The sequence below is a fragment of the Chiloscyllium punctatum genome, chromosome 1 (genome assembly GCF_047496795.1).
Source record: "Chiloscyllium punctatum isolate Juve2018m chromosome 1, sChiPun1.3, whole genome shotgun sequence".
In the NCBI taxonomy this organism is placed as follows: Eukaryota; Metazoa; Chordata; class Chondrichthyes; order Orectolobiformes; family Hemiscylliidae; genus Chiloscyllium; species Chiloscyllium punctatum.
In genome coordinates this window covers 66,212,445-66,338,280 of record NC_092739.1, presented here as the reverse complement: position 1 = coordinate 66,338,280, position 125,836 = coordinate 66,212,445, and the positions used below count along the sequence as shown (strand labels likewise).

Below are 125,836 nucleotides of genomic sequence, written 5' to 3'. Positions count from 1 at the left end.
TAATCCATGCCATCAGTTTAACCACTGGGAATCAGGGGCATACTCATCACTGGTCTTCACAGGATCATGGTTAGATACTTTGTATTGGGTTGGTTGGTATATCTTTGACTCCAAAGAAAATTGTCTAAACTGTACAATCACATCCTCAGAACCACATGAGATTGGTTGCAATCTATCTGGTGTCTCAGATCAAGCTCAATTATAAATGCATTTTCCCCTTCACATCATCCATGAGTGGAACAGGAGCAGCAATTATAGATCATGAAAGTATTGTCCTCAAACAGAAAAAGGTAAAATTAAAGAATAAATCTGGCCATGATTTCACCTTCTAGCCACCAGCCACCAATGCTCTATACATCATCACTACTGTTATGACACAGGGTAAATTCTCCTGTTTAATTTAAAACTAGCGACACAGAAAAGATTTATCCCATGCAGTAATTTGTGAAAATTTGATAGGCCAAGACCTAGATAAAGTAAAAATTAACAACTTTATTTCTTGAAGTATAACAGAGAATAATTAATTAATAACTATTTACAACTCATTCCTCTAACCTATCTTTTGCCTTCCCTTCAATAATACTAATCCGATAAAACTCCCGATTATGATTTACAAAATAAAACTTACCTCAAAATCAGGCAGTTTTCAATCCTTCTCTGTATTTCGGATTTTTTTCTTCTTGGGGATTCTGCTTCACAGGTTATTGATCGATAAAGGTACCTTTAAGAGAGCGCTTTTTCAGACAGTCTTTTTACTTGCTGATGGCTTGGCAGTTCTCCTCCAAACTGTTCCATTTTCCCAGGTCTTATACCCTAAAAGCAAAGAATTATGTCATTGGCTTTTAAAATTCAATATACCAAATCCAAACTGGTATTTGTTTTGGGGTATATTTAAACTGATTGGCCTAATTCAAATCTATTATTGTTTCCCAGCAACTAACTACCAGTAGCTGGACCACATGTTTATATTATATCTTATTGAGAAAACACTTGGTGTTGTCATTGCTAGTTTTCACCTCTCTTAAAGGTACAGTACACCCACATCTTCATAACACTATGGTGTGTCTGAATTTTTTTGAGAGACTTTTCAGGATAATGGATAAATGTCATTTCTCCACTCATAGATTTCTTGGCAATTTCATGAAGTGTGACTAACATGTGATATACCCCCCAAGAGACAATCCAACACTGGTTAGTGAGACATTTAGAGTGGAATCTTTCCAGACACTGAACAATATGTGCATTGGTGTAAAAAAATTGGGAAAATCATGTGAAATGGGCAGCAAAGAGCTTCTTGACATTGAGAGCAAAAGGGCCTTATTTTCCAAAAAAATATTAAACATTGAAATAAGATCCTCACTAATGAGTGGTGAGAGGGCTATCTGCAACATAATTTTACTTAATAGAGTCATAGGGATATACAGCACAGAAACAAACCCTTCTGTCCAACTCTTACAGGTCAACCAGATATTCTGCATTAATCATAGAATCCCTGCAGTGTTGTAACAGGCCATTTGACCCAACAAGTCCACACCGACCCTCTAAGACCTATTCCCCTACCCTATTACTCTACAGTTACCCTTGACTAATGCACCTAATCTAGGCATCCCGACACTATAGGCAATTTAGCATGGCCAGTCCACCTAACCTACACATCTTTGGATCGTGGGAGGAAACCCACACAGACACAGAGAGAATGTGCAAACTCCACACAGGCAGTGGGCCAAGGTTGGAATCAAACCCAGGTTCCTGGTGCTGTGTGGTAGCAGTACTAGCCATTGAGTCACTGTGCTGCCAATCTAGTCTCATTTACCAGCATTTGGCCCATATCCCTCTATCCTATCCCATTCATATACCCATTCGGATGCCTTTCAAATGTTGTAATTGTACCAGCCTTCACCAGTTCCTCTGGTGGTTCATTCTATATACGCTCCACCCTCTGCATGAAAAAATTTCCCCTTGGGTCCCTTTTAAATATTTATCCTCTTGCCTTAAATGTATTCCCTCTAATTTTGGACTACCCTATCCTGTGGAAAATACCTTGACGATTCACCCTATCTATGCCCCTCAGCCTCTGACACTCCAGGGAAAATAGCCCCAGCCCATTCAGCCTCTCCTTGTAGCTCAAACCCTCCAACCCTGACAGCATCCTTGTAAATCTTTTCTGAACCCTTTCAAGTTTCACCATAGCTTTCGTATAGTAGGAAGACCAAAATTGAACGCAGGGTCTGCATCATGGAGCAGGATAAGACATGTTCACATTTCTTCTTACAAAAGCTGCACAGATGGAGCTCTGTGATCAGCAGCCTGAAAAACAAGATGACTCAGTAACATCATCTCAGTCTGACATCCTGAGGATCAGCCAATCCTTTTATGCTGCTCTGTACAACAGGAAGCCACAGACAGTGTGGTCTCCCAGTTGATCCTGTCTTCTATCATGGCAGTCTTGGATAATAGTACCCGGGAGAGACTGGACCATCTATTATCCCTCAATGAGATACCCCCCCCCCCCCCCCCCCACCCATGGGCCTTCAAATCCTCTAAGAAGGATAAAACTCCTGGAAGTGATGGCTTATTGGATGAATTGTATTCAGCTCTGTGGGACTTAATATGCCTGGAACTGCTGGAAGTGTATGACAGTATGTGTTTGCCCAGAACCAAGTGAGAATCCATGATGAAAACATCCACAAACAGGAGAGGGAGAAGGGGGAAATTAGAAATTGGTGATCAATTTCACTGTTGAATGTATATTAACAAAATCCTGCCTCGGTCATCACCATTCGGGTCAGGTCTGTGATAAGATTAATGATTCACCCCAAACAAACCTGTGCTGTACCAGGCAGGAATATACCAGGGAGCTTTGCATTCCTTAGGGATACGGTTGCCCACATACAGCTGCGGCTGCATCAGGGTGCGCGTAGACCTTCAGTACGCAAATGCCGAGTGTCACTACATACTGAGTTTCTACCTCTCCCCAGCATTATGAAGGATGGGTCTGGCCTCACTGCTGCAGAATGCTCCAAGTAGTTGGACTGTTCCATTTCAGCAGTCCCCCACAGAAACATTTGCAAAAGAATACACCGTTGACCACAAGTCCATCTGGCAATGGTCAGCATGGTGTCCTCGAAACCCTCCAGGAGAGGGAGAGGCTAGATCCTGTCATGTGGTTCCCTGAGCAGACTGTCAAAAGTCATTTGGCAGAATGCCTCATCACCAGAATTTTCCAACAAGCATCAACACGTAGCTTGGCTGGTGGTGAGAGAGCACTGCCCATCAGATCTTTCACGTATGACCGGTCTGTCTGCATCGCCACTCACTGCCTTCGAAGCATTTGTAGAGTGATGAGACTGTCACACATCACCATCTGGAATGTGCCTTTGCAAACAAGGTCTGGAGAGAGTTTTTATTGGGATTCATCCTGATCAGCTGCATGATGCAGGACTCTGTGCTCCACCGGCTGTTCCCTGGGACGCTCACCGAGAACAAATGTCGACTCTGCTTGTAGGATCATCTACTCAGTGAAAGATGCTCTTTGGTATGCTCGAAACATGTTGGTCTTCCAGTGCAAAGAGTTAACCTCAACTAAGTTTTGCAGAAAGGCACATTACAAGGTCCAAGACTATGTGCTTAGGGACCATTAAAGCTTAGGGAGCTGCCACTAAGATGCACTGTCTGAGGTCTTTCTGTCGAAGTATAACAGGGTCTGTTCAGTTCTCAAACCTTTCATTACCTCAAAATATAAATACTTTCTTCCTGCATGAGTTAAAAATGCCCTTGTTGTTTGCAATTGCATAGTAGTTCTGTGGGATGTAAAATTCCAATATATTGTTTGGGTTTCTTTTTCCTTGTTGGAAAGATCATATAGTACAGAATGAGAATCCTTTTATATGTACTTACAGATTTTTTTAAAGAATAAAATATATTTTTGCAATAAAAAATAATAAATTAAGAAGATGGACAGATTGCTCTATGACACTGTGCAATGCAAATCTCTCACCTGCATCGTGTGCCAGTAGAATACATGGCAAACATGCATGTACATCAACTAAATAGTCAGGTCTCAAACTCTAAGGGAATAGTACTCAAACTAGTCATTGAGGGCTGTCCTCAGGGAGTACCAGCACAATAAGTCAAAAGCATCCACTGATATATTGGCCCAGGGCGTTTGGACATAATCAGTCAGCCATGGACAATTGTTTAAGGTTCAGATTCTACCAAAACCTGCTTTAATGATTTGCATTTAATTTTAGATAGCTAAATTTGCAGACTTTAATCCACCATTATGGGTATCTAAATCCGGTTCTGTAAATTTGCGATTAAAGATAACCACATACTTCAGCAGAACCTTTGACCACAGGCCAAAGATTGATTCAAACTTGTTTACTTTATTATCTCGCCTGATCCACCTACAATACCTCAGTCGGGTCATGAATAATGATAAGGGCATCTTTGGTACTTCTCTTAAAAGTAATGTTTATTGAGTCTTCACTCTGATGATTACACTTTAAAAGTGTTGTACTATTGTAATTTGACAATAAACCACTTTGCTTTTAAAAGTGGACTAAATTTTCTTTACAAGCTACTATCATGTCCTCAATCACATTTTGATTTGGAGAAAATAATTCAGTATATTAGTGATGTTGTAATTACAACCAGTTGAGAAATGCATTATGAAACAAAGTCCAGTTCTTTATTTAATCTGCACATTGGTTACGTATCTAATATTTTGACACACAGTAGAAGATGTAGTGATTCAGGAAGCAAGCAACAAATAATTACTAATCAAGCAAATGGGTTTTGTAGATGCCCACTTCAAATGAAATCATAAATAAATGATACCAAAATCCTTTTGATGGCTTCATGAGCTTTGTCTGGTCTGATAAGTCTTAAAGTTCCCAGATTTGCTTCTTAATTTATGTTTAGAAAATTGATGTCAGCCACAGCCAGAGGAGAGATCCTCATGGCCAGAGGAGAGATCCTCATGGCCTTACCACTTGGGGAAAGACATTAGCCTGTTTCTGTTGTCCTTCCTGGTGATGTATGAGCATGCATCCAAATGAGTGCATCTGTGTTCTTGTGGTCTTCTAAATTTACCATTAGACCCAAATGAGGGCTAGATGCCTGCACTTTATGGCAAAACAGTAACTCATAGAGGCATGGAGGTCTACAGCATAGAAAAAGGCCTTGTGACCCATTGAATCTGTACGCTGGTCAAAATTTTTAAAAAATAATGTATTTTAATTTTATATATTTTTTAATTTAATGTATTTTAATCCAATTTTTCAGCACTTGACCCACAGCCATATGTACCTTGGCATCACAAGTGACAATCTATAATGTTATAAGGATTCCTGCCTCTGCCACCCTTTACAGGCAGTGAGTTCCAGATTCCCACCACCTGTTGGGTAAAAAGAAATGTTTCCTCACATCCTCTCTAATCTCTTGCCTCTTATTGTAAATAAGTGCCCCTGGTCATCAATTATGGGTATATGAAGTTCTGTCTTGTCTACCCTGTCTATGCCCCTCATAATTTGTTTGCATCTCACTTCTGTCACCGCTCAGTCTCCTCTGCTCCAAGGTAAACAACTGCAATCTATCCAATCCCTCTTCATCATTAAAGCTCTCCAGCTCGGCAACAGCCCATGGTAAATCTCCTCCTCATTCTCTATAGTGCAATTACATCCCTCCTATAAAGTGGATTCCAGAACTGCACACAATACTCTAGCTGTGGCCGAATGAACATTTTATACAGTTCCAACACAACCTCCATGTTCTTAATCTCTATGTCGCAGCTGATAAAGGGCAAGTATCCCATCTCCATTTTTAACCACTTAATCTATCTGTCCCACTACTTAAGGGACTGGTGAGTATGCATACTAAGGCCCCTTTGTTCCTTGGTGCTTCCCAGATCCTACTGTTCATCATGCATTCCCTTGCCTTGTTTGTCCTGCCCAAGTGCATCCTGGATTGAATTCCATTATCCACTGATCAGCCCATTTGACTATCCTGTTTATATCCTCCCATTATCTAAGGGTGTCCTCCTCTCTATTTACCAATCATAGTGGCCAGAGGGAGAGCTGGCCCTCCAATTGTGGATGCTAATGACTTGAGCCATTAGTAGCTAAATCAGGGAATGAATACTGCAACATGGGTGTTCCACCTTTTTTAAAATTTACTATAAAATGTCCTTTGTAACCAGATCTCCAGAATGGGGTGTAACCAGAATGGGATGAGGAGGGACCTTGCCCATACTATCTGAGGCTGCAGCTGAATGCCTCTTAGTCATCTAATCTGTCACTGGGCTACCCCCAGAGACTTACACTGCCCCCTTTAACCGTGAGGTCCTGGAAACCAACTGTGAAGTGCCAGTCAGTTTCTGACAATAGACCTGAGTAGGTTCAGCACTATATTAGCTGCCCATCAGTAGCTCTGTGACCAACTCCTCCATAAATGCCTCTGGGAAAATGACTGGATGGGATGGACCCAGGGAATTAGTACGCAGAGCAGTCATACAGAATTCTGATGCCCTCATCCTTGTCTGTGGCAGGGGCTAAACATCCAGCATCAAAGTTTGTGATTTTTCCAAAGTGGCAAAAAACTTGTTAGAAAAGTTTGGATTCAAAAAAGTGAATTGTTGGGTGAAACTCTGGAGGAGCCAGCAGCATAGCACATTCAAGAGAGGAAAAGGGGGCAAAAATAACTCAAAAATGATGAAAGGACAGCAATGGATTAGTGGTCACTTATCAGTGAAATTGACTTACTCCATTTTTTAAAATCAGAAGTACAGTTGCTAGCCCTTGTTCTATTTTGATAATGTATGCTGTTTGCCACTAGAGGGAAATCTAGCTATGCAAGATCAATGTAAGATCACTGCGGTTTGCCTTTCTGTTCTCACGTAAATTGTTTAATTGTAGTTTCACGTAGCAGATAAATCGATTTTATGTGTTTATAATTCATTGTTACTGATTAGAAAACACGTAGCGATGTGGATCCTGTGCGAGAAAATGCTAAGGAAATAAACAGCTGCAAAAAGTATTGAATAATTTGTCCAAAAAGTAATTCACAAGAACACATTAGAATCTGCAAATACAGGGAATTATTTTAAGATTTTCTGATGCCAAGACATACAGTGGACCACTCAGCTCCTGATCTCATTATAACCTTGTTTCAGACGTAGACAAAAGAGTTGAACTCCAGAGTAAGATGCGAATCATTGCCCTTGACATTGAGACAATATTTAACTGAGTGGCATCAAGGAACTCCAGCAAAAATGATTTCTGTGGAAATCAGGGGAAATAACTATACTGGTTGGAGCCAAGCCTAGAACAAAAGAATATGGTTGTGGATGTGAGAGACCTGAACAACATCCAGGCTTGTGCTGATAATTGGAAAGCTGCAGTCATGCCACATAAATGCCAGTCAATGACTATCACAAACAAGAGATAATCTAACCATTGTTCCTTGATGTTCAACAGTATTACACTTACTAAATCGTCCATTATCAAGAGCCTGAGAATGATATTGACTGGAAATATAACTGGGCCAACCATATAAATACTGTAGCTATAAAGGTGGATCAGAGTTACGAAATTCCATGGCATGGAACACACCTTTTGAGCATGTCCAGCATTCACAAGGCACAAGTCAGGAGTATGTTGAAATATCCTACTTGTCTGCATTCAACAATACAGGAGAAACTCCACACCATCTAGTACCTTGGCAAACACCACATTCACCACCTTCAAGATTCATTTCCCTCACCATTGATGCATACTGAGAGACTGTGTGCCATTACAAGTTTCAGTGCTTTGACAGTGCTTCCAAATCTTTCAAGCCCCACATTCTCCTGATTTGGGATTTCAGTTTCTTCATTATCATAGATTCAATGTCAAAAAGAATTAATAAACACTAAAGCAGGTCAGGTAGCATTGTGGAGAGAGGGTGAAGTCTGGCAATCAGTCAGCAACCGACTTGTTGGGTTGCCTGCAGCTTTTAAAATTGCTTGGCAGTGAAATGTCAGGGAGCCTTCTTGACATGATCCTTGGATGATGTCTCCATTCCCAGTGGCCATGGGACTTTTAAAGTTTAACTAATTGACACTGTTCCTCTTTTCACATGGTCCACATGACCTGTGGAGTATTTCCATCTCCTAGCCCCACCCTGCTCCACCCTGCTCCTATTTATCTCTCCACCCCGGAGGCTCCCTGCCTTCAGTCCTGATGAAGGGCTTTTGCCCGAAATGCCGATGTTCCTGCTCCTCAGATGCTGCCTGACCTGCTGTGCTTTTCCAGTACCACTCTAATCTAGACTCTATTTCCATCATTGGTAAAAACAATCACTGCAGATGCTGGAAACCAGATTCTGGATTAGTGGTGCTGGAAGAGCACAGCAGTTCAGGCAGCATCCAAGGAGCAGCGAAATCGATGTTTCGGGCAAAAGCCCTTCCGAACTGTTGATTTCGCTGCTCCTCGGATGCTGCCTGAACTGCTGTGCTCTTCCAGCACCACTAATCCAGAATCTATTTCCATCATTGCCTATCTTAATATCAATTTTCCATCATCTAAATATTTTGCTTTTGCTTAATGTAAAATAAGATATTGGTTTCCTTTGGCTGATGAGCAGAGTATAAAACAATGTTGTTGTGTTGTTTTATAAGGAGCTTATCTGATCCTGTGTGGGGTTCTAGTAATCTAATTGAGAAGTTATTATTAATCCTGGGAGAGTTTCGAGCTGAACCAGAGAGACAATTCAATATGTTATGAGTGGGAAATGTTTGAGGAGGTTACATTTTGGGAAAATCTGAATCTTTGCAATTGCTTAATTAATGTTGGAAACCTGTCGTGACTGCCTCAAATATCAGGGAATACATTTTAAAACAGAAAGATTCAAATTAAGAAGGGACACTAGCTAATGATATAGTTGTGTAACAATTTTTAACTCAAATGGGGACAGGAACTAATATCAACATTCAGATAATTCAGTCTATAAGAGAGCAGTTGGCTCTGCCTACCTTCTAAACTTAGGCATTTTTACAACTCCAGTTTAACAAAACCTGGTGCTGGTACTCTTACTAATGTATGCGTGTGTGTGTCTGTTCTCTTTCTTTCCTCCAGTCTCCCTCTTTCCTCTTTGTCTGGCCTCTATCACTATTGTGTGTTGCTTGTCTGAGGGTGCAGTGACTGCTCGATCTTTGTTAGTTTTATGAGTCTGTAGTGAGTCACACCCATTTATGAGTGCACACAAATATATCAGTATGTTCATAACAACAAGCAAGTTGAAGAGCAGTAATTACTGCAAGGAAGAGGAAAGGAGAAAAGCATAATGTTGGCCATATTTGGGTGGGGCAATTTTGACTGATACTGGAAAATAGGTTATTGAATAGTGAGCTTTTAAAAGAAATGAAAACTCGAGTTTCTTCCTCAAAACAAAGCACAAGTGGGTAAATATGTTTCCTTTTTTGTTTTATCTTTTACACAATGTCTTCTTAATTTTAAAAGTCATAAATTATAACAAAATAAATTAGTGTAGACTTTCAGATTGGTTACATCTGATGTAATCATATAAACACCACTGGGAATTACTTATAATTTTATACTGCAGATGAAGACACTCGTATTAAACTAGTACTGTGAAAATAGTGAAATAATGTTCTCTAAACCCTTTCTGTTCTCGATTCTGGTCAAATGCATTGTTCTGGCCTCAATATGTTTTGCACCATGGATTGGTACTTTTTGTTGGATGCTTTCCTGGAGGGTTTGTGACATAACTTCCTGTCCTCAACTTCCCCACTCAGTCAAACAGCCTGAATAAGCCTGAATTCTCAATCCCAATATTGTTATGGCTAAGAAGAACAGAAGTGAATTCTAGTGTTTAGATCTAGTAATAGTGAAGAAATAGTGATAGGGTACCAGGATGTGGAATAGGTTGGTGGAGAATTGGTGTTTCTATTCTTCTTCTGCACTTAGCTTTCCAGGTGGGAGCGGTCAAAGAATTGGAAGGTGCTGCTGAAGAACCTTTGGTGAGCAGCTTGGTGCTGCAGTGTTGGTGTGCAGCTGTGGTGGAGTGAGAAACGTTTAATGTGATGGATGGGTGCTGATTAAGGTGCTGCTTTATCCTACATCATGTTCATCTTCTGGACTGTTGTTTGGGGCTGACTCGTTCAGGTAAATGGGGGTATTCCCCACATTCCTGACTTCTGCTTTGTAGACGGTGGACAAGCCTCGAAAACTCTAGTGATAAGTTACTTGTTGCTCTGGTAGCTCCACAATTACTGTGGCTGTTCCAGTTAAGTTACTGCTGAGTGGTAACCCCGAGGATCTTGATGATGAGAGATTTAATCATTACAATGGTGTTAATTGTCATGGCAAGTGTTTAGACCCCTGTTGAAGGTGGTCATTGCATGCCTCCTGTGTTATATAAATGTTAACTACCACTTATCAGCCCAAAGCTGAAAGTTGATTAACTCTTACTGCATGCAGATACATACAGTATCTGCTATATTGGTGGAGGCATGAACATTAGCCAGGATGCTATGAGAACCTCTCTTCTCTATCTTCGAATACAATTGTGGAATCTTTTATATTCATTTGAAAAGATAGACAGTTTTTTGGATTAAAATCTAATCCAATGGTCAGTGATCCTTCAGTACTGTACTGAAACACTAGAAGTACACAAGTCTCTAGAGGTTGATTTTTTAGATCAGATTAGATCAGATTAGATTAGATTAGATCACTTAAAGTGTGGAAACAGGCCCTTCGGCCCAACAAGTCCACACCGCCCCGCCGAAGCGTAACCCACCCATACCCCTACATCTACATCTACCCCTTACCTAACACTACAGGCAATTTAGCATGGCCAATTCACCTGACCTGCACATCTTTGGAGTGTGGGAGGAAACCGGAGCACCCGGAGGAAACCCACGCAGACACGGGGAGAACGTGCAAACTCCACACAGTCAGTCGCCTGAGGCGGGAATTGAACCTGGATCTCCGGCGCTGTGTAGTCGTACTATCACCTCAGATACTTAAAATCATCCTGAAATCTAAGATTGATGGAATTTCTCCTACTTGTCTATGTAGATTTTAATGTATGTGTCCAACTTAAGTGAGCAATTGCCAATAGCAGACTAATATTATTTCTGTTTAAATGCTTCTTTTTAACCTAAATTCCTTTCATATTTTTTTCAGTAACTTTATATATATTGTGATCATTTCTTTTAATTCTTTACCGACAATGTTGTATAAAAGGTTTAAGGATCTGAAAGGCTTAATGGCGAGCAGTGCATTAACAACCTCAGTCATAGACCCAGGCTGGGAAACAGCTTTGGTTCTCAAAGAAGTAAAATCTAACAGTAGAGGAGTCCCTCATAGTCTCAGTAACAATACCTATTATGCCAATGTAATGTGTATCTAGTTACAGTCAGGCAATAAATAACAATAATCTCTACTTGTTAGACTACCAGTGAGACCTACATTCCATGAGTGAGTGAAAGAAAACCTCAGTGTAGTGATTGTAATGAGGTCAGCCGTCGTAGAATATGAGTTCCCTGATTGGGTCTGTTAACCTGGTTCAATCAGGAAGTCCTGGCTGACAGATAAGAACAGGAATATCAGAGGTTCTGATCACTCTGAGAGCTGGTTCTGAGGAAGCTGGAGCAATGTCAAGTACTACACGTGTGTAAATACGTGATGACTTGGTGACAGGATACCAATCTCTGTGGAGTTATTTTCGTAGCAAGGAGAGAAAAAAAAGGCTCCTGAAGAAATTTGCTCCCAACAATTGCATTTGAGCTGTAATAAATATTTCTGGCATCATGCCGTTATTTGGTATACTTTACTTGTTAGCTCCTGCCATTGAGACTGTGGAAAGAATGCATTATTTTTTTCTGGGCAAATGACATTGGGGCAATGAAAAACAATGAGTAATTCTCCTGACAGCTTGTGGACCTGCAGCTTTTATGGTTATTAGGAGCCTAATGTTTCCTGAGGCACCAGATACTAAAACCAGTCAAGAATTTTGGATTTAGTTAAGGACTATTATGACCCTAAGCCTCCTCTAATTCTGAGATGCTATCAGTTTTACTCACCAGTTTGAGAATCAGGGAAATCCATGTCGAGATATTTGACTAGGTCAAGATAACTGGCAGAGGCATGGGACTTTTGTTTATCTCTTAATGAGATGCTGAGAGACAGTCTAGTATGTGGGATTAATGATGTAAACATACAAAAGCATCTATTAACTGAAGTCTAACTGGACTTCAAACAGATAATTGTGACAAGTGGAGCATATGAGTTACAGTGTATTCCATATATGTTAAAAGTCACGCAACACCAGGTTAGATTCCAACAGGTTTATTTGGAAGCACCAGCTTTCGAGTCACTGCTCCTTCATCACTGTGGTTGTGGAGTATAAGATCGTAAGACACAGAATTTATAGCTAAAGTTTACAGTGTGATGTAACTGAAATTATATATTGAAAAAGAACTGGATTGTCTGTTAAGTCTCTCATTTTTAGAATGACCATGTTGGTTTCAGTTCTTTCATATGTAAATCGCAAAGGTTTTTTTTAAAAGCTACATTCCCAAGTGAACTTTAACAAACATGTCAGCCCAGATAATGTATTGAAGGTGTTGGCATCTCTGTGTGGGGCTGTGTGGAGACACACACAGGGAAGCTAACACCTTCAATACATAATCTTGGCTGACATAACACCAATTGTTAGAGTTCACTTGGGAATGTAGCCTTTAAAAAAGGTTTTGCGATTACATATGAAAGAACTGAAACCAACATGGTCATTCTAAAAGATTTGGAAATGCCGGTGTTGGACTGGGGTGTACAAAGTTAAAAATCACACAACACCAGGCTATAGTCCAATAGGTTTAATTGGAAGCACCAGCTTTCGGAGCACCTCTCCTTCTTCAGGTGGTTGTGGAGGACACAATTGTACGACACAGAATTTATAGCAAAGTTTATAGTGTGATGTAACTGAAATTATACAATGAAAAATACCTTGATTGTTTGTTAAGTCTCTCATTTGTTAGAATGAGCATGATAGTTTCACTTCTTTCATATGAAAATTGCAAAATGTTTTTTTAAAAAAGTTACATTCTCAGGTTGACTGTCACAATTGGTGTCAGCGCAGATAGGATGTTGAGATGTTGAATGTGTTAGCTCCCTGTGTCCCCTGTCTGTGTCATAATGTTTAGATTGATTCTAATCTAAAAAGTGAGTTAACAGAGTCTTACACGGATTCATGCCATTTTTGAGCAAAGTACAAGGTAACTCTGCAAGTACAAAATCATCCCACAAACGTATATATGTATGTGTGCATGTGGGTTTCTGTGTGTATGTGTGTGTGTGTCTGGGGTGGGGGGTTGTGAGTGTCTGTGAGAGAGAGTGTATATATGTGTGTGGGTGTAAAGTGTCTAAGTCTGTAAGAGGAAGCATGTGTGAGTGTAGGAGTGTGTGTGTGTTGGGGTAGGGGGGTTCTGAGTGTCTGTGAGAGAGAGTGTATATGTGTATGTGGATGTACAGTGTCTAAGTCTGTGAGAGGATGCATGTGTGAGTGTAGGAGTGTGTGTGTCTGTAGGAGTGTTTGTGGGTGCCTGTGTTCGTGTTTGTGTATAGGAGTGCCTGTGTGTGTGTGTGCGTGCGTAGGAGTGTCTGTGTGTGTGTATACAGTGCAATGGTGGTTACCTGTAATGTAACACGAACCCAAGGTCCTGGTTGAGGCCCTCCCCATGGGTACCAAACTTAACTATCAGCCTCTGCTCGGTTCCTATACACAGACACACTTTCCATATGAAAGAAGTGAAATTATTGTGGTCATTCTAACAGATGAGAGACTTAACAAACAATCAAGGTATTTTTCAATGTATAATTTTAGCTACATCACACTGTAAACTTTTGCTATAAATTCTGTGTCTTACAATTGTGCACTCTACAACGACCTGATGAAGAAGCAGTGCTCCGAAAACTAGTGCTTCCAATTAAACCTGTTGGACTATAATCTGGTGTTGTGTGATTTTTAACTTTCTAAAAGATGAAAGACTTGCCAAACAATCCAGGTCTTTTTCAATATATAATTTCAGTTACATCACACTGTAAACTTTTGCTGTCTTAGAATCTTATTCTCCATAACCATTTAATGAAGGAGCAGCGCTCTGAAAGCTAGTCCTTCCAAATAAACCTGTTGGACCATAATCTGGTGTTGTGTGATTTTTAACTTTGTACACCTAGTCCAACATCAGTGTCTCCAAATCATGACTTATATAGAAGTGGACACTCAAGCCAGACTGATTGAGCTTGGGGGACATCACTTGAGTGAAAAGCAATTGCATAACCTCACTCAGGACATATCCTGAATAGAGGGACTCTAGGTCAAAATCCCAAAACAAAGCCTAAATGGTTAATAATTTCTTCAGGATCCAGGCCAGCAAGCCACTGTAGTTGCTGCTGGTATGCAGACCCGAGACTGCAAACGAGTCCCAACTAGGTCTGAATTGACTAAGAGGACTCATAGGCTGGTATCCAGAAGGGTGCACATCCTGGAAAGCCAACATACATCTGCCTTGGTACAGTTAAATTCCTTGGCAATATCCAAATCAGAACCAATCAAAATAACTGTTTGGTTAAATGGTCACCCAGTTCTAATGGATGATATTGATGCAGCTTTATCAGTGATTGCAGAACCAGTCTTTGACAAAATTCACTCTAGATTCCAACCCTTAAGTTTGTGTAAGACCTTGGCTAGACTGAGAACCTATACCATAGAACCATTACAAATTAAGGGTACAACTTTGGTCCCGGTCTTGTTATGAGAAGCTGGTTCAGTTATCACTGATTGTAGTAAAAGGCTTGGGCCCATGCCTAATGGGGTGAAATTGGTTGAGAAAGATTTACTGTGGTTTGGCTCAACATGTTTTCATTAGAAGATGGCTGCCTGATTGAAGTTTTACTTAAATATTAGACGTTTTTCAGGAAGGTCTAGGGACCATCAAAGGAGTCAAGGTCACCTTATGTGTTGACCAGAAAGCAATTCCAAGATTCTGCAAGGCCTGTCCAGTGCCATTTACCTTAAGTGCAAAAGTAGAGGCAGAAATCAGGAGATTGGAAAGCGAAGGAATCATCAAACCAGTACAGTTTGTGAAATGGGCAGCAATGGTCATAGCGATTATGAAGCCTGTTGGGTTGGCTCACCTTTATGGGGATTTTGGATAAACGGTGAACCACTTCTTGCAACTGGATAAATATCCAGTCCCTTTCAAACAGGACTTATACACAAAGCTGGGCTGGGCGTGGCTGTACTTCACAAAACTGGACATGAATTATGCCTATTTGCGATTGCAGTTAGGTGAAGATTTCCGGAAGTATGCTCCAATTAATGCCCCTTAAGATTTGTATCTATATACCAGATTGCCATTTGGAGTGTCATCAGTCTGTGCCATTTTTCAGTGGACAATGGAGAACATTTTACAAGGTCTACCCCTGAATGCCATTTATCTGGATGACAAGGTAATAACAGGGAAGACCAATGAGGAGCACGTAGAGTACTTGGACATAGATCTCAGACATTTTCCAAGGTGGGCGTATGCCTTAGAAGGGAAAAATGTGTGGTCCAGGCAGTCTAAGTAACCTACCTGTATATAGAGTCAACAGACCAGCTTACATCAATTGGAAGATAAAGTGAGGGTGATTGTAGGTGCTCAGCTCTCACATCTCTACCTTAGGTCTTTCCTGGATTGGTGAATTATTACGGAAAGTTCACATGTAACCTGGCTTCCATCCTGGTACCCTTACATCTGCTATTGAAAAAGTGTAAGCCTTGGAAATGCCAAGTCATAGCATTTTGGGGAAGTGAAGAGGCAGCTATCATTATCTCAGGTGTTGGCACCCTATGATCCCAGGCGAGATCTGGTGCTGACATGCAATACCACCTTGTACAGTATTGGGATATTGTTGGCTCACAGATGGCCCAATGGTGGGGAATGCCTAATAGTATATACTTCCCCAACTTTGGCTGCTGCAGGGCAACAATACACGTAGATAGAGAAGGAAGGCTCGGTGGTGATCTTTGATATGAGAAAGAATTTACATCTTTACAGATGTAAATTTATAATAGTAACAGAGCACAAAGCACTAATAGGGCTACTCAAAGGGGACAAGGCAATGCTGCCTATAGCTTCAGGTTGAATTCAGAGGTGGGTTCTCATTTTAAGTATGTCAATTACAAGTTGGGAAGCAAAGTAGCAAATGTGGATGCCTTGAGCCATGTCCCACTGGCAGACTGACTGCTGATAGGGCCGCCACTGAAAGAGTCTGAAGTTATATCTGGTGGCCAACATTAGATGCAGACAGATTGGAGGTGCAGAGCCCAGCAGGGACAAACATTACTGCCTGCAGCTCCCCAACATTTTTGGGAATGGCTGGCAAAACCCTGGACTTGGTTATATATCGACTATGCCAGCCTTTTCATGAGCTCAACATTCTTAGTCATTGTGGACACTTAGTCAAAGTGGTTGGGCATTCATAGAGTTCATTTGTCAAACATGGGGATGACGATAGAAAAACTGCACACATCATTTGCAATACACGGGCTCCTGGAGGTGGTGGTCACAGACAATGGGCCATTATTTATCAATAGGGAATTTGGGTAATTCCTAAATGGCATTTGGCATATAAGGATAGCTCCACACCATCCATCGTCCAATGGTCGGAAAGAAAGGGCAGTCTAAACTTTGAAGACAGACTTAAAGAAACAGCCTATAGCTTCACTCAATGCCAAACTGTCATCATTCTTATTTGCCTATCGGACGACCCCTCATGTAGCTACAGGAATAGTTCCAGCAGAGTTGCTAACGGGGAGAAGACTGCACACCTGGTTAAATCTGATCTTCTTGGACCTGGCGTGGGGTGAGGGGGGTTGGGGGGGGGGGGGGGAGGGTGAAATGGCGTCAGGAATGCTAATGCTGAACAGAAGACTCCACTACGTGAGACCGACAGTTTACTTCAAGGGAAGAAATTTGGTGTTGAAAACATGGCAGTGCCCCACAGAGATAAGAGGCATGGTCAACATGAGGTCAGGTCCCATGACGTACAAAGTTCAGGTAGCAGAGGTGGTCCTGAACAAGTACATGACAACATGAAAGCTGAAAGCTTGCAAACGGGGCAATATCAAAATATACTCGGCACCTCAGAACAACCAGAAAGGCTTTTGGAAGCTCTGGGTTCTCCCCCTCTGTCTGGTGTCAAAGAAACATCGAAATGGACACAGCAGATGTCGCAGCCTCAATGCCTTTACCACCTGAAGAAGATGAGAAGCCCACGGAATCAGCCAATTTATGTGGAAAAAGTAGGAATTTGATGATAATACTCTGGGAAAAGTTTCCAGTACAGCAATACAATGTAGCAGCATCGCTACACCACAGACTTAAAAGCCTATAAAGCAAGGAAAATAATTAAATTAGGAAGGTATGGCAGCAGAAATAATATTGCCAGGAAATTTTAATTTTAGAGGTGGGTCAAATAGTACAGCGACATTTGGAGACAACAATTCTTAAGGTACAGAATTGCTCCCAACCTCCACGCTAAATCAGAAGCTGAACAGGTAAGTAATTGTTTGCATTTCACTGGGGCTATAGCTGATGATGTTACAGCTCACATTAAAAGGCAATAAACAAAGGTGTTATTTAACCTCAAAACAAATAAAATTATTGAAAGAGCAAGTTTTAATTAAAGACTTCAGCACCCAGAGGAATCCATGAATAATTTCATTAATGATCTGTACAAATTAATAAAAAGAGGTGACTATGGACCTTTAAAGTCAGAATTTGCAAGTGACAGAACTATAGTTGAAATTGCTGCTGAAATTTCGTCAGACATGTTAAGTCAAATGAAGAATTGATTTCTGGGAAAACCAGGTGTGTGAAGTAGAAGAGAAGCTTGGAAGCAGCAATCTTAAGAAGAAAGGATCAGTTTTATCACAGGAAAACATTGGATCCACTCAATTCTTAATTCACTGCAAAACTCCAAAAGCTATATAAGAGAAACAGACATGAAGACCACAGTCAGTATTAGTGCTGTGGAACAAGGAGACTTATGGATACAGTTATAACAGTTTATTATGAAAAACATAATGCTTTGTCAGGAAGACAGTAGTTCATTTTCAGAAAGCGTGCCAAAAAAGGACACAGTCACAAAGGAACAAAAAGACAAATATCTATTTACACTTCAAACAATCTACAACCCAAGAAAATCCCAAGATATTCCAAGAGGAAATAAACGATCTAGACCTAGTTTTTTGGAAAGCTGATATTTATGACAACTGAAACTCCTTAATTTAAGCCTTGAAAGGGGTGAGAAGGTACCACAGTTGAAAAAAGAACTTTATAGCCGACAGCAGTGTAACTACATGATTCAGAAGTTATAGTATTTAAAATTAAATATATGCTACAAACAACTCTGAAATGTGACAGATACTAGACAGCATATACATAATAATAATCAAGAACTTTCACTCTTGATCCTGAATGCGTGTTTTGACCTGAATCATCTTCAAAGGGAAAAAGGGGTCAAATTCGTCAAAGTCAAGAAACCACTGTTTAAGGAACAGCCAATTTTGGAACAAATGGTCAATTTTGGAAGGACTAAAAAAACAAGAGAGTACTGGTTGAATATAGAACCCTAGAAAGTACAGAGGAGCAGAGAGAACTTGGTTTGCATGTCCTTAGATCTTGAAGGCAGCAAGTCTGGACCTTGGGGTCCTTCTAGATATTAGTGGTCATGGGTTTGGAAGATGGTGTCTAAGGATCTTTAGTGAATTTCTCCAGTGCATCTTGTATATAGTACATGCTGCCGCTACTGAGCATCAGTGATGGAGGGAGTGGATGTTGTGGATATGGGTGGCACGGTGGCACAGTGGTTAGCACTGCTGCCTCACAGTGCCTGAGACTCGGGTTCAATTCCCGCCTCTGGTGACTGTCTGTGTGGAGTTTGCACATTCTCCCCGTGTCTGCGTGAGTTTCTTCCAGGTGCTCTGGTTTCCTCCCACAGTCCAAAGATGTGCAGGTTAGGTGAATTGGCCATGCTAAATTGCCCATAGTGTTAGGTAAGGGGTATAGGTGGGTTGCGCTTCGGTGGGTCAGTGTGGACTTGTTGGGCCGAAGGGCCTGTTTCCACACTGTAATGTAATCTAATAAGGTGGTTATGAAAGAATTTGGGATATTTGCTTTTATTAGTTAAAGTTTTGAATACAAAAAAAAGGTAGCATTCAATGAAGTTTCATATAATGTTAATTTGGCTACAGCTATAGTTTTGGTTCTGTTCGAGATTAGATGAAATTACACTAGATAGGGTGTAGAAGAGATTGAAGAGGATATTGCCTGGGCTGAAGTGAAGTAGCAATGATGAAAGAGTGGAAAGGCTGGATTGTTTTCCTTAGAGTAGAGAAGGCTGATGGGTGATTTGATTAATTTGTACAAAGTTCTTAGAGGGCAGAGACAGGGTAGATAGGGAGAATCCTGGAGTTTCACTCCATTCACTGGAGTTTCAAAGAATGAGGGGGAATCTCATAGAAACCTATAATATTCTAACAGAAGTAGACAGGGCAAACATAAAAAGGATGTTCCCAATGATTAGGGAGGCCAGATCCAGGGATCACAATTTAAGGATTTGAAGTAGTCCGATTAGGACTGAGATAAGGAGACATTTCATCACCCAAAGCTTCCACCTGGTGTTCCTTCCATATATGTGTTGCCTTGGGGTCCTTCTAGATATTAGTGGTCATGGGTTTGGAAGATGATGTCTAAGGATCTTTAGTGAATTTCTCCAGTGCATCTTGTATATAGTACATGCTGCCGCTACTGAGCATCAGTGATGGAGGGAGTGGATGCTGTGGATATGGTGCCAATCAAGTGGGCAGCTTTGTCCTGAATAGTGTCAAGTTTCTTGAGTGTTGTTGGAGCTGCACTCATCGAGGCAAGTGGGAAGTAGTCCATCACAATCCTGATTTGTGCCTTTGTAGGTGGTGGACAGGGGTGTCAGGAGATGAATTACCTGCTGCAGGATTCCGAGAATCTGACTTGCTGTTCTCATCACTGTATTTATATGACAAGTCCAGTTGAGTTTTGGGTCAATGGTAACCCATAGAATGTTGATCTTAGGGATTCAGAGATGATAATTTAGTGATGCCATACCTTATCAAGAATCAGTGGTTAGATTGTCTCCTATTTGTGATCATAGAACATAGAACATAGAACATTACAGTGCAGTGTAGGCCCTTCAGCGCTCGATGTTGTGCTGATTTGTGAAACCAATATGAAGTCCATCTAACCTACACTATTCTATTATAGTCCATATGTTTATCTAATGACCATTTAAATGCTCTAAAAGTTGGTGAGTCGAGAGTGTGGTGATGGAAAAGCACAGCAGGTCAGGCAGCATCCGCAGAGCAGGAGAATCGACGTTTTGGGCAAAAGCCTTCGAGTTTACTACTATTGTAGGCAGGGCGTTCCACACCCTTACTATGCCCTGAGTAAAGAAACCACCTCTGACATCTGTCCTATATCTTTTGCCCCTCAACTTAAAGCTATGTCCCCTTGTACTAGCCATCACCATCCAAGGAAAAAGGCTCTCACTGTCTACTCTGTCTAATGCTCTGATCATCTTGCATATGTCTGTTAAGACATGTCTCAACCTTCTTCTCTCAAACAAAACAGCCTCAAGTCCCTCAGCCTTTCCTCATAAGACCTTCCCTCCATACCAGACAACATCCTGGTAAATCTCCTCTGCACCCTTTCCAATGCTTCCACGTCCTTCCTATAATGCGGCGGCCACAACTATACACAATACTCCAAGTATGGCTGCACCAGAGTTTTGTACAGCTGCAACATGACCTCATGGCTCCGAAACGCAATCCCTCTACCAATAAAAGCTAATACACCGTATGCCTTGTTTACAACCCTATCAACCTGGGTGGCAACTTTCATGGATCTATGTACATGGTCACCAAGATCTCTCTGCTCATCCACACCACCAAGTATCTTACCATTAGCCCAGTACTCTGTATTCCTGTTATTCCTTCCAAAGTAAATCACCTCACACTTTTCCACATTAAACTCCACTTGCCACTGCTCAGCCCAGCTCTGCTGCTTATCTATGTCCCTCTGTAACATCCTTCCATACTGTCCACAACTCCACCGACCTTACCATCATCTGCAAATTTACTACGCCATCCTTTTGTGGCCTCATCTAGGTCATTTGTAAAAATGAGAAACAACAGTGGTCCCAAAACAGATCCTTGCTGTACACTACTAGTAACTGAACTCAGGATGAATATTTCCCATCAACCATCACCTTCTGTCTTCTTTCAGCTAGCCGATTTCTGATTCAAACCACTAAATCATCCTTAATCCCATGCCTCCATATTTTCTACAATAGCCTACTGTGGGGAACCTTATCAAATGTTTTACTGAATTCCATATACACAACATCAACCGCATCTCATCTTTACATAAGGTTCCTTCTTCCTCTTGACAAGAGATTCAACTTCTTTAGTAAACCTCGGCTCCCTCGCTCGACCACTTCCTCCCTGCCTGACAGGTATATACTTATTAAGGACATGCTGTTGCTGTTCCTTGAACAAGCTTCACATTTCAGTTGTGCCCATTCCCTGCAGTTTCCTTCCACACCCTATGCATGCTAAATGAATCTTGCCTAATTGCATCATAATTGCCTTTCCCCCAGCTATAATCTTGCCCTGCAGTATATACCTATCCCTTTCCGTCGCTAAAGTAAAACTAACAGAATTATGATCACGATCATCAACGTGCTCACCAACCTCCAAATCTAACACCCAACCTGGTTCATTACCCAGTACCAAATCAAATGTGGCCTTGCTTTTTGGTGGTCTATCTACTTACTGTGTCAGGAAACCCTCCTGCACACATTGGACAAAAACCGATCCATCTAAAGTGCTTGAACTATAGCATTTCAGTCAATATTTGGAAAATTAAAATGCTCCATGTTACTCTGTTACTGTTACTCTCACTCCTATCCAGAGTTCACCTTTGCAATCCTTTCCTCTACATCTCTGGAACTTTTCAGAAGCCTGTAGAAAACTCCCAACATGGCGACCTCTCTTTTCCTGTTTCTAATCTCAGCCCATACTACCTCAGTAGAAGGGTCCTCATCAAACATCCAATCTGCCACTGTAATACTCTCCTTGACTAACAATGCCATACCTCCCCCTCTTTTACCACTTTCCCTGTTCTTATTGAAACATCTAAACCCCAGAACCTGCAACAACCATTCCTGTCCCTGCTCTAGCCATGTCTCTGAAATGGTCACAACTTAAAAGGTCCAGGTACCAACCCATGCTGCACGTTGACCCACCTTATTCCGGATGCTCTTGGCATTGAAGTAGACTCACTTCAAACCAGCTTCCTGCATGCTAGTACACTCTTATGACCTTGAAACCTTATTTATGATCTCACTAATCTCAACCTCCTGTACACTGGAGTTACAGTTCCGGTTCCCATCCCCCTAGTGAATTAGTTTAAACCCTCCTGAAGAGCATTATAAAGATATTGGTACCCCTCTGGTTCAGGTGCAGACAATCCTGTTTGCAGAGGTCCCACCTACCCTAGAATAAGCCCCAGTTATCCAAATCCCTCCCTCTTGCATCACCCCTGTAGCCATGTGTCTCTCTCCCTGTAGCCATGTGTCTCTCTCCCTGTTCCTCAACTCGCTAGCGGTTGGCACAGATAACAACTCTGTTCTAGCCCTAAGATTAGATTAGATTACTTACAGTGTGGAAACAGGCCCTTCAGCCCAACAGGTCCACACCGACCCGCCGTAGCGCAACCCACCCATACCCCTACATTTACCCCTTTTTACCTAACACTATGGGCAATTTAGCATGGCCAATTCACCTGACCTGCACATCTTTGGACTGTGGGAGGAAACCCACACAGACACAGGGAGAATGTGCAAACTCCATACAGTCAGTCGCCTGAGTTGGGAATTGAACCCGGGTCTCTGGCGCTGTGAGGCAGCAGTGCCACCGTGCCGCCCACAAATTAACTCCCAAAATTCCTGCCTTAAATCCCCATCTCTTTTCCTACCTATGTCCTGGTGCCTATGTAGACGATGACTTGGGGCTGCTCCCCCTTAAGGATACCCAAAACACGATTTGAAACATCACGAACCCTTGCACCTGGGAGGCAACACACCAACCGTGCATCTCTTGTTCTCACAGAACCTGGCCTGGTATTTGTATAGCGTACATGTTACTTGCCACTTTTAAGACTAAACGATATTGTCTGGGTGTTGCAGATATTGGACATGATTATAGACAATAGACAATAGGTGCAGGATTAGGCCATTCTGCCCTTCGAGCCTGCACCACCATTCAATATGATCATGGCTGATCATCCTTAATCAGTATCCTGTTCCTGCCTTATCTCCATAACCCTTGATTCCACAATCCTTGAGAGCTCTATCCAACTCTTCCTTAAATGAATCCAGAGACTAGGTCTCCACTGCCCTCTGGGGCAGAGCATTCCACACAGCCACCACTCTCTGGGTGAAGAAGTTTCTCCTCATCTCTGTCCTAAATGGTCTACCCGGTATTTTTAAGCTGTGTCCTCTGCTTCGGCACTCACCCATCAGCGGGAACATGTCTCCTGCCTCCAGAGTGTCCAATCCTCTAATAATCTTATTTGTCTCAATCAGATCCCCTCTCAGTCTTCTAAACTCAAGGGTATACAAGCCCAGTTGCTCCAGTCTTTCAGTGTAAGGTAATCCTGCCATTCCAGGAATTGACCTTGTGAACCTACGCTGCACTCCCTCAATAGCCAGAATGTCTTTCCTCAAATTTGGAGACCAGAACTGCACACAATACTCCAGGTGTGGTCTCACCAGGGCCCTGTGCAGCTGCAGAAGAACCTCTTTGCTTCTATACTCAATCCCTCTTGTTATGAAGGCCAGCATGCTATTAGCCTTCTTCACTACCTGCATTACCTGCATGCTTACCTTCATTGACTGGTATATAAGAACACCCAGATCTCTCTGTACTGCCCCTTTACCTAAACTGATTCCATTTAGGTCGTAATCTGCCTTCCTGTTCTTGTCACCAAAATGGATAACCATACATTTATCCACATTAAACTGCATCTGCCATGCATCTGATCACCCACCTAACTTGTCCAGGTCACCCTGTAATCTCCTAACATCCTCATCCTGTCACCCAGCTTTGTATCATCAGCAAATTTGCTAATGTTATTGCTAATACCATCTTCTATATCATTAACATCTGTGGAATTATGAATGTTGCTGAACATTGTGCAATCATCAATGAACATCAGACCTTATGATGGAGGGAAGGTCATTAACCAAGCAGCTGAAGATGGTTGGCTCTAGGACACTACTGTGAGGAACTCCTGCAGAGATGTCCTGGTGCTGAGATCACTGACCTCCATCGTAACCATCTTCCTATGTGCCAGGTATGACTTCAATCAGATTCTGATATCTTCATTGTAATTTCCCAACTTTCTCGCCATTACTCACACCATGAAGAAGGAAATTGTATTCTGTATGTTAACAACCTACTCAGCAGAACTGAGTGCAAAAAAGGTCGTGCAAAATTGGGTGTATTAGTGTCAAAATAACTCCCCCTTGAATGGACCTGTAAATAAAGGCCTAATTGATCTCCTTGAAGTGCATGAGACCTTAAGACACTCTTTTGAAGAAGAGCAGTGGAGTCCTTGCCAAAATTTATCCCCGAACTGATTTTACTAAAATAGATTATGTGTAATTAGCTCATTGATGCTCAATGGTGCCTTGGTCTACTCAAGCTGGCTGCTTTCTTTCCTTATGACAATAGTGACCACACTTCAAAAATGTTGCATTGACTCTAAAGTGCTTTGAAACATGCTGCAGTGATGATAGCTGCTGCACAAATGCAAGATGTTTTCCTTAAAGAAAAGCCTTCTTGTAAGAGTAACCTCTGACCAGGGACACTGGAAAACCAAACAAGCACCTGTTATCTTAAATCAGCATCTGTTTATTTCATGAACTTACAGTGTAGTTGCTTGGTATAGCTCCTTGAAAATGGAGTCACAGGTAGATAGGATATTGAAGAAGGCGTTGGTATGCTTTCCTTTATCAGTCAGAGTATTGAGTAGAGGAGTTGGGAAGTCATGTTGTGGCTGTACAGGACATTGGTTAGTCCACTGTTGGAATATTGCATGCATTTCTGGTCTCCTTCCTATTGGAAGGATGTTGTGAAATTTGAAAGGGTTCAGAAAAGATTTACAAGGATATTGCCAGGTTTGGAGGATTTGAGCTATAGGGAGAGATTGAATAGGTTGGGGCTGTTGTCCCTGGAGTGTCGGAGGCTGAGGGGTGACCTTATAGAGGTTTATAAAATTGTGAAGGGCATGGATAGGATAAATAGACAAAGTATTTTCCCTGGGGTGGGGAGTCCAGAACTAGAGGGCATAGGTTTAGGGTGAGTGGGGAAATATATAAAAGAGACCTAAGGTGCAACTTTTTCACACAGACGGTGGTACATGTATGGAATGAGCTGCCAGAGGAAGTGGTAGAGGCTGGTACAATTACAACATTTAAAAGGAATCTGGATAGGTACATGAATAGGAAGGGTTTGAAGGGATATGGGCCAAGTGCTGTCAGGTGGGACTAGATTGGGTTAGGATATCTGGTTGGCGTGGATGGGTTGGACCGAACGGTCTGTTTCCATGCTGTACACCTCTATGACTCCATGACTCTAAGCATTTTAGTAAGAGGCCCAGCAATCACTTCCGTAGCTTCCCACCTAGGGTTCTAGGGTACACGTGATCAGGTTTTGGGAATTTATCCACTTTTATGCGTTTCAAGACATCCAGCACTTCCTCCTCTGTAATATGGACATTTTTCAAAATGTCACCATCTCTTTCTCTACATTCTATATCTTCCATGTCCTTTTCCACAGTAAATACTGATACAAAATACTCGTTTAGCATCCCCCCCATCTCCTGCGGCTCCACACGAAATCCGCCTGGCTGATCTTTGAGGGGCCCTATTCTCTCCCTAGTTACCCTTTTGTCCTTAATGTATTTGTAAAAACCCTTTGGATTCTCCTTAACCAAATATTCCACAACACTTCTCCTTAGTCCCTTTATAAAAGATTATTTCTGGTTGTTGTATATATGACTGAGGTCACTATGAAGGCTTTGCCTTCTCAAACTTCACCTTCATGTGTGTAATGGTGACCCTCAGGTTAAATCCAACAATCCACGTAATGAGATAACAGTCTGTGATCCTTCGGTGTTTGGTGACATCCACTTGTCATACATGTCTGATGTCACATTTTCTTATTCCTTATTTTTACTGAGCTTAAAAGGTAATAAAACCTCTCCTCTACTTCACTTCGGAGAATATTGAAATTAGCTGTCCTTAATTTTTGATTTGTCAACTAAGTTTGATTGAAATGTGGTATCTAAATGCTAAATGAGAAATAGAACAGTGTTGTGTCTTTACTACACTGATAGAGGGTTCAGTTTTAAATGCCTTCACAAGTGGGTCTGCTGAAAGTTCATCAACCAGAAATGTTAACCCTTTCCTGAGGCAGATCGGTTGGATATTTTCAACTCATTTTTTATTTTTCAGATTTTCAGCATCTGCAACATTTTGTTTTTATCTCTACACAGTCTACAACAGAGAAGGAGGAAGTAGAGACGTATAGACAACAATAGCCACAGTAGGTATGTAGCCTGACACATATGCTGCTGGTTTGCCTCATGTTTTTATTTTAGGGATTGCTTTTACCCCAATTTGTTTCCCTTCAATTGTCCAAGTAGTGTGTTCCATGTTGAGCAGCTCCCAACAGTGGAATCAATTTTCATTGGTTATCGTCCATATTCATAGTTCTGGAATATCAATCGGTCTCTGGAGCTTGTTCCTTAATATTTGATTATATTGTGATTTGTAGTAAAATACATTGATGTGAGTAGAGTGCAGAATTCTGACTTACTGTAATTAATACCTGATTAATCAACATGAGACTTTTTTTGTTTATACAGTTTTATTGACAGATGTACAATACATATACATTTGAATATAGAGTAAGACTGTACAGTACAAATTTGTGTTCACAGTTTGACATGACAAAATGTCATTACTAAACTCCCATGGGACAATCTAGAAATGACAAAATAGTTATAAAAAAAACTTTATAATTTCACATCTTAATTATATAGACTGCAGACGATATTGTATGACTTAAATAAAGTTAACAAGACTGAATATAAACCCAGAATTAGTCTTATTATCCCTTGAAATATAGTTCTATATTGTTCTACATTTTTAGCACAATTTATTGCTTAAATTTTCAACAATAAACTGAAATATTCAAATTGAGTCTTCAGAGATGCTGAGCAGGTGAAATAATCCTAGTCGAGTAAAGAGTAGAAAATTATAGATTGAGAGATAAAAGTGCTAAACAATGGATAGAATTATCTTCACAGTTGAGGACAATAGGATATAATATTTTAGAGTAATGTCTTAGGAACATATGGCACAGTGGTAGTGTCCCTACAGGAGCCAGGAGGTCTGGGTTCAAATCTAACCTGCTCTAGAGGTGTGTAATAACATACTAACCAGATTGATTTGAAAAGTAATTACTGTAGATACTTTCTAGACTCTAAATGTGTCTTTGGAAATGATAATATTTATAAAGAACTGAATTTTTTTTTCATTTTGCAAGTGTCTCCTATGTCCATCAGTTATTGGAAGGTTTGGAGTAAGTGGAGGTGAACAGAAAACAGAGTAAGTTGGCCCATATAACTGTTATTACTACTGCAGTCCCAACTTAATGTATCAGCCTGCTTCCAATTCACGGAAATCATCCACCCGAGGAAGTCAAATTCAAATGATAGGTAGGTCCAATCACCTTCTGGTTTGAATTCGTCACACACAAGTAATAGTTACATGCTGAACCAGCTCAAGGTAGCATTTCTGATTAATCCCAATATTTGTTTTCAATAATATCTGGAATAAGTTTAGTCTCAGGTGTGTTCCTAAAGGTTCGAATTGAAATGCAATCTTTTAACCATTATTCCTACATTTATTATTTCTACATGTGTTTTGTTAAAAAAATGGATAACTAGTAGTTTTTAATAAAAAGGAGCCCATAAAGTAGCAATGTTACATGATTCATAGTTACAGCATTTTGTTTTATGAATTCTTGCTGGTAAAAATGAATTTCATCTTCTGTTGAACATTACCAGATTCACAGATCAGTTGAAAAAAATACAGAGGGACAAATCTTTTGTTACTGATTGGCTTTGAAATATTGCATATATTTCTTTATCATAGAGTTTTGTAAGTCTTGAAAGCCTCCATGATAACGTCAGGGTTGAAAAAAAGAGTACATTTTAAGAAGTATAAAAATTTAATTTAGGATCTGCATGTAATACACAGTAAGTATCATTCTAATACGCAAAATGGTTCCATTTTGGACAATTACATCACACATTATTTCTGTGGATCAGTTTAAAGTTAATAGCTACTGTATATCATCAGGAAACTAAAACAAACATATTTACAGTTTCTTTCAGCTGCTCAGCATCATGAGTTTTCTTAAAAGCCTCTTGATGTTAACATTGCCTAGTTATTATTCCCAAAACCAATATTCTAAACCAAAATGCATTTTCCCCCACAAAAAAAGTGTTAAAATTCACATTTTAAATATTTAAGCTGAGAAGAATTGATTCAAAATGTGTATGCCATCTAAATCCCACTTCCCACCTCAGTATATGACACAACACAAAACAGGACATTTCAGTCTTTTCACACCCTTATTACAAATCTTAAAAAAATATTATTTTACCTTTAGAAGCAGAGACCTTTTCTTTGTACAAAAAAAATCATAGAAACTCACAACATTTATTATTTGTGCTGTGATTATTACCTGATTGCACTCATTTTGAAGTGCATTTTATTTTAAATTCTTCGAAAGTTGTCCTACTCTAAGGCAGGTTCCCCACATCTCTATCTTCTAGAAAATCACATCACTCTTATACAAATCTGAAGAATCACTACAACTCATGAAGCAGGCCAGCTGCCTCAAAATGCTGTGTTCACATATCTCAGCAATTCCACAGCCCCTTGTTTATCCAAAATATTTCTCTAAAATGTATATGAATATGATGCCCTCAACATTTTTATCCTATTACACAGATTTTTGTACCGTTTGCTTATGATATACATCATCACCTGCAGTGATGCACTTCCACTTCCTTGTAGGTATGCCTCACACCCAGATCGTGACTCTGAAATAAGTTGTGCATAGTACACTTACGTCTTACTAAACATTCTCAATCTAGTTGAAACGATAAACTCCAGAGGTATTATTTTCTATGTGGTAAAGTATTGAGCTGCTGTGGAAATATTACCTTAACTACTATTTATTTGTCACCATACTATGATGATCCAATACAAATTTATCTGTCTTCAGAAATCATTAAAACAAACAGTTTCTTTCATTTTTCTTCCTTAAAGGTTTGAGTTGCTGGGTTGCTATTCTGTATGACTACACAACTCTGTCCCTCCTCCCCTCCATCTCTTAAATTCCTTTCCGAAGTAGCTATTCAAATGTGGACAGTGAATGGCAGTTGGCCACAGTCAAACTCAATTCTGATGTCACTTGACATCTACCCTTACATATATGTCACAGCTTCAGTCAATTGGAATCCTAATTGAAATGGGAGTGATTCTGCTTTGATTGTTTTTCCAAATTTATTCAAGGATATTGAGGCTAACTGGAGCATCTCTACTGCTACCTGTGGTGAGATGAATTCATTCCTTATGACTTGTTTGAATTTGCGCTTTCGCTGGTTTGTGTGGCTCAATTCCAAACTAATTAAAATTTGTACCAGCTGAGCCATTAGATGATCTGCAGAATTAAACATTGCACTCCAAATTATATCAAAGAATCTGAACGTGATCTATAATGTTTGGTACGCATTAAAGTGCATTATTAATCTAAACACATATTCAAATTGGCTGCAGTGGTCACTAACCCATACTACAAAGTGTGAACATGGAATGTAGCCTGGTCTATTATTTACAATATAGATTTGTAAGGTCAAGGTGGTTTATACATGTATATGGCATCAGCCTGTGATTTATGGAAATTTCAAAAATTTGTAAACATGTTTATGTTCACAGAAGCCATGCTGGTGCTTAGGCTAACATTTTGATTTGCTGTTCACTTAAAATATTTTGTGTTGCTTTAAAAGTTCTACCGAGAACTATTGGAGAGTTGGTAAATGATATATTTGAAAAGTTACAGCCATGGCATTGAACTTTGCTTTTCAACATGTGCACAAATTAATAAAATTGGAATCTAATGAACCACATTACAGAATGTTTTCCAATGGCTGGTAGTATAACTTTACACAGAGCAAGGTCTGTATCAGCCTTAGGTTACTATGCTTGTTCAACTGGGTAGAAGTAAATATGTTAAAAACTTACCAACTGGATGCAATAAACCAGAAATAAAAATATTTACACTAAAGTTTAAAAGATGATTTTTTTAAGCAGCTTAATATCACTAGCCCCAAATACCTTAAAGTAACTAAAATTAAACGTTATAACCATTGCAATAAATGAAAACAATTGAGCTTTGACAAAGTACCTTATTTGGCGGAATACATGTTCTCACACAAATTCTTGAATTCTTCATTCCCATTGATCATTTTAGGGTTTCCTAAGCATGATTTGAGACAGCATTTTTTGTGTCATATTATATATTATGAAGCCAACATTATATCAATGAATTTACATCTACATGCCAAAGGCATATGTCAAGTGCACTGGTATAATTATAGATTATGAAGCTGTTGGTATAAGGGTATATGGATGAAAGGGTGGAGCAGAATTCTTTGAAGCTGATTCCTTTCTTATAGATAATTAATGAATTTTGTTATGATTGGGTCATTTTATGACTATTATCCAAAATAGAGACAACAATGATAATATGCTTTATTGGCGAATGGAAAACATATAATCACGTTGAGAAGTTGCCAATTCAATTCACAACATTCCTGTTATCTAATTCTTCCTGTAAGGAGTCATGTTATTATCTGACAAAATATAATCAATTCTTTAATAAAATATTAATGTTTTCAATTTCTGACCATTTTGTGTGTTTGATAATGTTTGTCCAATAAAGAGACAGATTCTTTAAGAGGACTTTTGTAATTTGAATTAATTTAGCTGGAAAAACTCTTAATTTCCTCCTTAAGTTGGTCACAAATCCAATCAAATTACAAAAGGTAACTTGACCACAAATGAAAGAAAATGGAATATAGTTCAGAGCAATGATTATGTATCAAGCCTCATTTTTATGAACTCTAGGGAACTTGACAGGTTGATTTCCAGGATGGGTTGAGCTCCACCAGTGAAAGTATGAAACTTTCACTTGGGAAAAAGAACATTGCTTGAACGAGAGAATTTCCAAAAAATAAGTCAGTAATAAAACAAAGTTGCAATGGTGCAATGATTTAAAGAGAAGTCATTGTTGGTGAACCTTTGTGCTTAACTTCATTAACTTCTTGAAGTTGATACTGAAACATTGACATCACTGCAGAAGAGATGGACCTATAGACTATCAACACTGAAGAGCAGACAAATGATATTTGAGAAAAAGGATGTGAGTGCAATGCCGAAATGTGTCAAAAAGGTCGGTCAAAATTGGCAAGTTCCTCCAAATCCAGATTAGTGCCTTTCCTTCTTTCACAGTTGTTTGCACAGGATTTTCCTGGAGTCCTCCAACCTTACAACTAAAATGTAATTTGCTTTCCAAATTTGTCTGAATAATGAAAAAATATCAATCACGTTTTGCAAAAAAAACCCAAACATTTTGAATGAGGTGTGGTTTTGACGAAGGAAATGGCATACAGCAGCATTCTACACTGGCAAGACTATAAAGGCTTATTAATCAACTGATACACCGACAATTTTAACAAACAAATCGGATGGCAGAAGTGTGTAATTTTATACCTAAAAAAATTACTCAGTCCATACATACAATGGAGAATGCTATGCATCAACATAAAGACATTCATATTGTTAAAACATAAGTCCTGCATATAACAAGAAAAAGAGTTTTGTTTGTACATCAGATACTGACTACATGAGCGAGTTCATTTGTTGAAGGATTCAGCCCAGCTGAAGTTTGGTTAAGTAAAGGGAAGAGTTTAGTTGCATCCTGCCTGGCTTACACAGTGAAAGGTGACAGGCTCAGACCAGCATGTGTCGCTTTCTGTGCAGGGCGAGGTGGTCTGAACGGGAAAAGCTGCGATCACAGTCAGGGCACTGGAAAGGCTTGATACCGGTATGCTTGCGATAGTGCCGGGTTAATTCATCTGAGCGGGCAAACTTCCACGTGCAACCATCCCAAGTACATTTGTAGGGCTTCTCACCTGCAGGAAAAAAGGAAAATGCAAGTTCAATCATAACAAATATTTTGAAGTTATTGCAAAGGTTCTTATGTTTAACCATCGTACATCATGAATGAAAATTTAGACCAAACCTTCAAGTCTAGATATAATATTATGAAAATTGGGCTTTGATTAGTTTAGGAGAAAGTGAGAACTGCAGATGCTGGAGATCAGAGCTGAAAATGTGTTGCTGGAGAAGTGCAGCAGGTCAGGCAGCATCCAAGGAGCAGGAGAATCGACGTTTTGGGCATAAGCCCTTCTTCAGGAATGGGGAGGGTGTGCCAAGCAGGCTAAGGTAAAAGGTAGGGAGGAGGGACTTGGGGGAGGGGCGTTGGGAATGTGATAGGTGGAAGGAGGTTAAGGTGAGGGTTATAGGCCGGAGAGGGGGTGGGGGCAGAGAGGTCAGGCAAAAGATTGCAGGTCAAGAAGGTGGTGCTGAGTCCGAGGGTTGGGACTGAGATAAGGTGGGGGGACAGGAAATGAGGAAGGTGGAGAAATCTGCATTCATCCCTTATGGTCAGAGGGTTCCTAGGCGGAAGATGAGGCGTTCTTCCTCCAGGTGTCATGTTGCCATGGTCTGGCGATGGAGGAGGCCAAGGACTTGCATGTCCTTGGCGGAGTGGGAGGGGGAGTTGAAGTGTTCCGCCACGGGGCGGTTGGGTTGGTTGATGCAGGTGTCCCAGAGGTGTTCCCTGAAATGTTCTGCAAGTAGGCGATCTGTCTCCCCAATGTAGAGGAGGTCACATCGGGTGCAGCTGATACAGTAAATGATGTGTGTGGAGGTGCAGGTGAGCTTGTGACGGATATGGAAGGATCCCTTGGGGCCTTGGACGGAAGTGAAGGGGGAGGTGTGGGCACAAGTTTTGCATTTCTTGCAGTTGCAGGGGAAGGTGCCGGGAGTGGAGGTTGGGTTGGTGGGGGGTGTGGAACTGATGAGGGAGTAGTGGAAGGAGTGGTCTTTCCGGAACGCTGATAGGGGAGGGGAGGGAAATATATTCTTGGTGGTGGGGTCTGTTTGGAGGTGGCGGAAATGACGAAGGATGATACGATGTATCTGGAGGTTGGTGGGGTGGATTAGTTTAGAATAAAGGTCATTCATAATTATAACTAATTACTCATTTAATTTACTGTTGGGAAGGCAATCGGATTCAAAACTTTAAGAAATATTCCTTGAAACGTAGACTTATTTCACATAAACATCAAAAAGTAAAATAATTGCTTACACAAACGGAATCAGTTTCAGTCTGCCCTGTCGGAATGACCTGGTGTCACCATTAAAAATTGCCTGCTAAGTGAGCAATTCATTCTCGCATTCAAATGTTTATTAAATGCAAATGTTTGTTTTTATAAGTACTTTAAGTACTTAAATGAAATATTTAATTCATAAGAGATTAGCTGACAAAAATTTAATGTATTGACTTTTAAAAAAAATAAATGGGAGTTTTTTTTCCCTAATTATTGAAGTTATCATCAGACACAACTGTAATGTACAACTCCATGTTGTGTCCATGGTGGATACCAGGTCAGTTGTCACGGAGAGGGAATGGTAATGATGGTGGATGGGAGTTATAAATGTCCATGGGGATGAACTGGGCATAGGCTGCCATATAGATGAACAAAGGACATAGAATCATAGAATCCCTACAGTGTGGAAACAGGCCATTCGGCCTAACAAGTCCAAACTGACTCTCTGAAGAGCATCCCACCCAGAGTCTCGCCCTACTGTAGTCCTGTAACCCTGCATTTCCCATTGCCAATCCACACAGACATGGGGAGAATGTGCAAACTCCGCACAGACAGTTGCCCAAGGCTGGAATTGAACCCAGGTTTCTGGCAGTATGAGGTGACAGCACTAACGACTGAGCCACCGTGCTACCCAAAGATTGGCATAGGGGATGCAAAGGGGCTATGAAGGTGGGTACAGGGGCATAAGTTGGCACAGAGGGTGTGGGGGTATATGAGCTTGGTAAAGGGCATTAGATGAATGAATTTGGATGGTGTGGGCATGGAGAGTGGATGACGGATTATGGTTTCATGAATTTTTATTAATATCTTCTACACAGCTCTGGACCACAGAGTCTGCAACCATAGCTGACAGCCTCTGCTCTCATTCTGGCTTTGACTGACCTGCCTCCCAGGGAAAATTCCTCATCTCCTCATGCTCCCCAGTGAAAATTAAAATCTAAATCCATGGCCGAGTCCAGCGTGGGTTCTCAGTGATGCATGAGGCCATGTGGGTGAGCAAAATGAGAAGAGGGAGTGAAGCTGTCAGAAAGGCAAGAAGGGAGGGAGTATCCACAGAGGGCAGTATTTGGTTGGGGCAAAGGAAATAAACTCCTCATGGTCGTCTGAAAATTCAGGTCGGGGTGGGAGTAGTGCTTGTGTGGTCATTAATTGATCACTTAAGGGCTTGAACAGCAGCCCTCACTTGTCTCACTACAAACTCAGGTTAGGACAGGTCAGCAGAGGAATTTTATGGGTAGGGGAATGTAAAATTGAGATTTTTACTAATGATCTGTTGAAACTGGAACAGGTGAATGCTGCAAAAAAGAAATCACAACCAGGGCTCTTTAAACCTGATTAAAATTATCAGAGAACATAGCTAGTCCCAGAGGACTTTTGCACTGACAGGAACTTAATAGCTCCATTATAAAACATTTGGGCTCTTGGGGAATGACAATACTCTAGAATTCTCTTACCTGTGTGCGTCCGTCTGTGTGCCTTGAGGTGTGAGCTCTTTGTGTAAACTTTGTTGCATCCATCAAAGTCACACCTGTGTATGCGACGCTTCTTCTGTGTGTCTGGGGATTCAACTGGGTGCGGTCTTGATACAGCGTGCACGATTACTGAAGGTTTATGGCTCCTGACAGAACAAAAATAAGGTTTCATAACCTTTCATCTATTCAACCAACAATGGATATTCTTGTATTGATGATACTGTTCTATTTGTTCTGTACATTTATGAGCTATATTTCAACTGAGAGTAGAATTTGTTGAGTAGAAATATGAAAAACATTTATGTTTTTGCAACAAAACCAAAAAATTTCTTGAGGAACTTAACAGGTCTAGTAGCATCTGTCAAGAGAGAAACTGAATTAGTGAGTTTTGGATCCAATGACTCATATCTCCAGCATTTCTGTTTTTAAATTCAGATTTCCAGCATCAGAAGCATTTTGAATTTTTGTGTTTTGACATGCTGATTCAAAGCTGCTCAGAGATGTTTTGTGCAGACATATTTACTTGTAACGCCCCCCCACCCCCCCCCCAAAAAAAAGAGATTGTTCCGACTGACCATCATTTAATACTCAGGTGTGTGGATTGGTTTGACTAAGTTTGGTTTTGGAGATTTACTTCCCATTGGTGTGAACAGACCATTTCTTTGTAGAAGATCTCTGACCAAGCACCCCAAGATTCTGCTAATACATCTTTTACTCTTAAAACTCAGTGAGAGGGTTGCTCTTATAACAATATTTCTGACAGTTTTGCATGTGGTGTCTTGGATATACTATCAGAATCCACAGACTGGGCAAAGAATTAACAAGCTCAAAATGCATGGTCTAAAGGATTTATGCTGAATCTTTCTCATTCCATTTATATTTCAGAATGATCTGCATTGATTTGTACTATTACTTGGTATATGTCATTTGTTTGGATGATTCTTATGAAAAGGTCATTTCTATCCCCTTTCATTTCCACAGGTTCACATTTGGTAGAATTGTTAAACCTGGCTGAAAAGATGGAAGCGAGCCTGCCTTGGTGTTACTGTGTCACCCTGCAGCAATGCATCTGCAGGTGGCAGATGGAGTTTAACTCAGATAAATGCAAGGTGTTGCGTTTTGGGAAAGCAAATCTTAGCAGGACTTATACACTTAATAGTAAGGTCCTAGAGTGTGTTGCTGAACAGAGAGACCTTAGAGGGCAGGTTCATAGCTCCTTGAAAGTGGCGTCGCAGGTAGATAGGATAGTGAAGGCGGCATTTGGTATGCTTTCTTTTATTGGTCAGAGTATTGAGTACAGGAGTTGGGAGGTCATGTTGCGGCTGTACAGGACATTGGTTAGGCCACTGTTGGAATATTGCGTGCAATTCTGGTCACCTTCCTATTGAAAAGATGTTGTGAAACTTGAAAGGGTTCAGGAAAGATTTACAAGGATATTGCCAGGGTTGGAGGATTTGAGCTTTAGGGAGAGGCTGAACAGGCTGGGGTTGTTTTCCCTGGAGCGTTGGAGGCTGAGGGGTGACCTTATAGAGGTCTACAAAATTATGAGGGGCATGGATAGGATAAATAGGCAAAGTCTTTTCCCTGGGGTTGGTGAGTCCAGAACTAGAGGGCATAGGTTTAGGGTGAGAGGGGAAAGATATAAAAGAGACCTAAGGGGCAACCTTTTCACACAGAGGGTGGTACATGTATGGAATGAGCTGCCAAAGGAAATGGCGGAAGCTGATTCAATTGCAACATTTAAAGAGGCATTTGGATGGTATATGAATAGGAAGGGTTTGGAGGGATATGGGCTGGGTGCTGGCAGGTGGTACTAGATTGTGTTGGGATATCTGGCCGGCATTGACCGGTTGGAGTCTGTTTCCATGCTGTACATCTCTATGACTCTCTGATTCTACTGTTAAGTATTCTTTCCGAGCCAGGCTTTATCAATGAAAAATTATATTGTCGCATTATCCTTACTGACACTTGTCTGGGTGATAATTCTAAATGATAAAAACAGAAATTGTTTGTCACTAGCAAACCTCATCTTATTCTCATTTCTTTATAGCTCTTTTACAGACACATTTACCAACATTGGAAACACATTAATACATTGAAGAAATTCTTTCACGAGTGATTCCCAGAAGTCAATGACTTGATTCTACTTATTTAAAAAAAAAATCAGACCTCTTGACTCATTTAACACTTTTGTAATGTAATGCAAAAATCACATTTAAACCAATTTGCTAAACAAATCGGAGAAATTAGCATGATCATAAAAAGAAATGGCAAACATTTATATAGCCACTTGCTCAAAGCTCTTTATAACCAATTCAATATTTTTGAAGTTTAATCAATGTAGAGAAACACCCCAGACAAATAACAACACAATGAGGTCCCACAAACAATAATTATATAAATGAGCAAATAATTTGTTTCCCAAGTGAAATCAATAAGATCATCACAACCCATAATTGCCTCTACATTTATTCTCTCTCCTCCATACAGCCATGCTGTCTCTCCAACCTTATACTTGCACTCACATTATAGAAGCACCTTTTACTCCTCAATCTCTCATTGCAGCTACCCATCATTCCTGATTGGTTCTGAATCCGGTATCTACACCCTGGTGAAACTGGTGCAAGAGTTCAGTCAAAAGAAGAATTACAATTTCCTAGCTTTTTCTGGGGCAGCAAATCAGCTTGTGCAGTGGTGCTTTACATTTGTCTTGTTAACTTACAGATCTCCAAATAAAAACACAATAAATATCACCTGTATTTCTGCTGCAAGAAAATTATCTGCATCTGCCAATCTAATAGTTTAAAGGGTTTCACGTCAAGCTTAGACTGACTTCCATCAACAGGATCCTACAAAAACCAATTACTTTATAAATTAGTGAATAATCATCATGAGAGAGGTGTCTTTGTACATGAATCACAAAAATCTCACATCTAAGTTCAGCATGTAATAGGGAAGGTAAGAAGGTTGGCCTTCTTTTCAAAGAGAAAGGTGTATAAAAATAGGGAAGACTTGTTAAAGCTATATAATGTAGGAGTTAGACCACACCTGGAATAGTATGAACTGATATACAGGCACTGGAGGCATTTAGAGAAGGTTCACTAGGTTGTTTTGGGAAAGGAAGGATGCTCTTATGAAAAGAGGTTGAGCAGGTTGGGCCTGTATTTATTGGCATTTAGAAGAATGACAGGGACTATAGAAACATAAAAGGTTCTTAAGGTGATTGAAAGGGGAGATGTGAGGAATTTGTTTTCTCTTGTCCATGAGTCTAGGACAAGAGATCATAATCTCAGGGGTCATCCATTTAAGACAGAGAGTGAGAGGGGCATTTTTTCTGTCAGAAAGCAGTCAGTCTGTAGAATTCTTTACTGCAGAGGGCTGTCAAGGCTGGGTTGTTAAGTATATTCAACGCTGAGATAAACAGAATTTTAATCTGTAAAGGAATCAACAGTCATGGGAAGAAGGCAGGAAAGTAGAGGTAAGGATTAAGGTTTGATCTCATTCAATGTTAAAGCAGACTCAATGGGCTGAATGGCCTACTTCTGCATCTGCATCCTTTGGTCTGACAGAAATTCAAGTTACTCCTTGATACATTTGGCTGTGCATTTTTAATTGGTGTGCACTCTCCGTAAAGGTCAATTTCAATACCTGGCATATTTTTGTGAACTCAATGAGTACTTTTTATGGATACCTGTCTGGAACTTGAATGAAACTGGAACAAAAATGAACGCATACAATCCAAAACAAATTAAATGCTGGAGGTGGAGGTGCTGGAGGTCGTGTGCAAATGTGAAGTAGATAATGATTTTATGTTGCTGGATAAACTAATTTTATTGGAGATGTTAATTGTGGATTGATGTTTTTTGTGATATATATGTTGAATTGGCAACCGGATTATGATCATTGATGGGTACTGAATTTGGCTAACTTGTTTGTGATTCAAATCTTTTAATACCATTAATGTATGATGTAAGATCAACCTACATTTATGAGAAATAAACTTTTATCATTTATACAGTAATACTGTCCCCAAAATAAATACATTGGTTAAAAAAAAATTATGGGTTTTGACTGACCTATTGTAACTAAGATTCTGGCTCATCTAAGATATCAACTCCTTGAGATAAAATGATCCCATTCTTGCAAACCTAAACATTTGATTCACCAATCCACATGAATAACCTCAAACCAGGCTTTCTCCCTTTTCAATAGTTGCTCCTCCAATAGTAAAATTAAAAGGAAAGGAGTGGAATTAAAGGCAACTTTTATTTTATAAATGGTGCCAACAGTTGCTATTTGCATGTGCAAAACCACACTATTTGATAGGAGTTTGAAAAGAAAGCCAGAAAGAGCTTTGTTAAGTCGACTATTTAATTAGATGCATGTTTGTATCATGAATTACTGTAGTAAGAAAATAATATATTATCAATCCAGTCAGATGAAACTCAAATATGTTTTAATCAATCTAAAAGTCAGGTTTATACCTAGAACTATTAACCTTTTACTAACTTATCCATATGGATATAAGGAAATGCAAGACTACATGATGTGAAACCTTCCTGTGATTCCTTATATTTATTCCTGGTTGTTAGATTTTCCAATCTCAATATAATGATAATAAGCTTTAAAAGAAAGTGTGCTTCACCAAGTGTCAACTCTCAGTATCCCGTACCGAGTAGCTCTCTGAGCTTCTCAAATCCCTACTGCTTATTCCGCGGCCAGATTTTGGTCCTAATGGAATCTCCAGGAAGAAGCTCTAAATTTCAAACAAAACCCACTGCAATTGATCAAAGGATCAGGTGGAAGCAGAAATGATGACCCATGGTAGACTAATAAATATAATGATGTAGAATTCTAACATTTATTGATTAAAATGGATTAAGATATTCCAAGTTACATTGTACAAGTGGATTTGATTTCTAATTTATACTTTTGACACTGTCTTTTATGCTTAAATGGTAAGAGTTCTATTGAACAAGGGTTTTCCTCTTTGTTTCCACAGAAACTGTCAATCTCAGCCGTGCCATGGGTGAGACGAACATGATATTAATAATACAAACCTAACCCTATGCCAATTTTCTGCCTCAAGTGACACAAAAGCGAATGTAGAACAAATCAGATTATATTATAGTAAGCCTGATGCATTTAAATGGTAATTTCAAAAGAGCTTCTCCCTCTGTATCACCTTATATGGTTCAGTCCCAAGTGTTTCTTAGCCAGTTGCAGTCTGTTAACTACTTACATTAAACTGGAGGATGATTCCACGATTTCATACATGTTGGATTTTCAAAGTTTGTGAGAAGATTTGTAGCTCGGGTGCTCGTTGTTGTGGTTCTGTTCGCCGAGCTGGGAATTTGTGTTGCAGACATTTTGTCCCCTGTCTAGGTTACATCCTCAGTGCTTGGGAGCCTCCTGTGAAGCGCTTCTGTGATCTTTCCTTCGGCATTTGTAGTGGTTTGATATCCAATATACCAACCACTGCAGCGGACAGCTGGAACTGACAACCAGAAGTGGCAGATTCAAACCACTACAAATGCTGGAGGAAAAAAAAATCACAGAAGCGCTTCACAGGAGGCTCCCAAGCACTGAGGATGTCACCTAGACAGGGGATGAAACGTATGCTACCCAATTCCCAGCTCGGGGAACAGAACCACAATATGTTGGATGTTCTGACTCAAGCTAATTTCAGTTAGGAGCCTCCATTGTTGTCAGTGAAGGGTTGCTTTCAGCCAGTTTCACTGGACAGGAAAGTGAAAAGTTCAAACACACGACACCACCCAGTTCCCTGTTCCGCAGAATCCATTTTTACAACTATCGACAAATGAGGGAGTGCCAACATAGCTTCAACATAGTGCCTTTCCGTGATGGTATGGGCAAGATTATAAAGGTCACCAAAAATTCAAAGGGTTTTATATCATCATGATTTTACTGTAATAATTACAAAGCAATTTCAATTCTTTTTAATGAAATAACACTGCAGTTCAATGTTTTACTTCATGAAAAATATAATTTCCAGAAAAGATCATTTTTGATATGATGTGAAAATATTCTTTATTCAATACATCAAAATGATAGGACTGGACAGCACACTAATTTCAAGTGTCACATCAAGTTTATGTGGATGAAACCGACTATTATATTTAGCTATTACACTTTGAGGCAATTAGTATTTTAGATTGTATAAAATTCTCCTTCATTAATTTTGTCTGCAAGAGCATAGAACTCTGGATTTTTTTACTGTTGAAGCCACTCCTTCAATGTGTTATTAACTGTTTCCTGTTGTTTTGATATTGCCTGTAGGGTGTGGTTGCTCTCAAACACTGATGTCAACACCTAAAAGCAGCTGGAGATCCCACCCACAGGATGTCTGCTACAAAGTTAGCACCTCACAAACAAATTTCCAAAAGATATTTTTGTTAGCCTGGTATTTAACAGAAAAGGTGTTTAAGTAGACTTTAAGATAAAATGCCCGTATTTGCTAAAAAGAAATTGATATAAGTTTGCAGGAAGCAGAGATTTATATGCAAAATTATATTGCTAAAATTAGTTTGAATGGGAATTTTACCTTTCAGATACAGATGAGAATAGAAATTGTACATTGTACATTGTCATAACACTTTGATTATCAAAAATTGCTTAAGAAACTTTTTATCAATGTGTCTTTTTGTGGGATTCAAAACAAAAGAATTACTAAATTGTTTGTGTACATTGCAAATCTTCAATTACCCTAACTAGTTATTGCATGATAAATTAGTAACAATTTGAACAAAATGTAGTAATCACAAAGCTGACAGAAACACAGTACTTTGTCACACCAAAGACCAGACAGATTGTATTACAATTCCTTCATCTTCTACTCTTCAAAAACAAGAATTTATATTTATATATGTGTCAAGTTGCTTCATAGGAATGTTACTAAACAGATCTTGACTTTAAGAAACATATGGAAATACTAATGCAAAGGGCCAAAAAGCTTGTTTACAAAGTTTGTTTATAAGGAGTAGTTTAAAGTAGTAAAGAAGTTGAGAAATTTATGAAGGGATTTCCAGAGCTTATGACTGAAGCAGCTGAAGGCACAGCTACCAATGATGAGGTTTTAAAATTGGGAGTACTTGAGAGGTCAAAATCCCAGGAGTACAGATACCTTGAAGGATTGTGAGTCTGAGGAGAATAAGGGCATGGAGAACAAGGATGAGAATTTTGAAAAAAAATCTGCTTAATTGGGAACCAATGAAGATCAACAGGCATTAAGGAGGTGGATTTATGGAATTTGGTGAAAGTAAGGACATGGACACAAACACAGATGACCTGAAGTTTCACGGAGGATAGAATATAGGATGACCACTGGAATAGCCAACTCTAGAGAGAAATGTGAACTTGAATTCATTCAAACCTCTGCTGCCCATATGGAAGCTGATGCCAACCAGATCAACTACAAATCTGCTGCTTGCTGGCCCACATTGGGTCCTCATTAAGTAATGCCTTTATTTTAGAATTCTCATTGTTATTCAATTTTTCTATGGTTTGCCTTTTAACATGGTATAACCTCTTTGAACGTGCAACCTCTGAAATCCTGCAACATATACCTCGATTGCATTCCCAAATTTAAATTACCCCACCATTGGCATCCATCCCTTTTTGTTGCCTAGATGTTGCCTCTGGAATTCACCCAAGAATCTCCACCTCTCTTCTCCTTTAAGATGCACTTTAAAGCCTCTCTCTTTTTGTCAAGTTTTTGGTCATTTATTTTTAAATGTGACTTGCTGTCAAATATTGTTTGATAATGCTGCTGGAAGAAGTGCCTTGAAATATTTTACTATGTTTAGGACATTACAGCAATGCATTACCATCATTGTTGTTGAAGGAGATAAAATTGCCCCAGAACAAGAATTGGTCAGTCTGATACTCGAGAGCTGTGACAGCCTGATACACTAGATCTCTTTGAGGGCTAGAAGCAAGGAAATTTCCAATATTCGTGTGCCACTTCCATTGATCTCTGTCCCTTGTGAGAGGGTGAAGGATAAAGCAGTTCTCAAGAGAGTACAGATTCCCTGACTGAAGCTTTCTCAGTACTTATCATCAGTTTCTTCATTGCAGTCTTGCCAAAATGAAGTTTGATTGTACCAAATGGGCCATGTATATTTTCAGCTACTGTCCATGGACATGTTTGAATTTGTGATAACTAAAAATAAATTTGTTTTAAATTTCTTCCAGAGAGTTAGGCAACATTGACAAGGTGGTATTTGTTGCCCATCCATGGTTTCTCTGAGAATATTTAAGTGAACTCACAGCAGGGGTCGCGTGAAGACGAGATGTGGTAAGAATAGCAATTCCTTTCACTGAAGAACCTTACAGAGCCAATCAAACTTCCGCATAAATGTAGCAAATTTCATCATGACCCATAATTTACTGGTTTTATTAAACACAAATTAATAACCTGCCATGGTGGGATCTGAACTAATGATGTAAAAACAATGACTGCAGATGCTGGAAACCAGATTCTGGATTAGTGGTGCTGGAAAAGCACAGCAGTTCAGGCAGCATCCAAATAGCTTTGAAGCTATTTGGATGCTGCTGTGCTCTTCCAGCACCACTAATCCAGAATCTGAACTAATGATGTCAAGAGTATGGTGCTGGCGAAGCACAGCAGGTCAGGCGACATCACAGGAGCAGAAGAATTGATGTTTCGGGTATGAGCCATGAACTAATGTCTAATATCAAATTCACTAGGTTACTGCTAGCTTGATTCATTTTGGGGAAAAACAAATCTTCAACCGTAAAACAAGCATCATCTAACAAATTTCCAAAGTTATATGAATATGTTTAATTAGCAAATGAGCAAAGGGTAAACATGGGGCTGTGTTAATACAAGTAAAATACTTATCAAAGTTCACAAAACAGCTCATTAAATTGTAACAGTACCAAAAAGAAACTCTGTATACAGAAAGCATTAGAGATATGAATGTATTGTATACCTATTTTGCTAGTCTCTTGAAGCTTCACAAAGTAGCTACTCAATAAAGACCATGTGGTTCCAGGCTAAATCCTTGTCCTTGTTTTTGGGGATTTGTGGATATTTGTGGTCCTGCAATCATTAGCTAATGGATCTGACATTTTCTATTGTCGGAAATTATTACCAAACATAATGTAACATTTGCAAGTTCTGTGACTTCTTGCCAAACGAACTTGATGCATGACGTCAAATAACTATCATAATTAGTCCTTTAACTGCCAATTATAACTCATAGAATCTGAAAGGAACGTTACCATTCATGAATCTGGAGTTACCCGCAATGTGTCATTATTTGAAATTGTGCAACATCTATTTCCAGTATCTTGGCAGTAAACATTCATTACCTCACATGCAGTCCATATGGAATATAATTGACATACTGTAAAGACCATATATTTTTATTCTACTTTATTTTTAGCTCTAGACTGAACTGGAACAAGGATAGAGGAATGAGGAAGGAATTGCTGTATTATAACTCTTGTGGTATGGTGTTTACACTGCTGCTTTGTTCAAGCAGTAGGAGAAGACATGTGTAACAGTCCAGCTCAGGGTCAGGGAATCTGTAAACAAAGTGAGTTTGGGCCAGCAACACGCTGATCATTGGTTTGTGAAGTTGTGATTACAGAATTACAAAGTCCATCAGTCTGACAACAGCTATCCATTTGTCTTCTGTATAGTAAACAGTGTGTGTGTGTCTCTCCCTCTCTCTCTCTCTCTCTCTCTATACAGGAAAATGTTAAAGCCTAAACAAAGACAGACATTTTCTAAACTGTCACTTTCAACTAATATGTCAGGGCCTTTATAATTTGTGAACGAATCACTCTTTGCCAACTGAAAAGAAGTAAAACAACTGAAAGATTTGGGAAACTGAAGGAACCGTTCCATTGGATCATGAGGAATCACAGATTCATAGAATCCCTACAGTGTGGAAGCAGGCCATTTGGCCCATCAAGTGCACATCAACCCTCTGAAGAGCATCCCATCCAGACCCAACCCCCTACCCTATCGCCATAATCCTGCATTCCCCATGGCTAATTCACCTATTTTGCACATCCCTGGACCCTATGGGCAATTTAGCATCGCCAATCCACCTAACCTGCACATCTCTGGACTGTAGGAGGAAATTCACACAGACACCAGGTAAAATCTGCAAACTCCACAGTCATTCGAGGGTGGAATCGAACCCAGACCCTGGCACTAACCACTATGCCAATACCCGTATCTGACACTACTAGAGACAGGCAATAAAAATTGGTGTTGTGTGTGTGCAGGGAGTTTTAGAAGGGGTTAGAGTTATATGTCAACTGTTCATAGTTGTTTAGCTGTAGTTGGAATCTACTTATTTGTAATAGATATTAATTTGTATTAAGTACAGAGACCTGTTGCAAGTTTCCTGAGAACTTGTGTCCAGTTAGTGATGTTGTATTTCTTGCGATGGCTCCGGGACTTGATTTCCAGCACACTACTGCAGTGACATGTAACAATACTATAAAAGGTACCATAGTGACCGACTAAAAGTAAGATACAACACAATTTAGAGAAGCTGTCCATTCTCCACAAGCATTCTGAAAGCCCACTGGAGCAAAAAACCAAAAATGTTTGGATAATTTCCAACTGATGGACTTAATGCATTTGTAGGAATGCATTTGCAACACCTCTCTCAGAACAACCTTCAAAAATGAAAACGATAACAATAACGACAATCAGAGTAGATTAGATTAGTTTCTCTACAGCATGGAAACAGGCCCTTCGGCCCAACAAGTTCACACCGCCCCTCCGAAGAGAAACCCACCCAAACCCATTCCCCTACCCAATATTTACCCCTCACTAATGCACCACACACTGTGGGCAATTTAGCACGGCCAATTCACCTGACCTGCACATTGTGGATTGTGGATTGTGGGAGGAAACCGGAGCACCCGGAGGAAACCCACGCAGACACGGGGAGAATGTGCAAACTCCACACAGACAGGCGGGAATCGAACCCAGGACCATGGCGCTGGGAGGCAGCAGTGATAACCACTGAGCCACCGTGCCGCCCAAGAATCATAACACCTTTGACTTGAAATTGCAATGATGCATAAAGGAAATAAGGGATATTGGGTAAATATCCATTGATTTTTGAAGGTGGTGGGACAGGTTGACAAAGGTGGTTCAAAAAGCATATGAAATCCTTTCCTTTATCAGCCAAAATCTTAGGAGCAGAGAAGTAATGTGGAAACTGTTTACATCATTAGTCAGGCCACAACTTGAATGTAATTCTGAGCATCTCAGTATAGGAGATTTTATTTTCCATTCATTCATGGGATGTGGGTGTCAGTGACCAGGCCAACATTTATTGCCCATCTATAATTATTCACAGGGTGGTTAAGAATCTATGGTTTTAGAGTCAAATGTAGACTAGACCATGTAAGCTTGGCAGATTTCCTACCCGAAGGGATTTTTGTGAACCAGATAGGTTTATTTTATGACAATTGACATGGTTACATGGTTACCAATTGCTTTTGAATTCCAGATTTTTATTTGCAAGAACGTTGCAAATAAAAATGCAGGTATGAGAAAGATTGGAATTGTTCTTCTTGGAACATAGAAGACTGAAAGGAGATTTAATTGTGATGTACAAAACTGAGAGAGGCTGGACAAAATGGATGGGAAAGGCCTACTTATCTTAGAAGAGGGATAAGTGACGATAAAGCACACAGATTTAAAATTATTGGTAAAAAGATTAGAGACATGAGATGAGAAAACATTATTTATTTTCATCCAGAGGGCAGAATGGGTCCGAAACCCTGTCTGAAACGGTACTAGGGCAGTAACCTTCAATTTATTTGAAAGGTGTCAGAGTGTGCACCCCACATGTAGTTATGTGCAGGGTTACACAAATCGCCAGAAGGTGAGATTAGGCTGGGTAATTTGCTTTTTGCTTGGCACAGACATGCTGAGCCAAGTAGACTTGTTCTGGGCTGTAAACTCTGATTCTAATGAAATAATAGTGTTACAAATTGGATACATGACCCTCTAAAATTTCACTTCCTGCTATTTTAGCAATGGTTTTCATCCATTTTTAACTAGCTGACAGTTGTTGTTTGTTTTGTATCTTTAAGCTTTTGCTTATAGGACAAGTTATTGTAACACTGCAGATATATTACAGAACTAATATTCCAAAATACTGGACTCAAAGCAGCGCATGAGTCAATGACTTCACCACAGTTGTTTGTCAACCTGAATTTAGTTCAAACAAACTCGGAAATGAAAGTCTTGTGTCAGGAAAAGGAAAGCTCCACGATCCCTATCAGGTTGTTATAAAAATCCAAGTGGTTCATTAGTGTAAGAATACCTGCAGTCCTCTCCCAGACTCAACGATATGTAACTCAGATCCAACAGAAAAATGGTTAACTGTCTTCATCCAAGAATTAGTGAAAAAACATCATCTCTCAAATACCAAAGCGAGGACTTCTAATCAATATATATTTATATTCTGTTGTTTAATAGCATAACATGACAATACAACTTTTTTCAGAAGTAACTATCATTCATTGTATCCCATCTCCTCCCCATAAAATATAATATCCCTAACTCTCCAAATTATCACTGACTATAGAATTGGAAATATCAGTGTAGATTTAACACATTCATGCAATTGGTGCATGCACGGGGATATATGTGGAAAATTTTGTAAGATGTAGCGACTTCCAAAACCAAAGTCCCAACATGATTCCTGGCACTCAGAACTAAAAAGCTTGAATTTTAAAATCTATTCTATATTTTGAATGCAATAAATTACATTTATATAGTTTCTTTATTGCCATAACACAATCCATGGCCCATCACAGAAATGTCAAGACAAAATATTACATGAAATCATCAAAGGAGATAGGAGTCGATGTCCAAAAGCATGACTGAAAAAAAAAAGGTTTTACGAAGTATCTTAAAGAAAGAAAGTGAGGTTTAGAAGCGGAGAGCTGAAATTTCAGGGCTGCCAAAGATTGGCAATGGATAACTAATAATTCCATCTGATAACTTGACTCCAGTACAATATTCAGTCACAGCAAATAAAAGTACAATAAACCAGAATTCTAGGACTGTCTTTACAGCAATCCTTGATCCAGTACACCACAATATTACTGTACCTACACTAAGGACTTCCAATAAACCTACTGAGCCACATGGCAAAGTTTCATTGGCCTTCCCAAGAAATAGTAAACTTCCAACAACCGGCAAGCCTACATTCCTTTGAGGCATACGTCACTCGTATAAATGCAATGAAAGGCAAGTCAGGTGGCTCAGTGAACCAGTACTTTACAGAAGTATATGGTGTAGCAGGAATGATAGAATCCAGAGAGAAGGGCAATTGGAAAGAGATTCATCCTTCTTTTCATAAGATCACCCACACAGATCATATATATTCCTAGCTTATTCGTTTATATTAATGGGTAAAATACAAAAGCTGTACAAAGTACTTACTCATGCGACCTAATCGACTGCATAGGACTGAGGGCTGAAGATGATACCTCATTGATGCAGCTATCTGAATCAAATTCTTGCTCACATTTTATCACTTTCATCATCAAGGCATCTTGTTCACCAGAATGAAGCAGTTGACCTAGCCAATAGAAAACAAAAAAGGAAATATCCGTTAAAAACAAGATTTTTAAAGTCATGTGGTAACATATTACACATGAATCCAGAGAGAATAGGAATTGGAAAGAGGGCAATACGATAGCTCAGTGGTTAGTACTGGTGCCTCACAGCACCAGGGACCTGGGTTCGATTCCAGCCTTGGGCAACTGTCTGTTAGGAGTTTGCACATTCTCCCCATGACCGCATGCATTTCCTCCAGGTGCTCCAGTTTCCTCTCACAATCCAAAGACTTGTAGGTTAGGTGTCATGATTTGGAGATGCCGGTGTTGGACTGGGGTGTACAAAGTTAAAACTCACAACGCCAGTTTATAGTCCAACAGGTTTAATTGGAAGCACTAGCTTTCAGAGCGCTGCTCCTTCATCAGGTCGTTAGATTAGGTGTATTGGCCATGCTAAATTGCCCATAGTGTCCTGGGATGTATAGCCTAGGTGGATTAGCCATGGTAAATGCAAGGATATAGGAATGGGTGCGGTGCGGGGCAGGGCAGGGCCTGGTCTGCTCTCCAGAGGGTCAGTGTGGACTCAATGGGCCAAATGGCCCACTTTCACACTAGGGATTCTACGGATTCTATGAAGAAAAGGTAAACTGTATCACCCCCATTCTCATTTTTACGTTACTTTCTGTAAGTTGGTGACAGTAAAAGACCAGCAAAATTTATTTCCTAGGTGGTGTCATTCATATTTACCTCCACGTGGATGGTTACAAAGTTGCATGTGTTGTTGCCTGGAAATATGTCGAGCACCAGAAATTGCACATTGCATAAGAGGATCTGGGGAGGGAAAAATATATTTAAAATGTTGAAGTATTCAATAAAACAAATGGCGAATCACATTTGAATATTTATTTCCAGGACACTGTACAGAATATTAGGCTGATTTCTCTGCTGTCCCATCCCAAAGTAGGTGAGATAGTGGTGAAAATAGTGTCAAAATGCAATGTAGCGGTCTACCATCATTTCCTAGCATGCTCTATTTCATTCCCACTGTCCAAAACAACTGCCACTCCTTCACTACCCATTATAGGTAAATACAGGCAGGGCTGTGGGTGGGGACTGCTTAAGGACCTGCCTTTCAATCCCAATTCTCTCCCATCCATTCCTATTACTTCTGCATGTTGGGATTGTCTAGCAGATGGTAATGGTGGACTTGAGGTGCAAGCCATCATGTAGGCCTGTGGGGAAAGACCCAGGTAAAGCCTCATGTCTTGCAAACTTCTCCTTTTGCAGGATGTGTCTGTCTCTAAGACTTAAAAGTATGCAACTCCTTCCTTCAAGAAGGGACTTTAACTCACTGATGCTGTCAAAGTCTACACATAGCAGCACTGCTCAAACTCTCCTTTTTAACCATGGTAGGCTCCATTGTGCTGCTGGAATCTCATTGGCCTATAAATTAGATAGAGTAAATGGATGAAGGTTATGGGAGAAACCAAAGATGAATGCAGGAGGTCTACCTTACTCTAATTAGGCGAAAGTGAGGACTGCAGATGCTGGAGATCAGAGTCAAGATTAGAGTGGTGCTGGAAAAGCACAGCAGGTAAGGCAGCATCAAGGGAGCAGGAAAACCTATGTCTCAGGCAAAAGCCCTTCATGAGGAGGGCTGATGATGAAGGGCTTTTGCCCAAAATGTCAATTTTCCTGCTCCTCGGATGATGCTGACCTGCTGTGCTTTTCCAGCACCACTCTAATGTCCATCCAACATCTTCCATCTGAAGGAAAATCCAAGCCAAACTGTAACTACATTTAAGAAAGTTTGAAATTTTTGGGAAATGAAACCATATTAAATTAGTACTTTGAAAAAAGTTATCTATTCAATTGCCAGTTTGGCTCAGTGTAGCACACTCAACTCTCAACCACTGGTTATGAAGCCCTAGGACTTAACCAATCAAGTGCAACACCTCAGTGCAGTAGTTAGAGCACTCCATCTTGTCAGATGTGCCTTCTCTCAGATACAAAGCTAAACCAAGACCTCACTGGGTGAACAGAAATAGCTCATGCCAATATTTGAAGAAAAACAGATTTCCTGGAATATCCTAGCAATCATTCTTCCCTCAATCAAGATCATTAGACCACATTTATGGGTTTCCCTGTCTTATTGCTCCTTGAGAGACCTACACTGCACAAAGTTCCTGCCATGTTTGCTGAATAACAGTGATCATATTGGTGGTAAAAGTTCTTTGGGATATAGAACAAAGAACAGTATAAACACAGTACAGGGCCTTCAGCTCTCGATGTTATGTTGACCTTTTAACCTAATAGAAGATCAACCTAACCTACATACCCTTCATTGTACGATCATCCATGTGCCAATCCAAGTATCGCTTAAATGTCCCTAATGTATCTGACTCTACTACCACCGCTGGCAGCGCATTCCACCACCCACCACTCTCTGTGTAAAGAACCTACCTCTGACATATCCCCTAAACCAGGGGTAGGGAACCTGCGGCCTTAAGGCCGCATGCAGCCTTCTCAGCCATTGTATGTGGCCTTTTGAATGAATCCAAATTTTGCAGAACAAATCTTTTATTTTTTATGAATTTTTTTTCTCCTTTATTATTTTTATTTTAATCTTAAAATGAATGTATTTAAAATACCAGCGATTAAAAGAAAATTCAACGAAATAATCCCCACTTATTGCTGCAAATCTGCATTCTCCTACTTAACCAAAATCAAGACACCCTTAAGGTCACAAATGACGGATACCCATCTGAGGATCAGCTAAAACTGCAGACCTCCGTGCTGCAACCAAATATTCAAATGCTTTCCTACAAAAAGCAGTCACAATAAAGTCATTAAAAGATTAGTTAACTTTAGAATTAACATTTTTTTTCCTTTTTTTAGTTAGATAGTTAGTACATAGTAGTTAGATTTTTACAAAATAAATGTGAATTTTGAAGAATATATAATTGAGGTTTCTTGGATGTGGCCTTATTAGATTACAACTAACATAATGCGGCCTTCCAACATGAAAAGGTTCCCCACCTCTGCCCTAAACCTTCCTCCAATCACCTCAAAATTGTGCCCCCTCATGATAGCCATTTCCACCCTGGCCATCCACTCTATCTATGCCTCTCAGTCTTGTACACCTCTTTCAAGTCACCTCTCGTCCTTCTTCATGCCTACCTTTTTCTCCGTCGAACTTTCTTAATAGGCACGCCTTTCTTGATAGGCACGCAGCATCCTGGTAAATCTCTTCTGCACCCTCTCTAAAACTTCCATATCCATCTTTTAGTGAGGCAACCAGAACTGAACAAAATATTCCAAGTGTGATCTAACCAGGGCTTTATAGAGCTGCAGCATAACCTCATGGCTCTTAAACTGAATCTCCCGCTGAATGAAAGCCAACATACCCTACACCTTCTTAACAACCTTATCAACTTTATTTTATCTAAAATGTGCCGAGTGGGAGAATGTTTATGATATACCGAATAATGAAAAGGTATAAGTTCTTTCTTCACTTTAAATATTTCAATAATAATCTGTTTCAGGCTGCAATGAATTCATTAGTGCACACAGCAACATAGAAAAAGGCAAATTTTACTTACTGTATGGCCTCCTCAGACATTACAATGACTCCCCCAACGAGTGCACTTACCTTGTTGATTATTTCTCATTTCATCCTTTATCATAGTGGGCACCATGATGGGTTGCGTGTACACAACAGGCTGTACGACCACTGGATGAATAACCGGATACAAGCCGGAGCCTGGGATTCCAGAGCGGGATAACAATGGACCACTGAGAACTGTAGGGATGGTTAACGGCATGCTGATAGGAGGCTGAGGTGACCTCTTATTGGGTGAACTGCAACGTGATTTGCTCATCGTAGGAGATGCAGAAGTTAGCATAGTCATTGAATAGGGGGACGAAGGGGAGCTTGACATATGTGGAGAGTGTCTTTTGTTCAACGAAAGATCGACTGGTTCGATTTGGCTTCCACTAGCCTCAAGTGATTGGAAGAGTCCACCGTGGCAGCCGTGGAACGGTGAGTAAATAACGCTGTGTTTATTCTCAGGTTTAATATCGTTCTTTATTCGGACCCTGTACCCCTGCTGGAATGGCTGCAAAACAAGCAAGGAAAACTAAATATAAAACTCCAACTCTGAAATCACTCAAGTGAATCATTTCACTCTCCAACTACTTTAATCATTTGTGAAGTGATAGTGTATGTCTACATTTCACTGTGCTGACCTTAAGTATCTGTGACTGTGGAATTCAGGAATCAAACGGTTTAACTACTTTAATGACACAATAATGGTAGAGTGCAGCTGAACTACAGATATTCATGTCCCAGATACTATAACTAGCTGATCTCAGTTTTGACATTAATTAGGGGTACTTAGATTTGCCTGACCACTCTCCAGAAGGAAACTATTGTAACCTTATAAATAAAATTAATTCTTCTTTAAATGTTTATAAATTTAACATACAAGCCAGTTACAGCTTTGATCCTACATCAATGCACCCTATGTAGAGGCACTTACACAGCTGGGATCCACAGGATGTGTCACCTGCAGCACAAGCTGGATCTCAGTCCTTGAGAAGTGGCTGGACTCACTTTTGTGCATCCATGAGGATGACATGGCTACACACGTTTAGAGAGGTGGCCACACTACATGGTTAGAAGCATACAGCCAATGAGGAAATGGGTGACTGCCAGGCAATCTAAGAGAATCAGATAAGCATCCCAGGAGTTTAATCAACAATGCATTTTGGATACAGAGGAGGGTGATGGTTCCTCAGGAAAGTATACCAAAGCCAAGTCACTGGCACCCTGGCATAAAGTGTTGTCCAGCTGTACAGGTAATGGGGAGAGAGTATGGTGGGTGAGAGGAAAGGGAGGTGGAGGCAGAACGAGTGAGCCATAGTAATAGAGGATTCCATACTCAGGGGATCAGATATGTTTCTGCAACTGTCAACACGACACTGGGATGGCATGTTGGCTCCCTGGTGCCAGGGTAAAGGATGATCTGGGGAAGGTAATCAACCAGAGGGCATGGTCGATGTTGGTAGGAATAGGGGTGAGAGTCTGAAAGCAGATTTCAGGGAGCTAAGTTGCAAGCGAATGGCATGACACCGGAAACAATAATCTTAGGATAAATCCCAGTCCCACGTGCAGCATGCATGGAATTAGGAGAATGGAATGATTGAAGATGTGGCTGGTGGAGGAGAGTGAGCCTTGAGACCGGTCCTGTGGAAGGTGGGCCCTGTACAGATTGGATACACCTGGATAGAAGTGGAATAAATATTTTCACAGGCAGGTTTGCAAGTGCTGTTGGGAGGATTTAAACTCAAAATCCTGGTGAGATGGAAACCGGAGGGAAAAATTCAAAGCAACGAACAGGAGGCAGAAACAGAGTGAGTGATTCTGAAAAACAGAGGAAGCAGACGTTAAAAATTTACAGCAGAGAAACTTGGCAGTGTTGTGGGGAAAATCTCCAGTCTTGGAGTCAGAATCGGGACTGAACGACAGAGTTTATTGTACAAAGAATCCAGAGCTCCGGGGAAGAGAGAGAGAGAGAGAGAGAGAGAGAGAGAGAGAGAGAGAGAAATATGTCCAGCAGCATGGCTATCAGCAATGAGCCTTCTCTCCTACTCAGAGCACACGTCACAATATTTTATAATTTTAATGGTAAAATGGTCCAAGTCTTTGTTTATGCAGCATGGTTTGTTTACAGAAACCATTGCAGGGTCATTGTCAGTTTCAGCAGCTATGCAGAAGTCCATTGCTGCAGTAGTTGGTTGTGATCATTCTTCCTGAGAAGGAAGATCATTTCCATTGCTGCAAGTCTAAGGTATTAACACTTGTATACAAGCAGTCTCAGGTAGTTAACATTTCTATTGAAGGTGGTGACTGGACTAAGACACTTCGGCAGGCAGTAGACATTACTAGTGTGTACTCTCTCCCCCACCTGCCTTAAATTAATTATCTATGTTTTGTGTCTATTGTGCAGGCATCCTGTTGGCCACAGAAGTATCTCTGTATGTTTCGCTATACTTTTCCACGTAATGGCTCCGTGACCATCTTGTGTGCTAAGTGACCAACTTATAGCTCAGTGACCATCTTGTATCTGTGTGCCCTGTGGCAGCATGCCCCACGTCAACTCCCACTTCAGCAGTATTAAAACGGTGCGAAAGGCTCAAATAACACAAATCGTTGAACTGCATTCAACAGAACTTTATCAGTCAACACATGAGCCCGAAGAGTCATGGCATAATTCTAGATTTAATCTTAGGAAATGAAGCTGGGTTGGTACATGAAGTAGCAGTGGGTGACAATTTTGGAGATAGTGATCATAATACAGTTAGATTTAGCATTGTTATGAAAAGGAACAAAAAGGGAACAGGAATAAAAGTTGCAATTTGGAGGAAGACAATCTTCAGAAAACTGATGATTTGGCAAAAGTGGATTGGTTATTGCTACTTGAAGGAAAGTCAGTGATAAGTTGGTGGAAACATTCAAAACTAAGAATTCTACAGGCTCAGTGTAGACTTATCTCACAAAGAAAAAGGTGGTGCTGCCAAATCAAGTCCTCTGTCATCCAGACGCAAACAGAGTAGAGTAAAGCAGAAAAATACAGCTTATGACAATTTCCAAAAAACAGTTTTTTTTTTAGGAGCTCAAAAGATTTTATAAAGATAGGATTGAAGTAAAAGAAAAGGAAATTAGGAAAGAAATCAAAAGATATTAAAAAATCTTGGCCCGTAAAATTAAAGAAAATTCAAAGATGTTTTATCGGTACATTGGAGCAAAAGGATGACTATGGAAAGGTTGAACCTATGAGGTCAGCAATGCATGGAACATGGAGTCATAGAGATGTAGGGTGCTAAATGAGTATTTTATTTCTGTCTTCACAAAGGAGACAGAGGTTGCTGATATTGTAATCAAGAAAAGGACTGTGTAATATTATATAACAAAGCTTAAAGATAAGGGAAGTCTTAGAGGGACTGAACTACATGAAGGTGGATAAAACATCTGCGTTTGATAAATTCTATTCTAGGCTGTAAAAGGAAACCAGAAAGGAAGTATTGGATACTCTTAGGGTCATTTTCTAATTCTTACTAGATATAGGTGAGGTACCAGAGGACTGGAGGACTGCAAACCACTGCAGCTAGACAGAACAAATAATTAAATGCCAGTTGGTCTGACATCACTGTATTGAGATCCATATTGAGAGACAGAATTAAATGGCATGGATTAATCAGGGAGAGTCAGCATGGTTTGTTAGGGAACCTCGTGTCTTGTTGATTTAACTGATTTTTTTTTGCAGAAATAACAAGGATTGATGATGGTATTACAGTGGATGATGTCTCCATGGATTCTGTAAAGTATTTTGCAAGGTCTCATGTGGCAGATCATGAAGAAAAATTCAAGTCTGCAGGATACAAGTGAATGTGGCAAGTTGGATTCAAAATTGGCTCACTAACAGAAAACAAAATGTAATGATTGACAAATGATTTTGCAAATGGAATATGGTCTGATCTGGTGTTCCACAGGATTCAATGATGTGTCCCATTCTGTTTGTGGAATATATTAATGATTTTGCCTTAAATGCTGGCAGCATAATTGGGAAATTTGATGACACAAATCTGGAGATGTTCAAGGTTCTGCATTTTAGGGAGGGCAAACAAGAAGGGAATACATAAAAACAGGAGTATATTGAGAGAGGCGGAGGAAATGAGAAATCTTGGAGTGCATGTCCACAGGTTCCTGAAGGTGCCAGGACAAGTAGCCAAGATGGGAAAGCTGGTAAATGGGTTGTTTTCCTTTATCAGGTGACGTGCAAGGGCAGGGATGGAATGCTAGAAATATTATAGTTATTTGTTAGACCAGTATGCTGCTATGAGGAAAGATTGGATAGGCTAGGGCTTGTAAAGTTACACCAGAGGAAGCCAATGGATATATTAATGAAGTATACAAAATAACAAGGGGCTTGAATAGGATGGGGGGCCCCATTTCCCTAGCAGAGGTGTCAATTAAAGATGGCTGTGGAGCAGCTGGGCATCTCTCGAGCTCATCCAATCCTGCATGCGTTCCTTCATTGTTCTTCTTTCTTTTTAGTTCTGCTCTTTTTTCTCCATTTCTTTTCATTTCTCTTCTCTTTGGAGCCTTTTGCAGTGGATTAGTCGCAAAATCATCCTGGTATCGACAGTGGCCATGCGCAAAATGGCAGCACCTCTCAGCAGTGGAAGGCAACGGCAGAGGAGTCTCCTCACGGTAACTGCAGGCAGTGGTGGCAGCAGGGACATCCTTCTGGCATTTGGGGATGGTGGCAAAGCTCTTCCAGTGACTGGAGATGGTAGCAGCTGCGAACATTTCAAGATGGTGGCAGGGCGACATCTTGGAAGCGGGTGATTGGAGCGGGATTCTTGGTGTTGGTGAGGTGACAGCATGGGACCCCTGGCGTCATTGAGATGGCAGCAGAACCAGGGACTCCTTATTGCCAGGAGAGTGTTGGTCCAGCACAGGTGGGCCCAATGGCAAAGAAATGGCACCTAAAGATTGGCAACTCCTACATTGGTGGGAGTGGTGCTGGCGGCAGAGAGTGGGTGGAGAAGGGTGGTGGGGCAGGTATCGTTGGTGAGCCAGCTCAGGGTTCACAATCTCTTTGTTCTTACACTCTTCAAAATGGCACCAGATTGTGGTAACTGCTGAAGCTTTGCACTGTATTTTACTCTATTATTCACTGTAAATTGCAAGTGACAATAAATAAATCATTCATTCAATTCCTAAGGGGCAAAAAATTTAAGGTGATCGGGAAAAGGATTTGAGGTGGACGTGAGGAAAATGTTTTTCACCTAGAGTGTGGTGGCTGTTTGGAATTCTCTAAAAAGGATTGGTGGTTGAGGCGAAAACCCTGAACTCATTTCAAAAGAAGTTGGATCTGCACTTGAAGCACTGCAAACTGCAAGTTTATGAGTGAGGTGGGATTTGAATGGATAGCTAGTTTATTCAGCTGGGTCAAACACAATGGGCCAAATGGTCTTTTTTTGTGTATGGTCTGTCTATGGTTCTAAGTACAAAAGTCAAAATATATTTATCTGGAACTTTTTTTTCCACAACATTAACAGACTTGTCTCCAATAAACATTTGCCAGTTGAAGTCTACTATCCAATTGCAATGAGGTTTATTACGTTTCCATTTCAAAGAGAAACTGCAGCATACTTACAGGGACAAAAAAAGTGACTATTCTAATCTTAATGTGGAGGTGCCAGTGTTGGACTGGGGTAGACAAAGTCAAAAATCATACGGCTCTGGGTTATAGTCCGACAGGTTTATTTGGAACCGCACAGTTTCGGAGCCCCTGCTTCTTCCTCAGGCTGCCTTGGGGGAAATGGTGGGGTGCTTCTAACATTTGTGGTTTCAAATAAACCTGCTGGATTATAACCTAGTGTCATGTGATTTTTGACTTTATTCTCATCTTGTTTACCTACTTGAAACTGAATGGCGTGTCATGTTAATTTCAGGCATTAGCTAACCACCACAGATCTACTGCAGCTGACAGACTCAGGTCCTCAATTGCTCTGTAATTCTGAGCAGGCAGTCTGGACAGCAATCAAAAATGGTTTGGATCCTGACGATGTCATCAGAACCTAACTGCAATTTTAAGTGAACAGAAAGTAACTGTTTTGTCAGACTAACTTGATAGTGAAGAGGTTTAGGGTCAGAAGAGACCTGCTGAGGCCAAGAGGAGCAGGAGAGCTTCTCCAATGACTATAGGGTGAAAGATTATGCTTGAACATTTCCTAACTGGCAGTAAGCTTTTAAAAAAAAAACATATTTGAGATTTTGGTACAGGCACTGAAAAATGCCTTGAGTTCCAGCCAAAGTTTCTCAAGGTAAAATAACACTCTTGACTGGCATCTCAATAACCACTTAGGGAATGAAAAATATATATTTATGCTGATGCTTGCTGCTAATAATGACAGGAATGGAGGTCTCTTAAATAAGTATATTTCCTCAAATTAGGTCATTACACCACTTTACACTGCAATTATTATACAGAGAACAGCTGAAATTCATAGGTTTTAGGAACATGCACTGGATTCAAATTAAAAATTATAACAAAACTTGCAGCAATTTTGAAGGTGAAGTTAGACATGTCACAATAAACCCAAGAAAAAAGAAGCAATGTGATTACAAAAGACCATTACCAGACCTCAGGATTGAGTATCACCGTGGTAATGCACTTTTAGCAGCTGAATATCTAAATTCATTCCTTCACTCACAAAGAGATGAAATAATGGTCACTTAAAGCCAAAGAAACAGCTACTAGAGTGAAACAAAAGACTCAATAAAATACCGTGGAATAATGTGGCCTTTCTTTGAAGAGGAATGGTCTTCATGTTAATTGCTCCACAAACCTTGATTTATGTCCTTCGTCTTCTAATCAAAATCAAGTTTATCAATTTCATTGCATAATCACTGCTACCTTATTCTCAGGCATCATCATCCCTACTGTCACTGATTATCACCCATCCTCCACCTTATCACATACTCTCACTTCTGTTCTTTCCTCCTTTACCCACTCCTGCTTTAAACATTTCTCACTATTGCTCCGTTGAAAGAAACTAACTTCAATTGTTTCGGTTTCCATAGGTACTGCCAGACATGTTGGGTATTTTCTGTTTTTATTGCAGAATTTCAGTGCCAGTTTCTCAGGCACTATGAGATGATGACATAAATCCCACAGAAACGTGTTTCTAAACACAACAATATCACAAGTTGCTGCTGTTATGGCCATTAGTTTCTAAATGACATAGTTGTGCCATTTAGTGTCTCCTCAATTATTGCGATGTTGCTCCTTTAAGAACTGAATGCGGTCATGTTAAAGTATAGATTGGCAGATTGCCAGATTTATCAACCCATTTGCTTTTTGGAATGTCTGCTGCAATTCATAGGTGTGAGGCATCTGATAAAGTCAATAGCAGAATGAGTATAGATTGCTTTATGTTAAACTAATGTCATACATTGATTTTTAGATAACAGTATCTAGAGGTGGAACAGAAAGAAAGTTGAAAATTGGCCATGTCATTGTCCAGTTTTGTTTTATTCTCTCAGAATATACACTCAGCTTCTAGATCACGTGAAGAGGCTTCTGTATGCGCCGCAGGTCCTATATATTTTTACTTGTTTCCTACATTGTAATATTGACTGTACCTCAAAAAAGAACCTCATTGATGTTCCAAAGTGCCTCACAGGCAAAGTCAAGAAAGCACTATAAATATGCACACATATACTCATTATAAAATCCTTCACAGGAAAGTTCTATGCATGTATGCGATTCTAAGTAATATATGACTAGATTCCCAATTAGACTATTCATCAGATATTCTACACAGTCAGTTTTAACTAGTGTGGCTGTCAACTCAACATTTTAATCTGTTTTACATCTTTCTCCTATTGACGTATATCGACTATATTTGGATTTTCTGAGCAGGTGGTTGGCCTGTTGATAAAATCAGTGTGTGCACGATACCGAGCTCAGGCACGACAAGGTGGGGAAACACAAGACAGAGTTGTTTCTCAATTTCAAAGAGTTTTGGAAATCCTCAATATGATCACCATGGCCTCTTTTTATAAAGTTCCTGTGGACATGATTATCATTGTGATGATGACAGCAGATGCAGAGAAATTTCTATTTTTACTCAAAAAATTAGACTGCTAGAAAAGCTAAACTACGATGTTGCCTTCATCTCCAAAGTTTGTTGTGCTGAGAATGTCCACAATGGGGTACTTCACCAGGCATCAGCACCCGCAAAGCCAACTTTTGTCCCTTTTTTCAAGGCGTTCATAGATCATGTAAGAATAATGCCAAAGGTTTCTGCTCTTTTGGTAAAAGAAGCAAGTGAAGAATAGAAGTAGCAGGAATTTATTTCCTATTAGTTTGGTTACATAGAACATTAAAGACTAGAAACAGAAGGAGGCAATTGAGCCCCTTGAGCCTAATCTCAGCCTCAACTCCATTTTCCTGCCTGCTCTCCGTAACCCTTCAACCCATTAGTAATTAAAAATCTGCCTATTTCTAACTTCAATTTACTCAATGTTCCAGCATCCACCACAATGTGGAGTAGTCACTTCCATAGATTCATGACCTTTGGAGAGAAGTAATTTCTCCTTATCTCAGTTTTAAATCTGCTACCCCTTATCCTAAAACTATGACATGTCGTTCTGGATTAAAACAGACATTATTTCCCACTCTGCACTTATCTAAAGGATGCTAATTAGTAAATTGCTCTGCCTCCTAACATTTATTGATAATGTGTGTTTTTCTTCAGCATACATTATTAAAGAATGCAATATTTACATGAACAACATTATGAATACAGTTTGCAGAAGAAAGATGATGTGATGTGCAAAACTGTACCAATTGACCCAAATAATATCTAAACTCCCTTTTTCTCAAGAATAGGTACCGAGAGATTTTAAACTGCAATCCCTCTTCTAGCCAATTTAATGCATCACCAAGTGCTTTTTCCTAAAAGTTATCAGCAGTCTCTTCTGTGCTGAATGATCCTGTTGAGCTTTGTTGAATACGACATCTTATTTATACTCTCAAATCCTTACTTTTTATTATGAAGGTCTGATCTAAGCATTGTCCCCTGAGTTTATGGCAAATGTTGCTCTAAATCAGTTCATGCCTCAAAAAAAGTTTAGAATTAGATTTAATTAAACTGCTTGTCTGTAATAATGTTTCATTCAAAGCACACTTGCTGCAACTATCAATATCACTCGAATATAAATCATTTTCTCCACTGCCCTGGATTAAACCAAGGTTAAGAGAAAACAGCCTTTCCTTAGGAGCTTGGGAATAAATAACATCTCATTCTTTGCCTTTTCCTGTGTATAACCACTGACCTGAAAACTGACTATAAATACAAATTTTTAAACATGTACAACTAGGATAAATTTGTAATTTTCATAACTCAACAAAGGATAGTAGCTGACTTCTCTTTGCCATGGAAACAAAATATTCTGCAGGCTACCAGACACGCTCTGTTAAAATAGTTGCAACCAATACCCTAAACAAAGAGACACAAGCTACCTTTGGAAAGAAGGTCACACCAATAAGGCTATCCCTGTTTTTAACTATGAACTTCACACCAAGAAGTAACTGCCACCTAGTAAGCAGTTAACACACGTGTGAGTGAATTATAAATAAACAGCATTTTTTTGTTTGACTGTAAGAAAAGATACTCTTCCTTTGAGGAGTCTGCAAGCCATGTACTAAAACTGGAAAATCTGATCTCTTATGATTTTTGAGTCTTTAGGGTGCTGCTGGTAATTGCTGTTTTGCTAATGCTTCCCTCACTGCTGATATTTAGTACATCTATATCCTGGAACTGAATCAAAATAGCAACGCTTTGACTGCTCCTTCTAATATTATTGCGACACTTGTAGTCTGTACGAACTGTAGCAGTATGCCAGCTGATCTCTTTGTTCTGATTTGTGTCTTTTAATGATCAGCTATACCAACTGATTCATCAGTATACATGGAGCTAAAATAGATCAGAAAGTTTGGGATTGTGCTGAAACACATGATCTCAACCAGACAACAGCACTGATACTAAAATTATCCCCCTGGTTCGGGTGGAGAATTCTGATCAGAAGATTTTGATTGTAAATGTTAGGTCACAGTATGATTAGGGTTAACTGTGAACGGTTTTGCAATTGGACGGCAATGCCAAGTTCTAGTCAAGGCTCATCTATAAACAAATGAAGAGAGCACTGAATGGAATGCACAATTTCACCAGGATGTGTTAATTACAATTATACAGCTGCTCCTGGAGGGACTTCCCTGTCTGCTTTTAACTAAAAAACTGAAAAGAAAAGCATTTTTTTTTAAATGAGAGCTCCCATCTCAACTGAGGAACCCCTTACCAATCCATATTAAACAACCTCCTCTGAAAACAGCCCACATTTTTATAACCATGGTAAATTGCACCACAGTTCAGACACAACATTCTAAACCAGTCTAAACAAATTAACCCACAGCATACATAAAACAAACCCCAATTTGCCCTATCTCCCAATGTTAACAGGTCAACTAACCCAGCCAGGATCATAAGTCTGGGCTGAAAACAAAAACACAGAATTCTTCACAGTGACCTGACAATCTGTGCCCATATTTCAACAGGAATGTCCAACAATATTTAGTTTTCAGTTAATTTCCTGACAAAGATAGTTTATTACAAGGTGCTAATCATCCTAAAGACATTTTTGACATCAAAAAGCAATATTAGTATCTAAACAATGAACTTGCTGTACGCTCCAGATGTCCAGAATAAAACTGCTCAAAATAGTGTTTTGTTTTGATAATGTTTTAAAGAGGTAGATGGTCAGGTTATTGAAACAGTTAAGATTCTGAGAAACTTGACACAGTAGATGCTGTGAGGATGCTTTCACTGCTGGGGAACTTAAAATTTGAAGACACAATTTCAAAATAAAGAGTCTACCAATTGAGATCGAGATGGAAAGGACCTTTTCTTTACTCTCAGACAGTTGGGAGACTTCGGAATTTTCTCCCCCCAAAAAGAAAAGTTAGAAATTGGGTTGTTGAATATATTCAAGGAAGAGCTAGATAGATGTTTGAATGAAAGGGGAGTCAACGAGAATGGGGACTGGCAGGAAAATGGAATTAAAGTCAGTCTGTTCAGCGATGAACTAACTGAATGGAAGAGTAAAGTCAAGTGGACAAATGGCCTCCTGCTGTTCTTAATTCTTATGTTCTAACACTGTTTCACAGTGTGAACAATACTCATCAACTAACAGAAGGATTTCAATATTGTGGAGCTAAGAAACTAACTGGGACTTCGATGTTGTGGCCATTTCGGAGACATGGATAGAGCAGGGACAGGAATGGTTGTTGCAGTTTCCAGTGTTTAAATGTTTCAGTGAGAACAGAGAAGATGGTAAAAGAGGGGGAGGTGTGGCATTGTTGGTCAAGGACAGTATTACAGTTGCAGAAAGGATGTCTGGGGACTCGTCAACTGAGGTAGTATGGGCTGAGGTTAGAAATAGGAAAGGAGGTCACCCTGTTGGGAGTTTTTTATAGGCCTCCGAATAGTTCCAGAGATGTAGAGGATAGGATAGCAAAGATGATTCTTGATAGGAGAGAGAGAGACAGGGTAGTTGTCATGGGGGACTACAACTTTCCAAATATTGACTGGGAACACTATAGTATGAGTACTGTAGATGGGTCAGTTTTTGTCCAGTGTGTGCAGGAGGGCTTCCTGACACAGTATGTAGACAGGCCAACAAGGGGCGAAGCCACCTTAGATTTGGTATTGGATAATGAGACCGGCCAGGTGTTAGACTTGGAAGTAAGTGAGCACTTTGGTGACAGCGATTACAATTCTGTTACTAAGTGATGAAAGGGATAGGTGTTACCACTGGGCAAGAGTTACAGCTGGGGGAAAGGCAATTACAATGTGATTAGGCAAGATTTAGGAAGCATAGGATGGAGAAGGAAACTGCAGGGGATGGGCACATTAGAAATGTGGAGCTTATTCAAGGAAAAGCTCCTGAGTGTCCTAGATAGGTATGTACCTGTCAGGCAGGGAGGAAGCTGTAGAGCGCGGGAGCCGTGGTTTACGAAGGAAGTGGAGTCTCTGGTCAAGAGGAAGAAGGCGGCTTATGTTAGGATGAGATGTGAAGGCTCAGTTAGGGCGCTTGAGGGTTACAAAGTAGCCAGGAAAGACCTAAAAGAGATTCCTCAGAAGAGCCAGGAGGTGACATGAGAAGTTGTTGGCGGATAGGATCAGGGTAAACCCTAAGGCTTTCTATAGGTACTTAAGGAATAAAAGAATGAAGCGAGTAAGATTAGGGCCAATCAAGAATAGTAGTGGAGTCAGAGGAGATAGGGGAAGCATTAAATGAATATTTTGCGACAGTATTCACTCTAGAAAACGACAATGTCGTTGAGGAGAATACTGAGATACAGGCTACTAGACTAGGTGAGATTGAGGTTCACAAGGAAGAGGTATTAGAAACCCTGCAGAAAATAGATGTCCCCTGGGCCCGATGGGATTTATCCTAGGATCCTCTAGGAAGCCAGGGAGGAGATTGCCGAGCCTTTGGCATTGATCTTTAAATTGTCATTGTCAACAGGAATAGTGCCAGAAGACTGGAGGATAGCAAATGTGGTTCCCCTGTTCAAGAAGGGGAGTGGAGGACAATCCTGGTAATTACAGACCAGTGAGCCTTATTTCAGTTGTTGGTAAAGTGTTGGAAAAGGTTATAAGAGATAGGATTTATAATCATCTAGAATAGAGTTATTTGATTAGGGATAGTCAGCACTGTTTTGTGAAGTGTAGGTTGTGCCTTCTTTGAGAAGGTGACCAAACAGGTAGATGAGAGTAAACTGGTTGATGTGGTGTATATGGAATTCAGCAAGGCGTTCGATAAGATTCCCCACAGTAGGCTACTGTACAAAATGTGGAGGAATGGGATTGTGGGAGATATAGCAGCTTGGATCAGTAATTGGCTTGCTGAAAGAAGACAGAGGGTGGTGGTTGATGGGAAATGTTCATCCTGGAGTCCAGTTACCAGTGGTGTACCGCAAGGGTCAGTGTTGGGTCCACTGCTGTTTGTCATTTTTATAAACGACCTGGATGAGGGTGTAGAAGGATGGGTTAATAAGTTTGCAGACGACACTAAAGTCGGTGGAGTTGTGGATAGTGACGAAGGATGTCATAGATTGCAGACAGACATAGATAAGCTGCAGAGCTGGGCTGAGAGTGGCAAATGGAGTTTAATGCAGACAAGTGTGAGGTGATTCACTTTGTTCGGAATAACCGGAATGCAAAGTACTGGGCTAATGGTAAGATTCTTGGTAGTGTAGGTGAGCGGAGAGATCTCGGTGTCCATGTACACAGATCCTTGAAAGTTGCCACCCAGGTTGACAGGGTTGTTAAGGCATACAGTGTTTTAGCTTTTATTAATAGAGGGATCGAGTTCCGGAACCATGAGGTTATGCTGCAGCTGTACAAAACTCTGGTGTGGTCGTCGCACTTGGAGTATTGTGTACAGTTCTGGTCACTGCATTATAAAGGAGGATGTGGAAGCTTTGGAAAGGGTGCAGAGGAGATTTACTAGGATGTTGCCTGGCATGGAGGGAGGTCTCATGAGAAAAGGCTGAGCACTTGAGGCTGTTTTCATTAGAGAGAAGAAGGTTGAGACGTGACTTAATAGAGACATATAAGATAATCAGAGGGTTAGATAGGGTGGACAGGGACAGCCTTTTTCCAAGTATGGTGACAGCGATGATGAGGGGGCATAGCTTTAAATTGAGGGGTGATAGATATAGGACAGATGTCAGAGGTAGTTTCTTTACTCAGTAGTAAGGGTATGGAATGCTTTGCCTGCAACGGTAGTAGATTCGCTAATTTTAAGTACATTTAAGTCGTCATTGGACATGCACATGGATGTACGTGGAATAGTGTAGGTTTGATGATTGGTATGATAGGTCGGCGCAACATCGAGGGCCGGAGGGCCTGTACTGCGCTGTAATGTTCTATGTTTAACATATTGGCTCACTTCACAAGAACAAGGAATGTATTTTTACTGATACAATAGCTATTCATGCAACATGCTATGTATCAATGGACCATTCTGAATCATTCTGAAGGAACATAAATTATTTTAGCACAGGAAGTTGACACTTGGACTCATCCTTTCCGTGCCAGCAAAATGAGCTTCACAGCTTATTCCCACTTTCCAATTCTTTGTCTATAGACTTGCAGGGGTGTTGGTTAGCTCTGTTGATTGGATGGTTGGTTTGCGATGCAGAGTGATGTCAATAGTACAGGTTCAGTTCTGTACCAGCTAAGATCACTATGAAGATCCCACCTTCTCAACCCTTCCCTCACCAGAGGTATGGTGACCCTCAGGTTAAGCCATCACCAAATGCCTCTCTCCAATGAAACAGCAGTCTTAAGGGCCTCTGGGATTGTTGTGATTTTACCTATAGATCTGTGGGTTATAGAATTTAAAAAGCATATCAAAGTATTTATGTACCCCAAGGGTTCTTCCTTATACTATTCTTTCAGACCTCACCAATCTCTGGTGAAAATATTTCTCCTAATCACAAAAATCAGGATTCTTGGGATTGAGGGTCATATAATAACATGGACTCAGGATTGTTCAATGCACCAAAAACAGAAAGTTGGAATAAACCTTGCATCTTCAGATTAGAAGGCTGTAACTAGTGCGGTACCACAGGAATCAGTACAGGGCCTCAGTGATTTTGTCTCCAGTGATGACTTGGATGAACAGTGTCACAGAATGTAATTGCTAAAATCAGCTGGGAATGTAAGTAGAGAGGAGGATGTGAAGTGGCAGGTTGGGTAGGTTTATAAGAACACCAAGGATGGAGCACAATGTAGCGAAGTGAGAAGTGATTCACTTAGGTCAGAAGAATTAAAGCAAGTGAAATATTTTTTGAATTGTGAGAGATTGGGAAATATTTGCACTCATTGGTGGGCTATGGCGTGAGAGAGGAGGTGGGATTTTGGGTGTCCTTAAACCAGAATCACAAAATGTGGTTATAAATTGAGATGAGGAAATTTACTCCATTCAAAATTGTGAATCTTTCGAATTCTCTGCCCCAGAGACCAATGGATACTTATTCATGACAAAGATTGACAGATTTTGAGCAAGAGGAGATATGGGAATTGTGTGAAAATTTGGAGTGAAGGTTGAAGACCTTACCCCAACCATAGTTGTACTGAAAGGTAGAACAACTCGAATAGATGTATGGTCTATCCACTCTCCTATTCTTTATTTCTTCTGAAGGAGGAAAAGATCCGGTTGAAGTTTCCATCAGCCAAAAGGTCATAGATGTAGATTTTGAGCAAAGGATCATTGGATAAACATCATGAGTAGAAACACTTATCTATATTCTCCTTCTTACTCTATCTCACATTAGCTAAAGGTATAGAAGCTGTGGATCAAAATGCAAGCTTATTTTCAAATCTGCAAGGCTCACCTATTAACAATATACACTCACTATAAGCTGTAAACTAATTACAAAGTATATCCATTAGCATCCACTGTAAAAACGAAGAGTCCTATTTTACCATTGGCTATATTTTAAAGAAATCCTCTCTATTAATATGGATGTGTCAACTATTTAATGAAATGTGAAGTAAACCCTAAATCAGAAAATAGACAAGAATTCAAAATGAAAAAGGTGATGGATTTGGATTTCCTGCTCCTTAACCAAATGATGACATTCACACTCACCATTGAAACGGGTTCCATTGGGTCTTGTTTGCCAGGCAAACGGTCAAACATAAGCATTTTGAGCGAATTGCAACCCCAGAAGAGTTAGATTTTCTGCCTGCTGAAAGAAAAGTGAAGATCTTGAATGTGGATTATTAATTCATTCAGTGCATTCACAAATCACAATCAAAGATAATAAATGAATTATGGAAGCGTGCCATAGTATCTGAAATGTGACCTCCAGTTAGAAATGAGGAAGTATCAAGCAGTATCATCCTTATCCTGAAGGGCTTTACTATAGCTTCCATCTTATACTCATAAAACATCCCTGCAGAAAAAGTGACAGACTGATGCTAATGTGAGCACACTCCTGTTGGTCTTCATCAGTGCGACAACAGCAACTGAGCATGACATAATACCGATGACAAAATGGAGTAACTGATGTGAAACTTGACCACTTCCTGTGTCTGCATCAACCCTTAAATCTCTCAGGAGAATGGCCAATTTTAAAACATACATGAATGGTCTTTGAAAGAATCAAAATCATGCCTTATAGCTGTGAAAGCTACTGCAGGAATCACAATTTTATAAATTGTGAGCATTATTGGATCTGTACCTGGAAAATGGTTCAGGGCTTGTGCATTTGGACATGGATTGCTTCAGTATCTGAGTATTCACAAATGGTAAAAGGTATTCACATTTTACAGTTGTTGAATACCTCCACTTCTGATCTTATAATGAAAGGAAGGTCATTGGTGAAGCAGCAGCAGGTGGTTAGGCCTAGGATACTACCCTGAGATAGTGATAGTCTGGGATTGAGATGATCTACCTTCAAGTACAGCAAACACCTTCCTTTGTACAAGGTACAACTCCAACTAGTGATGAATTTTCCTTCTGATTCCCATAGAGTTCAGTTTTTCCTCGGGCTTCTTGATGTGAAGGGCTGTCACTCTCACCTCACCTCTGGAATTCAGCTGTTTTGTCCATATTTGAACCAAGGCTGTAATGAAGCGAGGAGCTGAGGGTCTGAGTGGAACCCAAGCTGGGAGTCACTGAACAGATGCTGCTTGATAACATTTTGCATCACTTTACTGAGGTTGAGAGTAGACAGAATGAGGGGGGGGGAAGAGCAGGTTGAACTTGTCCCTTGTTTTATGTAGGTAGAACATACCTGGGCAATATCTCACACAATATCTCACAACATCTTGCGCCTCCATCTTGTTCTTGATATCACATACAGTTTATCAAATTGGCTGAAAATGGGCATCTGGGATGCTAGGGAGATTGCTCAGGAGGAGATTACCGTGCTTGTTTCTAAAAATTATATATATATTATATATATATATTGTTTGTCCTATTATTCTAATATATAAAACTCTTTTCTGCATTTTCGCAAGACAACATGACCCAATGCAACTGAAAGGGACATAAGTACATAACGCTAGCAAAAAGCTAAAAATGTAACTCTTCTATAATGCGTTGGATGCATTCTTATGCAACTCTGCATTATAGAAAAATTGCACTTTAGAAACAACACTTAAAGTGGTGATATAATCGCGTTACAGCCAACACATTTTAAAAGTTAGTGTTTTAGAAACAGTCCCCATGCGTCAATTGCAATGAACTTGCATTAACAAACCACATGTCAGAGCAGAATGACCTGTACTTAGTTTACTAACACCATTATTTCAAACAGAATCCATAAATTACTTCATCAACACCTATTTGAATAAAGATTCACTAAAATTTAAAAAAGATAGAGTCACCATAGTCCTTCCGAACCATAGGGCCACACTCTCATTTGAGAGATGACTGGAGGCCCACACCAGATCCCAGCTCCCAGCCCTGCCGAGTTTTCACCATCCCCCCAGACCTCCCCCTCACTGAGGACGAACGATCAGTCCTCAGCAAAGGACTCACCTTCATCCCCCTCCGTCCACGCATCAATGAATTTAATACACTCCGTGACGTCGAACAATTCTTCCGTCGCCTCCGCCTCCGAGCTTACTTTCACAATCAGGACTCCCGCCCACCTTCCGAGGACCCCTTCGCCCACCTCCAACACACTGCATCCACCTGGACACCCCGCGCTGGCCTATTACCTGCCCTCGACCTCTTCATTTCCTGCCGCCAGGACATTAGCCGCCTCAACCTGTCTACCTCCCTCCCCCACTCCAACCTCTCACCCTCACAACGCGCAGCCCTCCAATCCCTCTGCTCCAATCCCAACCTCACCATCAAGCCAGCGGATAAAGGGGGCGCAGTGGTAGTCTGGCGCACTGACCTCTACACTGCTGAAGCCAAACGTCAACTCGAGGACACCTCTTCCTACTGCCCCCTCGACCATGACCCCACCCCCCATCACCAAACCATCATCTCCCAGACCATACAGAACCTCATCACCTCAGGAGATCTCCCACCCACAGCTTCCAACCTCATAGTCCGGGAACCCCGCACTGCCCGGTTCTACCTCCTTCCCAAGATCCACAAGCCTGACCACCCTGGCCAACCCATTGCCTCAGCATGTTCCTGCCCCACTGAACTCATCTCAACCTACCTCGACACTGTCTTATTCCCCCCTAGTGCAGGAACTCCCCACATACGTTCGAGACACCACCCACGCCCTCCACCTCCAAGACTTCTGTTTCGCTGGCCCCCAACGCCTCATGTTCACCATGGATATCCAATCCCTCTACACCTCCATCCGCTATGACCAGGGCCTCCAAGCCCTCCATTTTTTCCTCTCCAGACGTCCCCAACAGTACCCTTCCACCGACACTGATTAATTTGGCCGAACTGGTCCTCACCCTTAACAATTTCTCCTTTGAATCCTCCCACTTCCTCCAGACCAAAGGGGTAGCCATGGGCACACGTATGGGCCCCAGCTATGCCTGTCTCTTTGTTGGCTACGTAGAGCAGTTGATCTTCCGTAATTACTCCCCACCTCTTCCTCCGCTACATTGATGACTGCATTGGTGCCACCTTGTGCTCCCGCGAAGAGGTGAGTGATTCATCAACTTCACCAACACATTCCACCCTGACCTTAAATTTACCTGGACCATCTCTGACACCTCCCTCCCCTTCCTGGACCTCTCCATGTCCATTAATGACGACCGGCTTGACACTGACATTTTTTACAAACCCACCGACTCCCACAACTACCTGGATTACACCTCTTCCCACCCTACCTCTTGCAAAAATGCCATCCCATATTCCCAATTTCTCCACCTCTACCGTATCTGCTCCCAGGAGGACCAGTTCCACCACAGAACACACCAGATGGCCTTCTTTAGAGACCGCAATTTCCCTTCCCACGTGGTTAAAGATGCCCTCCAACGCATCTTGTCTACATCCCGCACCTCTGCCCTCAGACCCCACCCCTCCAACCGTAACAAGGATCGAACACCCCTGGTGCTCACCTTCCACCCTACCAACCTTCGCATAAAGCAAATCATCCGCCGACATTTCCGCCACCTCCAAACAGACCCCACTACCAGGTATATTTCCCTCCACATCCCTTTCCACCTTCCGCAAAGACCGTTCCCTCCGCGACTACCTGGTCAGGTCCACGCCCCCAAACAACCCACCCTCCCATCCTGGCACCTTCCCCTGCCACCGCAGGAACTGTAAAACCTGCGCCCACACCTCCTCCCTCACCTCTATCCAAGGCCCTAAAAGGAGCCTTCCACATCCATCAAAGTTTTACTTGCACATCCACTAATATCATTTATTGTATCTGTTGCTCCCGATGCGGTCTCCTCTACACTGGGGAGACTGGACGCTTCCTAGCAGAGCGCTTTAGGGAACATCTCCGGGATACCCGCACCAATCAACCACACTGCCCCGTGGCCCAACATTTCAACTCCCCCTCCCACTCTGCCGAGGACATGGAGGTCCTGGGCCTCCTTCACCGCCGCTCCCTCACCACCAGACGCCTGGAGGAAGAACGCCTCATCTTCCGCCTCGGAACACTTCAACAGTTTCCTCATTTCCCCTTCCCCCACCTCACCCTAGTTCTAAACTTCCAGATCAGTAACTGTCTCCATGACTTGTCTGGACTTGTCCTACCTGCCTATCTTCTTTTCAACCTATCCACTCCACCCTCTCCTCCTTGACCTATCACCTTCATCCCCTCCCCCACTCACCCATTGTACTCTATGCTACTTTCTCCCCACCCTCCTCTAGCTTATCTCTCCACGCTTCAGGCTCACTGCCTTTATTCCTAATGAAGGGCTTTTGCCCGAAACGTCGATTTCGAAGCTACTTGGATGCTGCCTGAACTGCTGTGCTCTTCCAGCACCACTAATCCAGAATCTGGTTTCCAGCATCTGCAGTCATTGTTTTTACCGGGAGGGTCGTTTAACTTGAGCATTACGAAACCGCAGGTAAGGGGAGAGCTACCAAAAATACACCACACAATGGGATGTGTAGATCTTTTGACAGCTTTTGACAATTCAACAATGTAAATTAGCTGAACTACAATGCAAAACAAACGTGAGGTGAATTAGCTTCTTTCAAAACTTATGATCGCACGTTTCCTTGTCATTACAAACACACGATACAATAGAGAGTATTAATAATAATTACGAATAAGGCATGACAGGATGGATGTAGATAGAGCAATTCCTCGGATTGCTGGGCATAAAATCAAAAGGTTATAATCTTAAGATTTGAGGTAAGCCATTTAAGAGTGAGCTGAGGAGAAATTTCTTCAACAGAGGGTGGTGAATCTTTGGAATTCTCTGCCCCAGAAGGGTGAGGAAGCGCAAATATTGAGCATGTTCAAGATAGAAATTCATCAATTTCTGGAGACTAAATGACATCAGGAAATATATAGATGGTGCTGGAATATGATATGAAGTCAGAACCAGGCAAATGGGGGCAGCACAGTGGCTTAGTGGTTAGCACTGCTGCCTTACAGCACCAGGGACCCGGGTTCAATTCCAGCCTCGGGCGACTGCTTGTGTGGAGTTTGCACATTCTCCCAGTGGGTTTCCTTCGGGTGCTCCGGTTTCCTCCCAAAGTCCAAAGATGTGCAGGTCAGGTGAATTGGCCATGGGAAATTGCTCATAGTGTTAGGTGCATCAGTCAGGAGTAAATATAGGGTGGGGAAATGGGTCTGGGTGGGTTACTCTTCCGAGGGTCAGTGTGGACTTGTTGGGCAGAAGGACCTGTACCCATACTGTAGGGAATCTAATCTAAAAAAAAGTTGAGTAGTACAGGAGGCTCAATGGGCTCAACAGCCTGTTTGCAATCCTATATGAAAGTGACTTGTACAAGATATGCATGACACTTATGAAGCTCACAACATCCCAAATAAATACACAATTTTCTCAAACAATTTCTCCTCAAGATAGTGCCATTTAAATTGATTCCTGCTTTCTTTTCAGAACTGAAGATGGATATCTATCTTATTTCAAAATTCAGATCAAAAGCTGAAAATACATTTTCCCCTTCTGATTTTGCAAGAGACTTCCATTTTGTCTTCGCAATCAACACAGTAATACTACAGACAGCTAACACTGAGTTTTTGCAAATGTACAACAATAACTTTGAGCAGATCCTCCACAGGCCTTCACCACCAGGAGCATACTTGGGGAATGCAGGTGCTGATGTCAATGGTTCCTGCAAGACTGCTCAAGGAGGAAGGAAATATTTATGAATTTTACCCTTCATTTATTCTAGAGGAAATAAACTGTTCATCCAGAGTTGGAACAAATAATTCCTGTCACTACATAATTTAAATGGGTGAACTGAAGTACAGAATAGTGGAAATCTCAGTGAAATCTTCTGTGCTAACGGTTTCGGCATTCAGCCGAATCGATCAGCTATTGCTACACACTGACATTAGATTGACAACCAACTCATTTAGAGGTCAGGAGGAGGGCAGCAATGACTTACCATTCACTCTGGCTCATTTACCTGCCTGATAACTTCACAGATGGAAACTACAACCAATGTATCAGTTCCAGACACAGTTGGTGAATGTTCCAAAACTGGAATCTTTTGTAAAATCTGATCAATAATATAATACCCATACTGATACAGTTTATACCTTTGTAATGTGTTCTCTTCTGTTTCCTTTCATACCTTCACACATAGAATAATACTTCTTTCCTCTTGAGGATGGACAGACCCCTCTCGCTTTGTTTGTAACCGGTAGAAGGGCAGCGCTAAGCTTCCATCTGCATGTTTACCAGTATAACTTTATACAAATGAGTGTACCACATGGTGTTTCACTCACCACTGTTGTTTAGTGAGGACGAATAGTCTAACCAACAATGGAGAACAACGGGTTAAATGAATAGCTGAAGGAAGGGTGTGCTGGTCTTTGTTGGAAGTTACATCTGTTATGGCAGAACTGTGGTGTGACTGGTCTACTCACCCACCCAAGCTCAGGGGAGGAGTTATTCTCTGGAATAGAAGTGACAATGTTTCAAAGGGCAGCAACAAAACATCTTTAATGATCACCCATCCTAAAAGAAAAAACAGCAAATATGATCCCTTGGCAGAATCTGACTGAGACAGCGGTCAGAATTGTACTTGTTATCACCTGATTGTTTTGGTAAATCTTTCATTCTTGAATTAAATGTTACAAGAAAAAAAACAAATCAAATCTCAAGGAAGTGAAGGGACTTGCATTGATATAGCATCAGTCACAACCTCAGGACATTCAAACTTGATTTATACCAACAAGGCACTTTTTGAAGTGTAGCCCCTATTGTAATTTAGGAAATGCAGGAACCATATTGTCTGTTAATTTGCTCATGATCAGTTAGTGGACAGTTAACTTGCGTTTGGGATGTTGGTCGAGTTACAAATATTAGTCAGAATATTTAGAGAACTCTCCAGCATTCAGCACATGAACAACACAGCCTGACACGGGAAAGGTGGATTACAGTTGAAACATAGTGCTTACTTCAGTTAGTAATGCACAAAAACTGTGGGACTGATTTGTATTGCAATACCACCACTGATCCCACTTACCATCAGCGACAGTGCAGGAGAAACAGAGATTCTCCCAAGCAGTCTGCATTTCATGGGGTTTTTCCATTCCCACAATATGCATTGGTAGAAAATACCAGTTGGCCATTTTTTTCTCCAGCAGCAGCCAGCTGACTGGTCAGCCCGTGATAATATTTCACCCTTTCTGGCACTTTGACCCAGAAGCAGAAGTGAAAGTTGCGACTCAGTAACTTGTGCCAAATGACGTGCTATATCCCACAGGACTGGCAGGTTGAGAATACTGCTGAACCACTTCTGCTTGAAGCAGCTCTTTAAAGCTTAAGGGCACATGGCATACAATTTTGAATGGATCTGCAGCACAGTTTCACTGTTGGAAACCTGCACGACCTGAAAGTACCAGTAAGGAGATTACTTTGTGACAAGCATAAAAATAGTAAAATATAAATGATCCACGTAAATGCATACACCCACTGAACCAGTTGTAAATGCCATAAACAACAAGCAGCATATAGCACTTTCTACATAGTATCCTATGTAGAAAACTTTTAATAAATCTGAAACAAGAGACTGAATGTTTGCTGTGGAACTTTGGTTAAAAAATGGCAAAAATGATTATCAGAAGTCTTTTCTTTTCATTATTTCAACAAAGACATGAACGGAAATAAAATAAATGTTTAAACCCTTTGTTAAATTAGCAGGCAGACAAAGGTGTTAATGTTTCTTGCAATTTTCACACAATACAACTTCAATTTCTAAATTGTCAAGTTACAACATAAGTTTCTGACCTCAGACTGTTAGGATAGACAGGACACTGAATCCAAACAATGGAGTAAATTCTCCACACAGGAGTTAAAGGAAATATCAATGTTTCAACAATATACAATTTAAAATATCTCAAACAGATCGTGACCCTTTGCAAAAAAGAGGATGTGGACACCAGCTTAAAAGATTAATTCACTATAACACAGAGTGAGTCCTGTTCTGAAGGGCATTTGAAAGCTCCTTGGAAAAATGTCAGTTGGCACTCCTTTTGTTTCCCACCCACCTATTCCAGGAATTCATATCACACTGTCAGCTAGATAACAAAACATCCAGAGTGTTTCTATTTCCTTGATTAGCAGTTTGTATTGCCATAACCGTTCATCTCTCAACGTATTCTTGAGCAGGGACACACAATTAGTCCTATAATTCACAGAAAATCAATACTAGAAATGTACAAAGAACAAAAATATAACCCAACTGAACAAAACATTATTTTTCATAAGGATATTGCATTTGTTTTCATCCATAAAATTGAGACATACAGTCACATCTTGCCATATACAATTACCATGCTTGGTGCACTCCCATGGTTTTTCCGTTCACTAACTACATAATTCAATGGAAAACATCATAATATGCGCTTCTGGCAGGGAAAAAACAACTATGATAGAAGCACAGATTGGGAAATGAAGTAAAGTAAGTTTTGCCAAAGTACAGCTGGGTGACAAATAACAATGGAACTGGAGTGGGTAAAGAATAAAAAGCAAAATGTAATGTCAGTGTTACTGAAAAAGCAGGAAATGGAACAAAATTAATCAGCAGCTCATTTTACACTTTGCCCAGGTTTCTTTTCCATTGAAGTCAATGGGGAAATAATCCAGACATCGTGTAAACAAACATTCAAAATAGGAGCAGATATAGATCATTCTGCCTCTTGAACCTGCTTCACCATTCAATGCATAAAGATCATAGTCAGTATGTTTGTGTTCTGTATTCCCCATAAAGAGAAAGTAAGGACTGCAGATGCTGGAGATCAGAGTCAAATAGTGTGGTGCTGCAAAAGCAGAACCGGTCAGGCAGCACCCGAGGAGCTGGAGAGTTGATGTTTCGAGCATAAGCTCTTCTTCAGGACTTTTGTATTCCCCATTTCCAGCTACTCAGCAACCCTAACCTCCTGCCTCGGAAGAATCCATCTACCACTAGCTTAAAAATATTCAACAACTCTGTCTCCACCATCTTCTGGATCTGTCTGTTCACCACAATTTGTTATTTTGCAAATTTCAGCCCTAATGTACAAATATTAAGTTACAAAATTGCTTTGAAAAAAGAGATAATAGTTTAATGATATTTATGATTCTGTTTCTATATAGATAGATTTGCTAAGGTAACTTATTTTGTGATTGCCTTCAATTAACTTAACTGAACATACTGTCTAGAAATCTTATGGAAGATTCTTTGAATCGGATATAGCTTTTATTATAATGGTTAAGTAAATTACATATACATTTCCTTGAAATAAGCATGATGCAGTGCTTGTACATCCCTGAATAGATAGATACCCAGCTTGGCAGAGAAGAGACTTAGACAATTCAATAAAGAACCATAAAAATTACTAATAATTGTGGCTTGCTGGTGTGTTTGGTAGACAGAGACATGATAAATCAGACATTCAAGAATTGTAAGTTCTTTCATGGCTACGCAATTCCTGTCAAAGCTTTGGCCTAGAAAACTAAAACAGCAATTATTTTACATAAACAACTTTCAGAATTTAATCTGGCAAACCAATTGCCCATTTTATTTATTTAAGCAGTTTTGCTTAATAAATCACACTACTTTGACAGTTGCAATGTATACAATGATTTGTACCTGACAAGAAGCCAAATTTTCATCTCCAGGTTGCAAAATCTGAGGTGGTCTTTTCACAACTTTACCTGCAATTATCATCAACGTGACAGGAGGCAGGTTCAGGGTGTAGATTGTGGCACATATGAGGCAGAGGTATCAAACAGTGCAGATTTTGCAGATCAGTTCAATTAGAGCAATGGCTTGCCATCCTTTCATTAGTCTTGCGATGATGATATTGCCAAACCTTTGTCAGGAATGCAGAGCAACACCATCCCCTCAAGAGATTCACACTTCATGAACTACACTGACTTGAGAAGGCAAACCACATTCTTATGCTGATTCATGCGATAGCATTTGGTAGTATTCTGGGGACCCGGGTTTGAATCCCACCATGGCAGATGGTAGAATTTAAATTCAACTAAAAGAAACTGGGAATTAAAAGTCTAATGATGACCATGAAACCATTGTCAATTGTTGGCAAAACCCACCTGGCTTACTAATGTCCTTAAAGGAAATAAACTGTCATCCTTACTTGGTCTGGCTTACATGTGACTACACACCAACAGCAATGTGGTTGATGCTTAACTGCCCTCTGAGCAATTAGGGATGGGCAATAAATGCTGGCCTTGCCAGCAACTCCCACATACTATAAAACAAAAAAAAACTGGAGCTCCGCTGAGCTTATTCTGGGTTGATTGCCACTCAGAGCAGCCAGGAATATCAAGAAAGGAGTATTCCCCAGAGATCCTCCTGCACCAGGTTGAGGCCCACATGAACATACTGTTCCCCAGTGGGCCAAAGCTACCTTGCAGTTCCCCAAAGCAGTCTAGTTGAGGTCACCAAATTGGCCAGTGCATTGACACAGCACCAGGAAACATGACATGCACCTTAAGCAACCTGGAATTTGCACTATATGAGGTGACTGAGATGCTCCTCTAATGTTTATATGCAGTCTGGCCTTGCTGCATGCAGCATAGCTGACCTCTTGTGTACACAATACAATGTGACATTACATAGTAGCAAGCATCTTTGGCTAAGGGAAATGATTTATGCACATTATGGAGAAAAAGAGGTGGTGAAGACATGGGAGACACGTTCGAGTGATTACCTAATACCAAAGCTCTTGGATGAGCATACACTTCACCCTTTCCACCTTTCAGGAGCTGAACGAGCTGCTGAGGACTGAGCTGGAGTGTGAGGCCCAAATTCCAAAGGATATCAGACCTTGAGGAGACAACAATGGCCATCTCAAGAATGCCTGCCGCAGAATGTATGGGTAGAGGCCAGTTCTCCATGGCTGGTGCACAAAGTCTCTTTCACAACTTGGCAGATGAGGTATAGGTTTATTCTGTTAAACACATGGGACTCAACAAAAATGTTGCAGGCCAGTCTGCTTTTTGCACAGGAAGCATTCCTGACCTGTGAAAAAGCCATGCAAAAGGTAGCATGGTTTCAGGAATGCAGAGTAAAATGGGATTTCCTCTGGGGAAGGAAATCTAGCTTGGCCTTTCAGAAATGCTCCTCCTCAGGCAAATGAAAATTTGGCGAGCCTGTTAGTCTTTTGATTTAGCCACCAGATTTAATTGTCAAATTAATCCAGCTTGCTGTTTTCTCTTTTCAGCTTTCAAATATGTATTCAGGAGAGATTTTAGTTTCTTTTTCGTGTAGTAATTGGTGCTGGTTTTAAAAAAAACATAGCTCCATTAGAAAACTTTTTCCGAATCCAAACGACATAGTCCACGTGTGCGTTATGACCACAAGCTCTAGCCACATTTACTCCCAACACCAAGTCTGGCAGTGATCCTGTTGTTTTATAAATGGGGGATTGTTTGTGCCCCTGGCAGCACAGAGACCCATCTCAAAGAGATGGTTTATCTAGACCGCAGACAAATATAAATCCCCACCAGTGCTGGTGCTGCCTGCCGAGGGACACTCTCTGTTCTGGCTGAATTTTCAGCCTGTAGGCCGGCAACAAAGTTTTGTTACTACTTTCTGTATGGACGAGATCGTGACTTTAGAGAAGATCCAGAGCCAGAATGCAAAAGAAATTTGAAACACAACTTGTTAGCAAATGTGACGATACAGGATTGCAGGAAAAAAAACTTAGGGCAACTTACATGGTTACATACTTAATGGAGGTAACTTTGTAGGACATAAAGAGCAGGGGAATTGCACTATTTAGATAGCGTCTTTGAAGTCAGCACTCACACAATGGGCCAAATGGCCTTCTGCTGTTTTACTATTCTATGACCTATGCTCAAATATTATGCATACAGTTAGAACGAGACCCTAGGTAAGTTTTACCAAGGGGTTATTACTGTTCCAGCTGGGGAAATCCCAAACTAACAAACTCCAAGGAGGAGGATGAATTGTCTCCCCTTCTTTATTCATCTACACCCTTGATTGCGACAACAAGAGTAATTTATAAAGTATTCCTTCCTGTGTGGATACCTTTCTCCCAGACCAAATGAATTTATTTTTGAAGGAGCCAATTTCACCAGACTCTTGAATTAACAGTTTGCCAGAACACTGATCTCAGCATCGTTCAGGTATGGATAATACTAGCACACACTTTCCTGGTCATGATTCCAAATATCCTCAGAAACATAACCCACTTTTCCACACCAGTCTTTCAGTTATGTGTTCATGTTCTTTAATTTTACGTACCTGACACTAATGCGAATGCTGTTCGGGTAATAATCTAGAGATTACAACTTCAAGGTTCTGCTTTTTAATTTGGCGCCTAGCTCCTCATAACCCCTGTGAAGCACCTCTTTCCTGCTTCTTCCCAGGTTGTTGGTGCCTCCATGAAACATAACCATTCGGTCCTACCCCACCACAGCAAGTTCCTTATCAGCTCCGAGCAGATGTCCCGAATCCTGGCACCAGGTGGACAAAGTCTATCCCCCTTACTGTATTATGACCTGCTATCAATGAGAGTTAATCGTGTTGCTCCCCACACTTGAATGCTCATCCAACCTGCAACCCCCATTTTTATCGAAACAGGTTGAGAGATAATCAAACCTATCAGACAGTTCCAGAGGCTGCCACTCCTGCTTTCTAGCCACCTTTATCTGCTTCATTCAGTCACACCCACCTCTCCCTGACCACTGACCAACTCAGAGGTCACTATCCTAAGTTGTGAGGCTGCCTCCTGGTACAAAGATTTCAGTTAGTTAATCATTACCCTCTTTGATGCACCACAATGCTGGTAGTTCAGCTTCCAACTCAAACTCTGAGCCAAAGTTGCTCATGCTTTAAGTACTCAGCACAAATGCGTTGGCATCCAGGAGTTCCCACATGCAACAACCCTCATACATTATCTGTTGGGCCATCCTTAATGGGTTTTAATTCTGTTATTCACTTACTTATGCTGCCTTTGATATATTTCATTAACATGTATACTGGACTATATTGAAATCTTAGAAAATAAAATACCATTAACATTCACCAGAGACTCACCAAACAGCTAACTCCTTTCTCTGTAATAGGACAAAGGCCAATTCCAATCAGTGTCAAGCTCTATGTTTGGCTATGGGCCATTTCCAGGGTTTTCCCCCTCTCAGTAATTCTGAGCCAAGAGAGCTGGACACTTGCATTAACCGTCTTTGGATGATGCACATCTGGGTCTCTTCTGGACAGAGACCCTATTAACCCTGTCGCAGCCATGGTGACTTCACACCAGGATTTATGTAAAATATATAGGATGTCAACATAATTAGAAACAAACATTTCCCCCACTCCCTCCCCTGCAAAGCAAATTGAAAGGGGGGTTAGCAAACAGAGTGTGACAAGTCCTTAATTCTTCTGTTCAGCTTTGCACAAGGAACTAACTGCTTCTCAAGTTAAAATGAAATTTTGCAGCTGTGTGCATAAGTCAAGAATAGATATTGACCATTTAGAGAAGTCAAAATTATCAGAACAGAGCTAAGTTCCACAATACACAAGTATCGATTGCACAGTGCGAAGGCGATTTGTGTATATCACACTGTATCCTTCCAACCAAGTCAGCAAATGCTCAAAAACATTTGTATGGATCAGAGAAGCTTAGGTGGGACTGGAAATAGTGATGATAATATCTTCAGAGTGGATAACATGTATGTCTTGAACATCCTTCTAAACAGCCCTAATAAAAGTTGGTCAGTGGTATGGGACTAAGAGTATAATAGCAGCCCATGCGATAACCTATTACTTTGTATGATTTCCCTTATCAGATCTCGGAGTTACTTTCCATTAATCTGTAAAATACATTTCAGGAATCATTTGCCCTCCAGTATTAGTTTATAACAGTAATCCATGATAAACACGGCCTAACATATATGAACATAGAGATGACGTCCACGTTTCACTGTGATAAACAATGGAGATTTAAAAAGTGACCGCTAAAGTATTTGCTCAGGGTGGAGGGTTTTACAATTTCAATATCATTTGCATGTGTGAAAGAAGATGACATCTTAATCAAGCCAAAACCTCAGGCGATATATTCAAAATGAGAAGTCTCAATACATTAAAAGACAATGGGTGTGCCTGTAATGAAGTTATTCTCAAATGCATATGAAGCAGCAAAATTAGTTAAGATCAAAACTGAGGTTATATTATTCTAAGCTTTATGCAGACCCACCATTATATTTAAAGCCTTTGTAACAGAGATAGACAGGTGCCCAATGCAATCTGTAAAAGTTCTTACGCTGCCTTTCTCTTTCAGAGTCAAAAAGGGGGAAAGCACAGCCAGTCAGGCAGCATCTGAGGAATAGGAGAATCGACGTTTAGAGCTAAGCTCTTCATCAGGAACATTCCTGATCTGGAACTTTCCCTCTTTTTTTTCCTCTGTTGCATATTGCTATTTCCAAAGAGAAGTTTTTAATCATTGTATCTACCACACTCCAGAATACAAAGTCCATATAAACACATTTAAACACTATCAATATTTTAATAGAGTCAGGTGATACGTTGAAAAGTGGCGCTGAAGGTAGGAGGGGGGGGGTTCATGTGGAGCTAAGAAAAACCAGCAGAGACCTGGTGGGCCAAATGGTTTGTCTCTGTGCTCAAAGGTTTTCTGTTCTGATTAATATTTTTGTTTATAAAAAAGTTAGACCATCAGGTTTCATGATGCAAGCAGAAGTTAATCACGTGTACTGCTGACTGGGAACAGTGCCTGACATCAGAATGAACTCAGGTTCTCAATCTGGCATCAGTGTGGAGTAATCCCAAATCAGCACAGGATGGTCAGACATAGGATAGATGGAACCTCAGCCTAAAACATGTTTCAACTGTAGTACATAGCCCACTGTATGTAATGACCATTTGCATACTCTTTGCAATTTTACCTTTTTGATCCAAACCACGCCAGTGTACTGGTAAAGTCACTATCTTGCAGTTGATACAAATGACAAAATTATAATCCTGCAAATCACATGACCATGAAAGACTTTCAATACCTAATAAATACAAGACAATTCCTAGGTTATATTTTACTTCCTTGAATAGTGTAAGTTTGTACACAAAAGCACTGACATAAAAGCTCCTGCCAGCATTCCAGATCAGGCAGGCTATACTTGTTTTATCATTCAAACTGCCAACCAACTAGTAGAATTTATTGTCCATTTCCCATGACCCTTAGGATTGCAATGGTGATCTCCTTCTGAAAGCACAGCAGTCCATGGTTTGAAGGTATATCTACAGTGCTGTGAAGAGAGGAGTTCCCTGACTCTGACTCAGTAAAACTGAAGGAGTCTCAATATAGGTGAGGCAGTATTTAATACTGACGACTGCAGGCAACTACACATGCACACTCTTTGGTTCCAAGCACTGATAGCAACGTGTAGTTGTTTTTGGTTTCAAGAAGTCTATGTAAGAATCCTACTCACTGACTACAGTTCAGCCTTCAACACTATTATCCCCTCTAGACTGATTACTAAATTTAGTAATCTCGGACTAAGCTCCACTCTCTGCAAACGGATCCCCAGTTTCCTGACCCACAGGCCACAGTCAGTCAAGGTTGGGGACGATATTTCATCCTCACTAACACTCAGCACTGAAGCCCCTCAGGGGTGTGTACTTAGCCCCTACTGTACTCACTATACACCTATGACTGTGTCACCAAATACCAGACTGATGCCATTTACAAGTTTGCTGATGACACTACCATAGTTGGTCGAATCTCAGATGGCGACGAAACAGACTACAGATGGGAGGTAGAAGACCTGGAAAAATGGTGCACTGAGAACAACTTAGCTCCCAATGTCAGCAAAACCAAGGAACCCATTATTGACTTTCATGGGATATTACTCATGCCCCCCCCCACACATTAACAGTAGAGGTGGAACAACAATGTCAAGCTCCTGGGAGTGGTCATCAACAAAAAGCGTTCTGGGACTCTTCATGCGAATGCACTGATTACAGAGGCCTAGCAACGTCTCTGCTTCCTCAGGCAGCAGAGAAACTTTAGCATGATGGCAAATACCCTTGCCAACTTTTATAGGTGCGCCATTGAGAGCATTCTGTCTGGATGCATCACTACCTGGTATGGCAACTGGACCATTCAAGATCGGAGACAGTTAGAGGGAGTGGTGAACTCAACCTGGAGAATCACAAAGGCTAACCTCCCACCTATAGAATCCATCTACAAGACCCGCTGTCAAGGAAAGGCCGCCAGCATTCTCTAAGATCCATCCCACCCTGGCAATGCTTTTATACAACCTCTACAATCGGGGAAAAGGTACAGAAGCCTGAACACACGCACCAGCCAGTTTCAGAACAGTTTCTACCCTACTGTTGTTAGAATACTGAATGGACTCTCACTCTTAGCATTCGCCTGTACCTGTTTTTGGTTTTTGCCGCTGTTTGCCTATTATTTACTTAACTATACTATTTAACTATGAAATCTGCCTGCATTGCTCACAAGACAAAGCTTTTCATTGTGCCTCGGTACACGTGACAAATTCAATTCAATGAGACGTCATGGGCAAATATATTACTCTATATATGTGCAAGGAAGTATGCGCAATTTTGAAGTGGGCTTCAGTAATAGGGAGAAGAATGCCAGACATGGGATGGGGATGGTGGAAAATTCCCAAAATGAGAAAGGAAGAGAAAGACAGCCCCAGAGCCAGAGATTGGGGAGGTGAGCTGACATGGAGGTCCCAGGAGCTTGGAGACCCTTCCTTCTGTTTACCTTCTTTACTCTCCCCGGCCCTCCTGGTCACCCTCACCATCCCTTCCACCCTCCATCAATACCCCACCCCCCCCCCCCCCCCCTACCCAGTCCCAACACTCCTCCACCCACTCTGGCTATGGCCTCCTGAAACCTGCATCCATACAATTCAAGTGGCACAGAGTGAGCATGCAGCAGTGTTTGCAAACGCAGCCCATTGAAGATGTGCCCAAGTGACAGCTGCACTTGGCCTTCCCGTCAGCAGAGATCATGCACTTGGAAAGAAAGGAGCCTTGATGAGTTGTGGCAGTGCACTTTGTACTGACAGATGTAGAAGCCATAATATGCCAGTCGTGAAGGGAATGAATCTTGAAGGTGATAAGAATTGAAGTGCATTTTTAGCTCAGTTGTTTCAGAACTGTTACTGCACTAGCATTTACTGGAAGATATGGAACTGCTTTTCCAAAAACACACTTTAATTAATGATATGAATAAATTAGATGACATAAAATACAAAACAAATAAGTTTGTTTTTAATCCTGTATGTCACTTACTACATCTATATTTATGTTTAACATTTAACAGGTCAATGCAGTTCTTCTGTTTTCAGCTCCTCAATGTACTAAAGCAGGAGCTTCTCTCAGCAAGTAGTCTTGAACCTTGGAACGTGCCAAACTGAGTTATGTTCTGTCCACAGAAAACAGGTTAGACGAAATCCGATAAGTCACCACTCCATTGGTCTGCGTGCAATCAAAGTGACGAGAGGTCTCACTAACAGTATATCAAGTTACACTTATTCAGCAGTAAACTGCTAACTGATGCCAATTTTCCTAGAGCTCTGTGTCACATTCAGTCAAATATTGCCTTAATGTCAAGAGCAGTTACTCTCATTCTACCGCAGGAATTCAACTCTTTTGTCTATGTTTGTCTACAATTGGCTGACAGGTCTCCTTCTGCACAGCAACACTCCTGTGATTCTGTTTGGACCAGGCTTGCAATGTGGTCTGAAGCCAAGTGGGCACTGTGGTACTCAAACTGCGTATCAGTGACCAGGTCACTATCGAGTGCTGCTTGATAGAAGATGTCATCTGCAATACCATGTCCTATCACCCAGCTGATATTATAGAGAAAACCAATAGGGTGGTAGTTACCTGGGTAAAAACAATGACTGCAGATGCTGGAAACCAGATTCTGGATTAGTGGTGCTGGAAGAGCACAGCAGTTCAAGCAGCATACGAGGAGCAGTAAAATCGACGTTTCGGGCAAAAGCCCTTCATCAGGAATAAAGGCAGTGAGCCTGAAGCGTGGAGAGATAAGCTAGAGGAGGGTGGGGGTGGGGAGAAAGTAGCATAGAGTACAATGGGTGAGTGGGGGATGGAATGAAGGGTGATAGGTCAAGGAGGAGAGGGTGGAGTGGATAGGCGGAAAAAGAAGATAGGCAGGTAGGACAAGTCCGGACAAGTCATGGGGACAGTTACTGAGCTGGAAGTTTAGAACTAGGGTGAGGTGGGGGAAGGGGAAATGAGGAAACTGTTGAAGTCCACATTGATGCCTTGGGGTTGAAGTGTTCCGAGGCGGAAGATGAGGCGTTCTTCCTCCAGGCGTCTGGTGGTGAGGGAGCAGCAATGAAGGAGGCCCAGGACCTCCATGTCCTCAGCAAAGTGGGAGGGGGAGTTGAAATGTTGGGCCACGGGGCGGTGTGGTTGATTGGTGCGGGTGTCCCGGAGATGTTCCCTAAAGCGCTCTGCTAGGAGGCACCCAGTCTCCCCAACGTAGAGGAGACCGCATTGGGAGCAACGGATACAATAAATGATATTAGTGGATGTGCAAGTAAAACTTTAGTTACCTGGATTGGATTTGACCTGATTTTCTTTGTGAGCAGGAAATCAGAGGTGATTTTTCACATTATTGAGTGGATGCTAGTGTTGTAGCTGCACTGAAACAGCTTAGCTTGAGACACAGCTAGTTCTTGAGCACAAGTACTTAGGACGAGAGCTGGGTTGTTGTCAGCCCCAATGTTTTTGCTGTATCCACTGCACCCAGACATAGTCTGATATCAGGTGGAATGAACTAAATTGGCCAAAGATTGGTCTCCACCAATGAAAATGATATTTTAATAGAATCTTCTGCTCCAATAGCTCCCTAATTATCCATCACCATTCACAGTTGGATATGGCAAGACTGCAGATCCATTATCTGATCCTTCGTACTGTTTTCTTATATTTCCAGAAGAAATGTCCGGCACATCTAATTTGCCCCACCCTGATAACTGCCTCCCTCCAAGGATGCCTTTGAGCAGCTTTGTCAACTTAATCATGAAATTTTGCGAATACTGTCCATTGTCACCGTTGACATGTACATGACAATTAAAGTGACTGCTGACTTCAAATACTATGTCTCGGAATCATTCCAGAGAGCCTAGAGGCATCCGCGCTACATTAGCCAGGCACTTGTTGAGTAGTATATTATCAAAGTGGCTGTCAATTTCTGACAAGCAATTTTTTTCAGAAACTGTGGGGGTCTCACATAAATGTTCAAAAATCAAGTCTTTACTTCTTCCATTGTTTGTTTTAATGTTTCTGTCATTGACATTCCATCATTGTCATGAGCCATTCCACAGCCTTAAGGGCAAATGGGAAGCCAGTTCTGAGGTCACTGTAATACTAGTTGTTTAAGGCCATAAGAAACAGGAACACAAGTAGGCTCAATGGCCCGGTCATTCAATAGGATCATGGCTGATCTGACATTCCTCACGTCCATTTTCTTGCCTGTTCACCATAAAAGGTTCCGTGACTGATCAAGAATATGCAGAAGGACTCTGCCCCCACAGTTTGCTGTGGCAAGGAGTTCCAAAGACTCTTGAACCTTAGAGAAGAAATTCATCCTCACCTCCATCTTAAACTGCCACCCCTTTCAATCGGAGATAATGCGCTCTAGTGCCAGACTCTCCCCCCAAGGGTGGTAACATCCTTTTAACATTTACTGTCAAGCCCCTTAAGAATCCTTTATATTTCAATGAGATCACCTCTCATTTTTCTAAACTCTGGTGAGTAGAGTTCCAACCTGTTTAGCCTTTGCTCATAACACAATCCCTCCATACCAGGGTTCATCTAGTGAACCTTCTCTGAACTGCCGCTGATGAAATTATATCTTTCCTTAAGTATTGGGCCCAAAACTGTTCACAATACTCCAGATGCAGCCTCACCAGCACCTTGTTGCAGTAAGACTTCCCTTCTTTTATACTCCAACTCTCTTGAAATAAGGGCGAACATTCCATTATTTCTCTGTAATGAAGCCATGGTGGTTCTGCTGGATTGGTTATGATTTTTCCAAATGTTCTAGTATTTCCTTAATAATTTATACCAACACTTTTCTAAAAATAGATGTTGGACTAATTGGCCCATAGTAACCATTTTTTTGCCTCCCTCCTTTTTGAATAGGGCTATCACAATAACAGTCTTTCCGATCTTCTGATATTTCTCCAGAATTCAATGATTTTCGGATTGATTCACACTGTACTGGATTGTTGGGGTAGTTGGATTGATTGTCTCATCCAACTCCACCGTCTGAGACCAAGAATGTGACGTGCGAAGAATCACATTGTACCAAAGTGCCCTGGTACACCCATATGCCAGGATGTTGTGATTAAAGTTACTCATTGCAAATCTTACTCAAGAGCCAATTAATATATTTATCTTCTGATGTCACCACTCTCCATTCAGAATGGGTGTGGTATGCTACTTGACACACTCAATTTGCTAGATCCTGGTCTTCAAGACACTGCTGCCAATAATTAATTAACACAACAAGGACCATTTCTCTATACGCTCCATATTCTTCCCAGTGCAGAATCTGTCTAACTGCCAATGGTGAGGCTTTGCATGACTTCATTGTGGAACTTTCTCAAACACTACCATTGCTTACAAGTGCATCACGCAAATGGAGAAGGTATTGTTGACCAACACAAACTGAAGTGGAGTTATTGAAGCATGTATCCGAGTATATGGCAGCTTTATACTTTGGTACATGTTATCAACAGACAGGGCCAATTCTGAGCTATGCTTGTTCCCATTTCAGCTTTCCTCACCTGTTGCTAGTGTTAGTGAACTGTCGAAAATTCTTATGGAAGTATTCGGGGACAGTGGGTTTTTCCAAGTTAGCATTTCTGATGTAGATTTTCACATGAGGGAACGAGTTGGTAAGGGACAGCAAGGCAAAATGACATTTCTCAGAGGCTGTCAATCTGAAAAAAAATCATAACATCAAACACGTGAAATTATAAGGTATCAACAGAGGTCTGAGTACAATGACACAAATCTACTCAGCATTTGTGATTAACTAGCAACTTGGAGAGGCCATATAGAATGGTTATAATGGCTGACAAAATCCCGTAGTGAAATAATGGGCAGTTTTGTAATGGTGGAAGGTAGTTAATTAATACACTGTAAAATTGGTGGCGGCATTTTCATTCAGCACAACATTTACATTTGCATAGCACCATTGGCATTGCAGAATCTCCAATGAAAAGGGATGCTACACCCAAGCATGAAGAAAAGTTGTTGCTGATTTACAGCAGGGTTTAGGAGGGTTCAATTAATTCCATATATAATTTTTTTTACATTTGATTTCAGGCTGTTTGGATGTGAATCATTGGGAGCAGATATGGAAAAGATCCTCCAATCATTCATCAATACTGTTCCACAATTTCAGTGCACAAGAAAAATTATTCCTGTTGTAGTATATGTGGCTGAAATGCATAATCTACAGCTATTCATCATGGCAACAACATCATGCATTTGTATGGAACACAAAACGTACAGTTAAAAAAGATGCAAGGGGCTTCTTTCGCCTGAAAGTATCTGGGTGCTCTTGTACATTAATCACAAGATGATGGTTAGGAGGATAACTGGATTGTTGGTCTTTGTTAGTTTCATATTCCATTCCCTTTGCAACAAGGTATTGGTACAGTGCATTGTTAAGACCACATCGTCATAGAAACAGACCCTTTCGTCCAACTCATCGATGCCAACCAGATATTTAAATTAATCTAATCCCATTTAAAGGATTGTGTATACTCTTGGTCTCCTAGTACTTCAGAGTAGGGATTTACTGAGAAAAGATTGAACAATTTCGTCCTATACTCATTGGAGAGGAGTATAGTAGAATGAGAGGTGATCTTATTTGAAAATATCCAATTCTAGGAGCTTCACAGATGCTGGAAATTGTGGGTACTGAGAGGATATTTCCTGAGTGGGAGTTTAAAAGTGAGGCATTGCCCATTTAAGAAGGAACTTCAAGACCTTGCCCATAGGAAGGAACTTTGTTTCTCAGAGGGCAAACATTAGTCTTTGGAATTTTCTTCCACAGTGAGCAGTAGAGGCTGGATCATTTAACACATTCAAGGCAGTGGCTAGATTTTTGATCTACAAGGGAGTCAAAGATTACGCAGAAAGTAGAGTTAAGGCCACAATCCTACTGAATGACACAACAGGCTAGGTTGGGCAAATGGCCGACTCATGCTATTCCTTTTGATCTTATGTTTACAGGAACGTAACCGAAAGTAACAGTGACATATATATTGTGATATACCAGGTTGACCAAAATGCTCTTTTCTGTGAAAAAAACCTCAAGACAGGTGAAGATAGAGAGGGATGAAATCAGGAATGTGCAAGATGCCAGAATTGGAACAGCATTAATATCTTGGAGAGTCGTCGAGCTGGAGGAGTTTACAGAAATAACAAAGGTTCAATCCATTGAAGGATTTGAAAACAAAAGTGAGAATTTTAAAATCAAGGAATTGCAAGAGTGGAAATGAATGTGGGTCGGCACACAGAGATGTTGAATGAACAGGGCTTGGTGCGAGTCAACAGAGAGGCAGTAGAGGTTTTGAATAAGCTCAGGTTTACAAGGGTGGATGTTGGGAGGCTGACCAGGCTATCATTCAATTGAAGAAATTCAAAATCAAATGTATAACTTCGTGGAGAAAGTGAGGGTTGCAGATCAGAGTCGAAAAGTGTGGTGCTGGAAAAGCACAGTAGGTCAGGCAGCATCCGAGGAGCAGAAGAATCAATTTTTTGGGCATAAGCCCTTCTGAACTACTAGGAGACCAAACTACAAGGAGTCCTCCAAATTGGACTAGATTAATTTAGGATATCTGGTCGGCATGGACTGATTGGACTGAGAGGTCTCAACAATGGACTGTAGCAATACTTTGTCACTTTTGCAACAAAGACCATTCCTGATGAAGGGCTTATGCCCGAAACGTTGATTCTCCCGCTCCTTGGATGCTTCCTGACCTGCTGTGATTTTCCAGTAACAAATTGTATAACTTCTTGATCAAACATGTGATGATTCACTTGTATACCAATGATTCATTTTCATTGTTCAGTGATTAGCAGAATGTATGATTAGGAAATAATTGGTTTGAAACCTTCATACTTGTTGAGTCACTAACTCAAAAATGGTTTAGGCCAATTGTTTACCTGGTTTTGGTAATGCTTCATTCAGGTGCAAATTATTCCTGCTTTTACCATTATTTGATAGAAAGATGTGGTCTGAACCAGACATAAAGCAGTGTTTCTCTTGTGTACAAAACCTGCTTTAGATGTCAAGAAAAATCAAAACATACTTTATATTAGAACCCATAAACAAAAAGGCACTGTATTAAAGTAGGATTTCCACACTGCCAAACGATGCTCAATGGTGCTGCTAAATGCTGAACATACCAGTGTCATGAGCTGAAGTGATCTCACGGTGTACAACAACAGCAACATGTGTCAATGCATGGTGCAGCTACTGGCAAAGTCTGTTTTTTTCCACCATTGGGAACAAATATTTACTCTTTACTATGACTGGCCTTAAAAGGTCAAAAAGTACCAGAAATGGGTCCGGGTCTTCAACTAAAAACAGTTATTGAAGCTGCCACGAATGTATTTTAAAAATGTACAAGGAATGAAATGGCATTGGGATGATTTTGTTTCAGGTGAGCCCTTGGGAAAAACAGTCATTTAAAGAAAGACAGGCTTGTATTTATATAGCAGCTTCCCAATCACAGGAGGTCTTGAAGTATCGCATTGCCAAAGAAGTTGTCTTTTGAAATGGACTCACTGGTGCAAAATAGAGAAAGCACCAGCCACAATGCACATAGTAAACACACACCAAACAGCATCACAGTTAAACTTTTTTTTGTTGTTGATTCAGGGATAAATATTGACCAGAAATAGCTTTCTAGCTCTTCAACCTCAGTTTAAGATTTCATCCTTTTCAGCCTAATTGACAATCCAGCACTCTTCCCGTCAGTACTGCACTGGAGTATCCGTTTTGACGTATGTGCTCAAACCTTCAAGTAGAACTTGAACCAGTAACCTCCTGACTATCAACTGAGACACGTTTGTACCTTCAGTCTTTCTCTCCACATTGACACGTGAAACAACATGTGAAACATCATGCACCAAATGCTGATCCACTTGCACATTGCATCCTCTTATTTGACATTGTGAAGACATTGCCACTACAATTCTTTTGCAGCAATTAAAAGTAAAATATTTACAAAGCTACCGATTGGCTGAGGACTGATGCAAGAGAGAATAAGAATTCAATGTGAGCAATCTAATTTAGAGGCTTTTGTCCCATGGGATTAGGGTTGAACACTGAATTTATATCAACGAGGTAAAAACAATGACTGCAGATGCTGGAAACCAGATGCTGGATTAGTGGTGCTGGAAGAGCACAGCAGTTCTGGCAGCATCCAAGGAGCTTCGAAATCGACGTTTCGGGCAAAAGCCCTTCATCAGGAATAAAGGCAGTGAGTCTGAAGTGTGGAGAGATAAGCTAGAGGAGGGTGGGGGTGGGGAGAAAGTAGCATAGAGTACAATGGGTGAGTGGGGGAGGAGATGAAGGTGATAGATCAGGGAGGAGAGGATGGAGTGGATAGGTGGAAAAGGAGATAGGCAGGTCGGACAAGTCCGAACAAGTCATGGGGACAGTTACTGAGCTGGAAGTTTAGGACTAGGGTGAGGTGGGGGAAGGGGAAATGAGGAAACTGTTGAAGTCCACATTGATGCCCTGGGGTTGAAGTGTTCCGAGGCGGAAGATGGGGTGTTCTTCCTCCAGGCGTCTGGTGGTGAGGGAGCGGCGGTGAAGGAGGCCCAGGACCTCCATGTCCTCGGCAGATTGGGAGGGGGAGTTGAAATGTTGGGCCACGGGGCGGTGTGGTTGATTGGTGCAGGTGTCCCGGAGATGTTCCCTAAAGCGCTCTGCTAGGAGGCGCCCAGTTTCCCCAATGTAGAGGAGACCGCTTCGGGAGCAATGGATACAATAAATGATATTAGTGGATGTGCAAGCAAAACTTTGATGGATGTACTTGACAGTAATGAGCATTGCAAATTGCAGGAGCCATATTTGAAAGTGAGTTACTAACCTTTAAATCTTCCATAGCACTTTAAACATAGCAAACCTAATTTCGCTCATTACATTTTACTGTTGCTCCCTTTGTTTTGGGATGAAGGAAGGTGGGTAATGGTAGAAAGGGAACAATAAGCAGACAGTTCCCTTTTGACTTCATCTTTTATCTGTAAATGTTGCAATACAAATGTCCCAACTTCAGAGGAATATTTACATTCCTATTTGCTGTACCAGGAGATGCAGAATTTAATTAAGAGTCTCCTACTTTAAAAATGAAGTAAAATTCCCATACTAGGATGTTGCCTGGTATGGAAGGAATGTCTTACAAGGAAAGGCTGAGGGCCTTGAGGCTGTTCTCGTTAGAGAGAAGAAGGTTGAGGGGTGACTTAATAGAGACATAAGATAATCAGAGGGTTAGATAGGGTGGACAGGAAGAGCCTTTTTCCAAGTATGGGGACGGCAAACATGAGGGGACACAACTCTAAAGAGAGGGGAGATAGGTATAAGACAGATGTCAGAGGTAGTTTCTTTACTCAGAGAGTAGTAAGGGTATGGAATGCTTTGCCTGCAAAGGTAGTAGATTCGCCAAGTTTAAGTCGTCATTGGACAGGCATATGGATGTACATGGAATAGTGTAGGTGGGATGAGCTTCAGATTAGTATGACAGGGCGACACAACATCGAGGGCTGAAGGTCCTGTACTGCGCTGTAATGTTTAAAAAAACGTTCATGATTTCTTTTGGATTTTTTGCCTGTCAATAAAAATAACAGTTGATTAGTTCGTATTTATTTCCCTAAAATAATGGATTTCATTGTAGTTCAGAGTTACATTCAGTGTATTAAAAAATAAGTGCTTACTAACTGCCTTTCTGATCTTGTGCAAATTGGATACTGGATCATGATGTTAAAGTGGCGGAGCGAAGATTCACACAGTCCTATCAATAAGCAGTTTAATTGTTTAGGTATAGTGAGGAGATAGGACTTCTTTAAACTGACCACTTAAAAGAACTGGATTCAGTCAAGCTAAGACATTTATGCAAACTTTGCACATTTGAAACATGCTAAACTGATTTTTTTTAAAACAGGAAAGTAGAGGAGAGAACTCCTACTTCTCCCTCTATTAATATACCCTTTAGATCACAGGTTTTTTTTTAACGTTATCTTTAGCAACTGGCTGTGTTTTAGAAGTGGTTTCCTTATAAGGATTCTGGTTTCTTGATTAATGAGGGAGACATAAACCATGTCTGTTATAACAAAGGTCACAGTACATCTGAATGGCTTGGAGTAAGCTAGCCCAATGTTCTAGTTAAACACAGGACAGTTCCACTATTGATACAAAAATATAACCAGGATTGTATGGTCAATTTATTGATTTCATTGCAGTTTTTTAATGTTACCAAGAATCGCTTTTCTGAAACAAAGTAAACTTATCCTAATTGATTCATCCTTCCACTCATCCTAGTTCTTAAGCTGTCTGGTAGTTCATTGGTGTTTGTTATGAAACCTTCTCCTTTGTGATGAATTTCTTAGGAGATCTATTGTTTAAGTAAGAACAGGAATTAGAGAACAAAAGCTTTTTCATTACAACGATACCACGTGCAAATGGTGGGATGGTGCATTTTATATTTACAACACTACCTCATGTCAGAAAAGGGTCAACAATAACATTTTTTTTTAAAATGGCATGTTTCCTTTAAAACTTGCACTCCCCTTTCCTCAACCCTAAATCTCCTTTCAGTTCCTGATTTCTGCAATACATTTTCTTGGATTTAAATATCTAAAATCTAGCCAAACTGTTGTTAGGAACTTTATCTCACCATGGTATGGAATAATGTTTTAAACAATGTATTACTGCAAACTGTTTTAGAGAGAGAATTTGCTGACTTCCATTGAAAACAATGTACTGCATGCTAAAGAAAACAGCACTGGCTCGTTCTTTCACACAAAAAAATCCAAAAGTATTATGTTGAGTGCAATTAACGCAAGCAAACAATCCACCTTTTCTTCTGTTAATAAACGTTTCTGTGGCACTCTATGTTCCTGCCTTTCCACACCCAGCCCCTTGGCTCTTTGTCAGGCTGTTTAACTTGCCCAAACATGACAGAAACTTAGAAACATGATCCGCCCATTCCCGCATAGTGAAACCAAGCAACCACTTCAGTATGGAAATGAGGTGGATGAGGAGACAAAGCCAATAAAACTGCGAGCAATTTACAAAGGCATTAACCAATTGAGTCACATAAATAACTAGAGTTTAGTCAGTCACAGGGACAGAAAAACTTAGTGCACTTCTCACCACTAAAAGTCAATTATAGAGTCGAAACAAAAACAAAGTATCAATCATATCTTCCTTAAGCATTGCTGGACGTCAGGTTTGAGATACAGAGTGATGCCACTTGCATGGGTTCAATTCTCACACCAGCTGAGGTTACCATGAAGCACTTTCATTCTCAACCTTTGTTACCGGAGGTGTGGTGACCCTTGGATTAAACCACCACTCTCTAATAGAGAGCAGCTCTATGGTCTGGTAAGATGCTGTCCGACTACTTTTTATGTACCAAATATAAACACAGAATAAAAAAAAAGAGTTTGATAATGCAGTCGATTCCATACAAGTTCACCAACAATCAGCACAGAAGATAAACACACTCCAGAGAAAAGTCTCTTATTTGGTTATTTTAAGGAGTTTACATGCAATCGAACTGAATAACCAATCATCTCTGAACATTGAAGTGACACTTGTGAAACTGATCAGTAACATAAAATGAAAACAAATGTAATACTTCACGAAAGTCTTCATAGAAATCACAGTCTGATAAATATTTTCTCAACCCAAACTTTGGTTTCACCTCCAATTCTCAGAGATCAAATCTCACTTGAAGTACTTACCAAAAGTGCACATTGTACAAAATTGGCCTAATTTCCCATCAGCAACAATTAGACTTGAGATATTTTGTGGAATTATAAGCATGATTCTATGCTTCATATAACTCCTTATGTCATATGACTTATACAGATTTATGAAAGTCCATTATGGTCCAGGAATCTCTTATCCAAACTAACAATGTTTTTTCAACAAGTTCAATAACATTTACAGGAAGGCAAAACAATAGAAATACTGTTTTGCAAAGAAGAAACAACCCATTTAACAAAGGAATTTATGCTGAGATAAATTAACATGCCATTGACGACGCCAATTCTAACTCTTGCCAAATTCAGTCACTAATCCAGGGAAAGATAAATTCCTAGATTTTTTTATTACCCATTGCTTAAACCTTTCACTCCTAAATCCTAACTGCAAATACTGCAAATCAGAAACAAAAGCAGAAATTTCTGGAAAAGCTTAGCAGGTCTGGCAGCATCTGTAAAGAGAAGTCAGAGTTAACATTTCAAGTCCAATGACCATTCCTCAGAACTGATGGTAGCTAGGAAAATGTTGTTTTATACACAGAAGGTAGGGTGGGGGGAAAAAAAAAAGAGGGTAAGGAGTAAATGGCAGGTGGGCAATAGAGCCCAAAGAGAGAGAAGAACAGTTGGACAAAGAAGTGGATAACAATCTGGTGAATAGCTGTTAATGGAGATTATTAGTGGCTAACAATAGGTAGTGTGTAATGGCAGACTGTGATAACAAGGACTGGTGTGTGGGATTGGGCCCTTGGATATGGAGGAGAGGGGAGGTAAATGGGCGAGTGTTACACCTTTGGCAGTTGCAGGGGAAGGTGCAGGGGTGGTAGGCTTGTTAGGAGTGAAGGAAGAGTGGACCAGGGTGTCCCAAATGGAATGGTCACGACACAACATCATTTTCACCACTGTGCCCATTTCTTTAGACAAGAGTTCTCTCCCCATCCCATGGACCCCTTTACCCAGCTCTAATATTCTCCTTTCACATGGACCCCTCATTCTCAACACCCTCCCTCCCACAGCTCCATTTACCACCTCCCTCCATATCCAAGGGCCCAAACATAACCTTCCAGGTGAAGCCTTCACTTTTACCTTCACTTCACAGGTAAAAGTGAAGGCTTCACCTGGAAGGTTATGGTCTACTGCATTTGTTGCTCCAGATGTGGTCTCCTCCACACTGGGGAAACGAAGCATCGAATGGGTGACTGCTTGGCAGAACACCTACATTCCACCTGCAAAAATGACCCTGATCTGCCAGGAGTTACCTGCCACTAACACACCACCCTGTTCCCTGGCCAATATCGCTGTCTCAGCCTTGCTGCAGTGTTCTAACAAAGCTCAGCACAAGCTGGAAAAGCAACACCTCATTTTCCACTTGGGGTCCATGTAGCCCTCTAGACTCAAAATCAAGTTCAATAATTTTAGAGCCTAAATTCTCCCATGTCCTAGCCCCTACCCCATACACCAGGCCTTGTTATCACAGTCTGCCATAACACACCAACTATTGTTAGCCACTAACCGTCTCCATTTACTCTATTCACCCCCGCCCCCCACCCCAGCGGATCGTTAACCACTCTTGTCGGTCCTTCTTTTCCTTTGGGCCCTATCCCCATCTATTGTTTATTCCACACCCTACCTTCTGTATAAAAAACAACATTTTTTCTAGCTATCATCAGTTCTCAGGAAGGGTCGCGGGACACAAAATGATAACTCTGATTTCTCTTCACAGATGCTGCCCGATCTGAAGAGCTTTGCCAACAACTTTGGGTTTTGGTTCGCTCCTAATCCTAATTTCTCCACTTTCACCATCAGGTAGAGGAACTCATGACCATCTTTGTCACTTGGATAAAGGTCTTTAATTCAGCTACCTTTTGCTGCTTCCCCTTTTCCCTTGCCCACTAATGAGGGTAGACAGGGTTTTCAGCGGTAGTGCAGGTCATGAAGCAGACAGCTGAGCGGCAGAATTACACGCAGAGAAAATATTCTCCTCTCAATAAATGCAGACTTTCAAAAAAATTCACAAAAGCTGTCAACTACATACTGTGCTGCCACACTTGCTCAATTTGATGTACTGAGAACGGCAGCTGTGACTGATCAAGGGAAGATCTAGATTTGCTAAAATTTTCTTAAATTGTTCATATATTTTTACGATCCCCAGAAACTGCCACCAACCACCTTTGGAAGATATTGGTTTCTTTCTGTGGATGGTTGAAGAAAATTATAACTAAGTGCAAACAAACACTGAAATGAATACATTTATGATGAAGTTATACAACCAAACGCAAGAAAGAATGATGTTCTAAATCTATGCAGACTTTTTCCATTAGTCACTTAAGTAAAAACAGCCAGCTGTAGAGAAGAATATTAGGCAGCTTTACATGTGGTATCCTGTCAGCCATCCCTTCCCACCCAAAAATCTCTGGGGAGTGATCTTGAGCCAACTCCCTCAGACAATACCCTCCCTTATCGGAGCAGACTGCTGTCTGGTTTCCTGTCTCAAACCCATACTTCTGCTTGGGACAAGAACAAGACCATACCAGAGGGCTAACATTTCTACAATAGAAGATCAGGTTGTATATAGTTTGTGCTTCTGTTTGACTACAATTATGGTAGGAGGCTGCAGATTCTAACATTTTCATCAGTAGATCATTAAATCATACCACAAATAAAACTTGGTCAACAATATTTTGCACAATTTTTTTTGCTGTGTATATTCTTTTGCCAAAACAATTTTCTCTCAATTCTGATGGACTATATGGTTTTCAAATCAACATGTTGACCTCTTTTGTAATATTCAGTTCAAATCAAGTAAAAATGATTAAATGAAAGCGATAATTCAAATATTACATAATTGCCTGATTAAAATCCAAAACATTGATCTTTTGAACTACCAGTGACACTTGTCACTAACCTATTAACTATTTCAAGATGTTTTCTAAAACAATAGCAGAAAAAAAGTATGAATTTTTTTTGTTAATTCATTGCCTGATGTACACAACCCCATTAGTTAATAAGAGACGTATCCTAATCTTATTGAAATAATGTGTGAAGTTGTGGGAGAGACACAGATTGCAAATACAAGGTATTGTTGACATTCTAGGTTATCCATAGTGTTGGTGGTGATTAAACATAAAACACTGAAAATATTCAGTAATTACACCATCGTCTAAAAAAAAGAACAAATTAAAAGAGTGATATTGCAGGAAGGGACACTTCATCAGATCTTAAGAATTACCATCGATTGTGGTAGGCGAAAGTGAGGACTGCAGATGTGGAGATTAGAGTCAAGATTAGAGTGGTGCTAGAAAAGCACAGCAAGTCAGGTAGCATCTGAGGAGCAGGAAAACTGACATTTCAGGCAAAAGCCCTTCATGAGGTTGGAGGCCTTATTCCTGAGGAAGGGCTTTTGCCTGAAACGTTGATTTTCCTGCTCCTCGGATGCTGCCTGACTTGCTGTGCTTTTCCAGCACCACTCTAATCATCGACTGTGGTATACAAGCTAATCTTTGAATGTTCTTAAAAATCTAAAATAAAAGGGACTTGGCTTATACACTCGAGTATATCCTGATGTGGGTACAGGTGATTGTCATTTTGAAATGTTAAAATAAAAACTATAACCAAGGTAACTCAACACAAACCTATATGGCATGTTTATTTGAATGAATTCATTTGACAAGCATTCCATTATCCACACTGGAAACATTTTAAAATCCATCCATTTAATTATCTTTGATAACAAATACAGTTCAGCAAATTCATTCGAATCATCTTGGCTGTGGCATCATCTGGATCAGATGTAGTGCCTTCAGTTTCAGAAACATCCTCCCCAGCAAAACATCTTCCATTTCACTGAATTTACTGCTCCACATTTTGGAATTACCCTTTGATTTGCTGATTAAAACTAACACAAAATATCAAATGGGGCAGCATGCTTATTTTCATACTTTGTAAAAATATTTTCTCTGTCAATCATCCACTTGGTGCGAACGTGATCTTTGAATGGCTCGTGGAGTTGTACATTCAAAGATTGAACTATAGACATAAGACCCATAGTATAAATGCAGTTTAGGTGTTTTTCCTTTACAGGCACCTCTTAGCCAGCACCTAAACCTGTTCCATACTGGGTCCTTTGCACAGGCTACCAGAAAGCCTATTCCACCCATTATTGATTTACAACTTCATTCAATTTCCATCCATCCAAACTGTCATCATGGATATGCAGAAAAACCCGTGCATGGGACTTGATTTTTGGCCCGGTTTCATCTTTGTAAATTAGCATAGATTTTAATTACATTTTATTGGTGATGAATCTGGTCTTCTCATGTCCTGTTGTTTTCACTGGAACAGCCTTTGAATCTTCCCACTCCATGATTCAGTTGCTGGGCACATCCAAATTCACAGGCATATTATTCATGTTGCCATGATGTAATATAATGGTGTTAATGTATTTTTGACCGATAATTGTTGAAAAAAAAAGTTTTGTTGCAGAGGTTTTTATGGTAGGCTCTGAGCACTCTTGATCTCCTGCTGAAACACTAGGCATTTTGTTCCTTACAGCAGCTGCACAAAGTAACTGTTGGTCTGAAAGCTTCACTGGATTCTGTTTGATTTAGCTCATTTAAATGTGTATACATGCATTGTTTTTTTTTGGTGATGATGTTACCATTCTGATGGTTCGAGGACCCAGACTGATAACATGCTTCTCAAGATCAAGCCAGTGGCTCATCCCTGTCTCATGCATATTTGATTTCAGGTAGTGTCATCAGGGAGAATTGTATCTAATTTCAATCTTGCAGCAGTTTTTCACCAACATGGAATTCCCTCATTGCCACAGTTACTTGGATGAGTTAGTGAGTGTTACAACTTTCAATTTGAAACCAGCTTCGTACTTTATTCTTTTTACTAGAGGAGTCATTTCTGTGCATCGTTTGGCATGTATAGTTTGCTCCATCTGGACCATTCTTAAGTTCCTGTGCATTTTCTTGGTAACATGATTCTCACCATCTGCTTGAGCCCATGTACTGACTTACATGATGAGTGAAACATACATTTCTGGGGTGAAAAATTGAGATGACTTCTAATGCAAACTTAGCACGTCTCAGCAGAAGAGAACAGTCAACTGAATACAGTGTAATCATGATTTTGGCATCATCACCATGATCTAGGATTAAGTTCAGGCAAAGATTTTGAACTTGAAATCTGTCTTCCCAATTTTTATTTGGAAATACTATCCTTGTTGTACATTCCATGTGTCAAGCATTTTATTCCTTTAATGTCAAACATATCGAGAGCGTGGTGCTGGAAAAGCACAGCAGGTCAGGCAGCATCTGAGGAGCAGGAGAATTGACGTTTCGGGCATAAGCCCTTCATCAGGAATGAGGTTTGTGGCAGGGGGTTGAGAGTTAAATGGGAGGGATGTGCGGCTGCTGGTTGGGGGTGGTGGGGGGTTGGAAAAGGCAGCTGAGCATGCAATAGGTGAAGGAGGGGAAAGTAGTGATAAGTCGGAGAAGAGAGTGGAGCAGATAGATGGGAAAGACAATGGACAGGTTGAGAGGGTGGTGTCGAGTTGGAGGCTTGGGACTAGAATAAGGTGAGGGTAGGAGAAATTAGGAAACTGGTGAAATGTGCATTAATTCCATGTGGCTGCAGGGTCCCAAGGAGGAAGAGGAGGTATTCTTCCTCTAGGCCTCAGGTGGTTAGGATTTGGTGATGAAGGTGGCCCAGGATCTGCAGTCCTTGGTGGAGTGGGAGTGGAAGTTCAAGTGTTCAGCCACGGGGCGATGGGGTTGATTGGTATGGGTGTTCCAGAGACGCTCTCTGAAACGATCTGCAAATTGACGTCCTTTCTCCCCAATGTAGAGGAGACCACATTGGGTGCAACGGATACAGTAAATAATGTGTGTCGAAGTACAGGTAAATTTCTGTCAGATGTAGAAAGATCCTTTGGGGTCTTGGATGGAGGTGAGGAGGGAGGTGTGGGCGTGCATCTACCTAGGGAGTTCGCAGAGGGAACAGTCTCTCTGAAATGCTGATAGGGGTGAGGAGAAAAATACATCCCTAGTGGTGGGTCTGTTTGTAGGTGGTGGAAGTGGCGGAGGATGCTGCGATGTATGCGGAGGTTGGTGTGGTAGAAGTTGAGGACCAGGCAGGTTCTGTCCTTGTTGCGATTGGGAGGTGCGGGAAGTGGAGGAGATGCGCTAGAGGGCATCGTTGACTACATGGAAAGGGGGAAATTGTGGTCTTTGAAGAAGGAGGCCATCTGAGATTTTCTATGGTGGAAGTGGTCATCCTTGGAACAGTTGCGGCAGAGGCAGAGGAATTGGGAATAAGGGATGGGGTTTTAACAGGAGGCAGGTGGGAGGTGATATAGTCCAGGTAGCTGTGGGAGTAGGTGGGTTTAGTGAATGCCCGTGATTAGTCAGTCGCCGGAGATGGAGATAAAGAGGTCAATGAAGGGGAGAGAGTCTTCCAAGATGGTTCAGGTGAATTTGAGAAAGGGTTAAAAGGTGTTAGTGAACTTGATGAACCATTCAACCTCTTCATGGGAGCACGAGGTAGCACCAATACAGTCATCGATGTAGCGGAGGACAAGTTAGGGGATGGTGCCAGTGCAACTTCAGTAGATGGATTGTTCCAGGTACCTATCAAAGAAGCAGCATAGCTGGGGTCCTTGCGGGTGCCCATGGCTACCCCTTTGGTTTGGAGAAGTGAGACAATTGGAAGGAGAAGTTGTTGAGGGCGAGGACGAGTTCAGCCAGGCTGATGAGGGTATCAGTTGAATGGTACTGGTTGGAAAGGCACGAGAGAAAGAGAGAGGGCTTGGAGGCTTTCGTCATGGCAGATCGAGGTGTACAGGGACTGGATGTTCATGGTGAAGATAAGATGTATGGGGCCAGGGAAACGAAAGTTTTGGAGAAGGTGAAGAGTGTGGGTGGTGTCCTGAACATAGGTGGGGAGTTCCTGGAGTAAGGGGGACAGGACATTGTCATGGTATGCAGAGCTAAGTTCAATGGGACAGGAGCAGGCTGAGACAGCAGCTCAGCCGAGATAGTCAGGTTTGTGAATCTTCAGTAGGAGGTAGAATCAGGCGGTGCGGGGTTTCTGGACGATGAGGTTGGAGGCTGTGGGTGGGATATCCTCAGAGGTGATGAGGTTGTGGATGGTCTGGGAGATGATTGTTTGATGATGGGAGAGGAGGTCATGGTCAAAGGGGCAGTTGGAGGAGGGGTCTGTGAGTTGGTGCCTGGCTTCAGCGGTGTAGAGGCTGGTGCACCAAACTACCACTGTGCTCCCATTTTCTGCTGATTTGATGGCGAGGTTGGGGTTGGAGCGGAGGGAGTGGAGAGCTGCACATTGTGAGGCTGGAAGGTTGGAGTGGGTGAGGGGGGTGAACAGGTTGAGGTGGTCTCCAGCATCTGCAGTCCCTACTTTCTCCTGCCAGAAATATATGCCTTATAGCAGCAATCACACTTATTTCCAACTGGATCAGAAAAATCAGAGACCCTACATTCTAGGTGACATCATCAGGTCATTGTCATAGCATAAGAAATAAGAGATAGATGAGGCTATTGGGTCAGCTTATTTGTTAGACTGAAGGCACATCAATGCCACAACGTGATTAAAGTACAACCTTGTACATGAGAAAGTAAGCTATTGCTGAAAACAGACAAATGGAGTTGGAGCTTTGGTCCTCCACTCATCAGCACTATTTACAAGAGGTATCAACTCAACACATTTATATTGTATGAGAAGGGTATATGGATTGATTGGAAATTGAACTCTGGGTGATTGAGGTATTGTGTATTTTGTCAATTATTAATATATGTAGCTTCCAGTACATGAAAAGTGCACCACACTATAAGCCTGACTGACAATCCTAAATTGAATCCTGAAATACTCTGATAACCAATGTGTGATTGCCAGTCGGCTTTACAGAATGGCACTTTCATGTACTGGAAGTTAAATATTCATACACAGGGCCCTTTTATTTGCAGACAAAAGAACATGTACATGTACTTCACCTATTTCACCAAAACAAAATAGATGGCAGTTACTAACTGGTTCATTTCTCAGGGCAATCCCTGACCAATCAGGGTCAATTTTAAAACTTGAACAAACTTTGGCAGTTAGCAATCACTCATCATTCTCCATGACAATGCCCTTACAAATCAGAATCCATTTGTCAACCAATGAGCATTCTCCTCTTGCAGTATAAATATTGGTTTTCCTGTTGAATTTGGTATTCTTATGAACTATCCTGATGAGTGCAGGACAAAAAAAATTGACAAAATGTGTCTTTTTTCACCAACTCTCAAGCCGTATAATACCGAATGACTACTTATTTACTTTTGTATTATTAGGAAATTACTTCCAGTTTGAGGTAATGCAACTATGACAGAGTAATTCAAGTGTTAGTTCCTGATCTAGTTCTTCCACTCAATCATTTGAACTTGACAGTCTTTGGAACGTAATTGGTGTCAAGTTCACAAAGGGGTCCATCTGAATATCACTGCAAAATGAGAAACAGAAGCCGGAGCAGACTGGGAGGCATGTCGAGCCTATGTCTGCCATCCAAAACGATTATGGTTAATCTTGGGCTTCACCTTTACATTTCAGCCTGTTCCCATTTCCCATGATTCCCTGAAACACCAAAAATCTGTCACTCCCAATTTTCATTGTATTCAAAAAAGAAGGCTCCATAAGTCTCTGGAGGCAAATTCTAAATATCCACAAGCTTTATCAAGCTCATTCACAAACTTGAACACTTAATGAGATCAGCTCTCATTCTTTTTAACTCCAGGGCATAGGGGCTCAGCTTCTCAACATAGGACAACTACTTCACACCAGGGATTAATTTAGAGTATACTCACTGTACTCTCTCCACATATAAGTATCTTTTTCTTATATAGAGACCAAAATTGTACACAGTTAGTATCCATACTCAAGAATTTTAAACAGAGCTCTCTCTTTTGTTCCACAGTGTGGACACACCATCTGTACCGTCATGTGTCTCTGGTGGGAATGAAAATGTATTAATTCTTGTTTACTTTTTAAAAAAACTGTTCTGAGCTGCCCAAGTTGAACAGATGGATAGGTATACATTTAGGATGAAGCTTGTGTACTTATAAAGTGTCAAATGGCAATTATACGGAATTAGTATTCAATCAGTTAAACATTTCAGTCAGTAAAGTTTTTTAAAACTGATCAAAGCTTCCCTACATACTGTGTGTGATATCTTGTCTCCTCAAGGCATTCTGCCAACCATAAATAAACTAAAGCTCCACCTACATTGGAATGGTATTGGTGCCATGAACTCAAGTGGTGTGGTCTCATAGACCCAGAAGCAAACCCCGAATGAATGTGGCAGATTCATTAAGCTCAGCCACTAATAAGGCATTTTCTTTCTAAAATATCGGTTTGCTCAAATAAAACCAGTGCCTTCACTCCATGCTTGTTGCAGGCTACACAGGATGTGCACTTTGAGAACTGGTTGCAAAACTACCCAAAAAACAAAATGTTAAAGCAGCGATAAAGCTAAATAACACAGTCTTCATGAAAGGTAGCTTGGTTGCGTGTTACAATAGGTGCAATACAACCGCTCCTGCACAATAAAATGCAGTATATCCTGGGAGGATCAAGGTAATTAAATCAAAGCACTTACCTCGGCTCTTAACTAATATTGTCCCCTTCACAGTCAACAGTTCCTTCCTTGAAAAAAAACAGGGACTTCTTGTAATTTCAATTACAATATTGCAGCCAAATGTCTTTTTAGAAATAAAGTTAGGAAAATCATTTCCCAAACACTTCACACATTACAAACTGACTTACAACAACTGGACACTTCCTTAATTTGTCTCAACTCCCAGAATACCAGGTGCATTGACTTTCCTGCCAATAAGAAAGCAACTGCACAGCAATACTGTGTCCAGTTTAAAATCAGATTGTTATCTCGTGAGAAGCTTCATCTTTCCTGACCGAAAAGAACAGAGCCAGATTTGACCATCAGTACAGAACGCGTCAATAGATAACGAGTCTGGGGGAAGGAAGGAAGGACTGGGGCTGAGAGGGTGGGACAGGGCAGGGACAGGGCTGCAGCTCCTCTAGTAGAAAACAACCTAAACAGGAAAGAACATTGAAATAGCACTTGGAATGCATGACGCAAACATCAGCCTTGAAACAAAGAGCAGGAAACCGCTCTGGCTGGCTGAGGTGGAGTGAAACCAGGGAGAGGCATTTGCACATTTTAAACAGCTTTATTTACATGGGCAGCTGGGCCAGCTCAGGTCAGGGGGGTTTGAGGAAATGATCATTGGCTGCTTGCCATTTGTATGCTGACTGACACTGATGAGCGTTCTTTAGTTAGGAGAACAATCCTCTTAAATGCCCAATCCAGATTTAACGTTTTTCTTTGAGTTTGCTGCTGTTTGCACAAATGAACAAGTGACACCTTATGGGAATGCAGATTTTATTGCCATAGCAAACCCAGTTTTCCTTGTTCCAGTTCAGTTAAACCCTGTCTATTATTCATGGGAACTGAATGAAACCCTTTATTGCACCCCCCCCCCAAAAAAGGTACCATATTGCCTCTGGTGCATGTACAGAGTCCTGATATAAATTTGGGAATGTAGAAAACAAACTGCATGCTTATTAACATTGACAATGCCTAGGAGGTTCCTCGTATTTACCTCTTCATTTCTCTCAAATGAGAAATATTGCACTTGGGTTATACTTACATAAAATCAAAAAAGCTTTTCCTAGTGTTTGCAAAATTTTATAACAATACTCCTTTCCTGTCGCTGACAAGCAAATCAAATTCTTAAAGCTAAGCACAAAGATAATTATGTTGTCATTATTAACTTGAACTTTTACATGACCCTTACATTAGGTTCTTTGTCAAGACAGATTGACAATTATTATGGTAGATTGATTTCCTTGTCTATTGTAGGTTTAACTAAGGAAACCCATATCTGGTACAAAGTAATCACTCTTGTCAAAGTAATGAGTTGAGCAGTGAAAATCCCAGCTGTTTTTGCATAACTTTAGGGTTAATGTGTGATTTTGGACAACCTGAATTTAACATTGCCCCTTAGCAAACCAGTAGCATAAGCAGAACAAAAAGCTTACCTAGACTGCCAGGGAATTATAGGCACTTCCCCCACCAGATACAACTACAGTATATATGAGCGTCTAGCCACCTCCCTCAGCCTGCTGCCAGGCAGCCTGGGCACGCCCTTATGGCTGTTAACACCAGTCAGTAAAATATTTGGCACAAGTATTCTGAAAGCACAGAACACACGGAACCTGTATGAACTTGGTGTTTATTTCTTTAAAGTGTCAGATAATTTTGAACATTAATGAGTTCAATCTTATACAAAATATAATATATATTCTTAAAATGAATACACTGGGTTTGCTTTTGGATTGACCTGAAAGAAATAATTACTGAGTTTATTGCTAACTACTTCTACCTTTCATTGATTTGACCTGCAGAGGGAACCAGTTTACATTGAAAACCATTCTATCAACTTTGTACTCAAGTACTTTTCAAAAGAATAAGATCCTTCAACAGATTATAAACTGAGGGAAGTGACAGGCAATACATAACTACTGAAGATGTACTCAAACTTAAAGTTATCAAATGATTAATCAAGCTTTTCCTATTAAAAGTAAGGAATTGTGTTTCAGGTACACAGGAGCAGGAGAATCCATTCACACCCTTCAAACCAACCGTGACATTCAATAAGATTGTAGCTCATCTTGTTGTAGTCTCAATGTCACTTTCCAGTCTGTTCCCCAAACTTATGACTCCCTTACCTATGAAAAATCTAACTCAGCCTTGAATAAATTCAAAGACCGCAGCTATCCAGGGAAGTGAATACTAATGGCCTCAGAGAAAAGATTCTATTATCTTTATTTTACAAACAAGGCCTCTTATTCTTAAACTGTGTCTCTTGGTTTTAGTGTCCCCAACAAGTGGAGAGATGCTCCCAGTATATCCCACCTATCAAGTCCCCTCAGGATCTTGTTTCACTAAAGGCAGACAATAGGCACTTGTGTGGTATAATTGTTCTTTGCCAAGCAATGGCAATGCTTTCCAACAAGAGAATCCAGACATTGCTCCATGATGTTCAATGGCACGACCATCACTGAATCCCCCACTATCAACATCCTGGTTATCATTGACCAGAAACTCAACTGGACTCACAATATGAATACAGTGACTACAAAAACAGGCCAGAAGCCAGGAATCCTGTAGACTCTCCAAAGCCTGCCCACAATCTATAGGAATGAATCAGGAGTGCGATGGTATACTCCCCAGTTGCCTGGATGGGTGCAGATCCAACAACAGTCAAGAAGCTTGTCCTGGACAGGCAGCCTGCTTGATTGGCACTACATCCACAAACAGTCACTCCCTCCACACGATGCTAAGTGTGTACCATCTACATGTTGCACTGCAGAAATTCTCAGTTTCTTGAGACAGCAACTTCAAAACCCACAACCACTTCAATCTAGAAGGACAAGGGCAGTAGATACATGGAAGCACACCAACCTTAAAATTCCTTTCCAAGCTACTCACCATCCTGACTTGGAAATAAATCACCATTCCTTCACTGTTGCTGGGTCAAAATCCTGGCATTCCCTCCCTAATTGGCTGCAACAGTTCAAGAAGGCAATTCACCAAAACCTTCTCAACAGCAAGGACTATTGACAATGATGAATGCTGGCTCAGTCAGCGACACCCACATCCCATTATTGATTTTTTAAAAATCACCTTCATTCTAAGTTCCAATGGGTAAAGGCAAACGTGTTCAACTCTCTTTCATAAGATAAGCCCTTCATTACAGGAACGTGGCATGAATATTCTCTGAACTATTTCGAACACAATTGCATGTGGTTTTTAAATAAGGAGACCAAAACTCTACATAATTCAGATTTAGTCTCAATACTAAATTTTATAGCTATTGAAAAACTTTCCTACTTTTATATTACATTCCCCTTGTAATAAATGTTCATGATCCATTTTCCTTCCCAATCACTTGTACCTGCATATTAATTTTGAGATCCATGTACCAGAATACTAAGATCCCTCGGTATCATGACCTCTGCATTCTCTGTCCATTTAAATACTACAGTGATTCTCTATTCTTTCAGTTGAATTGGACAAGTTCACATTTTCCCACATCTGTCAAATTTCTGCCTGTTATTTATGCATTCATCTCCCTTTTGCAGACTCTGTTCCTCATCTTACTTCCTTGCCTATCTTTGTGCTATCAGGAAATGTAGCTAGCAGTCCCTTCATCTGTCATTGACATAGATTGTTTTGTATGCTTTATTTTAATACAATGCTTTCATTGAGTTTTTAAATTATTTTGTTTCTGCTGTTTCACTGGGATCTTTTACACACAAGGATTTTGTTATTTATTGTTGAGATATATTTGAAATATTAGTGTTTTAAAGTACTTCTCAGACATTTTGAGCAATATAGTACAAGAACTGACAATATAGGTTAGTGATTATGAGACTGTTAACTTAAGATATTTTTATTTTTCGGGTGTGGTCAAGCGTTATGGAAGGAACTGTTTATTTATACTGTGGCAGCAACAATGTGGCCTTGTAAGGTTGTGAGTATTGGCCACGCAGTATCCATGGCTAATGTAGTTAGGTAAACATGACTGGCTCTTACTGCTGTAATTCATTCTATTAAGAAACTAAAGTATATAAAGAGGACCCTCACCATAATTTTCTCAATACATTCACTTAACTACCATAAGTACACTAATGTCAAACATTTTGTGTCTTCCAGCAGTCAATTATTGGAAGGTTTTAAAACTGTTTCTGTTCAATCACTTTGTTACGGAATTTACTCATAATACTAACTCCTGTGCCACAATGTTTAACTTACACAGTCAACTGCAATGATAAAGTCCATTTGATTTTACTGGAGGCCAACTATTGGTGATATTCAGAATAGGTCAGATTTTAACTGGGTCAGTGAATTAGTTTGGGGAGACTTCAAATCTCACCAAGAACTCTTACAGGTCAGGAATCCGCAAATCCAGCACACTACTAAACCAAGAAACATATAATCAGAAACTACATTCAGAGCTGAAGGATGACAACATTGCTAACATTCAAGCTGTCCTCTCCTTCCTCCCAATTACACATGTTGCCTTTGAGCGGATACGAACTTTGATGGCTGAGTAAATTGGGTCTACCTTCTCTGGTGTTTAGTAAAATGAAAGGCAATCTCATGAAAATCTTGGAAGATAATGAAGGGGTGTGCCAGGGCAGGTACTAAAAGGTTGTTCTCAATGGTTGGGGGAATCTGGAACAAATCTATTCAACATTTCCCAGGAAACTGAGAAAGTCAGGTCAGCCTGAACTGCTGTGCTCTTCCAGCACCACCAATCCAGTCAGATTACCCCTGAAGTGTTGCGTCAAATTAATGCCCGACCCCAAGCCAGCATAAAGCTGGAAACAAAGACGGACTCTCAAAACACAACTGTGGTATCTGCAATCCAAAACAGATTTTTCTGTGATACTAATAAAATGAATGGAAAAAGTGATAATAAACTTAGAAGATAACTGCAGCCTATGCACTAAATCATACATTACAAGTAATCACTGGCTCAGGTTGCTGTGGGGTTTCTCCCCTCTGGTTTTGTGGCCCTCCCTAACTCTGCGAATCTGCACACTCTTGCGTTTTGTGCTTTGCTCAACTGCAATATTAATTTAATTTATTGAATGGAGACAAATGAAAGATGGCTTCTTCTCAAAATTTCAACCATGCAGCTGAGGGAAAGTACACCAGCATGCATTAACTTATTCTTTTGCTGATTGCACTTTCTCCTCATGACATGCTATGCTCTATAATATTTGCCAATAATCCAGTCTTTATGGATGTCACGTAAGAAAGCAGTGTTTTTTAAAGGCATGAAATATGTAAACATAGACATTCAGAGAAACTTAAGTGTACCTGTACAAGGAACACAAACGTTTGGCATGCAGGTACAGTACGTAATTAAGTGAATGGTATGTTGGCCTTTATGATAAGGGGATTAGACTACAAGAACAAATAAGCCTTGCTACAATTGTACAGGGCTTTGGTGAGGCCACACCTTGATACTAGCCTTCATACTTGTATTAAAACAGAACAATCATGTGGTGCAATGAGCAGCATTCTTGCCTCTGAACCCACCACAAGATTTCACGATCTAGTAAAGTGCATTCATAACATGACCAAACAGGTTGAATATGAACCTTCAACTCCATCCCCTCCCCTCCCCCCCCCACCCCACCCAATTCTATTCCAATGACAAGCAGTAAAAGCAGCAAAGATTTCAGATTAGCTGTAAGTTATTGAAGGAAGTTATCGCCTACCTCTCTAATGAGATGACACCCCTATGGTCTGATAGGACTGTGGCAACTTTATCTTTAATCTAAACACCATTAATCAGAGTGCTAGTGAAGGCCATAAAAGCAGTTACAAAGAAAGGTACACAAAACTTATGATAAACCACATTCAGATTTTTCTCTTAAATAACTAAAATTTTACATTAAAATATAGCCTCGTAATCAACATATTTTCTTTATTTGTGGCTATTCAATATCATTAATGAAATTTCTATGGATAGATAAGCCACACATGTTGGTACCAGTGAAAAGCTACTGGTTCTTCAAATGCTTATCCCAACATCCCATTGGGCACAACAGAATCACCACAAAATAAAAATATTGCATGTAGGAGTGAGATTTTAATGCTCTTTCCTACAACATGACTCAATAAAAATATCTGATTAATGGAGTGACACACTATAGATTCCAGAAACAAATCCTAACTCTTGAAGTTCCTTGACACACTTCAGGGATAGAGCTATTAAGATGTGGTTTGGTAGTTTGACAAGCCTTTACATTTTGAGCAATTACATACTACTATGAAAAATCAGAGTAATCACTGAACATCAGTGCCTGGTTCCACACTGTAAATGTTGCTGATCATGGTGGGAGTGAAGGAAATGTGTCCTAAAGGTGATCCTCATTCTCATTTTTGTAACAGATTTTGAAGTTTTATTTAAATGGAACTATTTCTTGCTTTTCACAGTTAGATTAGATTAGATTACTTACAGTGTGGAAACAGGCCCTTCAGCCCAACAAGTCCACACCGACCCTCCGAAGAGCAACTCACCCAAACCCATTCCCCTACATTTACCCCTTCACCTAACACTACGGACAATTTAGCATGGCCAATTCACCTAACCTACACATTTTTTTTGGACTATGGGAGGAAACCGGAGCACCCGGAGGAAACCCACACAGACACGGGGAGAATGTGCAAACTGAGGCAGGAATTGAACCCGGGTCTCTGATGCTGTGAGGCAGCAGTGCTAACCACTGTGCCACCGTTTCCTTAACCTCATTACTAATGATGCCTATTAATCAATTCATTAGACTGGATGATCGAGTCCTAAGTCATGTGACAAATATGAAATTACAATTGAATTCACTCTTGATGCTGCTGGAATACATTAACCATTTTTAGTGCATCTCAAAAGATGGCAATTATAACTAAATTATATCTACTTCTTCACAAAATTTCCTACCCATTTCTTTACTCTGCCAAACACATTGAATCTTTTCGAGCTACTGAATATGCCAGTGGTCCTTCTGTAAATTGTCTAACAAAGCATCCTTATTGTGTGAGCCTGAGGCAATAAAGGACTTAGTTTTCAACTTGACTTATCTGCCAGAGCAGGCTAAGTGGCATTAAAGTTGTGAATTTACTAATGTTTCCTCCTATGTTATTATATAGTCTGTCTCATTCTGCTTGGTACCCCATGTATATGGCTGAATATTGTTGGGAACCTTATGGATTCCCAAATTACAAGGAGATATGTTTTAAACAGGACTGTGTGTTTCAAGGGATATCCAGGAAAATAAAATTGTGTGTGTGTGTGTTGTGTGTGAGAGAGAGAGAGAGAGAGAGCGCGATTTCCAAAAAACGTAGGTGAGAAAATATCTCTATGATGATAGGTGGAGCAAGCATACCTTCCCCCAGGCTCCACAAGAATAATACAGCTGTTGCCATTGTCCATTCCTGCCTCCGCATTAGCTCCCACCCTCTCTACCTTCAAGACATCGGATATTGTTCTGGCCTGTAGCATGCAGCCCACTGGCAGTTTAATAATGAGTCTGCACCTGTGAGATGCACTTTGCTTTCCATCTGGTGACGATGTAACCGGATATTCAGCTGAGATAGGTATTGGCATTAAAACACACATCAGCCAGGATATATATTACAGAACTGGGGTGACAGGTTGAATGGGCAACTGCAGTTCCAGTGATTCCACGACTGCAAAGTGAAAACCCACCCTGAGCTGACATCAACCTATCCATTGATATCACTGGTGATCCCAAGGTCGTACTCATCCACTATCTAGACACTTTGCAGGGATCTGCAGGCAGCAGTGCACTGGGTAATTCAGGCTAATTATCCATCCTTTCCCAGGCCAGTTAGTGCAGTCTTGGATGTAGATAGAGACGTGACATCCATATTCTAATTATTTATTTCAGTCAAGCATCTTAATTCCAAATCCATACATTTCAAAGCTCCTAGGCAATAATCTCTGATGAAGATTTTGAAGCAGTAAGAAATGACCATAATTTGAAGAACTACCCAAATACTAACCCACTGAAAATTAAAATGACACTGCAATATGACACAGGTTGCACGGTGGCTCACAGTGCCAGGAACCCGGGTTTGATTCCTGCCTTGGGTGACTGTCTGGTGGCGTTTGCATGTTTTCCCTGTGTCTGCGTGAGTTTCCTCTGGGTGCTCCGGTTTCCTCCCACAATTCAAAGATGTGCAGGTCAGGTGAATTGGCCACGCTAAGTTGCCAATAGTGTCAGGTGCATCAGTCAGGGGTAAATATAAGGTAGGGAATGGGTCTAGGTGGTTACTCTTCAGAGGGTCAATGTGGACTTGTTGGGCCAAAGGGCCTGTTTCCATACTGTAGGTAATCTAATCTGACATCTCATTGGTGAATTCAATTGTACATTTAAGGGTATGCAAAAAATCTTTGTTAATAAACTTGCAAATCTTCATAAAACATTTTTGCCAAATTATCTTTGCTTGTTTACAAAAACATTAAATTCCCAGACAGAATATATTTTAAAACATTTGCATAAAAGATCTTGTACTTTTAGTAAATGATAGGACGATTGTGGCATAGAAAGGACCATTCAGCCAGTTGCATCCATATACTGACTTTGTAAAAGAGCAATTCACATGGTTCTGTTGTCCTGCCTCCACATTTCCCCCCACCGCACCCCCCCACCAACCCATGCACATTTTAAATCTTCAATTATCCAAATATTACAAAACTGCATTTACATTATTTGAATTTTTTGTATTAAAAGCACTTTGCATCCATCCACTGAATTCAGTGTTTTGAATACATGTAGATGTGTCATCTGCAGTGATGTAGAAATTTGATTTTAGAAGAACATGAAACACAAAAAATAGGAAGGAACTGTGTTTCTGTAACAATAGTGAGCAGGTTGTGACACCAAACCATGCACACTCGCCATATCAGAACTGGCTCAGCATTACCCTGAATTTCTTTTATTGGAGTTGGGGCAGAATCATTGGTTCAACTGAACTGTCATCATTTGTTGGGCCCAACAAAATCTTCGCAAAACAGGATCAGAATTTACCAAGAACTAAACTACTATCACCTTCAACCACGTGAGAAGGATTTGACAGAACAGGAAACAACAAATATCAGGAATATGCCCTGAGAAAGGCTGTAACCATTTCATTATTACTTTTAAGCCAGCCACAGAGTTTTGACATTAGTAATCAGTGCCACTTTTTTTATATAAAAGCTATTCATCTGAGTGCAGATCGAGGTATTTATTTACAAAACTACACTGGCGAAGAGATCTCTAGGTACCTTTTCACATGTCAACACATTGCACATTATTATGCCTTACCCTGCTCACTTTTACCAACCTAACCACAAAATCTTCATTTTGGCTAAATACATATAAATAATGGAAGGACAATACCATTTCTTCTTCAGTTCAAATGATCAAAAAGAAAACTTTATTTGATATTTTCTAACTCTGCATCTAGTCCTGAATATCACTTATTTCTAATGTCACCAATCAAAATAGTTGTTAACAGCAGTACAGCTTGAATATATCATTAATGCAGCTGAAATAAATCAGTGTATTGTTTTGTGCATTTCTTTTCAATGCAAGAGCTAAAATTAGAATTACTTTTCCTTCAGCCAGTTCAGGTAATCTGTCCAATTGGCTTCTTTCTCCTCCTGGATATCTGATGACAATACTATTACTGAGTAAAAGGAAATGACTTAGATACCAGCACAGTAACAGATGAGTAAACAGACTAGCTTCATAAATTATGCAATAGCAGCCTTACAATACACAGATAAAAATTTAGGTCATACAATAAAGTTCACTGAATATGAATGTAAGTAAAAGAAAGTTGGGGGGGGGGCGGAACCTGGGTGTGAAAGACAATCAAAATCTGAGAGGGAAATGCAGGAAGAAAATACAGTGACTATTGCCGAAAGCAGGAATAAGGAATATCTGAAGAACTGACCCTTGATTCACTTCCACTCATTACAGCTCAAAGATCTTAAAATATTTCAAACTGTCCACACTATTATAAATAAATTTGTAACTGAACATATTAATCGTATGATTTGAAAGTAAAACTTACTTGTCTCAACTTAGTAAACTCCCCAATGTAGTCCTTGATTTTAATTCACTCTGCTTTCTCTCTCCCTTTCAGAATGTAATGTGAATCCTACAGCCCTGTACGCTGCCAATAGTCTTCTTCGATCACATGACCCACCCAAATTTAGGGCGGGTGCAAAGGGGGAAGGGTGGAGTTATAAAACCCCTGGACCATAGTCCTAACGATACTGAGAACCTCTTCAGACTTTTTTAGCCATGGTACGACTATTTATAATTCTGAAAAAAAAACAATCTGACAAATTAACATCGAGCTCATTGTGCCAATTTACTCAGAATAAAACGAGTAAAGCTTCTGTGATCTGCTGTAAAGATTATCTTAAATTCGTCTGTCAAACTACAGATCGTTTTTACAATAATGAGCCTGAAGGAAGTGGAAGAGTATGAAAGTGGTCAGAAGTCCTCCTTCCTTTTGTAATTATAAATCCTGTTTGAGCCAGAAACTTCAAAGAAGCATTAAGCCAGCAGGTTCAGTGAGAGGCTATTGAGGTTTTGCTGAAATGCTGTGTTAAAAGACTAGAGCTGTTGATGGAGATCTGCCAAGATTTTTGTGTAAAGCCTGACTAGAAGATTGCCAACAAAGCAAACGGGGACTGAACATTGGCTCACTCCAGAAAGTAGAATTTGCAGCAAACAAGGCGTCGTTTTGACACGGGAAGTTTGTTATGATTGAGACCGCTGTCTCCGAAAGGACGGGGGAAGGAGACACCAAGACTTTTTCAAAAGAGAATTATATAAATGAAGGCTGAAAAAAAAATACAGGGCTGTAATGAAAGGGAAGGAAAATGGAATGAAGGTCTTTCAAGCAGTGAGCACGCAAGCTTGATGGGACAAATGGCCTCCTCGATGATTATGGTGACAGAACAATATGCTCCGCAGACCAAAGTATTCAAACAATTAAAGTAGAAGCTCGGGGGCCAGGGTACATAGTAGTGTACATAATTGTTGGTTGCACTGGTGATGAGTAAACATGTGACAATTCCCTTTTTATGTGTGTTGCACGTCATTGTGCATTATGGTACAATAATATGAATAAGCCAAAGATTCTTGTATGAAGAATATATTGTTAGCTGAATGTATGGTAACTCTCTTTAGTAACTTTCTTCACTTGTTCAATATTGACCAAGATTTTTAGGATGGCTGGATTTCCTTTCAGTGATGTGATTGCTACTTCAGATGCTTCACCTGATGACCTTCATCATAAGGTCAGATATGGGGATGTTTGCTGATGATTTCAAAATCAGCACCATTCACAACTTCTCAGGTACTGGAGCTTTTTTTTAATCAACCTGTTCATAGTTGTTATGACACACCTCTGGAAAAGAGGGGCCTTGAACCTGGGCCTCTTGTTCAGTGGTAAGAGCCATTCTGATCCTGACATCTATATGCACAAGTGGAATGGCCTGGGCAACACTCATTTTTGGATTGATAACTAGTCATTAGCAAACACCTCGGAGATGTGCCAAGCAATGATAATCTCCAACAAGAGAGAATCCAACCATTATTGCCCCTTGACATTCAACAGTGTTACCATCATTGAATTCTCCTCTATTAATACCCTGAGGGTTACCATTGACCAGAAACGCAACACGACCTGCCTATACATACTGTGGATACAAAAGCAGGCCAGAGGCAGGGCATTCTGTGGTGAGTAATTCACCTCCTGGTTCTCCAAAGCTTATCCACCATCTTTGAGGCACAAGTTAGGAGTGTGATGTAATGTTGCCCACTTTCCTGAATGGGTGCAGCTCAAACAACACTCAAGAAGCTTGACACCATCCAGAGCAAAGGGGCCCACTTGATTGGTACCCCAACCATCACCTTCAACATTCACTCCCTCCACCACTGATGCACAGTGGTCACATTGTGAAACATCTATATGATACAGTGCAACAAGCCATCAAAGCCCCTTTGACAGCCCTTTCTAATCTTGCAAAATTGACCATCCAAATGGAAATACCACCATCTGCAAGCCATATACTATCCTGATTTTTATCACAGCTCTTTCAGTGCTAGTATGTCAAAGACTTGGAAATCATTTCCCAACAGCAGTGTGGGTGCCACTACATCACTTGGAGTGTTGCAGTTCAAGAAGGCAGAGCACCACTACTTTTTGCATGGCAGTTATGGTTGGGCAACAAATGCTGGCATGGTCATTGATGCCCGCATGCCATGAACACATTTTTAAAGAAGGCTACTTAATGGCCTTGTGGGTCAAGAGCAGGAGAAGCTGCCAGTAGTTTCATTGTAACATTGTGGAGAGAAGGTGAGGAAGGCTGCTGAGAAGGCTATTTGAGGAATTTTTATGAGCAGCCACTGCCTCCAACCCTACCTGCAAACCCATCGACCGAAGAATGCAAAATTCTGCCGTGATAATTTAAAACCAAACCAAAATTTGTATTGACATGAATGAATAGTCACCTAGTAAGTGTGAGTTTGCAGTCTTCTGTCTGCTTTCTCCCAAATTTAAATCTTGATTGTGCTGATAACATGAAAGTGCAATGTCGAGAGGTCAGTGAAGAGAGAAAAGGAAGACAATGAAGAACAGTAGTGTGAGAATAGAATACATGCAACACTTATTTCACACCACACAGTGAAATATTGGATTTCATGAACCATTTTCATTGCCTGTGCCCATCAGTGTAAATTAGTGGCAGGCAGAACACCTTATATAGTCCGCATGTGCTCCTATGACCAGCTCAGCAGATTGTAAATACATGTTAAAGTTATCCATTCCAATGGAGCAAGGCTACGAGGCCATGATGCTTCGGATACATTGTGTGTGTGTGTGTCTGTGTGTGTGGCGGGTGGTGTGTGTTGGTTTCTTCTACTGGGTCTCCATGTTCCACAATATCTCAGGTTTGGTTTGACAAAAGTCCTCAGTAACAATTCCACGAAAGAGTTGAACAGGAGAGTGTTCTCCTTGGAAGCAATGTCACAGAGTCAAGGCACCACTGCACTCTTGTGTTTCTGCTAGAAATATCCATTTCTAGCATAAACACAACGTTCGTTGGCCAATCTCTTGGATTCTGCTGCCGAAAGCATTTCTCTTGTAATCCTGACTGGAACTTTGACTGGGACAGGGAGCCCCAACTCAAATTATAGTGATGCCAGTCTCATAATAGAGGACTTCATTCCTGTAATTAGACATGGGGTAAAGGCAAAAGTTGAAACTGCTTAATCTACAGTCACAGTTCAGTGAGGAGAGAAAACATGATGTTGAGGTATCAGTGTTGACAAATGCCAGACCAAAACCAACAATGCAATTCAAGGAAGGTCAAAGTCTACAGTGGAGTAGTAGGATATCAAGCCAAAAAGATAAAAAATGAAAGTTAGATAAAGGTGAGCCATGTACAATCTGCCCAGAGATATTATAAAAGCTGAAGAGAATGTGAAAGTGACCCAGCCACTATCTATCAAAACAATTTAAGCTTCAACCTGCCCACTTCATAAATGGACAGATTGGTGCAAGGGTTAACGTGCAGAAAGAATATGAATAAATTCATTCGTGTCTTCAAACAATATAAGGGATTCTGACGTTTTTGATGCTTTCAACCTAGGTTTTTTTTTAAACACACCCAGGGCCCATCCTTGCCTTTGCCAGGTGATTTCTGATCAGTGATTGATGGGCTGAAGCCTTTCTCTTTGGAGCTCTCTAAAGTTACACGTGTACAACAAAAGGAGAAAAGAAACCTAGGGGCTGATTTTAAAGCTGTCCACCTGGTGGAAACTGGGCGGCTCAGCAGTTTAAGTCAACCATGTCCTTTCTGTCTCTTTGTCTTTTATCTTAACTGGCTCTTCTGAGCATAACTGGCAAGGAGTTCAGTGTGAGGTCACAAGCGTCCTTGTCATTGATGTGGATTGGGATCTGGTAATATCTGTTATTTTAATTCTAACCTGAATGAAAACCACTGTCGCTTTCATGCTAGGCAAAAACTAGCTGAAGAGAGTCACAAGCAGGATCTTTTTCAGACTAAACCTTGTGCTCTATTTCATGAGGTCAGGAGGAGTAGCCATTCCAATCTGTCTTCCCCTTCATGAGCTCCACCTTCCTCCCCTCCCCCAAAACCTCAGCTCAGGGCCAAACTGCATATGCCAAAACTTGCAAGCAATCTGGTTAAATCTGATATCAGGGAGGTGATGGCCTAATGGGTTTTTCTAAAAAAAACATTCACAGGATGAGAGCATCACTGGCTAGGCCAACATTTATTGCCCATCCCTAACTGCCCCGAGGGCAGTTGAAAGTCAACCACATTGCTGTGGGTCTAGAGTCACAGAAACCAGGCGAGGTAAGGACGGCATTCGTGAACCAGATGGGTTTTTTCCTGACAATTGACATGGCCATCATTAGACTCTTAATTACATAGATTTATTGAGTTCAAATTCCACCATCCGACCTAGTGGCATTTGAACGCAAGTCGCCAAGACATGACCTGGGACTCTGGTCCAGCGAAAGTACCACTAGGCCATTGCCACCCTCATGGTTCTATTAATTCAGACTCAGGTAATGATCTGGCCATAGTAGATAGTGGAATTCAAATTCAACTAAAACAACATCTGAGATTAAGAGTCTAATAATGACTGTGAAACTATTACCATTGTCGGAAAAAAAAATCTGACTCACTATTGTCCTTTAGGCAAGGAAAACTGCCATGCTCACCTGGCCTGACCAACAAGTGACTCCAGGCCCACAGCAATGTGGTTGACTCTCAACTGCCCTCTGGGCAATTAGGGGTGGACAAGGGTGGCCAGTAATACCCTAATTATGTGACTAAGTTAAAAAAAATACAGAGCTCATGGGGGAGATGAAATCACTATCAAGGTGATGGAGTTTGTGCTTGGATGAAAATTGAAATCTTTATTCTTCCTAACATTTAGCTGCCATAAGTTATAATTCATCAAAGATAGTACATTGGAAGGAAAAAAATAGGCTTACGGTAAAGTGACAGTAGACCGCTCAGGAGCTGCAGATAATTATCAGCCATGTACATGGAGAAATAGATTCTTTGACAAAGGAAACTCAAATAAGAGAGAGAGTGGACCCTTTAGATCCTTTGGCTATTCCAAAGCGGTAACAATGGAATGTAAATGGAAGTTATTGCTAGAGATATCCTTCTCTGACTCTACCAGCTAGCAAATCAACTTCCTATATATCACCTATTGGACCTCTGACTGAAATGGGCAAAAGGAGGAACAATAATCTCAACCAATGGTACAATGCAAATTGCAATGTACGTAGTAAAAACAAAGAAGCATCAAAATATACAATATCAAACCTTTTACTTCACTAGAATTGAATAATATTGGTCTTTAGTTTTATACTGGCATGAGTAATCAGCATAAATGATGTGGGAGTGATATTGGATCTATGACTTTGATTATGTGTATGATGTTATAATGTCCTTAATGTCTTATTAATATGCACATCTCCAGAAATGGTTGGCTATTTCTCATGGAACTGATGTCACAAATGTGTCTTTTACAAAAATGGCAGCTGTATTCCATCTGAGCTTAACTCTAAAGGCCCAACTCTTGGCAGGTGATGCACATCCAACCCACTATACAGTAGGACTTATTGATGACAGGATGATCAAATATAAAAGAGAAAATGCTATATTATCGTTGAAAAAGATCTTGTTCACCCTTATCTTGACCTCCTCACATTGTGAATGATAAAGATACCCCATAAAAGATTCAAATGAGAGCTCATTCAATTTATATCTAGAATAAAATCTCTTAGTCATCAAACTAAATTCAGCGACCTGGATCTTTTTAACTTAGAACAGATCAAGTTCAAACAATTTGATTGAAGGTTTGAAACACTGAGGGGATGAGTGTGAATAGACTATTTTCACTAGGGGGTTTAGTTGATCCAGTGACAGCTGTATAAGTCTATAAAATAGAGCTTGATTAGAAGGTAGGAAGGAGGCCTACAGGTGCATCAGTTCCTGCCTTTAATCCAGAGTTCTGGATTCAAACCCCACAAAATAAATCTGGAATATCAAAAGCTCAGCAATGCTGACAATGACAACTCTCTTTGATTCTTGAAAAAACTTATTTGGTTCATGATTGTCCTTTAGAGTCATAGAGCTCCACAGTACGGAAATAGACCCTTCAGTCCAGCTCGTTCATGCCAACCAGATATTCGAACCTAATCTAGCACTTGCCAGCACTTGGCCCATATCCCTTTCAAACCCTTCCTATTCATATACCCATCCAGATGCCTTTTAAATGTTGCAATTGTACTACCCTCCACCACTTCCTCTCATAGCACATTCCATACACTTTGTGAAAAATGTGCCCTTTTATATCTTTGTCCTTTCATCTTAAACCTATGCCGCTAGTTCTGGACTCCCCATCCCAGGGCAAAGACTTTGTCTATTTATCCTATCCATGTCCCTCAGGAATTTATAAAACTCCATAAGGTCACTTCTCAGCCTCCGACACTCCAGAGAAAACAATCTCAGCTTGTTCAGCCTCTCCCTATAGCTCAAATCCTCCAAACCCAGATTGTCATTTTAGAATCAAATTAGTTGGAACCTAGACAGTGCTCAGAGAAGGAATAGCACAAGTTGATTTGACCAAAGGTTTCATGTTTAGGAGATGTTCCCTCAAACTAATTACAGAGTACTGGGAAAACCTGCAGCAGAGGAGCTTAAGCATATGGTGATATGGGAGATGATCGCACTTGGATGTAAAGATTGTGGAGCTGGCAGTGACAGATCACAAGGAGACGGAGTGAGCATAGAGATGGTAAGAAACCACACTAGGGGAGTGTGAGCTGGAGACAGATCTCATGAGTTAGCCACCGTAGAACTGGAGGTGGCTGTGCTGTTGGATTGGAAAATGAATCTTTCACCCTGGCAATGCTGGAAGGGTATTGAATCAAGCCATTCTTGCCTTCCTTGACATACAGGTGTTCCTGAAGTTTATGAAACCTGCCTGAAATTACTTACTATTAAAAAGATTTTTGAAGTGGTGGCATGCACCCTCCATAGATTAAAAGCATTTATTTGCTTCAGTCTCTTCAGAGTGGCTTTGTTGTCTATCCCCCCAGTATGAAAACAGGATAGAGTGGGTTCAAGGAGAATAGAAACATAGAGACATAGAAAAACATGGAGCAGGAATAGGCCATTCAGCCCTTCAAGCCTGTTCTCCCATTCAATTGCATCATGGCTGTTCATCTAACCCTGTTCATGTTTTCTCTCCATACCCTTTGATCTCTTTCGACCTAAGCAATATATTTGTACCTGACTCGGTTTTGAACTGCTTTGGTCTCAACTACTTTCTGGACTCTATGATGACAGATAACCCTTTCAAAAACTAACTGTCTTATACAATACTGGTATCTGAATTAGTAGACAGGGATAAAAATCTTTCAGTCGCAGGACGATCAGTGATTAAGGAGTAGAGACTTAATATAATTGATACTAAAGCTGGAGAAAAGGATTATTTTTAATGCAATGATTTAGACTGTCCTTTCTAGGTGCAGATCCCAATAGCAATTTTCAAAAGAGTATTGGATATTTTTAGAAATGAAACATTATTAAGTCTGTGGGAAAACAGCAGGAGAGTCTATTTAATTGGCTTGTTCCTTCACAGAGTCAGTGTCAGTTTGATGGGCTGAATGGCTTATCCCTGCGCTATATCATTATCATTCTGTGATTCATCTGAGTTTACAACTGTTTATAGCTAATTTGTATTGATTAATTCCTGTCAAATATTCAATTGTTGAATCAATAAAATGTGCATTATTTGGATGTCGCTCTAAATTTAAAAATTAGTTTGATTGTAATTAAAGTATGTAAATGTTCACTGTGTAGCAATCTGTAACATGCTCTTAACAGTATGCTGTATTGAAAATATTTCATTGGCATCTTTGATGGAAAATGTAAATAAAAGCTAATATTTGTGAAAATATTTTATGATGGTTAGATTGTACAATCAATAATTTGATGCCCACCTTTTCAGTCATGGGCTTGTTGACTCAATTTCCATTCTTGCTTTGGATACACCCTATTTATAATCTCTTATTTTTGGCAACGATGTGCTGAACTACAGTTAAGTCTGGTAATTTCCATTATTTCAGTATTTCTCTAATTTGCCAGAAGGTGACTGAGATACACATCAGCAGCCACACCCTCATGAGAACTGATATAAATTGCAATACTAAATAGTTGTCAGCTTCAAAATCTTGCATCTGCTGGGATAGCTTTCATGGTGCCAGAATGCCCCAATTACTAACAGGGTAGTAATAACGCTCCTGGCATTTAAACTTGGAACCAAAATACTGCTATTGCATTTCAGATATCTTGCATAACATTTCCAACTCAGGTACAGATTTTCACCTCAATGTTTTCCACAGCAGATATACTACAAACAGCAACATTCACCATCTCTCCAGCAGCCCTCCTCAAATCCACCACTCTAATGAGGGCAGATAAATGTTGGCTGCCAGAAGGGGTGGGGGTTGCAGTTTGACAATTTTCAATTGGGGAATGTAACCTCAACTCTCAGTGATTGTGCTTATTGTAGTACTCACTGCAACAGGTTTCATGTCATGCAAGCATCCCAATTCTGAGAGGTAGTAAAGTTCAATATTGAGTTCCTACAGTGCATGGAGCTGGATTTAGCATTGTTGAATTGTTGGGCAGGTCTTCCAGGGTTTTAGAAAACTAACAGTAGAAAGGAGGTAGAGAAGGGGGTGCAGGAGTTGCAGCTTCAGAAGGAGTGACAGTATAGAACTGCAACAGGACATTGACAAGTTGGTGCAGTAGGTATATAGGTGGCAGATGAGGTTCGATGCAAAGGAGTGTGGAGTGATGCATTTTGGTAGGAAGAACATGAACGATGTTGCCAGGGTTGGAGGATTTGAGCTGTAGGGAGAGGCTGGGGCTGTTTTCCCTGGAGCATCAGAGGCTGAGGAGTGACCTTATAGAGATTTACAAAATTATGAGGGCATCGATAGGATAAATAGACAAAGTCTTTTTCCTGGGGTCAGGGAGTCCAGAACTAGAGGGCATAGGTTTAGGGTGAGAGGGGAAAGATATAAAAGAGACCTAAGGTGCAACTTTTTCACACAGAGGGTGGTACATGTATGGAATGAGTTGCCAGAGGAAGTGGTGGAGGTTGGTACAATTGCAACATTTAAGAGGCATTTGGATGGGTATATGCATAGGAAGGGTTTGGAGGGATATGGTCGAGTCTGGCAGGTGGGACTAGATTGGGTTGGGATATCTGGTCAGCATGGACAGGTTGGACCAAAGGGTCTGTACATCTCTATGACTCTATGACTCTAAGTAGAATTCTAAAGAGGGTGCAGACGCAAAGGACCTGACTTCGCTCAGATCTGTGAAGATGGCAGGACAGGTGGAGAGAAAGCAGTTAGTAAAGCAGATGGTATTCTTGGCTTTACTAATATGTGAAACAGCATAAGGACAAGGAAGTTATGCTGAAACAAGAATAGAAATTGCTGGAAAAGCTCAGCAGGTCTGGCAGCATCTGTGGACAGAAATCAAAGTAACATTTTGGGTTGAGTGAGCCTTCCTCAGAAGTTACACTGAACTTGTTTAAGACAATTATGAGATCACAGCTGGAGTAGTGTGTACAGTTCTAGGCTGTGCTAAGGAAATTCAGCATGTCCACAATGACTCTTACCAATGCACCATAGAAAGCATCATTAGTGTGGCAACCGCTCTGCCCAAGACTGCAAGAAATTAGAGACTCGTGAGCGCAGCCCAGTCCATCATGAAAACTAGTTATGTTTCCATGGACTGCATCTACACTTCCCGCTGTTTCAGGAAAGCAGCCAACATAATCAAAGATCCCTCCCAACCCGGTTATATTCTCTTCCATCCTCTTCCATTGGGCAGGAGATACAAAAGTTTGAAAATACAAACCAATCGATACAAGAATAGCTTCTTCCGAGCTGTT

At 40.7% G+C, this 125,836-nt stretch overlaps 1 protein-coding gene across 7 annotated transcripts; it reads right to left on the bottom strand.

The window, feature by feature from the left end:
* Window positions 1-27,059: 27,059 nt before the first annotated feature.
* Window positions 27,060-116,028, bottom strand: LOC140472397 (Krueppel-like factor 3). 7 transcript variants are annotated; one of them, XM_072567538.1, is made up of 9 exons: window positions 115,869-116,028; window positions 105,783-105,829; window positions 88,906-89,061; window positions 68,114-68,213; window positions 52,463-52,928; window positions 49,558-49,641; window positions 48,695-48,833; window positions 35,200-35,363; window positions 27,060-32,482 (listed from the first exon to the last, which is right to left on the bottom strand). In XM_072567538.1, the coding sequence occupies exons 4-9, from the start codon at window positions 68,168-68,170 to the stop codon at window positions 32,301-32,303; spliced, it is 1,092 nt and encodes a 363-aa protein (XP_072423639.1). In that variant the 5' UTR covers window positions 68,171-68,213; window positions 88,906-89,061; window positions 105,783-105,829; window positions 115,869-116,028; the 3' UTR covers window positions 27,060-32,300. The 7 variants fall into 7 exon arrangements, with proteins under 7 accessions (XP_072423639.1, XP_072423643.1, XP_072423593.1 ...); XM_072567542.1 differs by having other exon boundaries at window positions 68,114-68,210; XM_072567492.1 differs by lacking the exon at window positions 88,906-89,061.
* Between the last annotated feature and the right edge of the window lie 9,808 nt (window positions 116,029-125,836).

Coding starts and splice junctions, on each gene's coding strand:
- LOC140472397 (XM_072567538.1), bottom strand. CDS start 68,170: ATGCTTATGTTTGACCGTTTGCCTGGCAAACAAGACCCAATGGAACCC. Junction 49,642..52,462: donor AATGAGAAATAATCAACAAG/GTAAGTGCACTC, acceptor TTCCCTCCCCAG/ATCCTCTTATGCAATGTGCA. Junction 32,483..35,199: donor ACACAGACGGACGCACACAG/GTAAGAGAATTC, acceptor TTTTTCCTGCAG/GTGAGAAGCCCTACAAATGT.